Source organism: Saccopteryx leptura, chromosome 9 (genome assembly GCF_036850995.1).
Source record: "Saccopteryx leptura isolate mSacLep1 chromosome 9, mSacLep1_pri_phased_curated, whole genome shotgun sequence".
In the NCBI taxonomy this organism is placed as follows: domain Eukaryota; kingdom Metazoa; phylum Chordata; class Mammalia; order Chiroptera; family Emballonuridae; genus Saccopteryx; species Saccopteryx leptura.
In genome coordinates, this window is record NC_089511.1 from 18,894,349 (window position 1) to 18,999,265 (window position 104,917).

The 104,917-nt window shown below is 45.2% G+C and overlaps 1 protein-coding gene and 1 pseudogene across 5 annotated transcripts; both read left to right on the forward strand.

Annotated features, from left to right (window-relative positions):
- Positions 1–22,713: 22,713 nt before the first annotated feature.
- ZFP90 (ZFP90 zinc finger protein) lies at positions 22,714–38,341 on the forward strand. 5 transcript variants are annotated; one of them, XM_066350116.1, is made up of 5 exons: positions 22,714–22,836; positions 23,481–23,544; positions 31,335–31,477; positions 31,833–31,928; positions 36,474–38,341. In XM_066350116.1, the coding sequence occupies exons 1-5, from the start codon at positions 22,800–22,802 to the stop codon at positions 38,120–38,122; spliced, it is 1,989 nt and encodes a 662-aa protein (XP_066206213.1). In that variant the 5' UTR covers positions 22,714–22,799; the 3' UTR covers positions 38,123–38,341. The 5 variants fall into 5 exon arrangements, with proteins under 5 accessions (XP_066206213.1, XP_066206218.1, XP_066206214.1 ...); XM_066350121.1 differs by having other exon boundaries at positions 22,836–22,894; positions 31,351–31,477; positions 36,474–38,340; XM_066350117.1 differs by lacking the exon at positions 22,714–22,836 and adding an exon at positions 23,010–23,318 and having other exon boundaries at positions 31,351–31,477; positions 36,474–38,340.
- An 8,338-nt stretch (positions 38,342–46,679) lies between these two features.
- On the forward strand, positions 46,680–92,600 carry LOC136381443 (translationally-controlled tumor protein pseudogene; annotated as a pseudogene).
- Positions 92,601–104,917: the final 12,317 nt, after the last annotated feature.

The window sequence follows — 104,917 nt, forward strand, 5'->3', positions numbered from 1 at the left end:
AGAGAACCCCTTCCTGAAGCCAGAATGTGGCTTTAGGAGTGGCCAGGGAGGCCAACAGTACTCAGCTGAATGGCCATCTCAGGATCACTGGCAGCAGAGTCAACCTAATAGCCAAAGAAGTTGGCATGTGTGTCTGGAACACAGGTGAGACCCCAGGAGCTTATCAGACATTGCTGGGGGTGGGGGGTTCTGTTTCTCTCTCCCTTTGATCCTTTCCTTCCTTCCACTCATACTGATGGAGCACCTGGTTGTCTAGCTGGTGTCTAGGTGCTAGGGCCATAAGACAGGCAAGGACCCTACTTGAAAAGCTCTTTATTGAAGTGCACAGTGCACAGAGGAAAAGGTTGATCTTGACTTCTCAGAGAAGGGAGGGCACTTGATTACAAGTTACCCAGAGAAGTGGACATTTGCTATTGTGCACCTTCTAGCATCCTTTCCTTCTTCCCTTGGTGCTGTGTTTCACATTTTAGTTGGATGTTCACCTTCCCTCATGCAGCCCGTGGACTTTCCACCCTCCCCCAGCTGCAGGGCGGGACTTGATAAAGCGAAGCCAAACAGCACATCCCATCCACCTGGCCACAGCGATTGGCAAAGGGGTGGACATCAGACCCAATCTGAGTCAATCAGACCAGAGGGATTTCTGATGGGCTCCTGGGGAAATGTTTTCCTGATCATCTGAAGAAAGACCCACTGCCTCTTCTGGACAGATTTGGAACAGATTCGACCGCTTTGTGGTCTTGAGGGTGGCGATGCTGGAAATGAAGCCCATAGCCAGAGGCAGGCACTCCTGAGAAAACTCCAAAGTGGTGAATGCCTGAATTCCAGCGCCATGCCTGAATCTTGGCTGGAACCTCAGCCACCTCTGGACTTTAAGGTTATATGAGCCAATCCAATCCCTCTATTATTTGTGCTAGTTTGGGTTAGGTTTTCTGTAACCTGCAGCTGAGATCCTACTAGCTGATGTCACTAAAGAGGATTTCAAATCAGGTTGCAAGGTCTAGACTGAGGCAGGCTGGGTTCAGGGGAAGGAGGACCAGGTGACCCGTACAGTCTGGCATTCCCAGCCCAAGAGAAGTGGGAAGGTGACTACAACGTGGACAGAGGAGCCTAAAGACAGCAGGCCAGGTGAGGGGAGGGCTGGTGCTCAAGTCCCTTGCCCCCAGCCATGGCTGGCAGCTCCCTTAACTTAACTCCACCTGACTGGTAAATGCAGAGTGAGGTCCACTTAAAGAAATCAGAGCAGCTGCCACTTCAAAGCAGGAAAGATGTGTGTAGGTGGGAGGGAGGAGGGAGGTAATTATTCAGGGAAAATAGTTTTCTTGATATTTTTCTGGAAATGTGCATGGAGCAGAGGGAGCAGCAGGAGAGACCATAGAGAAGGGAAAATGTATTAATAGAGGGTATGCATTGTGCCTGTCCAAAGAAGCATAGACAGAGAGAGGGTGCAGTGCTTTGTGTGCTTATCTGACCACAGCACCCTTTTTCAGGGGGCATCTGAGACTTCATGGGATACCCCAGAATTGGGAATTCATCCTTGAATGACTAAAGGATTTGGTGGAAATAACTGAGTCCTCCTTTTATGTGTATGTTTGTTCAACACACTGACTCTTCTAATGACCAGTGGGGCTGAGTGCCACTTGCATGTCACGTCTGGACTTTTCATGCTCTGGGTAAGGGGAAGTCTCGCCTAGCAGGGGAAGGGGGCTGCAGTGTGCTAAGGAGAGCTAAGAGCTGTACAGGCCATCTCATTACCCCCTTAGCGACCTACCCATGGATTCCACATACCCTGCATGCCTTGTGTCACAGAGGGACACCGCTGAACTCAGAGAAGCATCTCTGAGGTTGTGAAAGTTGGATGTCTATAATTATCCAGCTATGAATAAAATAAACATTTCTTAGGGCTATTTCTGCATAATTATGAATATTTGATGATATTAAACCCCCAGGTTACACATTGAGGGTATTATTTGAGCAATGGTTGGCTGCAAAGCTGGAAATGAAAACATCTTTTCATTCCTCCTTCCTGGAGCATTTAGAATATTTTATGGGATTCAAAAGAAAAAGAAGTTTCAGTTGAAAGAAAAAAAACCTGGAAGCAGTCAGTTGCTAATACTTCTGAATAGCACTAAATCAAAAAATAAAATATAAGTTTACTTACTGTGGAGGGTTTGTGATGCATTTTCTGTATAGGTTAGGAAGGCAATTACCATCAGACAACCTACTTGTGCCTCCATTGTGATAAAATGTTCCCTCTAATGGGGCCGACCTACCAAGCAGTGGGCCTTTGGAAGCACTTAATGCTTTCAGAAGCTTTCTCATGTGTGGAGCTCCTCCACGGGTGCTGAGAGCCCTGACTGGCTCTAAGGACCTGTCATGGTACAGGGCATTCTTAATAAGATATGGGTTTTTGGAAGCAGCAACCGACTGAGGCCTCTGCTGCTCTGAGTCTGTCCAGAGGCCCACGTGATGCCTTGGGACCTGTCCAGTTTCCCCACCCTTATTCCCTTGGTCACCCATCCTATTCTTTCATCCGCTGAAGTCTGATACCCTCTGTCTCCATCTGCAGTCCCTCTACCTGGTAAAACAGGGGCCTTTTTCCATAGACAGTTGCTAAGCTTCTTCCATCTCCTGCTTCAACTCTGTCCCCTCCCACCATAGCTTCCCCATAGCCCCTCGGGTTGCTGCTCATTCTCCAGACCCCCTCCAATGCCCCTGTAGACCATGGCTCTTGTGTCCTTGAACACCCCCTCCCCCAGCCTCTGAGGCTCCTGCATGCTGTTCCCCCCTTCCCAGCTCTTACTCTGGACCCTGGCTCATCTTTCTTACCTCAAAGGCCATCCATCTTGGGTAACTTTTACAGGGTATAAACCAGTGGTCCCCAACCTTTTTTGGGCCACGGACCGGTTTAATGTCAGAAAATATTTTCACGGACCCATCTTTAGGGTGGGATGGATAAATGTATCACATGACTGAGACAAGCATCAAGAGTGAGTCTTAGACGGATGTAACAGAGGGAATCTGGTCATTTTTAAAAAATAAAACATCGTTCAGACTTAAATATAAATAAAATGGAAATAATGTAAGTTATTTATTCTTTGCGGACTGGAACCCCAACCAGTGGCTGGAGACCACTGGTACAAACGACCCATCCCACCATCCAGGCCCAGGTTACAAGCTTCCTTTTTTTTTTTTTTTTACAGAGACAGAGAGTGGGATAGATAGGGACAGACAGACAGGAATGGAGAGAGATGAGAAGCATCAATCATTAGTTTTTTGTTATTACACCTTAGTTGTTCATTGATTGCTTTCTCATATGTGCCTTGACCGTGGGCCTTCAGCAGACTGAGTGACCCCTTGCTCAAGCCAGCAACCTTGAGTACAAGCTGGTCAGCTTTGCTCAAACCAGATGAGCCCGCGCTCAAGCTGGTGACCCCAAGGTCTCGAACCAGGGTCCTCCGCATCCCAGTCCAATGCTCTATCCACTGCGCCACTGCCTGGTCAAGCCACAAGCTTCCTTAATGGCCCTCCACTTCCTGCCATGTCCAGACCTAACCCTATAGTCTTGGTTATTAGGGTGACACCTTCAGTCAAAACTGGGCATCCTGTATCTTCCTTACCCTCTGCCCTGTGGAGGCCTCTGGCCTACAGACCCCAGGATTTAGTGCCCCTTCATTTCCGCTGGGGCCCTATTGCCATCCCTCTGCCTCCCTGTCGGGCCCCTGAACCCTATCATCTCCACCCTTCACCCCCAGGTGCTGCTGTCAATGGCCCCTGCCTGGGTGGGGTGCTGCTGCATGGTGACCCTCCCAACCAGCCATGGCAGGAATCCTGGCCCTGCAGGCCTCCTCTCCCTGAACCCACCAGGGCGCTGTCCCCCGTTCCTAGGGTCACAGCAAAACACCATGAAGACGTGTAACTGTCCAGAGTTACTAGTATAATAACTCGGACTTAGATTTGCCCCAATTGTGGGTAGCCAGCCAGCAGGGGTGTCTTCTGAGACCATCTTTGGCGGGCAGTGGCCACCATCCAACATCGGTTTGGAAGCTTCAGGTGGGACAAAGCAGGAATCGAACCTGGGGAGCTGTGGTCTCCAGACAAGGTGTCTAGCCATGCGCTGGACCCCCTCACCATCCTTGGTGGGGTAATGGGGAAAGCATCCATGACGTAGGGTACAAACCCAGATGGACCTAGCTCCTGGCTCCCATGCCCACCCCATCTCCGCCGGAGTTCTCTTCTCTGTCGGGAGCCTGCGGGACGCCTTGTCCGGGCAGCGCGGCCCCGGGCGCCCCCTGGAGGTTGTGCGGCTGCGTTCGCGTAGCACCGGGGCTCCAGTCAACAGCTTACTGCCAATCATCTAGAAAAATAACCCCTATAAACATGGATAAAGGACAGGTACAGATACTTGAAATGAAACACAAATGCCCAGTAAAACGTTAAGCTGATGTTATCATTACATAGGCAGAATCTATTACAAGTCTATCCATTTTAAATCCTTGACAAGGGTACTAGGGAGGGGCAAAATATTCATATTCTACTGATGAGTAAACTGAGGCACAGGAGACTAAGTGACTTGCTCAAGTAATAGCAGAGAAATGGCATGACTCACTACACTACACTAATTCTCAACATATGAAGAATGTACACTCTGGCTAAAACCAAAGTGTAAATTAAAACCATTCAATAGTTTACTGCCCAAGTATTTATTGGATGCATACTGTGAACTAGATCCTATTCTTATTCTAGGTATAGGGGAATGGGCACCAGAACACACAAAACAGGAACCTTACATTCCAGTGGAGAGAGACAGACAATAAATATATAATCATATTCTGTGATAGGTGGTATATAAGTGCTTTGAGAAGGGGACACTTGAGCAGGAAGGGACCTAAAGAAAGAGGGATGGAGCCTCGTGGTTATCTGTGAGAAGAGCATTCCAGGCAAAGGGCAAAGTCCCTCAGGCCACTGCAGGAGGTGGTGGGCTCTTGTCCAGCTACTCTGGTCTTTTGCCTGTGCCCAGGGCCATGCTAGGTGTTCAGGGAAGACAGACTTGCTTTCTAACCATTAATTGGGAATAACACCTGCCTTTGCCGTGGGCGTTCACTCGCTTCCCTGCAACTAGCCCCATGTGACAACTGTTCCCATGAGTCTTGGGAGAGGATGGGATGATGTGGGGAAGTGGAAAGGAAAGGCCCCACTATTTGGGGTAGGATAACCCATCTAGATTCCTGCCTCTGGGCTGGAACAGCAGCAAGATTCAGCCTTGTTAAATGCATTGGAGAGAGATTTGATTATCAGGGAGGGGAGGGACCATTCCATAATTCATACCTCAAACTCCAAAAGGGCAGCCTGTACAGGGAATGCCGTATGAGTGCATCTGCACCGACCAATGGGCCTTGGGGATCCTGGGTGCCCAGGTCTCCATGGTCTCTCTGCCTCACTAGATCTTGAAGGCTCTTAGAATTCAAGTGAACTTTTCTCCAAGCGAGTTCCCTGTCTGTTGCCCTGGGGTAGTAGGGCCAGATCATGGCTGTGGTCTGCATGGCCTCCACTCCTCCAGAGACTGAAGCCCAGAGTCAGAGTAGAGGGATATCAGCTAGCCCTGGAGGAGGCAAACCCAATTCTCTCTCATGCCTCCTCCAGTGCCTATCACCTTGCTGTGGCCAGAAAGCCATTCCCTTCCCAAATGTTTTGATCTCATCACATCCCTTTGAAATTAGATGAATCATTCTGATGCTTATGCTTCATATGGTGATCTGCCCTGTTGTTCAGTGCTGAAAAACTTTTGCTGATTCTTATATCCACTGGGACTTTTTTTTTTTTTTAGAGAGAGAGAGAGAAAGGGATAGACAGGGACAGACAGACAGGAACGGAGAGAAATGAGAAGCATCAATCATTAGTTTTTCGTTGCACATTGCAACACCTTAGTTGTTTATTGATTGCTTTCTCATATGTGCCTTGACCGTGGGCCTTCAGCAGACCGAGTAACCCCTTGCTGGAGCCAGCAACCTTGGGTCCAAGCTGGTGGGCTTTTTTGCTTAAACCAGATGAGCCCACGCTCAATCTGGCGACCTCGGGGTCTCAAACCTGGGTCCTCTGCATCCCAGTCCAATGCTCTATCCACTGCGCCACCACCTGGTCAGGCTGGAACTTTTTTTTTTTTAATTTTTTTTTTCTTTGAGGGTGGGGGGACAGACAGGAAAGGAAAGAGATGAGAAGCATCAACTCATAGTTCTGACACCTTAGTTGTTCATTGATTGCTTACTCATATGTATCTTGACTGGGGGGGGCTTCAAGCCAGCAACCATGGGGTCATGTCTATGATCCTACGCTCAGGCCAGCAATTCTGCACTCAAGCTGGTGAGCCCGCACTCAAGCAGGCGTCCTTAGGGTTTCAAACCAGGGTCCTCAGCATTCTAGGCTGATGCTCTTTCCACTGCCCCATCATCTGGTCAGGCCACTAGGACTCTTGAATCCTGCTTAGACCCCCTTAAGAAGGAGTGAACATTTTCAAGATGAACAGACACTGGAATAGCACTTAGAACAGTAGGTAGCTGAGAGTAGAGGCCACTCTGGGGGCCAGCTTCTCTATCTCTCTTCCAGGGTCACAGAGTCTTTCTCCAAGCTTGCTCTGTTCTCTCTCTCAATCTACTGCCTCTTTGCTCCCCCTTCACTCTGAGTTTCCTTTCCCTTCTCCTACCTTCTGTTTCCTGACAATTTCTGCCTCCTCACATCTGAACATACCGCTGATCTGAACATCTCTTGACCCCTTTCTTTCCTCTTCTCAGTGTCTGCACCCGCTGTTAGCTGCCTCATTGCTGCAGCTCTTCATTCATGTCCCCAAGCCAGCTCATCTATTTTATGCCACGGCACATCATATATCTCTGGATTAGCTAGCTGCTCTGTGTCATTGTCCCCTTGTGGTTCAATCAGCGGGGCCAAGAATGGAGGGCACTAAGGTGGCCAGTACAAAAGGCTGTCCCTTCCCCTGGTGCCCTGGGTGATGCAGGCACTTCTGTTAGACTGTCTGCTGCAGTCCCAGGTGTTGGGGTTTTTTTCTGTTTTCTCTTGTTGAGTTTCATTTGTTTACCTTTATTAATGTTGCCTAGAAGTCTTTTAAAGGTCCTTAAAAATTCCTCAGGCACCCAGCCTGGTTCACCGTGGAGGCTCTTACACAGATTCCTGGCAGGGAGAGAGCCATTCATAGTTAAACAAACAGTCATTTCCTCTTCTATCTTTAGTCTCACCTTCCATCAAAATAGGGAGGGGCAACCACATTTAATAAACACCATCCATTAGATTAGATCAACAGTCTCTGAATATTGCCTTTCTTCTAGAAACAGTATCTCTCCTGTCTTCACAGAACATGTGGTCAAGAGGAAATTGAATAAAGTCCTTTAATCAGCCGCAGTAGTATTTGAATCATTTAATTTAGGACCTGACAACCGCAAATTATTTTTCAGGCCAATTTTAGCTGACCAAGAAAGGTGTCCCCATTGGACTCATGCTTAATAAATCACCCCCTTGCCTGATTATGGAAAGTTTGGGAAAGAGACATGGCTGGGGCTTTTAAAACATAATAAAAAACAGCCTCCCATGCTGTATTTGTCTGACACGAGTCCTTGACCATCTTCCTTCACCCAGCTTTGTGGCTATAGAATAAACCTTTGGGCTGGAGGTAGTCAGAGACATGAGGCAGAGAACTGTCACCTCTGCAGCCTGTGCTTTTTATTCCTCGCTCCAATTTCTCATGGCGGGAAAACAAATCAAACCAAATTACTATAGATGGCAGGCATATACTGCTTATTGTGGCTCACCCTCTGCTGCCTTAGACTTTTCAACACTTGCTGAAACCCTCTCACTGGAAAAAATTAAAGAGAAGCTTCTGATTTAAAATAACACCCACTATTCTGGTGGGCTGAGGGGTATCTCCATGCGCTGAAGGCCACAGCTTGAGGATTTGTGCATTTTGCAAGATTGAAGCCATGCAGGTCCAGAAGCTGATGCTCAATTCCAATTCACTGGTATCAAAAAATATTTCAATTCTTATACACTCAAAGGTAGAATGAATTGTGTACTGGCCACATATAGTGGCATTGCTTTGCTGGTTTTATACTTCAAGTTAAGGTCTAAAAAATCCCCAGCTGTGAAAGCAATATAAAAAGGATTCTAACTGTACTTCATCTGTTAATTTCCCATGCCTGGAAAAGCTAATGTCACTCATCATGTGATACTCAATTTGTACAATAAATTATGAATCTGGATGCCTGACCTGTGGTGGCGCAGTGGATAAAGCGTCGACCTGGAAATGCTGAGGTCGCCGGTTCGAAACCCTGGGCTTGCCTGGTCAAGGCACATATGGGAGTTGATGCTTCCTGCTCCTCCCCCCTTCTCTCTCTCTCTCTCCTTTCTAAAATAAATAAAAAATAAAAAAACAAGAAAGGAAGAATGAGCCTGACCAGGTGGTGGTGCAGTGGATAGGGTGTTGGCCTAGGACACTGAGGACCCAGGATTGACACACCAAGGTCACCGGTGCAGGCTCATCCAGCTGGGACTTACCAGCTTGAGTGTGGGGTCCCCAGCTTGAGTGTGGGATCACAGACATGACCCCCTGGTTGCTGGCTTGAGCCTAAGGTCACTGGCTTGAGCAAGGGGTCCAGGGCTTGGCTGGAACCCCCCATTCAAAGCACGTATGAGAAAGCAATCAATGAACCACTAAGATGCCACAACTATGAGTTGATGCTTCTCATCTCTCTCCCTTTCTGTCTCTCTCTCTCTTGCAAAAAAAGAAAAAAAAAGAAAAAGAAAGAAAAGAAAGGAAGGAAGAATCTGGTGTGGGCCAGTGCTTGCAGGCAATTGTAAATTTTTTTATTTATTGATTTTAGAGAGGGAAAAAAGAGAAAGAAACATCGATCTGTTCATGTATGTTCCCTGACTGGGAATTTAATCCACAACCTTCATGTATTGGGGCAACAATCTAACCAACCTAGCTATCCAGCCAGAGCAAGGAATTGTAAATTTTTTAATGAAATCCAGTTATTTAGTTTCTTTCTTAGAGATGTGTTGATGTGAGAATAGGACAATCAACAGCCAAGGTTATAAGGGGGCACATGTCCCTGGAGGGACCCAGGAAATCCTGGAGCGGAGCTAAATGTGAGAACCCTCTAGGTCTGTGAGCTGTCTAGTGTCAGGCAGCATCTCCCTGGTACTGGGCCTCCTCACCAGCCCCCTGGCTCTAGACAACTGCCCTCTCTGCAAATGGGTCCTTGGTTCCTGCTCCCTGAAAAACTTGAACTTACACAGACATGGCTCTGGGTTCATCTATTCATGGCACTGGACCTAGTAGTTCAAGAGCCACTATAATCCAAGGAGACTCCCTACTGGCCCCTTTGTGAAGATCTCCTGGGAACATCGTGCCTCATGCACCCTTGTCAAAGTCCTGAGCTTCAGGGCCACTTCCCACAGGTGTTTGTCTGGAGGCCCCATTGGGAACTTGTTCTGAGCAGCAGCTGTCAATACTTAGGAAGGGGGTGAGAATGGAGATTTGGGGGAAGGTTGCTGCAGCACCTCATTTCCCCTCCCCTAATGGCACTGCTATTACCCCCACCCCCAGGCCTGACTTTTCCAATTAAACCTGACTCTGCCATTTACTCCTATGTACTCTTGGACCCCTCTCTCATTTTCTGATCCTCAAAAGTGGAACAGGGATGACAAGAGCCCTTCCCTTCCAGGGTTGCTTTGAAAATTAAGTGGCACAGAGTTTGAGACAATAAACTATTCTTGGAATAATAACGATAATAGATCTTTTTTACCTAGATGCAACTAGACATCATAGAAAACATAGATGAGTGTAGACTGAAGATATGATCTTGTTCTAGAAATGTGAGTGTGTTTTGAATTGATACAAGAATGAAGTACATTTCATTAAAGAAAAAATAAAATAAGATAATTTGTGTGTAGCCCTATAAACATGACTCATAGAAAAGAACCATAAAACAATCTGTATTTATCTCCCTTTGTCCTTTAAATGTATACTATGGAGCTATTTTTTTTTCTTGCCTCTGGAGGAAATTTAAGCTAAATCCCCATGACTTCTTCTTTACCCTTTGGCCTGGCAGTACCTTTTGGCATTCTCCCTCCAGAAGACTCTTGATTAGGCTATAAGACAGCCCCAGTCTGGCTCTCTCTCATGTCAATGGCTGCCTCTCATTCACTGTAAATGTTTGCTCATCCTTTGCCCTTATGATCTCTGGACAGGCAGGTAGGTCCTGACATAGCTACTTTCCTAGCTGCCTGGCAAAGCCTTCTACCCTCCTGTGCCCTGCCATTGAGATTTCTCTGGCTTGAGTTGTCCTAGTTCACTGTATTCCTGAAGCTTCAGAGGACATGCATTGAGCCTTTTGAGTGTCTTACAGAAGCCCTTTTCCCAAAGCTTGAGGTGGGGAACAAGCATCCTTCACTATCATCCTGGGGGCAGGAGAGTCATGGCCCCAAGTCCCTGGACATGTCCACAAGTCCTGCATGCTGCAAATACACAGTACATGGCAGCATCCTCGGCTTCTGGTCCTGCCTCCACTGCCCTCATCCTGAGAAGTCCAAGCCTTCAGTCCCAAAGCAATCCCTAAGTGACACAGTTATTGAGAGCCAAACTGGAATTCCACTCCAAGCCAAAATGTGCCTTTCTGATTTTTGCCAACTTTCTCCAGGGAGAACTATTTTCACCTCTACATTATGAGGGGTGGACAGATGAGAGAAAAAAGTGTACCAGCCAGCCACAGAAACATGATGGATGTGGCAGTGTCCCAAGCAGGCACAAAACAACCCCCACATTGGCTGCCCTGTTGTATAGTTTTTCCTATTAAGGACTTTCTCAGGGAACCCATTGAGAGAAGAATTATGAGGTCCCTTGCTCACTCTGACTAAAGGGGTTTCAGGAAGTTCCAGGCCTGGAGGCAGAATGAAAACCATGCCCCAGGAAACAGAAGAGGAGAAGGCTGAAAAGAGGAAAGCAATGGGTATAGGGGGAGGAAAGACATGAGTCAGAGTTGCACTGGGGAGAAAACTAGGGTCTGAGGGTCAGGCCAGAAGCCCTGGGGGGAAGTGTCTGGGTCCTGTTCTCAGAGTGGCCCAGGAGGAGACAGATGGTCTGGAAGGCCAGGCAGTACCCTAGGAACATCCACACCGGCAAGGCCTATCTCAGATGATTAAATGACAGCAGATAAATTTAACTAAATGTGAGTAATGGGAACACAAAGGGGAAGTGAAGAGAAATAGAATATTTTAGCAACATAAGGAAATGAGAAGAAAATGACTTTGCAATAAAATGTCAAACTTCTGTGCCTGGAGGAGATGTAATCTGGTCATTGCAGGCTCAGGGAAGCAGGGGAGCCTGTGGTTATTTTAATTCACTTTAATAACATATGGCCAAATTATTTTAGGACAGTGTTAAGGGACAGAAATGGGAATCAGAGAGTGCCAGCCCTGTTAATGTGGGTATTTCATGTTTGTTGTTTTACAAGAAGCTGTACTTATATTCATTCATTCATCCATCCATCCATCCATCCATGTTTATTCAGAAAGTGAATGTTAAAGCCTAAGGATTAAGAAAACAAAAGACACAGCCTTACCTGTCCCTGCATCCAGGAGATCCTTGTCAGATGGGGAGATAGTGAAGTGAATAGAAAGTTACAGTGTAGGGCCACATTCTGGACCTAATACTTGGTGCTCAATAGAAGTTTGTGGAAAGAAAATGTATAGTTGAAAGGGTGCTTCTGAGAAGGCACCAGAAAGTGAACATCAAGCTGGGTTTTGAAGTATGAATAAGAGTTCACTCAATAGGCAAGTAAGTCAAAAGCAGTCTAGGTAGAAGGGACTGCATGTGACATGGTACAATGGATCACATGTAGCAAAGTGGTGCTGGTTACAATCATAAGGCTAGAAGGGATTGCCCCAGGAAAGGAGGACAGGATAAGAAGAGGAAAAGGGCAGAAAGAGGTACAGGACCAGTGGACCTCTGATGAGAAATAACACATTCAGGCAGGCAGACTCTGAAGAGAAGATTTCCTAGCCCACCTAGGAAATAACCACCTAGCTGACCATCACCAAAATCTCCTCTCCAGCTCAGATGCCTATTCATCCTTAGAGTCTCAATTCAGCATCACTTTCCCCAAGGAGTCCTTCTTTCTGGCTCAGGCTGTAGTGGGTCCCTCTTCCCTATGCATGCTCCCAGAACATCCTGTGCCACCAACCTAGTCACCGCCCATCTCTACCCCAAGGGTTAGCTTGTCAGTATACTTGCCCATCTCCCACCTGAGGCTGCCATGTCCAGCTCTGGCGTGCGCGCACACACACACACCACACACACACACACACACACACACACACACACACACACACACACACCACTCATGCCTCCCTGAACTCTGGCCAGGCTGTCCTATCTATGGCATTCTGTCTTTAACTGGACACGGTCCATGTGGAGAAGTGGCTCCAGCATATGAGGTCTGACTTTAGGGCTGCTGGGGGACCTGACCATGGCAAGTGTTTTAATTTACATCACATAAGAATTTTTCAGTCTTTAAAGGGACTCTGGAAGTGTCCTGCATAAGAGCCTTTTGTAAGTCCCCAGGAGCCTACTTAGAAGGGGTAGGTGGTTAGGGCTATTGTGTCTAGATGAGAAGCCAGAGAAGCCTGGACCCATGGCAGAGAACTAGAATTGTTGAAGATGCAGGGTGGGGAACAAATCCGCTGATGCCCAGGCCCAGGACAGAGCCTAGCAGTAGAAAGGCCAGTTCACACACCACCTCCTCCTCCCTGGAAGTGTCCAGAAAAACATGCCCCCAAGGAAAATGACAGATCTGCAGTGCCCGGGATGTCCGCTAGGGGGAAGCGGGTGCTAAGCCAGCTGGCGTGTCGCCATGGTAACCAAAGACCTGGAAGCTGTGTTATCCATAGCACAAGGCAGGTAGGTGGAGAACACATCAACCATGGCGTCCCGGATGCTGGCAGGTCAGTGACCATCAGTTCCAAGCAAAAGGCCAGGCAGGAACAAAAGACCCAGCCGACTTTCACCTTTATGTTTTCTCCCCTCTGCTCAGGTTAAACCTTTACCGGTTAAGTCAGACATAGCAGTTGTGGGGAAAATAATAAAATGGAGTTTTGGATTAGCCAAGCCATGTCATTTTACATAGAAAAGAGAAACCCAAAGAAGAAAAGACACTTGCTTGAGACCACAAAAGAGCAGTCCTGGAACCTGACCAGGCGGTAGCGCACTGAATAGAGCAGTCCTTGAACCTGACCAGGCGGTAGCGTAGTGGATAGAGCGTTGTGACTGGGACACGGAGGACCCAGGTTCAAGACTCTGAGCTCGCCAGCTTGAGCGCTGGCTCATCGGGTTTGAACAAGGCTCACCAGCTTGAGCCTAAGGTCACTGGCTCGAGCAAGGGGTCACTTAGTCTACTGTAGTACACCCCCCCGCTCGTCAAGGCACATATGAGAAATCAATCAGCCTGACCAGGCGATGGCGCAGTAGATACAGCGTCGGACTGGGATGGGATGCGGAGGGCCCAGGTTCAAGACCCCGAGGTCTCAAGCTTGAGCGTGGGCTCATCTGGTTTGAGCAAAGCTCACCAGCTTGGATCCAAGGTTGCTGGCTCGAGCAAGGGGTTACTCGGTCTGCTGAAGGCCCACAGTCAAGGCACATATGAGAAAGCAGTCAATGAACAACTAAGGTGTTGCAATGAAAAACTGATGATTGATGCTTCTCATCTCTCTCCATTCCTGTCTGTCCCTATCTATCCCTCTCTCTGTCTCTGTAAAAAAAATAAATGAGCAACTAAGGAACTGCAATGAAGAATTGATGTTTCTCATCTCTGTCCCTTCCTGTCTGTCTGTCCTTCTCTCTGACTCTCTCTGACACACACACACACACACACACACACACACACACACACACACACACACACGAGCAGTCCTGGAAATAGAGCTGAAGAGAAAAATAGAAAGGAAGAAAGTGATGCAAATGACCAAAGACCAATCTTGCAATATGTTTTTTAAATTACCATTTTTGAATTTAAATTGTTTTAAACCCCAGCTTTTTTGCCTGATGAGTTTTTATTTAATTTAATTTATTTTTTTAATGAGGGGCGGACAGACAAGAAGGGAAAGAGATGAGAAGCATCAACCGACACTTGTGGCACCTTAGTTGTTCATTGATTGCTTTTTCATAAGTGTCTAGACCGGGGGCTACAGCAAAGCCAGTGACCCCTTGCTCAAGCCAGTGACCTTGGGCTCAAGCCAGCAACCAGGGGGTCATATCTATGACCCCATATTCAAGCCAGTGACCTTGGGGCTTCAAACCTGGGTCCTCAGCATCCCAGGTGGGTGCTCTATTCACTGTGCCACTGCCTGGTTAGGTCCACCTGATGAGTTTTTTAAAAAACCTATAATGCCACAGTGTAACTTAAGAGTCTCCTTCAGATAATCATGTGAATCTTTTTCTCCTCACCATTTTCTTCCTTATCCAAGTATTGTCTTTTTCCCTCTCTATTCCATCCATCAAATGAAGAAGCAGGCCTACCTGATCTCAAAAGCCATTATTCTTTAGAATAAAGCATAGCTTTCATTTTATAAACTCAGCCCAGATAGCTGAAACACACAGTTTACTGGGTATACAAGAGGGCAAAGTCCTCTTGGGACTAGAACCCACTTGACAGGCATATATTGCTATATCTGGGCCCTGGCAGGCTTAACCTAAGGGCAACCTAGCCCAGGTCCCTTGGGTTTGTGTATCTGGTTGTGATGTTTGAAAACATTAGCCATGAACAAAAAATTACCTCAGTGAGAATATTTGCAAGTTAATTAACTTGAAAGTTTATTTAAAACCTCAAATACATTAAGAAATAGCCTCTAGACATTCATCATTAAAGTGATAATTGGAGAAAATCTCAAGTACAAACAATTAATTCAATAAATATGTGAGACTAATCATATTTAATTTCTAGTCCCTCACCCTTTCTTTGCACTCTTTCTCTATCTTGTCCTTGGCTTATTTTGTCCACTTTTTTGTCTTGAAGCAGAGTCCCTTGTTTGGCAGCAAAAGCCCTCAGATGCGATTTGCATCTTAAAGGACATGGTGGGATGAATCTCCCCATACAACCAAGTCCCCTGGTCATTGAACAGCCCTGTCTCAGGAGGTACAGAGGTATCTGGAGAAAGCCTTCCTTGAATAGACAGTTTTTGTGACTCCATGAAAAAAGCCTAGGATCAAACAGACCAGGTCACTGGGTCAGGGCAAAGATGAGATGCTAGAGTGCTCCTGGGGCCCATCCCATCAAATGACATATAAGGAGACTTGATAAACAACGGAGCAAGTGTCTGGGCTGAGGAGGACTCATCCAGGAGAGCTAGGTGGCTGAGCCAGACGCCAAAGTGAGGCCGCCTGACCCATGGCTGTTTTTACCTGCAAAGACTACATTGCCCCTGAGGTGTCACCACTTGGCTTCAGCTTGAATCACTGCAGCTGGAATGGAGCAAAAGTCTGTGGAGTTCCTTCAGCTTGGCCCAGGGTAGCAGTCCTCCACCAGGGAGGTTTTGTGATGAAATTCAGACAGCAGAGGCTCAGAAAGCTTGGGCTACATAGATGCTCAGTGAACTTTTGTTGAATTAAAAAACATTTTCTGGGGCTTGTGGATGCTTCAAGCACTTTACTTGAGGGTGTGCTGGCAGGGTCAGTAATGATCAAATAAGTGAACAAAATCAAGTTTTATTAGATGTCACCACAGGGTGTCTGTGATAAGACCCTACATGTTCACAACTCAATTTGTGGGCCTGGGGGACTGATGTACCTTACCTACCCCCATATATCTGAGTAAAGAAGATTCATTAGGCTGAACCAGTGACAACTGATACAATTATACAATAGAATAGTACTCTGCAATAAAAAAGAATCAACTATTAATGCACACAGTGATTTAGATGGACTTCAAGGGCATTATTCAGAGTTTTATTTAAAAAAAAAAAGTCAATCTTGCTGGACCAGGCAGTGGTGCAGTGGATAAAGCATAGGCCTGGGATGCAGAGGACCCAGGTTTGAAACCCCAAGGTCACAGGCTTGAGTGTGGGCTCATCCAGCTTGAGCATGGGATCATAGACATGACCCCATGGTCACTGGCCTAGGCCAAGGTCACTGGCTTGAGTCCAAGGACACTGGCTTGAGCAAGGGGTCACTCACTCTGCTGGAGCCCCCCCCCCCAAGTCAAGGCACATATAAGAAAGCAGTCAGTGAACAACTTAGGTGCCACAACGAAGAATTGATGCTTCTCATCTCTCTCCCTTCCTCTGTCCCTATCCTCTCTCTCTCTCTCTAAAAAAAAAAAAAAAAAAAAAAAAAAGTCAATTTCAAAAGGTCACATACTGCAGGATTCCATTTATATAACATTATAGAAATAACAAAAGTGTAGAGATGGAGAACAGACCAGTGGTAGCCATGAATGAGGCATTAACAACAGGTCCCTTCGCCTCTGCCCTAGCTGGGTCAAGGTCCCACTTGAGTCCCACAACACCTGCCCCTCAAGCAGAGGGGCGGCCTCCTGCCCACAGGTCGTGGCTTGTGAAGAGGTTTCAGGGCACCATTCAGGTATCTGGAGGCCCTCACCGATCTCCTTGGCCTGGCCAGAGTAGTGCCTTGAACTTCTATTAGACCTGCTAGGCAGTCTTTTCAGATGCAGAACCCAGAATCTGGAGCTGACACTGAGGCAGTTGTCATGTGAGACATAAAAATGTGTCTCTCGATTGGCTGGGAGGCTTGTTTGCACCCGGCCCAGCGCTCCCGACGTGATAATCAACCAGAATGTGTGGACCGCCTGGAGGAAACTCGCCACTCCGTGGTCTGTGCCTTACCGCAGGTCAGTAAGAGAGGACTCGGACCCCTGACCTTAAGTGGCAGAACCCAGGCGTGTAGGGCCGGGATTCTCCCTTCAAGAAGCCTCCCCCTCGCTTCTTGGTGCTCCCAGCCGTCTGTCCAGAGCGCTGACCTGGAACCGAAAGAAGGGGACTGAGCCTGGGACTCGGGGATGGCTGTCGAGAGCCACTCATGGTAGCTCTTGGACTCCACGCAGACAGACTATACACCCATTCCTCCGAGAGCTCGATTCCTCTCCACAGCTCAGAGACCAGCGGGACTTCCAAAGCGGCCATCAGTGGATAGGCATCTGTTGCATCGCCCACCTCTGTTGTACCCGGACCTTGGGGGCACTGGTCTGGGAGCTTAAGGGGTAGTTCTGGTTTGGGGCTACATTTTGGAACTGTGAGGAGGCTCCGGTAAATTCCCCCAAATGTGTGCCTCAGTCTGCGAGTCCCTCTAAGCAGAAATCCAAGCCAATCAATGGACCGCTGTGAATGGAGGGGCTTCAGCCTTCAAAATCTCCGATTGGTTTCCTCTCCCACAGCAAATCCAGGTTTTATAAATATTCCTTGAAAAAAATCTAAATATTATGTAAAAATTTAATTAAATTATCTTTGCACCATTTTGCTAGTCTACTACTGCTCTTGAGCGCCAAAGTCTTACACACTCACCTCCAGCCCAATTCCGGTTGTCCTCCTGTCTTCCAGATCCCTTCTGAGCCCTGGACCTTGTAATGAGTGACATATCTATACAAATTTCATTCATTCAAAGGTAATCTATCTTTGTGTGTATGTGTGTGAGAGAGAGAGACAGAGACAGAGAGAGAGAGACAGACAGAGGTTGAGAGAGTGATGAGAAGCCTCAACTCATAGTTGCAACACTTTAGTTGTTCATTGATTGCTTTCTCATAGCGTCTTGACCCAGGGGGCTCTAGCTGAGCCAGTGGCCCCTTGCTCAAGCCAGCAACGTTGGGCCCAAGCCAGCGACCATGGATCATATCTGTAACCCCCTGCACTCAAGTTGATGAGTCTGCTCTCAAGCTGTCCTCTGCATCCCAGATCAATGCTCTAGCCACTGCACCACCACCTGGTCAGACAGAAATCTATCTTCCTTTTTTCCCCTCTCTACTTTAAAGATACTCTTTGATATTTTTCATTTTCACTATGATGGGGGATTTTGTTTGTTTATCTGTCTTGGGATGTTGGTACTCCAGGTTTTATAAGTTTGTATCTTTCTTTTTTTTTAGTTTGTATCTTTCATCAATTCTGAAAATTCTCACTCTTCATCTTTTCAAAGTCCCCTTCTCTTTTTCTAGAACCCAGTTAGATACATTATACCTGCTTTTTGTTGTTGTTGTTTTTTCATTTCTTTGGACTTTTGTTGAATTCATCAGGTCTATTTTCTGTTAACTGACTTTATTCCCAGCTTGAGTTTATTAAAGTAACTTTTGAAACAGACATATCATTGTAAATTCTGTAGCTGAGAACTTCCTATATTTGAGGTTATGAATCTGATTATACTATTTTTTCCTACTGTCTTTCATGGGCCCTTGTTTTCCATGGGTGTTTCTTTAATTTATTGACTTCAGAGAGAGAGGAAGGGCGGGAGAAAGAGATCACTTTGTTATTCCACTTATTTGTACATTCATTGGTTGACTCTGTGTATGCTCTGACTAGGGTCTAAATCCTCAACCTTGGTGTATCAGAATGATGCTCTAACCAACTGAGCTCCCTGATCAGGGTTCTAGATATGTTTTGTAATTCAAGGACTGTGAATTCATATCTCTTAGGATCATATTTGGGGAAGCCTAGGCTGAAGGTCATTTCTTCCAGGCAAAATTTGTGTTTCTGCTGGATTTCTGGAAGCACTGTTAGGCTGGGACCAACATATAAACTAAATTCTCAGCTTGCAGCTTTTTAGAGGACCTACAGACTGTGGATTTAGGCTGCAAATCCATATAGGGACCAGCTCGTAGTTAACAATTCTCAGGGAAGATGTTTTCTGACTCTTCCACTCAATGCCAAGGTTTGAAACAGGCAATTTGCCAGTGTTCACCTGTGGAGTCCCAATTTGTATTGTTCTGCGTGTGGATGGCACTTGAGTTTCATCATTTGGTGCCTATGCCTTCAGGACCATGAAAAACAAAGCTCTTTGGCAAATGACTTCCAGGTGAAAACTAACTTTCTTTTTTCTTTTCTTTTTTTTGTTTTTTGTTTTTTTACAGAGACTGAGAGTGCGTCAGAGAGAGGGATAGACAGGGACAGACAGACAGGAACGAAGAGAGATGAGAAGCATCAATCATTAGTTTTTGTTGAGCATTGCAACACCTTAGTTGTTCATTGATTGCTTTCTCATATGTGCCTTGACCGTGGGCCTTCAGCAGACCAAGTAACCCCTTGCTGGGGCCAGTGACCTTGGGTTCAAGTTGGTGGGCTTTTTTTTTTTTTTTAAATGCACACTCCATATTCTTTTTTTTTTTTTTAATTTTTTTTTATTTATTCATTTTAGAGAGGAGAGGGAGAGAGAGAGAGAGAGAGAGAGAGAGAGAGAGAGAGAGAAGGGGGGGAGGAGCTGGAAGCATCAACTCCCACATGTGCCTTGACCAGGCAAGCCCAGGGTTTCGAACCGGCGACCTCAGCATTTCCAGGTCGACGCTTTATCCACTGCGCCACCACAGGTCAGGCCTTGATGGGCTTTTTTGCTCAAATCAGATGAGCCCGCGCTCAAGCTGGGGATCTCGGGGTCTCGAACCTGGGTCTTCCGCATCCCAGTCCGACGCTCTATCCACTGCGCCACCGCCTGGTCAGGCTACTTCTTTTTTTTTTTTAATTTTTCCGAAGTTAGAAGCAGGGAGGCAGTCAGACAGAGTCCCGCATGTGCCTGACCGGGATCCACCCGGCATGCCCACCAGGGGGCAATGCTCTGCCTATCTGGGGCGTTGCTCTGTTGCAGCCAGAGCCGTTCTAGTGCCCGAGGCGGAGGCCATGGAGGCAGAGGCCATGAAGACGGCCTCAGCGCCCAGGCCAACTTTGCTACAATGGAGCCTTGGTTGTGGAAGGGGAAGAGAGAGATAAAGAGGAAGGAGAGGGGAAAGGATGGAGAAGCAGATGGGTGCTTCTCCAGTGATCTCAGTGTTCCAGGTTGACACTTTTATCCACTGCTCCACCACAGGTCAGGTACTTTTACATCATTTTTGGCCCCTTTGCATTCCTTATGAATTTCCCAGGTAAACAGTTTTAAAAGATTTAAAAAATATTTCATCCACCATCAAAGTTTAACCACACTGGCAAAAATGGAAGTGCATTTATGAGTTCCTTAGTGGAAACCCATGGATACCTGACTTGGAAGATCCAGCTCCACTTCAACCTCCCCCAGTTAATTCCACAGCTTCTTACTGGTCAGGGGATTAAAGCTCAATTATTTTCCAGTTATCTACTTCCTACACAAACAATGAAATCTCATGCTGCTTATACTCACCCTGTTCTCTAATTCCTCTTACCCTTCCTCAGGGAAGCATTGGGGTAGTTTATAAACCAGGGGTCGGGAAACTTTTTGGCTGAGAGAGCCATGAATGCCACATATTTTAAAATGTAATTCTGTGAAAGTCATACAACGACCCGTGTACTTTACGTATTATCCAATAAAAATTTGGTGTTGTCCCAGAGGACAGCTGCGATTGGCTCCAGCCACCCGCAACCATAAACATGAGTGGTAGGAAATGAATGGATTGTAATACATGAGAATGTTTTATATTTTTAACGTTATTATTATATTTATTAAACATTTGTCTGTGAGCCAGATGCAGTCATCAAAAGAGCCACATCTGGCTCATGAGCCATAGGTTCCTGACCTCTGTTATAAACCCTCCCCTTCTTGCCTGAGCAGGCGGTGGCACAGTGGATAGAGCTTTGGACTGGGATGCGGAGGACCTAGGTTCGAGACCCCGAGGTTGCCAGCTTGAGCGTGGGCTCATCTGGTTTGAGCAAAAGCTCACCGGCTTGGACCTAAGGTCGCTGGCTTGAGGAAGGGGTTACTCGGTCTGCTGAAGGCCCACGGTCAAGGCACATATGAGAAAGCAATCAATGAACAACTCAGGTGCCACAATGAAAAACTAATGATTGATGCTTCTCATCTCTCTCCATTCCTGTGTGTCCCTATCTATCCCTCTCTCTCTCTGCCTCAATAAAAATAAAAAATAAAAATAAAAAGATGTCCAAACCCAAATAAATAAATAATAAACCCTCCTCTTCTCTGGTCAGAGTGGCTTTCTTTCTCACATTCATCTTGGGAAGGTGGGCAGTAGAACATCCCATTCCCCACTAGGTGGAGGCCTTGCTATTCTGAAGAATTCTTTCTTTTCTTTCCATCTTAATCTCTTTATGTGGGAAAAGGAGTGGCATTAAGGTAATGCTTAATAATAGCAGGGCAAATTCAGCACCCTGGTCCTGTTTGTAAGATCTGAGATTATCTACCCCCAAATGTTTCGCCTCTCTTTAGAATGCAGAATAATTTAATTTCAGCTCTGGGTCCTGGTTACCAATTCTGAGACAACAGGAAAATTTTCTCTTAACTCTAGTAGTAAGGGACTCCATTGCTGCTCATCCAGGGGCTCCCATCATACTCAAAGTTCAAACTTCTTATCACAGCCTCCAAAACCTTGTTCCATCAAAGCACCCCAGCCTAACTGTCCTGCCTCTACTCCACTCATTCTCCTCTTCTTCACTCTGCTACTGCTACATGAGACATCTGTTTCTAAAACACATCAGGCTTATTTCCAGCTCAGGGCTTCTGCACCCTCAGTGCCTTCAGACGGTAATTCTTTTCTCTCTCATGTTCCTGCAGTTGCCTCTAAATCTCAGCTACTAAGTCACTTACCTAAGAGAGGCCTCCTTAAACTACTCATTAATAGTTTTGAATTATGCTTTCCACTTGTTCCAGAGCAATATATATATATATATATATATGGCAGTGATAGAAAGCACTAATTTTTAAAACATTCGTAGTGTAGAGAGCATTAATTTTTTATTTTTTTACATTTTTTATTCTTTTTTTTTTTTTTAGAGAGACACAGAGAGAGAAAGAGACAGAGAGGAACGAGATAGAAAGAACAGAGGGAGGAGCAGGAAGCATCAACTCCCATATGTGCTTTGCCCAGGTAAGCCTGGGGTTTTGAACTGGCGACCTCAGCGTTCCAGGTGGATGCTTTTACCCACTGTGCCACCACAGGTCAGGCGAGAGCATTAATTTTTTAAATATCCGTCGTCTTGATAAAGCAATGTAACAAAAGGAACACTTACTTGCAATCATGTTCTACCATGTGAATATCTGATACTTTAAAAAAATAAAGTCGAGGGAATGTAGACTGGTTATTTGTAACATATAAAACATAATTATTTAAATCTGATAGTTGTACCTGGCTTTCATCTATCTTGGTGTTGAAATTTTCCACAACTTATAGCTTGTCCCAAGCACAAAATCCTGAGCAATGGAATACCAAGGAATGAAATAACACGGTAGTAGCACCGTTTGCTTCTGCACACTGTTCAGGCCACGGATTTATCTGCAAGTTCTTTTCTCCCCTCCTAAAATATCTTTAAATATCTCATCAATTGTCCTAGTCGTTGAAGGTGTGGTGTGGTCAGTGTCCAAACCTTTGGTAAGATGGCATAGAAGAAGCAAATAAATAGCATTTTATGATGAAGCTGCAACGTTGCCCCAATTCCTACCCTGTCTTATCCTCATAACTGAAGTCAGTACCTTAAGTTATTTTGTTGCTCTGTTTACGTTTCTGTTGTCGCCCTCGTCCACAGGAGTGCAAGACGCTCCCCCAAAGCAGGGTCTTTTCCGTCAGCTACACTACTGTATCCCGCCACTAGGACCACGCCCCCGGCACAAGAGAATGCACTCAGTGACTATTACGGGAAGAAGTGGACAAGGTGCTCAATCCCAGCTCGGACTCTCTGGTCACTCACACCGAACCCCACCGCTGCAACCGTAAGGATGCGCGGTGTTCTCCCAGGAGGCCTCTGCGGGCCCACGCGCGGGGGCCTCTGGGAAGTGTAGTCGCGCGCTCGGGGGAACCCCGGAGTTGCGGGAGCGAAATTCCGCGTGCGCAGGCGTACTTCCAGTTCTGCCTCGCCGCTGCGGCCATTGTCCGGCCCTGTGCGGCTAACGCCGCTTTGGGCCGCTCCCCCGCACTTCAGAATTGAAGAGGACTGAGACTGCGGCGAGGGCGGGAGGAGCCGTTCCAGACGTTGGGTGGGCTTGAGGTAGCAGAATCCAGAAACTCCAAGAGACAGTGATTCCGAGTGCGTGGGTCCGGGCGGCTCCTCCCACGGGTTTGGCGCGAGTCCACGCGGCCGCGCCCACTGTCCTGCAGGGGGACTGGGCGTGGCCAGAGGAGGGTGTCCTAGACGCGGTGAGCCTTTAAGTTGGGGGATGGAGAGAGGCAGTCCCGCGCGAGGCCCAGGCACCTCTCCACCTTCTGGGGAGAAGTGTCTGAGGAGCGGAGGTGGGCCCGGCGGGAGAGGGTGGGGTCGCGGTGGCAGTGGGGTGATTGGGCCCTGTCTTCTCTCTCCAGCCTCTGGGAACCGAGCCCTGGTGAGGCAGGAATGGCCCCAAGGCCTCCGACTGCCACGCCCCAGGTAAGCACGGATCTTTCTACCCCGGGGGCGTCCCATCTAACGAGGTTACTGAGGCGTGTTTGAAGCACTTATTTTTCTGGACTCCCTTTCCGGGCTGGCAGACTCCTCGGAGCCTCCTCGCCATGTGAAACCCAAGTTATCCAGAGCTGGGAGGAGCGGACTGCCCCAAAGGGGGACTGTACTGGGAGGAGGTGGGGACCAGGGCCCTGTGGCCTTTGGGAGGAGTGGAGAGTGAATGAGTTAGGAAGTGTCAGTGTTTTGAATCCTGACTCAGTGAGTGAAGGAAAGAGGAACCAAGCTTCTGACCCAGGAACCATAGATAGATCTTAAGGGTCCTAAGAAGCGTGGTCTGGATTTGCTGAGGAAAAGGCTGGAGATCGACTTTTTGGGGCAAGGATGGGAGGGGGAGGGTGCAAGGAGGATTTGTCCCATAGCTTTTCATGTCTTTTTCTGCTTTTATAAAGGTATGATAGTGCACATCCCCAGATGTCAAATTTTCAGTGTAATTAATATGAAGCTGATTTGTGAACTCATTTTATTTATGTGAGGTAGAAGACATTTTCTAGAAGCATTACAACTCTGAGGTTGTCCACTGATTTACATAGAGTGTATCAGTGAAAAATTGAACAAGATCCAAATGGTATTTTAGTCCACACTCTCTTTAGAATTAATAAAAAATCAGATTTTAATTGCTATGTGTGTGTGAGACAAGATCAATCCAGATAAAAAGACCAACTACTAATGTCTTTTAAAAGCAGTTTACAGTAAATTAAAGACACCATATATAATGATATAAAATGCCTTTGTATCTTTTACTTCTTGTTACATATTTTTGTTTTACAGAGTGAGCCTTAAGGAGTAAGACCAGTAACAATACTAGTATAAGAATTATTTGGTTTACGGTGAGCCAGAGTAAAATCACTGTCATCAGCACCTTTTTATACAAAGTGTTGCCTCAGTAGGCTGTGAGAATTAGGATAACTTAACACCTTACAGGGGAGGGGGGTGAAAGGATGGGGCCAAGGCTCCATTTGATTGATTTGATCCTTTCTGCAGAGGTAGGTTCCTTTTTTTTTTTTTTTTTAATATTCAATCATGTTTTTATTTTATTTTTTTATTTTTTTGTGGCAGAGACAGAGAGTCAGAGAGAGGGACAGATAGGGACAGACAGACAGAAAGGGAGAGAGATGAGAAGCATCAATTCTTCGTTACAGCTCCTTAGTTGTTCATTGATTGATTTCTCATATGTGCCTTGACCGGGGGCACAAGTGACCCCTTGCTTGAGCCAGCGACCTTGGGGCTCAAGCTGGTGAGCCTTGCTCAAACCAGATGAGCCTGCCCTCAAGCTGGCAACCTTGGGGTCTTGAACCTGGATCTTCCACATCCCAGTCCAATGCTCTATCCACTGAGCCACCGCCTGGTGAGGCAGTAGGTTGTTCCTTTTTTAATGATGAAAGTGGATTTGTGTTCTGAACAGTGAGTTTTAGGGACTGCTTCAAGCTTCAATTTAAAGTGGTGTTTCTCAGGCAGTCTGGTTTAGTTATATTATTCTCATGGAATGGCCTGGGTAGTCCACTTGGGTTACCTAATTCAGGCTGAAGAACAGAATAGAACAGTGCCTACAACAGGGGCTTTTTAGGTAGAAACTTACCTTTGTGAGTGGTTTCCTTCCCCCTCTCCCCAGCATGGCCCTCAGGGGAATGCAGAGGATGAATAATTGAGTCATGTGGCTGCTTATCCAGGAAGTTAATTCATGAGCGAAGACAGCTTGGGCTGAAGTATAAAACAAGAAAGGTGGTGTTCAGCGTTGCAGGGGTCCAGAGGCTGCTTTGAGTACAGAGAGGGAAGAGGAAATTCTGTCCATGGGAAAGTCAGTGGTAACACCTTTGAAGCGGAGCAGAGTCTAAGCAGGTGTTACTAAAGGGAAGCGGGTAGAGCTGATTGTGGGTCAGAGGAGTTGGGAGGCAAGAAAATGAGAGACATTTTCATGAAATTGTCCCAAGTGACAGTGGGTGTGGATTGTAGACCATGGGTAAATGAGAATAGAAGGGGTTTGGACTTCTTTCTTTGGCCTTCATATATAAGGTCTACCGGAAGGTTCTGTCCGTTTTTGGAATAAAACAAAATACAAATTTTTCTTACCGTCAATAAACCTTATTAAATAATATAATTGCCGTTATTATTAATGATTTCTTGCCAGCGTGAGGGCAATTTGTATATCCCATTTTTGAAAAATGTTTATCTTTTGATGCAAAAAATTGAACCAGTGCTTATTTGATATCTTCTTCATTTTTGACTTTTTTGCCCTTCAAAAAATTTTGTAAGGACAAAAACAAGTGATAGTCGGTATTATTCCTTCACCAAACACTTTCAATAAATTTCTACATGCTTCTGTAGCATTTCTTCCTTGTTGAAATTTGTAAAAATTACAGTGGTGTAAATGAACTTTATCAGTAGCCATGGGTACACTATCGCATCACACATAAGACTAACGTGAATCAACTTTGTTTTAGTTAATTTGCTATGTCAGTATGTATACATTAAGTGATAAAAATAGAGAGGCACACATGCGCCAAATAAATGTGCTTACGTGTCGAAACTTGTTCGTGATAGAAACGGACAGAACTTTCCGGTAGACCTTATATTTATTCAGCAGTTAGTCATTGAAATCCTAATATATTAAGACACTTTCTAGGTAGCTGGGGTACATTAGTGAACAAAATTTATAAAGGTCTCTACTTTTGTGGAGCTTACATCCTAGAAGGAGTGCACAGAAAAATTATATCCTAGAAGATGACACTACCTCAGGAAAATCTTTAAAGGTAGATGTAAGGCCAATAGCCACCGCCATGGTGGCCATTCACATGCAGGTTCACATTAGATTCGGGCAGAAGGTAAAGAAACAGTGGAGCCAAAAACTGGTGGGCCATTCCTTTATTCTAGCCTCACACTGGCTGGCGAGTAAACACACACGGGGCTCCAAAACCCTGACACATTCTCCAGTTCCACAACCAGGAGAATCTCTGGTTTTTCCTAGAATCAAAGGCCTCCATAAGTCTCAGTCAACTCTGGTTCCCCATCTGCACACCTCCCTTCTCCTCTCTGCACAAACTGGCTTCTCCTTCAGCACCCTGCCATCTTGGCTTTCTACTCTGCAAAAATGACTTTCTTCTTCTTTTTAAAACTTTTTGGCAAGAAAACCCCTCCTCCATCATACATTAGTATAATAATGGCCCTTCCCAAGCAGGAAGGTGATTAGTAATTTCACAGACCAGCACCATTTTAAACAATAAAAGTGAGCAAATTCGCCCTGGCTGGCTGGCCCAGTGGTAGAGTGTCGGCCTGGCATGTGGAAGTCCTAGGTTCTATTTTTGGCTAGGGCACACGGGAGAAGCACCCATCTGCTTCTCTACCCTTCCCCGTCTCCTTTCTCTCTGTCTCTTTCTTCCCCTCCCACAACCAAGGCTCCAATGGAGCAAAATTGGCCCAGGCGCTGAGGATGACTCTGTGGCCTCCACCCTCAGGCATTAGAATGGCTCAGGTTGCAACAGAGCAATGCCCCAGATGGGCAGAGCATCGCCTCCTAGTGGGCATGCCAGGTGGATCCTTGTTAGGCACATGTGGGAATCTGTCTCTGCCTCCCCGCTTCTCACTTCAGAAAAATACAAAAAAAAAGGCAAACTCAAATAATACAAATTTTATAAACTCACTTGCCCAACAGTAGAGAATGGTAAAGAGTATCAAAAGGAGAACGTGAGGGCTTTGTGGTATGGGTACAGTTTTAAATACAGTGTGTCCATAAAGTCATGATGCACTTTTGACTGGTCACAGGAAAGCAACAAAAGACGATAGAAATGTGAAATCTGCACCAAGTAAAAGGAAAACTCTCCCAGTTTCATACCTATTCAGTGCAGTTCATTGTGGGCTCACGCACAGATATTTTAGGGCTCTTTAGCTATCCCGTATAGCCTCTACAGACTCGTCACAGACTGATGGCCTACCAGAACGGGGTTTCTCCACCAAACTGCCGGCTTCCTTCAACTGCTTATCCCACCAAGTAATGTTATTCCTATGTGGTGGCGCTTCGTTATAAACGCGCCGATATTCACGTTGCACTTTGGTCACGGATTCGAATTTAGTGAGCCACAGAACACACTGAACTTTCCTCTGTACTATCCACATCTCGACTGGCATGGCCGTGGGCTGCTCCGCTGTATACATGGTGTTACGCCATCATCTGCACATGCTGCCACATCATCCTACAGAAACTGGGAGGGTTTTCCTTTTATTTGGTGCAGATTTCACATTTCTATCGTCTTTTGTTGCTTTCCTGTGACCGGTCAAAAGTGCACCATGACTTTACGGACACACTGTAGGATGGCCAGGATAAGCCTTATGCTTTTTGGTGACATCTGAGCAGACTTGAAGGAGTATAGGAAAGAGTTCTCTGGAAACAGCAGGATGGATGTCTGGTGTGCTCAAAGAGCAGCAAGGAGCCTAGTGTATCTTGAGCCAATGTTTTTGAGCAGAAACTATAGTAGTACAGTTTCTTCTTAGATTTAAGGATTGTTGTGAACAATGAAGTGTAGAAGCAAGAGTTTGAAAGTTAAAGCTCCTTTGGGGTTGGCTAGCAAATATCTGAAGTGGCTCACAATGGAAGGGGAATGGGAGCAGAGATAGGTGAAGAGGTATGCCCTGAAAGTCCCTAGGATCTGTAGGATCGTTCATAGCTAACCCATATGTGAACACTGTGTTCTTTATATATGTTCTACATGTTTAGTTAGGAGTAAAAAAAAAACTGTTTACCATTTTTAAAGTTGAAGCCACCAGAACAATAAGAAATTGGGAAATTTCTTACTGTTTTTTTATAAGAAAAAAACTGCATGTGGAGACCAGGTTTCTTGGTATTCTACCTTGATGGAGAGGAAATAGAGAGGGACTGGGCCTGGTCTCTGTTAATTCCAGATCCACCAATTTCTGTTGTTAGATCACCAGAATGAACAGAGCTGGCTAAAGCTGGCTTGGGTCACCCAAATTCAGACAATATGCCCCTGGGCCACCAGGGGAAGCCAAGCCACTTGCTGGTCAGGATATTAGCAGTCAGGGATGTTCAAGCTCTCTGTCCAGAAGTCCCTTTACCAGCCTCTTCCTCAGCTGAGTGGAGCTGGTCTTTAAGCCTCAGCTCAGACACTCTTTGCTTTGGGGTTTTAGGTCAGGGGTCCCTTCTTGTGCATTCTCATAGCACCTATGCACACCTATCATAGTCCTTTTTTTAAAAATTCATTTTAGAGAGGAGAGAGAGAGAGAGAAAGGGGGGAGGAGCAGGAAGCATCAACTCCCATATGTGCCTTGACCAGACAAGTGCAGGTTTCGAACCGGCGACCTCAGCATTCTAGGTCGACGCTTTATCCACTGCTCCACCACAGGTCGGGCTCATAGTTCATTTTTATGTGATTCAATATTTTAAAATTGTTAATGAGGTATTTTACTTTTTTTTGGTACGAAGTCTGTGAAATCCAATATGTATTTTATACTTACCATACAACTGATTTGGACTAGCCACATTGCAAGTGCTCAGTAGCAACATGTAGCTAGTGGTTTACCATATTAGACAGCATAGATCTAGAATGTTATTGCCTGGCTTAAGGCATTTTTGGCAAGGGAGATTTTATGCTAGATTTGAAAGATGAAGAGGAGGGACTGGATATAGGAGACAGTTTTGAAGTTCTTAGTGATTCCAGGGCATAAAGGAAAAATGAAGAGTCAAAGATGAGGTTCAGATTTTCAGGTGGGTTGCTGTAGATGGTGATGCCGTTAGCCTAGAGGTGGCGCTTGTGTGTGTGTGTGTGTGTGTGTGTGTGTGTGTGTGTGTGTGTGTGTGTGTAAAGGCTAATAGTAATTTTCTTCTCTCCATACTGAGTTGTTAGGTTTGCTGTTGACCCCAGCTTACCAAATCATTATTGTTCTGGTGTCAGAGAACATGGAGTACTTGAGTGAAAACACTGTACTACATGCCAGTAAAATTAATGTGTTCTAATTGGACAAACTAACTTGGTCTTGAGGTGGTAGTTTTATAAATTAGGTTATTTTTACATATTAGCTGCCATTCTCTCATTTTGTAAAGTTTCGGATTTACAGAGTTTCCTGAGTTACAGTTTGAGCTGATTTCTCCCCCAGAATTGGTATATTTTAGAGATGGATGACTCTTTATATTAGCATGTTATCCTTTCTGGATGTGCCCTTTCCACATTTTCTTGCTCTTAAAACTTTTCTTTATTTCAGGGAACTCACATTATAGGTAAGAAAATTGGATTTCTTGAAAGTCTACAGTTTACAAAGATTATGCACTTACTAGTTATGGCTTTATAGGGACCCATGAAATTGAGTGTTCTCAACTTAGTATATGCTATTTCCAGTTCTTTTTTTCTTTTCTTTTCTTTTTTTTTTTACAGAGACAAAGAGAGAGAGTCAAAGAGAGGGATAGATAGGAACAGACAGACAGGAACAGAGAGAGGTGAGAAGCATCAATCATTAGTTTTTTGTTGCGACACCTTAGTTGTTCATTGATTGCTTTCTCATATGTGCCTTGACCATGGGGCCACAGCAGACCGAGACCCTTGCTCGAGCCAGCGACCTTGGGTCCAAGCTAGTGAGCTTTGCTCAAACCAGATGAGCCCGTACTCAATCTGGCGACCTTGGGTCTCGAACCTGGGTCCTCCGCATCCCAGTCCGATGCTCTATACACTACGCTACCGCCTGGTCAGGCTGTTTCCAGTTCTTTGCTTTGGGCTTCACTATTTGGCCAGAGTCATTTTACATTAGCACGAGGAAGAGGAACATTTAGTACTTCTTGTTAAATTTTAAAAGGGGTTGATAATGAAGTCCAGTTTTATCTGAAAGAAGGGTGAGTAGTATCTACAAGGTGTTATGGGATCATTTTATTACAGGCTGAAGTGTGACCTGCAGTGTTAAGAATGCCCTAAAGTTGACCTGACTTATAGTGGATAACTCACACCAAGGACCTCAGAGTAAATTTTACCTATTTAATCTTGCAAACTCTTGATTCTCTTTTATGTACCAAAATGATATGGAGATTTGAAGGTGCCTGAGATAAGGTCTTGACCCTCTTAGGAGCACAGTGAACAGCAGGAACACACACCATAATTAAAGTGACCAACTTTTTTACAATGAAAAGGAGGACAAAAATAAATTGAAGAATACAATATCATAAATAAAAGAAACACTTTATTACAGGTTGGCTTTGCCTGACCTCTGGTGATGCAGTGGATAAAGTGTTGACCTGGAATGCTGAGGTTGCTGGTTCAAAACCCTGGCTTGCCTGGTCAAGGCACGTGAGAGAAGCAACTACATATGAGTTGATGCTTCCCACTCCTTACCTCTCCCCTGTCTCTCTCTCTCTTTCCTCTCTAAAATCAATAAAAGTCTTTTTTTAAAAATTAAAAAAACAAAACAAAACAACTAATATATTTAACCCAACATTGCCCCCTCAGGATTTTATTTTATTTTTAAGATACTTTATTTATTGATTTTTAGAGAGAAAAGGGTGGGGGGGTGAGGAGCAGGATGCATCAGTTCTTAGCAGTTGTTTCTCATATGTGCCTTGACTGGGTAAGCCTGAGGATTTGAACCAGTGACCTCAGCATTCCCGGTCAACACTTTGTCCACTGAGCCATCACAGGTCAGGCAGCCCCCTCAGGATTTTAAATGTGTGATCATCATTTCACAGTATTTCTATGGAAATGTTTGTGGGGTTGATCCTACTTGAGCAGGAATGTGATCCTACAGGAATCAGTGACATTCAAGGATGTGGCTGTGGACGTTACCCAGGAAGAATGGCACCACATGGCCCCTGCTCAGAGACGCTTGTACAGAGATGTGATGCTGGAGAACTATAGCAACCTGGTTTCTCTGGGTAAGGACCACAGCTCAATGTCTTGCCTATTAGGTCTTTCCTTTCTCAGTTGCTAAGATTGTGGGGGCCTTAGGACTATAGTTTGGGTGACTATGATCAGGGTTTGGGTGTTCAGGGTCAGATGTTGATCATTTTTTTGGGATCCAGCCTTACAGGTGTCTGAGCCTGCTCTTTAGGTAAAAAAAATCTTTCTTTTGAAGAATTGGAAATTGGCCATTTGATTCCATGACTTCTCAGGTTGCACTTTTTCTTTTCCCTCAGAGTTACTGAGGCTCAAATACTACTGCTGACTTATAGGAGGGTTCTCTGTCCACTTGCACAAATAACCAAATGTTATGTTTTTATCCATGAGCAGGATATCAAGTTTCCAAGCCAGAGGTGATCTTCAAATTAGAGCAAGGAGAAGAGCCATGGCTATCAGAGGGAGAAATCCAAAGATCTTTCTGTCCAGGTAAATGAGTGCGAATCAGGTATGTAGGAATCAGTGCAGACAGTGGCAGAGCTGAGGGCGGTAGAAGCTCTTCAGATTGCTGTTCTGGGAGCTCACAAACTGGCAGAGGAGGCTGAGCCGTCTCCTGGATGACACCTCTGTGTATCTCCCTTCTCCAGTAGGGTGCTCCTGCTGCTGGTAGGTCTTAGAGGAAAAGATACGCTTTTGTACTCCACTCAGTACACCATCTTTCCTTCTCCTATAACCCTACTTGCTGGATTTTTTTCTCCTCTGGTGTCCTCAGTCTCTCATTATTATTTAGAGATTCCCTTTTCTTATTCAAATATAATTGAACTTCCATGTCTCCTCCTTGTTTTGTTGTACTGCTTTCCCTGTCAGCTGCCCCAGACTTGTAGGAAATAGCCATATCCTTGATTCTTCCTCCCTTCATAACTTGTTTTCAGACTTCTTTTCCTTTCTACACCTGTGTAGGGGCAGTATGGTCTTCTGTCCATTCTGTGTTCATGCTGATTTGATTCATTGCCTCCTTCTGCAGTTCCTGGGTCTCATCCTGTCCTGGTCTCCCTACGTGTTCACTGCATCTTGACTTTGGGTCTTTGGCTTTTCTTGTTTTTTCCCCTAAGGAAATCTGCCTTAAGGAGTCTGCCCCCGCCTGACCAGGCAGTGGCACAGTGGATAGAGCGGAGGACGCAGGTTCGAGACCCTGAGGTCGCCAGCTTGAGCCCAAGGTCTCTGGCTTGAGCAAGGGGTCACTCAGTCTGCTGTAGCCCCCAGGTCAAGGCACATATGAGAAATCAATGAACAACTAAGGAACAACAATGAAGTATTGATGTTTCTCATCTCTCTCCCTTCCTGTCTGTCTGTCTCTATCTGTCCCTCTCTCTGATTCTGTCTCTCACAAAAAAAAAAAAAAGGAGTCTGCCCTCCATCATCCTTCCCATTCTTTCTGTTACAAAAAGGTGCCTCCTAAAAGGGTACCTGCCTTCTAGTAGTTAAAACTCTTTGTTTATACTACACATTCAGAAATCATCCTTGCTTATTATGTCCTGGTCACTTTTTTCTTCATAGGACACCTGCACTTGGAACTTCCACTCAATTCTTATTAAAGGTGTAATGTCTGAATTAGTCATCTTTCTTCCCCAGCCAGCACATTTTGCTACCTTGCCCATAACTTTTTCCTCCCCTTGCCTGTTAGAAACATGTTAGGATTTCTAATCTCTCAGACCATAGTCAGTTTAGTCTTTTTCTTCCCACCCAGGTTTATTTTCATCCTCTGAGAAATACCTTACATTTTTCCTTCCTTTTAACTTCCACTGGTGACATCTTAAACCAAGCTCCAGGCTTCGATTACTATAATTGCCAGTTGAAATTGCTCTATCTTTTTTAAGAATCCATATTAGATTTTTAAAATCATAGCTTCATGCCTGACCAGGCAGTGGCACAGTGGATAAACTGTTAGCCCAGGACACTGAAGACCCACGTTCAGAACCCCAAGATTGCCAGCTTGAGTGCAGGCTCATCCTGCTTGAGCATAGGATCATAGACATGACCCCATGGTCGCTGGCTTGAAGCCCAAGGTCGCTGGCTTGAGCAAGGGGTCACTGGCTCGGCTGGAGCCTCCCAGTCAAGGCACAAATGAGAAAGCAAATCAATAAATAATTAAGATGCCATAAGTATGAGTTGATGCTTCTCATTTTTCTCCCTTCCTGTCTGTCTGTCTCTCTCTTCCTTTCTTTCTTGCTAAAAAAATAGAAATTTAAAAAATTAAATCATGGCTTATGCCCTGGCTGGATAGCTCAGTTGGTTAAGCATTGTCCCAACACCAAGGTTGCGGGTTTGATCCCCAGTCAGGGCACATACAAAAATAACCAGTGAATGTATAAGTGGAACAACAAATTGATGTTTCTCTCTCTTACTCTGTTTCTCTTGCTCTTTCTCCTTTCCCCTCTTTCTAAAACTTATAAATAAGTTTAATAAATCTTAAAATTATAGATTTATTGAGATATAATTTACAAAACATAAAATTCACTCTTTTAAAATGTCCAATTCAATGATTTTCAGATATATACAGTTGTACAACCATCACCACTATCTGATTCTAGAACATGTTCAACACCCCAAAAAGAAACCCTATACCCGTTAGCAATCACTTTCTATTACCCATTACTTCCTAGATCTTGGCAATCATTAATCTACTTTTTCTCCCAGTGGATTTGCCTATGCTGGATAATTCCTATAAATGGAATTATATAATATAAGGCCTTTTGTGATTGGCAGCCTGACCTGTGGTGGCGCAGTGGATAAAGCGTCGACCTGGAATGCTGAGGTTGCCGGTTCGAAACCCTGGGCTTGCCTGGTCAAGGCACATATGGGAGTTGATGCTCCCTGCTCCTCTCCCCCTTCTCTCTTTCTCTCTTTCACCCTCCCTCCCTCTCTTTTCCCCCTCTCTAAAATGAATAAAGTTTTAAATTTTTAAAAAAAGCCCTTTGTGATTGGCTTTTTTCACTCAGCATAACGTTTTCTAAGTTCGTGTTGTAGCACATATTACTTCATTTCTTAGTATTCACTTTTTTGTATTTATTCCATTGTAAGCATATACCACATTTGTTTGTCTATTCATCACTTGATGGACCGTATTGGATTTTAATGCTTTACCTTCACAAACCACTCACCTCTAAAAAAACCTTGCTTTTACTCCCTTTATCTCATTATAGGAAATATACTCCCCTTGATTTAAATGTCCACATCATACCTTCCAGTATTACATTTCTTTAAAAAAATTTTTTTTTAATTAATTTTAGAGATTGAGAGGAAGGGAGGCAGAGAGAAAGGGAGTTTCACTTATTTATGCATTTATACAGAGATGAGTTCCACTTATTTATGCATTCATTGGTTGATTCTTGTATGTGCCCTGACTAGGGATCAAACCCACAATCTTGACACATCTGGATGACGCTCTGACCAACTGAGCTGTCCAGCTGAGGCCAGTGTTATCTTTCTGTTCCTGCTAAAACAACTTCATTTAGGTTAACTTCTTTTTAATGTTCTTTGTAAGTAGCATATACTTTTCCTCATTAGATACTACATTTTTCTTGTCCATAGCCATCTATTCTATAAGTTCAAGGTCTGTCTAATTCATGAAACATAATATATACTAATATATTTACTTCTCCCCTCCCTGATCATAAATACCATTTATATCATGTCTACCACACAAGTTCAGATTTAATAATATACCATCTGATGATTTTTTTTCTTTTTCTTTTTAGTTGTCAAAAGATTGAGTTTTGTTTCTATTCTTAGATTTCAGGCTCCTGGAGAGTCTTTTAATTCTATATATTCTGTCCCTAGTGCAAAGCATGTAGAAGACAGTTAGAAATCACTTGATGATTGTTATGAAATCTGGCTTGAGAATTTTATTATTCATTTATTTCAACAAATACTTCTTTAAAAAAAATTTTTTTTAATGTCCCACTGAGAAATACTCTAAAAGAAATACGAAGTATAAAATATTTCCTTTCTTCAGGAATTTAGAATTGAGTCTTGTTACAGGATAAGGAATTTTGGGGTTTAGGGCCCCTTAGTTGTGTTATTACCTCCTAACATTTTATTATGAAAATTTTAAAATACATAATTTGAAAAAATTATTCAGTGAACACCATATACCTAACCCCAAAATTCTGTAGTTAACATTTTATTGTATTTGCTTTATCACATAGCTCTTCATCTATCCATCTGTCAGTTTATCTTTTTGATGTATTTCCAAGTAAGTGGCAGAATAAGTACATTTTATTCCTACATTTTCCCATGTATATACATGTCATTAACTAGAGCTTAATAATTTGTTAATGGCTTTTAGAGATCAACTTATTAGGCAGATTAAAGTCTTTTTTTTTTTTTTTTTTTGGTTAAGAGAGGTAATTCATACAGAATCAGAACTCAGACTAAAACCACAGCCCCAGTTGTAAGGGCAAGGATGATTTACCTCCTGAAATATTTTCCTCAGCTTGTGATGTCTAGCCTTTGTATATCAAAGAATACAAATATATCGAAATATATCAAAGAATCATTTCTGTTAGACCACTGGCTACAGATTTTCTCTGAAGGGTTTGAATATCTGGAATCTCAGAGGTGACTTTAAAGAAATTATGAAATAGATGTACTAGGAAGATAGATGCTGTGGCGATTTGTAAAATACAGGAGTCATATAAAGCAGATAGGACACTACATGACTGACTGTGATCTTATTCCCGTTGTAGTTATGCCTAACACTCTCATAATCACTTATTTCCTTACTCCCTCACCTAGTCCTCCTAGATGGGCTTCCTAATTCTGGACTTACCATTCACTCTGGATCTGCAGTCCACACTATCACATCTCTTCACTCTTCCTTTCCTCCATTTTGGGTATTCGCCCCAAGCTACAGAACTAATTTCAACACAGAGTCATGTGTAATATGAATCCCTTTCATGTCCTCATTCCTACTGCAGTAGTCTGTTTCAACAGGAAGGAATAGGGGACTTTTGCACTTTGGATTTCTTTCAGACTGGAAGACCAGGCCTGAAGCCAAATCATCAGATCTACAGCAGAGCATATCTGAAGTATCATTTCGCACAGACGGTCTGTCACATGCCACATTAGAAGATGCTTGGGATTTGAGTAGTCAGTTGGAGAGGCACCAGGCAAACTGGAAGAGGTATCTGGGGCCAGATGTATCCACTCAGAAGAAAATAATCACATCAGAGGAAACTGTTGAGCATAATAAATTTGGTGAAAACTCGAGATTGAACACAGACCTGGTTACACAACTGAACATTCCCTCAAGGTCCAGTGAAGGTGATACTCTTGGAATCAACTTGGGACATAATTCAGATTTACTTAATCAGAATAATAATACCCTTGCAAAAAAGAAACCATATAAGTGTAACAAATGTAGAAAAGCTTTTATTCATAGATCATCACTTACTAAACATGAGAAAACTCATAAAGGAGAAGGAGCTTTCCCCAATGGTACAGATCATGGGATTTATGGTGGAAAGAAACACCATGAATGTACTGACTGTGGAAAAACCTTCCTCTGGAAGACACAGCTTACTGAGCATCAGAGAATTCACACAGGGGAGAAACCCTTTGAATGTAATGTTTGTGGGAAGGCCTTCAGGCATAGCTCATCCCTTGGTCAGCACGAGAATGCACACACTGGAGAGAAACCCTATCAGTGTACTCTTTGTGGGAAAGCCTTCCAGCGCAGCTCCTCCCTTGTTCAACACCAAAGGATTCACACTGGAGAGAAACCCTATCGCTGTAACTTATGTGGGAGGTCTTTTAGGCATGGCACGTCCCTCACTCAACATGAGGTCACACACAGTGGAGAGAAACCCTTTCAATGTAAAGAGTGTGGGAAAGCCTTTAGTCGATGCTCTTCCCTTGTCCAGCATGAGAGAACTCATACAGGAGAAAAACCTTTTGAATGTAGTATATGTGGGAGGGCTTTTGGTCAGAGCCCATCCCTTTATAAACATATGAGGATTCATAAGAGAGGGAAACCTTACCAAAGCGATAACTTCAGCATAGATTTCAAGCACAGCTCATCTCTTGCTCAAGATGAAAGCACTCTGACAGAAGTGAAATCCTATCATTGTAATGACTGTGGGGAAGACTTCAGTCACTTTGCAGACTTTTCTGACCATCAGAGGACCCATACTAGGGAGAACACCTATGATTGTGAGCAGATCAGTCAGCAACCTATTTCTTATCCTGGAGAAAAACCTTATCAATGTAATGTATGTGGAAAAGCTTTCAAAAGGAGTACAAGTTTCATAGAGCATCACAGAATTCATACTGGAGAAAAACCCTATGAATGTAATGAATGTGGAGAAGCCTTCAGTCGACGCTCATCACTTACTCAACATGAGAGAACCCACACAGGAGAGAAACCTTATGAATGTATTGACTGTGGGAAAGCCTTCAGTCAGAGTTCATCCCTCATTCAGCATGAGAGAACTCATACTGGAGAAAAACCCTACGAATGTAATGAATGTGGCCGAGCCTTCCGAAAGAAAACCAACTTGCATGATCATCAGAGAATTCATACTGGGGAAAAACCCTATGCTTGTAAGGAATGTGGGAAAAACTTCAGTCGCAGCTCAGCTCTCACTAAACACCAGAGAATTCATTTGCGAAATAAACTCTAGAAATCCTGAAATTAAAGAATATACAGAAAGCTTTAGCTAAAATATTATTCTTCCTCAGTATCAAAGGATTTTTACTGGATAGAAAGCTTGAGAATGTTATGAATTATGTGTATTTGTATGTCGTGTCCAGAGAAAACTGTGCTAGTAGATAATTTTTTTCAATAAATAAAAGATTACTGTTAATGTCTTTCATGTTACAACAACTTGCATTTGTGATTTGATGTTCTTCCCCCACCCCACACTAGATTATGAATTCCAGGATGGCTAGGTTCACATCTGTTTTCTAACTTTGTTTTCTTATTACAGTGCTAGGAACATTGTAGGTACTTAATACAGTTTTGTTAAGTGATCAGTGTCTTGGAGATTTGTTGATAGACAAAGAAGATTGACTTATAAATGAAAAGATGCTTATTCTTGAAGTCATAATTTTGCAAAAGAAAACAGTGAGATACTATTTCATACCCGTTAGGCTAGTAAATATTTATAAATCTGGCAGGAGGAAAGATGATATCTTTTATATATTGTAGGTGAGAGATTAAATTGGTATAATAAATTTTAGAGTAATTTGGCAATTTCCAGTCAGGTTGAAGCTAAGCATACCTCATGATCCAGCATATATTCCCTAGACTAGATGTATGTCCTAGATTAGAAATTATGTGAGCATAAAGACATGCATGGGAGTGCTTGTTGCAGCAATGTTTGAAATAGTAAAAATATGGACACAACACAAATGTCTGTCAGTCAGTGAACGGGTTAATAAGTTGTGGCATATTCTTATTTAATACAACACAGTACTTGAAGGAAGCAGAGCATCTGGTAAGACAAAACATTCTAGCTCTGTTCTACTCCTGTGCCCATGCAGCTAAACATAGCTGGAGAAAAATGGAACCACAGTTATGAGTCCCACTTTATTTTAAGACTATTCATTTTAGAGAAAGAGAAAGAAGGGGAGAAGGAGCAGGAAGCATCAACTCCCATATGTGCCTTGACCAGGCAATCCCAGGATTTTGAGGCAGCAACTTCCGTGTTCCAGGTCCACGTTTTATCCACTGCGCCATCACAGGTCAGGCATGAGTCCCACTTTAAATTCCTGACTGCTGACCTCAAGCATTTGTTTCCTAGACCTGTCCTTGTCCCAGTCTCCTAGGTGCTATTTTATAGCTTCCCTCTTCTCAGCCTCCAGCACTTCACCCCAATTGTCACTCAGTGGTGACTGTTTCCTAGTTAACAGAAAAATAAAAGCAATTGGAAGACAGCTACTCACCTACATGCTTCTTGTCCATGAGCTCCTCCTTTCCTTCCTGTTATGATGGTTGACTCTGTTCTCTTGCCTAAGACCAATTTCTCCTCTGATGTATTAGATCCCATCCTTAAACTAGGACATTGTTCCTAAAATTGTCCTCTTTCCTGCATTTCTTTTATTCTTGTCTAATCCTTCTCATCAGTATAATGTGATTTTTTTCTCATCTTACATATACTGCACCCCCTCCACCTGCCACTATTTCTTGCTTCCCTTAATAGTAATATTCCTCAATAAAGGAGTCTAATAGTCATTATCTCCAATTCCTTTCCTTCCATTGTCTCTTGTACCCATTCCAATCAGGTTTTTGTTTCTGCTCTTGTCAAAGGTCACTGATGGATTTCCTGGGGCTAAATCCAATGGTCTTTCTCCAATCCTTTTACTTCAACTTTCAGCATTATCTGCTACCACTGATTGCTTCCTTGCCCTTGACACATTTTTTTTTTCATTTGGCTCCTGGTTAGCACACTTACCTAGATTTCCATGTACTTTATGATAGCTACTTCTCCAGGGATTTGTTTTGTTATCCCTTGTACTGGATATGGAATTCTCCTAGGACTCAGTTTATGGATCTCTTTTCTAAAGAGACCCTCACTGGGGCACTCATCCTATCTCATGACTTTATGCTTTTTTTTTTTTTTTTTTTTTTTAACTTTTCTGAAGTTGGAAACGGGAAGGCAGTCAGACAGACTCCCGCATGCGCCTGACCAGGATCCACCCAGCACGCCCACCAGGGAGCGATGCTCCGCCCATCTGGGCGTCGCTCTGTTGCAACCAGAGCCATTCTAGCGCCTGAGGAAGAGGTTATAGAGCCATCCTCAGTGCCTGGGCCAACTTTGCTCCAGTGGAGCCTTGGCTGCGGGAGGGGAAGAGAGAGAGAGAGAGAGGAAGGATAGGGGGAGGGGTGGAGAAGCAGATGGGCGCTTCTCCTGTGTGCCCTGACTGGGAATCGAACCCGGGACTCCTGCACGCCAGGCCGATACTCTACCACTGAGCCAACCAGCCAGGGCTTATCTCATGGCTTTAAATACCTACTTGTGGACAACTTCAAAATTTCATCGCCAGTCAGGATTTCATACTCATATGACCAACTGTCTACATGACATTTCTATTTAGATGTCTATGAGACATTTCAAGTTGAATGTGTCCAAAAATAAACTAATTCATGATCTCCTAGCCCTATCATAAGCTTCTTCCTCCCTCTATCTTCCCATCTGGGAAAAGGTAACCCTATCTTCCAGTTACTTAAGCCTCAAACCAGGGAATCATTTAAAAAAAATTTTTTTTATTAAGTGAGAGTCAAGGAGGCAGAGACAGACTCCCACATGAGTCCTGACTGGGATCCACCTGGCAAGCCCCCTACAGGGCAATGCTCTGCCCATCTGGGGCTGCCACTCTGTTGCTTGGCAACCAAGCTATTTCATTGTCTGAGGCGGGGCTTTGGAACCATTCTCACCTCCTGGGGCCAAATTGCTCAAACCATTCAGCCATGGCTGCAGGAGGGGAGGAGAGAGAGCAGGGGGAGGGGTGGAGAAGCAGATGGTCACTTCTGTGTGCCCTGACTGGGAATTGAACCCAGGACTTCTACACACTACCATTGAGCCAACCAGCCAGGGCCTAGGGAGCCATTTTTTATTCCTTTCTTTCACAGCCCACATTCAAGCTTCAATAAGTCTGATCTGCTAACTTGCAGGATATGAGGATGACTATTTCTTGTTGCTTCTACCATCCTAGCCCAAGTCTCCACCGTCATCTATGGCCCAGATACATATTTGCAATAGCCTCCTAATTGGCTTCCCTGCTTCCATCTTTGTCTATATTTGCAGTGCAGTAGTCAGAGTGACACTAAGAATCTAAGACTGTCACTTATCTGCTCAAAGCCCTCTTGATAGCTCTACATTTTACTGGATACAAGCTAAAGTAAAAGACTTACATAGTATTTATATTTCTGCTACCTGCCACCATGTATTTGTCTGACTCACCACTGATGTTCCTTGGACACTGCTCTGGTCCCTGGTCCCCCTGCAGTAACATAGACACATGGCAGGCTTCCACTTCAGAGCCTTTTAGATTTGTTGTTCCCTCTTCCTAGAATCTTCTTTCCCTTACCTTATTCAGATCTTTGCTTTAGATTTTCTTAACAGAGGATTCTTCTTAACCACCCTGTCAAAATAGCAGTCCCCTTCCATGGCACATTCCATCTCCCTTCCCAGCATCATTTTTTTCCATAATACCTACCACCACCTGACATTTTAAATATTTTATTTGTTCTATGTCCTACTCTGGAAGGTAAGCTCCGTAAGAATAGAGATGGGGGAGCAGGGTACCTGTTATTGAAGCATAACATACATACAGAAAAGGACAACATGGCAAGGGAGCAGCTTGAAGATCAAAGCCATCTACTTTTGTATCTTGTTTAGTGCTCTGTCCCCTATACAGGAGATACTCAAAATATTTAACAAATGGTTGAGCTGAATGTACATGTATTAACATGCTTAACATATTAAAAACAATTAAAAATAAAGTTGCATAGCAGTACATACAGTGTGATATAACTAGAAAATTCATACCAATTTTTTACCCATTCATGTGAAGTAAAAGTAGGAGAGTATTAAAATATCCGCTTCAGAGTGGTGGCTTCCTCTAGAGCAGGGGTTGGGAAACTTTGGCTGAGAGAGCCATGAACACCACGTATTTTAAAATGTAATTCTGTGAGAGCCATACAACAACCGTGTACGTTACACACTATCCAATAAAAATTTGGTGTTGTCCCGGAGGACAGCTGTGCTTGGCTCCAACCACCCGCAACCGTGAACATGAGTGGTAGAAAATGAATGGTTTATAATAGATGAGAATGTTTTATATTTTTAACATTTTTTTTATTAAAGATTTGTCTGCGAGCCAGATGCAGCCATCAAAAGAGCCACATCTGGCTTGCGAGCCATAGGTTCCCGACCCCTGCTCTAGAGCTAATAGGGAGAGGAAAATGAAGGTTTAAACTGTTATATTTTATATTTTTTTAAAAGATATGGCATGATATTAATATTTGTTAACCAAGCATGATGCATAGGTATTTGTTGTATATGCTTTTCTGAACATTTAGTCTTTTTAATAAAGTCGGCCTCCTTGCTCTTATCTGGTCTCTCCCATAAAGCCACCTGCTTGGTTTTCCTTAGGGTATGAGCCTGTTTGGCCTGTACATCTAGTGTGCCTAAAGGATTTAGGAAGAGGAAAAATAGACATTCATGCTTCCAAGGGTGAGAGGCTAATCCAAGCCCAAGAAAGAAGAGAGGTATTGACCCTGTTAAAATCAAGCAAAGTCATTCATACTCTCTAGAAGTGCTATTTGAAGGACCAGTTAAACCTGAACTGTGGTGGTGCAGTGGATAGAGCATTGACCCAGAATGCTGAGGTCCCCAGTTGGAAACCCCAGCGGGCTTTAGTGCAGACTCACCAGCTTGAGCACGGGATCACTAATGTGATCCCAAGGTCACTGGATTTAGCCCAAAGGTTGCTGTCTTGAGCAAGGGGTCACTAGCTTGGCTTGATCCGCCCCCCCCTCCCCGCCTGCTGCATCAAGGCACGAATGAGAAGCAATGAACAACTAAAGTGATGCAACTCTGAATTCATGCTTTTTATCTCTCCCCTTCTCTCTCAAATGTCACCCCTTTTAAAAGGGGGTGGGGGAGCCCTAGTCAGATAACTGAGTTGGTTAGAGCAGCATCCACATATACAAAGGTTGCAGGTCAATTCCTAGTCAGAGCAGATACAGGAACAGATTGATGTTTCTCTCTCAAATCAATCAGTAAATTTTTAAAAAGTTGCAGGGGAGCAAAAGGCTGCATGTAGATGAGAACATAAGTGATTATTTGCAGGAATTGGTGAAAGAACTAATTTTTGGTTAATTTCAGTGGAAGCCTTATAATTTTGGAAAAAAGGTTTTTGGACAAACACATTTTAGTGGATAAAGGAACCAAGAAATTTCGACCTGAAGTATAGCTGATATGCTATGACCAGATAAGTATTAGCTGTAATAACTAATGGGGTTTTGTTTTACTATGTTCATTAAGAAACTAGCAATTACCAATTGTTCTTGAATTTTAATGCTCATTTTCAAAAGTGAAAAGTTGTCATAGGATTTTGGCTTGGAGTTACTGATAAAGACCCAAAGGTGAAAACAAAATGTCATGTTACCCCACATTCTAAAGGGTGCCCCAGGACTGGGCACACTGTCCCACAGGACTCAGTAGGAGGTGTGAGATTTGCACATCCTTCTCATCCCTGAATCCCCATTGACATGTAACCATGCAACAAAGGTCAAGTCCAGAGGAGAAGGGCCTTGTGTTCCTGGAATGAGACCTCTGCCTCTCCCCACAGGCTAGGGGACTCGGGCACCAAGAGAATGACTGGAAAGATTGTGGATATCTGAAATCACTGGAGCTAGTACCTCCGTCCTCGAGAAAACCACAGACCCACTTCTGGGCTGCCACCTGGAATTCTTGGGAGAGCTTGCTGTCTACCCCTAAAGAGTGTATATGCAGTGGTAAGGGAGTAGGGAGGGATGGAACACAGGTGACCACAACTAACTGGAGATTTCTGAATGGAAGGGAGTGTTTCTGGAGTAGCCCCTAAACAAAACATGGAAGCCCACAGAGTCTCAGTAGTCATGTGCCAAGGGAAAAAAGGATAGAACAATTCATCGGTTTTCTTTGCTGCCAAAGATCACAAGACAGGATTTCAGTGGATCCTGAATAGGGTAACCACATGATTGGTTCTCTAAACTGGAACCCTTAAGCCCTGGGTGGAATTGGTTGGAGGTCGCCCTGATAACATCAAGGTTGTGGGTTCAGCCCCCAGTCGGGGCATGGAGAAGAAGCAATAAATAAATACACAACTAAATGGAACAACTAAGTGAATCTCTCTCATATCAATGGGATTTAAAAAAAAAAAAAAAGAATCAACCGCCTGACCAGGCGGTGGCGCAGTGAATAGAACGTCAGACTGGGATGCGGAAGACCCAGGTTCGAGACCCCAAGGTCGCCAACTTTAGCGTGGGCTCATCTGATTTGAGCAAAAATTCACCAGCTTGGACCCAAGGTTGCTGGCTCAAGCAAGGGGTTACTCAGTCCGCTGAAGGCCCGCGGTCAAGGCACATATGAGAAAGCAATCAATGAACAACTAAGGTGTCGCAATGCGCAATGAAAAACTAATGATTGATGCTTCTCATCTCTCCGTTCCTGTCTGTCCCTGTCTATCCCTCACTCTGACTCTCTCTCTGTTCCTGTAAAAAAAAAAAAAAAAAAGAATCAACCATTGAATGCATAGATGAATTGGGCAGCAAATTGGTATTTCTCCCTCACCCCTCTCTAAAGTCAATTTAAAAAAATTTTTTTAAAGAGTTTATTGATTTGAAAAAGAGAGAAGATGCCTGACCAGGTGGTGGCGCAGTGGGTAGAGCGTCAGACTGGGATGCAGAGGACCCAGGTTCGAGACCCCGAGGTTGCCAGCTTGAGCGCAGGCTCATCTGGTTTGAGCAAAAAGCCCACCAGCTTGAACCCAAGGTCACTGGCTCAAGAAAGGGGTTACTTAGTCTGCTGAAGGCCCGCGGTCAAGGCACATATGAGAAAGCAATCAATGAACAATTAAAGTGTCGCAACAAAAAACTGATGATTGATGCTTCTCATCTCTCTCCGTTCCTGCCTGTCTGTCCCTATCTATCCTCTCTCTGACTCTCTCTCTGTTCCTGTAAATAAATAAATAAATAAATAATAAATAGAGAGAGAGAGAGAAGGTGGGGGAGCTCATTGTATGTGCCCTGACTAGGCAAACCCTGGGTTTTGAACCAGCAACCTCAGCATTTCAGTTTGATGCTTTATCCATTGTGCCACCACAAGCCAGGCTAAAAAACAAAAACAAACAAACAAAAAAAACCTGTAATTTTTTTTTTATTTGTTTTGTTTTTATAATAGAAAATAAACTCAGACCCTCAAGAATGAAGGTGAAGTTAACCAGACAGACAGCTGGAGGCTGTGCTAGAAAATGGGGATTGGTGTTTAACTCTGTGCATGGAACTCCTGGGAGGGAGGGAGGAAGACTGAGAGTAGGGAGGAGGAGCCAAAGGACTGTATCCCAGTGGCTGCCCATCCAAACTGGGGAATGACCCGTCTTGGAAAGGGGTTAGAGACGTGGACTGCATGGGGGCCAAAGAGGAAACTAGTCCGCCCCGCTGTGACTGAATGCACGGGACTGGGGTGAAGCTGCACGTAGTGCCCACCTCCCTGTGAGGGTACCACCCTGTCGGGGCAGGCCGCCTGCCTCAGACCAAACTGGACTAACTCGCCGACTGACACCATGAGGCATCTAAGAATAAGTTATGAATTTGGACTTTTGAAATGGGCTAGCAAGACTACATTTTAATTACTATAATAAAGCACAAAATTGCTTTCTCTCGGGTTAAAGGATCCTAAAGGGGGATTTGACTGGGGCGGGTCGAGAAGACATCTAATGGTGATACCACATCGGGTAGAAAGGTTTGTACCACCAAATTTAGAATTAATAACAGGGATGCCTAACCTGTGGTGGTGCAGTGGATAAAGCATGGAACTGGAACGCTGAGGTTGCTGGTTCGAAACCCTGGGCTTGCCTGGTCAAGGTACATATGGGAGTTGATGCTTCCTGCTCCTCCCTTTCTCTCTCTCTTTCTCTCGCTCTCGCTCTCGCTCTTGCTCTCTTTCTCTCTAAAATGAATAAAGAATTTTTAAAAAGTTAAAAAAAAAGAATTAATAACAGGGATATCTGGTTATGCCCCTTAAAGAGGTATCAAAGGAAGCCCACTTGCTTCCCTGGGTATCTGACGAGCGCTAGGGCAGACGCGTGGTCCGCCAGGTGCGGTCTACACGCGCGAAAGGAACCTCCGGCGAGTGCCCGGGAGCCGGTTCGACTGCAGACTACATTCCCCGAAGGCCTTGGCGGGGCGCACTCCCACTTCCGGTCTGACGTTTGCCCCTTGCCGACGCGGGCGTTAGTGAAAGAGGAATGTTCTGGCTGCTGGAGTGGGTGGTTCCGGTCTGGGTGGTCGTGTGTCCTGCGCTTTCTGTTGGTTTCCCTACGAGCGAACGCGTTCTCTGCCTGCCTGTTGCTACCGGTGCCAGGATGTGCACCAGCAACCACACGTGCCCCATGGCCAGAACACCTCAGGCCGACCTCTCCGCTCTTTTCTCACTCTTTGCCCAGTGTCTGGACCCTGCCATCTCCTATTCAGTGACCTACTGGACAAAATGAAGATAAATTGAAGGTATGAAATTAGGTAAGTGGAGAAACTCCAGGTCACCGGATCTCCTCACTCTGAAAAAGTAGTTTTTCCTGAGTAAGTGTAAGTTTCCACTCCCCCTAAACAAAGTAATAAAAACAGACACCCTTTCTTTGTCTCGCTTCCCTTCTGCTCCTTTCTTCGGGACAGGAAGGGACTTGTGCAAGCAGGCTGGAAGGAGTATACTGAAAACTTAAGTGAAGGGTTGCCAATTCCGGTATGCTGGTCTGGGTAATTAGGCCCAACTCTTCCATAGAAAATAAGCTGGTTGAAATGTTTTTTTAAAAATAAAAGCATTCCAGAGAGCTAACAAAAGTGAAGAATTAGAGCTCAAACTCTAGGAGAAGCAACCAAGAGTTCATAATTCAAACACCCAAGGCTGCCTTTGCCTCAAGGCATTTGATGATGGAAAGAGACACCTGTGAATCTCAGCTGTAAGGTTGGTGGACTTGCAGTATAAGAGATCCCAGTGTAAAAGTGCTGAAAGTTGGGAGTCGGAATAATCTCATATTTGAACTGGAATGCCAAATGAAAACACTTTCAAGAAATGTTGAGCTAAAGATAAACATGTCTCTCAAATTCAACTTGTCTTGGAGATGTAGGGAATCAGCCTTCAAAATCTGCAACATGGACCAGACAAGTGGTGTGCCCAAGTGACTGACAGAGCAAATGAATATAAGAAAGGTATTAACTCGGTCATCAAGGTATTCACACACACACACACACACACACACACACACACACACACACCCTATTTTTAGTAACTTCCAGCACATTTTCAAAGATAACCAGATATACAAGAAGATATCATGAAAGAGGACATGCAGAAATACACAAACACTTCAGGCATTGAAATTTATCAGAGAAAGAGTATAAAGTAGCAATTCTTACTATTTTTACACTTGACCTTAGCCAAAAGGCCAAGAAGCGATCAGTATTTTTAAAGAGATAAAAGTTTGTAAGGCCTGACCTGTGGTGGCGCAGTGGATAAAGCGTCAACCTGGAAATGCTGAGGTCGCCGGTTCGAAACCCTGGGCTTGCCTGGTCAAGGCACATATGGGAGTTGATGCTTCCAGCTCCTCCCCCCTTCTGTCTCTCTGTCTCTCCTCTCTCTCTCTCTCTCTTTCTCTCTCTGTATCTCTCCCTCTCCTCTCTAAAATGAATAAAAAAAAAGTTTGTAAATATCTGCAGAAACAAGAAAGCTTTAAAAAATGACATAGAGCGTCAGCCTGGCATGCAGGAGTCCCAGGTTCGATTCCCGGCCAGGGCACACAGGAGAAGCGCCCATCTGCTTCTCCACCCCTCCCCCTCTCCTTCCTCTCTGTCTCTCTCTTCCCCTCCCGCAGCCGAGGCTCCATTGGAGCGGAGATGGCCCGGGAGCTGAGGATGGCTCTATGGCCTCTGCCTCAGGCGCTAGAATGGCTCTGGATGCAACAGAGCGATGCCCCGGAGGGGCAGAGCATCGCCCCCTGGTGGGCATGCCAGGTGGATCCCGGTTGGGCACATGCAGGAGTCTGTCTGACTGCCTCCCTGTTTCCAGCTTTGGAAAAATGAAAAAAAAATAATAATAATTAAAAAATGACATAGATTTTTAAAAAAATAACCAAATGGAACAATTTTTTCAAATTTAGGGGCAATTCTAAAGGCTATATTTCATACAAAATGATTCAAGATGGACGGTCACAGACACAAGAAAGAATAAAACCCAATGAAAGTGGTAAACTGTGGATAAATTAAATGATTAACTATATAAAACAATATTATTTGTAATTCTTTAAATATACAGAATTAAAACCCAAAACAGTGATACTTCCATTTTTAGCTGTAACAGCAGCTTGTAGTAAACTAACACCTCTATTAGAAATAGCTAGAAGAACTGGATACAATACAAATATATATATATATTTGAAGGCATTAGCTGCCAAGATAGCCAGGAACTGACCCAAATATCAGAGAAGGGAAGCTCATTCAGGTAATTCCAACATTCTGGGTACCTTGTTCCCAAAGGGACAGTTGACCTACCTGGGGACATCATTGTAAAATGATTGAAAACAAGAACTAGAAAACATTAAAAGTAGCTAAAGAGAGCCTGAACTGTGGTGGCGCAGTGGATAAAGCTTTGACCTGGAATGCTGAGGTCGCTGGTTCAAAACCCTGGGCTTGCCTGGTCAAGGTACATATGGGAGTTGATGCTTTCTGCTCCTCCCTTCTCTCTCTCTCTCTCTCTCTCTCCTCTCTAAAAAATGAATAAATAAATAAAGTTTAAAAAGTTAAAAAAAAAAGTAGCTAAAGAGAAAAGGATATTTTACCTTGGAAGAATGGTAAAAACAATATATAATCAATAATATCGTGGTAACTTTATATGTTGATAGGTAGTTACTAGACTTACTGTGGTGATCACATCATAAGGTATATAAATGTTGAATTACTATGTTGTACATCTGAATATTGTGTGTTAACTATAATAAAACTCCACAGATAGCTAACAAATTAATGGATAGAACAGAGTAAAAGTTTTAACTGAAAAGGTTAGAAAGAACATGTGAGGGACTCCTCAACACCCACAAATACAGCTGGATTTGAGAGCGCTGCCTTGCTCCCAACTAGTGAGGAGACACAGTGGGCATTTTGACTTTGAGGGATCACTGAAGGGGTGAAGTTGCATCTATGAACCTGGCTTAAACCTGAGAGTATTGGGTCCAGATGCCAGCTCTGGGCCCAGAGTAATTCCAGGATTCCACTGTCAAAACTCCCATCCACCCTGGCCGGTTGGCTCAGTGGTAGAGCGTCGGCCTGGCGTGCAGAAGTCCCGGGTTCGATTCCCGGCCAGGGCACACAGGAGAAGCGCCCATCTGCTTCTCCACCTCTCCCCCTCTCCTTCCTCTCTGTCTCTCTCTTCCCCTCCCGCAGCCGAGGCTCCATTGGAGCAAAGATGGCCCGGGCGCTGGGGATGGCTCCTTGGCCTCTGCCCCAGGCGCTAGAGTGGCTCTGGTTGCAACAGAGTGACGCCCTGGAGGGGCAGAGCATCGTCCCCTGGTGGGCAGAGCGTCGCCCTCTGGTGGGTATGCCGGGTGGATCCCGGTCGGGTGCATGCGGGAGTCTGTCTCTCCCCGTTTCCAGCTTCAGAAAAATACAAAAAACAAAACAAAACAAAAAAACCTCCCATCCATTAGCTTGTCCTCATCTGTGTCTGATGAAAAATCACTGTCTTCAACAATGAGCGCAAAAACAAGCACAAAAAAGCGGGAAATCCAAGTTAAAAAATCTACACTACTGTATAAGATGCATCTGGTTTTTAGACCCCAAATTTTTTGAAAAAGGATGTGTCTTATACATGGGGAAATATGGTATATTAAGTTTGTACACATTTTGTATGTCAGTCATACCTTAATAAAGTGGTTTTTAAAAAAGAATGAAACCTTCTGTTTCTCATTTTTCTACAGAATTTCAGCAAGTATTTTGTTTTAACTGTGCAAGCTGGAAAAAAAAGTGTGTGTTAGTGAGGAGGGGTGGTACTTCGCTGGTCCTGATGCTCCAATCCCAGCTACAGCACAGGTGGTCTTTAACCCAGGCCTTGGAGAAGGCTGCTTCGCCTGGGGGTCTCACCAAGATAAGGAGTGAATCTCTTGACAGCAGCCCAGCAGGACCAAGTCTGGGGTCTTATAAGAAATCTCAAGTAATGCAGTGGTTTTTCTGGCCCTAAGAAGCACCAGAGGGAGAGGGGACGTGGCCCAGGCAAAATCACAGCTGGACTTTCCTGGACACCTGGGCTGCTGCAACCTGGGAGGCAGCTGATTGGAGCAGGAGCTGGTTGCAGGCAGTGTGATCATGATCAGATGACATTCTCTGAAAGTCAGATTAAATCACCAGCATCTATTTATTAAGAGCAGGAATTTTAATACATGTCTGAAAAGCTCCTCTTCTGAATTTCTCAGGAGAATGGCAGCACCCCCCTTAACTTTTCATTGAAGTAAATATTAAGCCAGCTCTTATTAGGATTTGTCAATGTATTCTTCACTGGTGGATTTTTTTTTTTTTTTTTTTTTTTTTTACAGAGGCAGAGATAGGGACAGACAGACAGGAATGGAGAGAGATGAGAAGCATCAATCATCAGTTTCTCGTTGTGCGTTGCGACTTCTTAGTTGTTCATTGATTGCTTTCTCACATGTGCCTTGACCGTGGGCCTTCAGCAGACCGAGTAACCCCCTGCTGGAGCCAGCGACCTTGGGTCCAAGCTGGTGAGCTCTTTGCTCAAGCCAGATGAACCCGCGCTCAAGCTGGCAACCTCAGGGTCTCGAACCTGGGTGCTTCCGCATCCCAGTCCGACGCTCTATCCACTGCGCCACCACCTGGTCAGGCTTCACTGGTGGATTGTAGTGAAAATGTTTATACTCACTTAAGCCTTCTCTCCCCTTCCCTAGAAGAGGTCAGTAGTTGTCACATTCACCTTTATTTCTGACATCCTAAACTCATTCCATTCTCCTTGTTGAGGATCTTATTTTCAGAAATTCATTTTGTAGCCTGACCAGGTGGTGGTGCAGTCTGGGAAGCAGAGGACCCAGTTTCTTAAACCGGCAAGTCATGGTTTGAGTGTGGGCTCACCACCTCAGCTGGAGCTGCACCCCCAGTCAAGGCACATATGAGAAGCAATCAGTGAACAACTTAAGTGCCACAACAAGTTGATGCTTGTCATCTCTCTCCCCGTCTGTCTCTCTTCTCTTGCTAAAAAACAAAACAAGCCCTGGCCGGTTGGCTAAGTGGTAGAGTGTCAGCCTGGCGTGCAGGAGTCCTGGGTTCGATTCCCAGCCAGGGCACACAGGAGAAGCGCCCATCTGCTTCTCTACCCCTCCCCCTCTCCTATCTCTCTGTCTCTCTCTTCCCCTCCCGCAGCCAAGACTCCATTGGAGCAAAGTTGGCCCGGGCGCTGAGGATGGCTCCATAGCCTCTTCCTCCGGCGCTAGAATGGCCCTGGTTGCAACAGAGCAACGCCCCAGATGGGCAGAGCATCGCCCCCTGGTCGGTATGCCAGGTGGATCCCGGTCAGGCACATGCGGGAATCTGTCTGACTGTCTCCCCGTTTCCAACTTCAGAAAAATACAAAAAAAAAAAAAAAAAAAAAAAACCACCATGTTTTGTAAACAGATTACATTTTCTCATAGTTACTTTTTCACTTAGTGGCATTGTTTTGTTGTCTTCTTGCTGCACATTCATGTCTTAGTTCAGAATCTTGTACCTAGTAGATGATAAACTTTTATAAACTGAACAAATGGGTATTTCCAGTGCTCTTTCGGTGCTTTTTTTCCCAGTCAGTGCTCCTCTCTCTGAATGACCTGGGGCAGATTTCTTAAACACTCTGTACCTCAGTTTCCTTAATTGTAAAATGGGCTTATTAACAGAACCTACTCCCCTAGGGCTGCTGTGGATTAAAGGAGTTAAAATGTACGGTGCAGCCTGACCAGGCGGTGGTGCAGTGGATAGAGCATTGGACTGGACGTAGAGGACCCAGGTTCAGGACCCCGATGTCGCCAGTTTGAATGTGGGCTCATCTGGTTTGAGCAAGGCTCACCAGCTTGAACCCAAGGTTGCTGGCTTGAGCAAGGGGTCACTCGGTCTGCTGTAGCCCCCAGGTCAAGGCACATATGAGAAAGCAATCACTGAGAAACTAAGGAGCTGCAACAAAGAATTGATGCTTCTCATCTCTCTCCCTTCCACTCTGTTCCTCTCTCTGTCTCTGTCACAAAATAAATAAATTAATTTTAAAAAAAATGTACAGTGCATGGCCCATAGTCACACAACAGATGTTTCTTGCTATTATTTTGTCATTATCACATCATCAAAATTGGAAGCAGCTGGGCTGTAGTGGGCATATAGCCTTCGATCTAGAGTTAGATGTGACATTAACTGTTTGCTCTTTGGCATGTCACCTCCCCTCTGAGTCTGGCTGGCGTGAGGATTGAATTAATATCTGTAAAGCACATTACACTGCTGGGCTCTAGTTGGTATTTTTGTTTGTTGGTTTGTTTTTTAAAGGATTTATTTCTTTTTTTTTTTTTTTTTGAAGATTTTATTTATTGATTTAGAGAGAGAGGGAACAAGATTATAGTTGCCTCACTTTAGTTCATTGATTGCTTCTCGTATGTGCCTTGACCAGGCAAGCCCAGGGGTTCCAATTGGCAACCTCAGCATTCCAGGTCGACGCTTTATACACTGCACCACCTCAGGTCAGGCTCTAGTTGGTGTTCTTTAAAATGGTGAAGAGATTGGGATTGTAGGACCGCTGACCTATAAGTGTGCTTTACTTGGGTGCACACTGGTAAGAGTGAGGGCTACAGGATGCTGCAGGCTCCGTTAGGGATACCACACGTTTGCCGATCGCCACCAGAGGGCAGTGACTGACTGACAGTGAGCCCTGCAGGCAGCAGAGTCTGCACAAGACAAGCCAGCTGTCGGCCTTCCCTTCTCTTCCTTCTGTTAGTTCCCTCCTTTAACTGAATTTCACAGCATCAAAATGATGAGATACAGGCTCTCAGGGCCTCCATCCGTAGCTGTTGCTCCCGAGGGGGAAGAGACCTGGAACACAAGACAGGCAATAGGGGAGATGGGAGTCAGCAATGGTGAGCTACACAAATCAGAGGCGCCCAGTGACCCAGCACCTCCCTGAGCAAAGCATTCTTTTTTTGTGTGTGACAGAGAGAGGGACAGATAGGGACAAACAGGCAGGAAGGGAGAGAGATGAGAAGCATCAATTCATCCTTGCAGCTTCTTAGTCTCCTTAGTTTGTTCATTGATTGCTTTCTCATGTGTCTTGATGGGGGTGGGGTGTCCAGCAGATTGACTGACCCCTTGCTCAAGTCAGCGACCTTGAGCTCAAGCCAGCAACCATGGGGTCATGTCTGTGAACCCACGCTTAAGCCAGCAACCCTGGGTTCAAGCTGGTAAGCCTTGCTCAAACCAGATGAGCGCACACTCAAACTGGCAACATCGGGGTCTTGAACCTGAGTCGTCTGTGTCCCAGTCCAACACTCTATCCACTGCGCCACCACCTGGTCAAGCCATAACCTTTTATTTATAAAAAAAATGTCAAACCAAAAGAAATGTTTTAAAAGCTGTAGAATCGACCTGACCTGTGGTGGTGCAGTGGGATAAAGCGTCGACCTGGAACACTGAGGTCGCCGGTTCGAAACCTTGGGCTTGCCTGGTCAAGGCACATACGGGAATTGATGCTTCCTGCTCCTCCCCCTTCTCTCTCTCTCTCTCTGTCTCTCTCTCACTCCTCTCTCTCTAAAAAAAAAAAAAAAAAAAAAAATCAATAAATAAAAGCTGTAGAATCAACAGACACCCTTATACCTTTCATCTTGATTCACTGATTGTCAATACACTTTCCTAGATTATTTTATTTTTATTTTTGGTGGAACCATTTGAGAGTTACTTGAAGATATTCTGACACTTCACTCCTAAATACTTCAGCTTGCATCTCCTAAGAACAAAGATATCTCCCTTGCAGCCACCATGCCATTATCATACCTAAGAAACTCAACATGATAGCATTATCTCATATATAGTTTGATATTCAAATTTTCCCATTCTTCCTAGTTATATCCTTTATAGGTGTTGTTTTGTTTGTGATCCGGTATCCAGACAGTGTTCACCTAATTTTCTCTTTCATGACATTTAAATTTTTTTTAAAGATTTTTTATTTATTCATTTAGGAAGGGAAGAGAAAAAGAGAGTGTTGGTCAAATAAGTTTGTGAATATGATATATATGTTTGCTCGCTTATATATACTTATAGTTTGTATTGGGTGTGGGGGACAGGCTGTAAGCAGGCTGGGTCGTTATAGCCTAACGCTTATTTTTAAGACTGATTGCATGATGTGGGGTGGTGCACTCTCATGAGGAATCCCATTATGCCTCAGATAAGTGACTTTGTATCAGAGACTTCCTTATTTGTATATTAGATTAAAGGTTTTGATTTCTACACTATTGTAAAGCCAGTATACATGGCCACAATCACAGATGCCTGGCCCATGCAGGTTTGCATTGGATTCAGACAGTCGGTAAAGAAACAATGGAGCCAAGAACTGGTAGACCATTATCTTTAATCCTAGATTTCACCTGGCAGGCAAGTAAAAACACACACTGGGCTCCAAAACCCACTCATTCAGTGCTCACAAAGCTACTGGCTCATCCGAGTTTCCTAGAATCAAAGGTTTCTACCTCACCAGCCTTATTCTCCTTTGTTCCCCATCTCCTTCTCTCTGCACAAACTCTGCACAAACTGGCTTCTCCTTCAACACTCCACCATCTTGGCTGCTTCCCCTGGCCTCCTTCACGTGGCCTCTCTCTGCTCTCCTCTCTGCTCTCTCCTCTAATGCTAATTTCAGGAACCAAGAGAGCAAGCTCCAGGTCTGCCCCACTTTATAGTGCAGAAATCAAAACCTTTAATCCAATATACAAAACAGAGAAGTCTCTACTACAAAGTCCACCCCACATCAAAAAGGGTGGGAAGCCTGACCAGGCAGTGGCGCAGTGGATAGAGCGTCAGACTGAAATGCGGAAGACCCAGGTTCGAGACCCCGAGGTCACCAGCTTGAGTGCGAGCTCATCTGGTTTGAGCAAAAGCCCACCAGCGTGAACCCAAGGTCGCTGGCTCCAGCAAGGGGTTACTCAGTCTGCTGAAGGCCCGCGGTCAAGGCACATATGAGAAAGCAATCAATGAACAACTAAGGTGTTGCAACGTGCAATGAAAAACTAATGATTGGCCTGACCTGTGGTGGCGCAGTGGATAAAGCGTCAACCTGGAAATGCTGAGGTTGCCGGTTCGAAACCCTGGGCTTGCCCGGTCAAGGCACATATGGGAGTTGATGCTTCCAGCTCCTTCTCTCCTCTCTCTCTCTCTCTCTCTCTCTCTCTCTCTCCTTCTCCTCTCTAAAATGAATAAATAAATAAAAAAAAAAACAAACAAACTAATGATTGATGCTTCTCATCTCTCTCCGTTCCTGTCTGTCCCTGTCTATCCCTCTCTCTGATTCACTCTCTGTCTCTGTAAAAAATAAAATTAAAAATAAAAATTAAGCCTGACCTGTGGTGGCACAGTGGATAAAGTGTCAACCTGGAAACGCTGAGTTTGCTGGTTCAAAACCCTGGGCTTGCCTGGTCAAGGCACATATGGGAGTTGATGCTTTCTGCTCCTCCCCCCTTCTCTCTCTCTCTCCCCTCTCTATAATGAATAAATAAAATCTTTATAAAAAAATTAAAAATAAATAAATAAGTAATTTTAAAAAAAGGGTGGGAAAGGCTTAGTCCTAAAACCAAGCCCCAGGCTACAAGGATCCTGCCTGCCCACAGCCCGCCCCCAACACACATTAATACAATCACGCCCATCCCAAGCAATCACCTGGGCAATGGGTTTCCATATGGGCAGCGCCATCTTTAACAAAATGAGCATAATATATTTTATCTGCTCAACAATCCACCCCTATGCTCACTTTACTACCCACAATTTACAGCACCGGCATCCTTGTGCAAGCAAATTAGGCACATTACACAAATTACAACAACATGACAAATCATACAATTTCAACAATTACAAAGGTACATTTCACTAGTCTCTGAGCACTTAGCCTAAAGTGCAAAATGTCCTCAGCCTTCTTTCTAGCCATGGGAAAAGCTTCCCGGGGCAGGGGAAGGGCCTCTAGCAAAGCTGCCCCCAAAGGAGCCAGTGCCCACTCCAGTCGTAGTCCAGGAAATCAGTCCACGCACATGGGGTGTCAGCCACCCCCCTCATTCCTGCCTTCCTGGCAGGTCTTACACTATCCCAAAAAGGAGTACGTGGCAATGGCAGTCAGCATTTTCATCTGTGCTCCAGAGAGCATGATGGCATTCACCCCTATGTCCCCAAATCACAGACCTACCAGGGACATAGCAAGTACTCCTTGCTGCTGGGCTCTCCACTTCTGGAGACTGTGGATTGCAGCTCCGGGCCAATTCTCCTCATCCTCCAAAGAGGAACTGAAAACACCAGCTCTCACTGCCGGGCTCGAGCCCCGGGCCACCACTGCCTTCAGCTCCACAGACCTTGCAGCTCTGGACCCAGCCTCAGCTTCAGCCCCAGCCTCTTGCTGCTGCTGGCTCTCCACAATGTCCAGGGCAAGCTGCAACTCAGGAACCTGTGATTCCTTCTCCAGCGTCTGCTCCATTTCCAAATGAATCTCGTGAACCTGGTTGGACTCCTCCAGTGCTTGCTTCAGCTCCAGGGTCGGCATCTCTTTCTCCCATGTTTGCTCCAGTTCCTTCCACTGCTCAGTTTGCAGGTCCTGGAAGCCTCTTCCACAGAACTCTTGGTTTCCTCACACATGGCTGTAAAAGTCAGCCAGCCTACGGTCCCCAAAAGGACAGCCGTGGGGAACCATAACAGCAGCCAGTCCTCTACTCCACAGCTCAAAGGTGGTGGTGGCTCCTTGCCGAACTGTATCGAATCCTGCCAACTACACCAAATGTGGAGCCAGTATCCACGGCCACTATCACAGCAGCCTGGCCCATGCAGGTTCGCATTGGATTCGGACAGTTGGTAAAGAAACAACAGAGCCAAAAACTGGTGGGCCATCATCTTTAATCCTAGCTTGCACCCAGCGGGCAAGTAAAAACACACACTGGGCCTGACCTGTGGTGGTGCAGTGGATAAAGCATCCACCTGAAACACTGAGGTCACCGGTTCAAAACCCTGCACTTGTCTGGTCAAGGCACATATGGGAGTTGATGCTTCCTGCTCCTCCCCCCCTTTCTCTCTCTCTCTCTCTCTCTCTCTCTCTCTCTCACTATCTCTCCTCTCTAAAATGAATAAATAATATATTAAAAACACACACACACACACACACACACACACACTGGGCCTGACCAGGCAGTGACGCAGTGGATAGAGCATCTGACTGGGATGCAGAGGACCCACGTTTGAGAACCCGAGCTCACCAGCTTGAGCACAGGCTCATCTGGTTTGAGCAAAGCTCACCAGCTTGAGCCCAAGGTCGCTGGCTCGAGCAAGGGGTCACTCAGTCTGCTGTAGCCCCCCGGTCAAGGCACATGTGGGAGAGCAGTCAATGAACAATTAAGGTGTCCCAATGAAAAACTAATGATTGATGCTTCTCATCTCTCTCCTTTCCTGTCTGTCCTGTCTATCCCTCTCTCTGACTCTCTTTCTGAAAAAAAATAAAACAAACAAACAAAAAAACACACACACTGGGCTCCAAAACCCACTCATTCAGTGCTCGCAAAGCTACTGACTTATCCAAGTTTTCTAAAATCAAAGTTTTCTACCTCAGCAGCCTTATTCACCTCTGTTCCCCATCTTCTTCTCTCTGCACAAACTCTGCACAAACTGGCTTCTCCTTCAACACTCCACCATCTTGGCTGCTTCCCCTGGCCTCCTCCATGTGGCTTCTCTCTTCTCTCCTCTCTGCTCTCTCCTCTTACGCTAATTTCAGGAACCGAGAGAGCAAGCTCCCGGTCTGCCCCACTTTATAGTGCAGAAATCAAAACCTTTAATCCAATATATTATACAAAACAGGGAAGTCTCTACTACAAAGTCCACCCCACATAAAAAGGGTGGGAAAGGCTTAGTCCTAAAACCAAGCCCCAGGCTACAAGGATCCTGCCTGCCCACAGCCCGCCCCCAACACACATTAATACAATCATGCCCATCCCAAGCAATCACCTGGGCGACGGACTTCCATATGGGCAGCGCCATCTTTAACAAAGTGAGCATAATATGTTTTATCTGCCCAACACTCTACATAAAGGACAACGCTCAAACCAACTGAACTATCCAGCCAGGGCTCTTTCATGATACCTTTTATGTGTGTGTGTGTGTGTGTAAAAATACATATATATATATATTTTTTTAGGTGAGAGGAGGGGAGTTAGTGATGTTAAGCTTAATCGGAGGGACTCGAAACATTGAAGACACGAACAAAATTTGTCGATTCCACACCAAAGCTTTATTGTCGAGCTTGACCAAGCGGTGGCAACTCCAACAGAAATCTGAGGGAGAGCGCGCCGGCCCTTTGTTTTACCTAGTTTTTATAGTTTTGCAAGCGGGAAGTACAGAAGCAACAATTGTAATTAGGTACCCTTTACCACTATTGGTTATAGTCATATGCCCTTTAACATGATAGGACTATGTTTAATTTGCAAGCCATACATCATTTTGGAGAAAACAAAAGTTACAAGTCAACACAATGATAGAAAGATGTCTCTTTACATATTAAGAAACATTCCTATATTTTCTAATGTTTATCTGCCATCTCTTTGTCCAGAGTCACACATATTAACTATATGCATTCACATGGGAGAGGTAGTTTTCGTGGGGAAAAATGCCCGCAAATGGCTCAATACTATAAGAAAAGTTTTATTTTGGCTTTTCTCTTCCTGCACCTGGCTAGCCATTCATCCCTTTCCCCACAGGTGTGGTGGAATGTCAGGGAATCCATGTTTTCCTTCCCTTTGCATTTACAATATAATGCCAAGGGCCATTCTGGTTTTATGCCAATCACACAGTGCAGAGATTATTCACAAAATTTATCTGCACACTTTATTTATTTATTTATTTATTTTACACCTCACTTTTTTTTAAAAATTTTTATTTATTCATTTTATTTATTTATTTATTTATTTTTTATTTATCCATTTTTAGAGAGGAGAGGGAGAGACAGAGAGAGAGAGAGAGAGAGAGGAGAGATAGAGAGAAGGGGGGGAGGAGCTGGAAGCATCAACTCCCATATGTGCCTTGACCAGGCAAGCCCAGGGTTTTGATATCTGCACACTTTAACCCAAATTAATAAAATGTTCTTTAAGCCTCTTAAAATATTAATATCGATTCTGTAGCTTTTGGTATTTTACAACACCTGCGGGTGAGGTTGAGCAGTGGCTCCTCAGGGCTCAGTGAGACAGACTCCCCACATGTGCCCTGACGGGATCCACCTGGTAATCCCATCTGGGCCGATTGCTCAAGTACCAATCTATTTTTAGTGCCTGAGGCTGATGCACTAGGACCAACTGAGCTATCCTCAGTGCCCAGAGCCAAGCTTGAGCCAACAGAGCCACTGGCTGTGGGAGGGAAAGAGGGAGTGAAGGGGGATAGGAAAGGGGAGAGAAGCAGATGGTCACTCCTCCTGTATGCCCTGACTGGGAATCAAACCCAGGACGTCCATATGCCGGGTAAACGCTCTCTCCACTGAACCAATGGCCAGGGCCTTTTATGTAAAGAGTCTAGCCAAGTCATCGGGTTTTTTTACGAAGACAGAGTCAGAGAGAGGGATAGATAGGGACAGACAGACAGGAACGGAGAGAGATGAGAAGCATCAATCATTAGTTTTTCATTGTGCATTGCAACACCTTAATTGTTCATTGATTGATTGATTGCTTTCTCATACGTGCCTTGACCCCGGGCCTTCAGCAGACCGAGTAACCCCTTGCTGGAGCCAGTGACCTTGGGCTCAAGCTGGTGAGCTTTTTTTTTAATTAAAAAAATTTTTTTGTTGTTGTTGTTTATTTTTTTACAGAGACAGAGTGAGTCAGAGAGAGGGATAGACAGGGACAGACAGACAGGAATGGAGAGAGATGAGAGCATCAATCATTAGTTTTTCGTTGCACATTGCTACACCTTAGTTGTTTATTGATTGCTTTCTCATATGTGCCTTGACCACGGGCCTTCAGCAGACCGAGTAACCCCTTGCTGGAGCCAGCGACCTTGGGTTCAAGCTGGTGGGCTTTTTTTCTTTTGCTCTAACCAGATGAGCCCGCGCTCAAGCTGGCGACCTTGGGGTCTTGAACCTGGGTCTTCCACATCCCAGTCCGACGCTCTATCCACTGCGCCACCGCCCGATCAGGCTAGCCAAGTCATCTTATAGAAGATCCCATAGTCTGAATTTGCCCTATTTGTGCTTTTTTAATTTTTAATTTATTTTTTTGTATTTTTCTGAAGTTGGAAACGGGGAGGCAGTCGGACAGACTCCCGCATGCGCCCGACTGGGATCCACCCGGCATGCCCACCGGGGGCGATGCTCTGCCCATCCAGGGCATTGCTCTGTTGCAACCAGAGCCATTCTAGCACCTGAGGCAGAGGCCACAGAGCCATCCTCAGCGCCCGGGCCAACTTTGCTCCAATGGAGCCTTGGCTGCGGGAGGGGAAGAGAGAGACAGAGAGGAAGGAGAAGGGGAGGGGTGGAAAAGCAGATGGGCGCTTCTCCTGTGTGCCCTGGCCGGGAATCGAACCTGGGACTCCTACATGCCAGGCTGACGCTCTACCACTGAGCCAACCGGCCAGGACTTGTGCTTTTTTTTAAAATTAATTTTAATGTGGTGACATTGATAAATCAGGGTACATATGCTCAGAGAAAACATCTCCAGATTATTATTATTTTTTTAAAGATTATTTATTTATTTACAGAGACAGATAGAGAGTCAGTGAGAGGGATAGACAGGACAGACAGACAGGAACGGAGAGATGAGAAGCATCAATCATTAGTTTTTCGTTGCGCATTGCGACACTTTAGTTGTTCATTGAATGCTTTCTCATATGTGCCTTGACCGTGGGGTTACAGCAGACTGAGTAACTCCTTGCTCGAGCCAGCGACCTTGGGTCCAAGGTGGTGAGTTTTTGCTCTAACCAGATGAGTCTGCACACAAGTTGGCAACCTCGGGTCTCGAACCCGGGTCCTCCGCATCCCAGTCCGACGCTCTATCCACTGCGCCACCGCCTGGTCAGGCTCCAGATTATTTTGACATTTGATTATGTTGCATACCCCTCACCTAAAGTCAAATTGTCTTCCATCACCTTCTATCTGGTTTTCTTTGTGCCCCTCCCCTCCTCCACCTGCCCTATTTGTGCTTTTAACTTTTTTATTTATTTATCGATCTTGAGAGAGAGAGAAACATTGACTTGCTATTCCACCCATCCGTGCATTCACTGGTTGACTCTTGCCTGTGCCCTGACCGGGGCTCAAACCTGCAACCTTGGTGCATCAGTACAATCCTCCAACCAATTGAGCTAGCAGACCAGGACTGTCCCATTTACTATTTTTTTGTTTGTTTGTTGTATTTTTCTGAAGCTGGAAACTGGGAGAGACAGTCAGACAGACTCCCGCATGCGACCGACCAGGATCCACCCAGCATCTGCCCCTCCGGGGCGTCGCTCTGCCACGACCAGAGCCACTTTAGCGCCTGGGGCAGAGGCCAGGGAGCCATCCCCAGCGCCCGGGCCATCTTTGCTCCAACGGAGCCTTGGCTGCGGGAGGGGAAGAGAGAGACAGAGAGGAAGGAGGGGGGTGGGGATAGAGAAGCAAATGGGCGCTTCTCCTATGTGCCCTGGCCGGGAATCGAACCCGGGTCCCCCGCACGCCAGGCCGACGCTCTACCGCTGAGCCAACCGGCCAGGGCCTCCCATTTACTCTTCATGATTAGATTCAGATATGTCACTTTTGGCAAAATATTGCAGAGGCCATGTTACCTATTTCCCATTATATTATATCAGGAGGCCCACCTGTAGGTTTGTACCATGCCAGGTAACATGGAGTTTAATCACTGGGCTACACGTGACAGTTCCCTGTTCTCTTTATCCTTACCAAAAAAAAACCCCAAAAGCTAGTCCTGACTGTATGTATAGTTTAGTTGGTTGGAGCATTGTCCCGAAGTGCAGAGGTTATCAATTCAATCCCCAGTTGGGGCACATTCAATGTTTCTTTCTCTCTTTCTCTCCCCCACCTCCTCTCTTGCTAAAATCAATTAAAGAAAAAAAAAAATCAGGTAGAATGGATTTTTAAAAAAACAAACCTGTATTCAAGCAAGACACTATATGAGGGAAAGTGGAAGACCTTGGCTTTCTGGGATGATACTCTATCCACTGCGTCACTGGCCAGGGTTAAATGTAGTTTCTTGAAGAAAAAAAGTGGGGTTTTTTTTGTGTTGTTTTTTTTTACAGAGACAGAGAGAGAGTCAGAGAGAGGGATAGATAGGGACAGACAAGAACAGAGAGAGATGAGAAGCATCAATCATCAGTTTTTTGTTGTGACACTTTAGTTGTTCATTGTTTGTTTTCTCATATGTGCCTTGACCGCAGGCCTTCAGCAGACCGAGTAACCCCTTGCTCCAGCCAGCGACCTTGGGTCCAAGCTGGTGAGCTTTTGCTCTAACCAGATGAGCCCGCACTCAAGCTGGCAACCTCGGGGTCTCGAACCTAGGTCCTTCTGCATCCCAGTCCGATGCTCTATCCACTGCGCCACCGCTTGGTCAGGCAAGTTTTAATTTATTGAACAACTACTAAATTCAAAAAGCTTAACATACATTATGTACTTTAATTCTCACCTCACTTTTTAAATCATCTGCCACCACTCTTTCTGTTGGGCAGATAAAATATATTATGCTCACTTTGTTAAAGATGGCACTGCCCATATGGAAGCCCATTGCCCAGGTGATATTAATGTGTGTTGGGAGCGGGCTGTGGGCAGACAAGATCCTTGTAGTCTGGGGCTTGGTTTTAGGACTAAACCTTTCTCACCCTTTTTGATGTGGTGGTGCAATCTCATCATGCCTCAGATGAGTGACTTTGTATGAGAGACTTCCCTATTTTGTATATTGGATTAAAGGTTTTGATTTCTACACTATAAAACGAGGGCAGAACGGGAGCTTGCTCTCTCTCGGTTCCTGAGATTAGCATTAGAGAGGAGAGCAGAGAAAGGCCACGTGGTGGAGGCCAGGAGAAGCAATCAAGATGGCGGAGTGCTGAAGAAAAAGTCAGTTTGTGCAGAGTTTGTGCAGGGAGAAGGAAGGAGATGGGGAACAGAGGTGAATAGGCTGGTGAGCTAGAAACTTTTGATTCTAGGAAACTCGGATAAGTCAGTAGCTTTGTGAGCACTGAATGAGTGGGTTTTGGAGCCCAGTGTGTGTTTTACTTGTCAGTCAGGTGCAAGCTAGGATTAAAGATGATGGCCCATCAGTTTTTGGCTCTGTTGTTTCATTACCATCTGTCCGAATCCAATGCAAACCTGCATGGGCCAGGCTGCTGTGATGGTGGCTGTGGATACTGGCTTTACACCGCCTTTTGTACACTCTACTCCAGTCACACTAACCTCCCTGCTGCCTCCCAAAAAAGTTGGGCACAGTCCTGCCACAGAACCTTTGCACTTGCTGTTGTCTTCACCAGGAATATTATTCCCCATGAAGAACATGGTTTCCTCACTCACCCCTTTCAAGTCCTTATTTAAATATCACCTTTTCAGCAAAGCCTTTTTTTTTTTTTTCCTGAAGCTGGAAACGGGGAGAGACAGTCAGACAGACTCCCGCATACGCCCGACCAGGATCCACCCGGCATGCCCACCAGGGGCGACGCTCTGGGCGATGCTCTGCCCCTCCGGGGCGTCGCTCTGCTGAGACCAGAGCCACTCTAGCGCCTGGGGCAGAGGCCAAGGAGCCATCCCCAGCGCCCGGGCCATCTTTGCTCCAATGGAGCCTTGGCTGCGGGAGGGGAAGAGATAGACAGAGAGGAAGGAGGGGGGTGTGGAGAAGCAAATGGGCGCTTCTCCTAGGTGCCCTTCCCAGGAATCGAACCCGGGTCCCCCGCACGCCAGGCCGACGCTCTACCGCTGAGCCAACCGGCCAGGGCCTAGCAAAGTCTTTCTTGACTAGCCTTTCATCTTTACCTTGCTCTACTTTTTCACCATAGCAGTTGTCACTTTTTTTTTAAATTAATTTATTTATTTATTCATTTTAGAAAGGAGAGAGAGAGGGAGAGAGAAAGGAGAGAAACAGAGAGAGAAGGGGGAGGAGCAGGAAGCATCAACCCCCACATGTGCCTTGACCAGGCAAGCCCAGGGTCTCGAACCAGCGACCTCAGCATTTCCAGGTTGACGCCCCATCCACTGCGCCACCACAGATCAGGCCAGCAGTTGTCACTTTTTGACATATAATTTACTGCCTTACTTTGTTTGCTATCTCCCCCTAGCAGTATGTAAACTCCGTAAGGGCCAGCCCCTGGTGTGTATGTTCTTGACTTCCTACAGGAAAAATGTTACATGAGTCCTAGTGATTTTGAGAGGAAGCTTTTCTAGGTGTGCCTTCAGGATTGTGGTCTTTACTGATTGGTCAGCCTCAGGGCATGGGGGTCATTAGTCATTGTTGTTGATCCTAGCATCATCTACCTGGTTTTGCTGTTTTTCTGGGCCTGGCACTAAAATACAACTAAGTCCTAGATGTTACCTCTAGAGAGGTGACCTGTTTCTGGCTAAAAATTGCTTGCCCAGGTTGTTCAGCTGTCTCAGTTTCCCCGTTCTACTTGCCAAGGAATTTTCCTAGCTTTTACTATCTTGGCTCAGAAATAAGTCGGAGTGATGCACTTCGCAGACGGAAGAAGGGACCACAAGCTGTGGAATACAGAGGAATGCAGGTGGCTTCTACAATCTGCAAAAGACAAGGAAACTCTCCCCTGGAGTCTCCAGGAAGAACACAGCCCTGTCGACACCTTGATTTTGGCCCAATAAGACCCATTTAGATGTCTGACCACCAGAACTGCAAGATAATAAATTGGTACTGTTTTAAGCCACTAAGTTAGTGGTGATTTGTTATAGCAGGAATAGGAAGTGATTACACCATCACTTCTGCCATGTAGTGTATGAGGGAGAAGAAACGCAACCCACGTTCACAGGATGTGAGTACCAGGGCGCCCAGTTCCTGGGAAGCACTTTAGAGGCTGCCTGCCACAATGAGTAAATTATTAACATCACTTGATAGATAAACTGAGACTCAGAGAAGTGAAGTAACTTGCCTGAGGTCATACAGCTAATAATGGTGGAATCAGTTCCATCTGACAGAGCACATTCCAAACTTTGGACAAATATCTACAAGGTCCTATCTGATCTGGGCCTACCTCTCTCTCTATAATCTCCAACACCAAGTTTATCCCCACCTCAGGGCATTTACACCACTCCAGAATTGCTCTTCTCTGGGCTGCTTCCTCCTCACACTGCAGGTCTAGTTCAAATACAAGTATTCCCTGATGATGCATTGTCTTTTATCTTTTTATTCCATTTTTGCTTTTATATCTGTTTTTTCCCCCTTCTTTTCCAAGTGGGAGGAGGAGAGATAGACAGGCTCCCACATGTGCCTGACCAGGATCCACACAGCAACCCCCATCTGGGACCGATGCTCTGCCCATCTGGAGCCATGCTTGCAACTGAGCTATTTTTAGCACCTGAGGTGGAGGCTCCACTGAGGAGGGAAAGAGAAAGAAAGAGAGATAAGGGGAAAGGGAAGGGGTGGAGAAGCAGATGGTTGCTTCTCCTGTGTGCCTTGACTGGAAATCAAACCCTGGACATCCACACACTGGGCTGATGTTCTACCACTAAGCCAAGTTCAGTTTTTATATCTTATTTATTGTTTCTTTATGGTCAATCTGTTCCCACTCCTTTCACCCCTCACTCATGATGATAGGGGCTTTGCCTGCTCTGTACATTGCTGTAACACCACTACTGGCACATAGCAGGTGCTCAGTAAGGACTGAATGAATGAATGAATGAATGAGTACATTCACAGGGAGGTAAAATAGTTGAAAACAATCTCTTTAATTCATTTCTCTGAGCATCATGAAATAACAGATCTTACTTGGCAGAGCTTATGAAGATTAAAAGAAAGGAAAAGAAGAAGTCACAAGGCCTAGAGTCACAGGATATATATTTTAAAGAAATGATAGTTTCGATTCTCCCACCATGACCAGGCTGGGCCTGGGGGTGTTCACAGGGCTCTGCACTCTGAGAGTCCTTTGTCTCCAGAGAAGGAGGAACTGGCCGAAGGGATGAGCAATCCACTAGCACCTGTATTTGAATAATAATTAAGTCTTTTTTTCCTAGGCTGGTTCTGCTGTTCCCCACACCCTTTCCTGCAGGCAAAAACCTTTTCTACTTAGACAGGAACCAGAGCTCTCTGCAAACCCTGCAGGGCAACCATATATTGATTGAGGATGTATTAGGCAGAGAGAACAAGACTTCATTAGGCAGGCTGGGTTCTTGTGATCTTAGACAAAGAACCTGTTTTCTCAGTCTCTCTTCCTCTTTTAGGAGTGGGAGGGGTGGAACTTGATTGCAGAGAGTTGAATTAATCATCTCAATTCACATCCCACTCTAATAGTTGGTTTGTGCAAGGTCTGTCTCTGGTTTTATTAATTCACTCATTTATTTGTTTATATCCCTGCTCTCCACTCCCATTACTCTCCTTCCCTACTCTGTTTAATAAATACCTTTGAACCTGTGTGTAGCTTTGATATGTCGTGTTGTTTCATGTGAATGTGATTTAATTTTTTACTTAGTGATTTTAGAGAGAGGGGAAGGAAAAGAGAGAGAATCATTGATTTGTTGTTCCACTTATTTATGTATTTATTGATTTATTGGTTGGTCCTTGTTTGTTCACTGACAGGGGATCAAATCCACAACTTTGTCATATTGGGACAATGTTCTAACCAACTGAGCTACCCAGCCAAAGCTGATTTAAATTATTATTATTATTTTTTTTGTGTGTGTGTGACAGAGACAGAGAAAGAGAGAGGGACAGATAGGGACAGACAGACAGGGAGAAAGTTAAGAAGCATCAGTCTTCATTGTGTCATTTTAGTTGTTTGTTGATTGCTTTCTCTTTTTTTTCTCTCTCTTTTTTTTTTTTTCTTTTTTACAGAGACAGAGAGTAAGTCAGAGAGAGGGATAGGCAGGGACAGACAGACAAGAACGGAGAGAGATGAGAAGCATCAATCATTAGTTTTTCATTGCGTGTTGCAACACCTTAGTTGTTCATTGATTGCTTTTTCATATGTGCCTTGACCGTGGGCCTTCAGCAGAGTGAGAAACCCCTTGCTGGAGCCAGCGACCTTGGGTTCAAGCTGGTGGGCATTTTTGCTCAAACCAGATGAGCCCGCGCTCAAGCTGGCAACCTTGGGGTCTCGAACCTGGGTCCTCTGCATCCCAGTCTGACACTCTATCCACTACGCCACCGCCTGATCAGGCTAATTGCTTTCTCACATGTGCCTTGACCTGGGGGCTACAGCAGAGCAAGAGACCCTAGCTCAAGCCAGCAACTTTGGGCTAAAGCCAGTGACCTTGGGGTCATGTCTATGATCCCACACTCAAGCTACACTCAAGCTCAAGCTCAAGCTGGTGAGCCCGTGGGCAAGCCAGCAACCTTGGGTTTTGAACCTGGGTCCTTTGGCTCCCAGTCTGTCGCTCTATCCACTGCACCACTGCCTAGTCAGTCACTATCTGGCCTTTTAAGAAAATGTTTGCCATCCCTGAAATTTGTGTTGGTATTATTATTGTTACTGTTGTTATTAATTATTGTTTGGTGGGACAGCTTGGATATGTGCTTCCTCTGAGTTTGATGGGAACAGGTCTCAGGCACCAGCCCTCTCTGCTGGGACTTGGTCTGGCAGTGTAAAGGAATGAGAGCTCATGTATGGTCCCATTTGCTGGATGGAAAAACTGAGTCCTGCAGGAGGTCTCAGGCTTATGCAAGCTGAGGGGGAAGTGAGGGCCTAGCTTCCTTCTACTCCTGGGCAGCCTCCTCCCCCCTCAATTCCTGTCCTCAGCTCCAAACTGAGAAGCCCTGGCTATGAATAATTCATGGCTAGCTTTTGCAGAGTCCTCCATCTTTTTTTTTTCTTTTTTTTTTAATTTTTCTGAAGTGAGAAGCAGGGAGACTGAGAGACTCCCGCATGTACCCTACTGGGATCCACCCGGCATGCCCACTAGGGGGCAATGCTAGGCCCCTCTGGGGCATTGTTCCGCTGTAGCTGGAGCCATCTAGCGCCTGAGGTGGAGGCCATGGAGCCATCCTCAGAGCCCAGGCCAACTTTGCTCCAGTGGAGCCCTGGCTGCAGGAGGGGAAGAGGGAGAAAGAGAGGAAGGAGAAGGGGAAGGGTGGAGAAGCAGATGGGTGCTTCTCCTGTGTGCCCTGGCCGGGAACCGAACCCAGGACTTCCACATACTGGGTCGACACCCTACTTACTGCTGAGCCAACCGGCCAGGGCCCAGGCAGGGCAGCTTTGAGGCCCAAGCTTTAACCACTACCCTGTACTGTTTGCTGCTTGGGAGGATGTTCACACAGTGTGGACTACAACATAGGAAAATGGAATACAAGCTACATGCTCGACAGATAAATTATAATGTAGTTTTTGGATAAAATTCTCTGAGCCATTAAATATGATGCTAGGAAAGAACGTTTTTATTTTTTTAAGAGAGAGAGAGAGGAGAGAAGGAGAGAGAGAGAAAGGGGAGGAGGAGCAGGAAGCATCAACTTGCAGCAGTTGCTTCTCATATGTGCTTGACCAGGCAAGCCCAGGGTTTTGAACTGGCGACTTTGGCTTTCCAGGTTGACACTTTATCTGCTGCACCACCACAAGTCAGGCCCAGGGATTATAATGTTAGTATCTATCTCTGATAGTTTCTGCGACCGAGGCTGACTTGTAGCTACCGGCATTCAGATGAGTTGGAAATTTCCAAACGTGAGGCAAACAGATTCAGAGTCACGTAGGAATATTAGGAAAATTAAAGATTCCCAACACCACACCAGTCATTCTAAATACATTTTTAGTGTGGGGTCTGGACATAGGCACTTTTAAAAGCCCCCCATGGCTACCAGTTTATAGGAAATACAAGGAACAGAGGAACATATTAAATGACACCATGGGATGCAATCAGCAAATTGCAAAACAAAACTAAAGAACAAAGGATGTGAAATTTTTCACAAATAAATTGCAAGGAGTTTTTGGTCAAGTGGCAGAGTAGGTATACGCTGTGCTCACCTCCCCCCAGTACTACACCAAAATTACAACCTACAGAACAACCTGCCTTGAGAGCAGCCTGAAGACCAGCTAAACAGAAGTCCTATGTAATTAAGGACATTCAGAAGAAGCCACATTGAAAATGATAGGAAGGTTGGAGATGCGGAAGGGCAGGCCGCACACTCACAGTGTGGCAGTTAAGAAATGGGGAAGAGGGAATATCCAGGCTGCGGAAGTCCCCTCTTCAGGAGCGAGGGGTCCCAGCCCCACTCAGCGCTCCTCAGCTCAGGGTCCCACTGCCAGGAGCAGAAATCCCCGTAACTTCTGGCTGTGAAAACCTACAGGGATTGTGGCTGAGTGCAAGGGCTGCTTACTGGAGACCCAGGTTCCCCTCAAGGGGCTGGTGCACGGGTTTACTCACTGACAGACTCACCTGCTCTGAACTCCAGCACTGAGGCAGGAGCTTGAAAAGTACCAGCAACATAGAAGGGGGAACTGCATTGTCTGCTTCAGAGCTATGGCTGGAGGGGCAGCTTTCTCCCAGATGGAACTGTGGGCAGAGCCATTGTTTTTTCATTGACCCTCTGCCCACCCACCTTGTGTATGTATCAATAATTTATTTAAGTGTAAATGGTTTAAATGTTCCAATCAAAAGACTGTTTTCCATCAATACACAAATGGATAAAGAAATGATGGTACATATATACAATGGAATATTACTTAGCCATAAAAAAGAGTGAAATCTTGCCTGACTTGTGGTGGAGCAGTGGATAGAGTGTCAACCTGGAATGCTGAGTTCCATGGTTTGAAACCCTGAGGTCCAAGCTTGAGCACAGGATCATCAGCTTGAGTGCGGGGTTGCTGGCTTGAGTACAGGATCGTAGACAAGATCCCAAGGTCGCTAACTTGAGCCCAATGTCTCTGGCTTGATCAAGAGCAAAGGGTCACTGGCTCAGCTGGAGGCCACCCTCCCTCACCCCAGTCAAGGTCCATTTGAGAAGCAATCAATGAACAGCTAAAGTGATGCACTATGAATTGATGCTTGTCATCTCTCTCCCTTCCTTTCTCTCTCTCTTTCTCATGCACATGCACTCTAAATTTTTTTTTATCTTTTAGCAGCTTTGAACTATATGATACATATTAACTATAGTCATCTTGCTATAACTATTACACTGCATGATTTATTTATTTTATAACTGGAAGTTTGTACCTTTATATCCGCTTCACTATTTCATCCACCCCTGCAACCTCTGCCTGTCGCAGTGACCTACCTGTTCTCTGTGTCGATGAGTTTGTTTTAGATTCCCCTTTAAGTGAAATATTATAATTGTCTTTCTCAGTCTGATTTATTTTACCTAGCACAACGCCTTCAGGCTATGTATTTTTCTAAACTTTGTAGAATGAACACAGTAATTTTGTAATCAGAACAACAATGAAACATCAAATAAAAATGTCATTAGCAATATTTTTAGGGGATGAGGGGGGGATTTTTTTCCAATGGCATAACTTTTTCCTCTTGGGCCTCCATCTATCCCCTCACCTCATCCTTACACCCAGCCCCCTCCCCTCTGCCCACCAGATTGCATTCCTCACTTCTTTTTTCAAAGAACTGTAATTAAGTTCTTAGTCTGTAATTGCCATTTCACGGTTCCGCATCTGAAATCACTGCTCCTGCTTGGCTTGGTTTCCATCTCCTTCTCAGTCTTGAGAAGCATACGCCAGGATTCAGCAGTGCCCAGGATTGGCCTTGTGCTCTAAGAATGAATACTCCCTCTGGAGTGCCAGGCACACTTTATGTGCTTAGCACCTTCCTTGAATTACCTTGTTTGACCCTGAAAACAAACATGTGAGGAAGCTGAAGCTTGGAGACAGAGTAAATCACCCAAAATCCTCACAGATAGTTGGTGGAGCTGGCATTTAAATACACAGGGGGGCCCTGGCTGGTTGGCTCAGTGGTAGAGCGTCGGCCTGGCGTGCAGAAGTCCCGGGTTCAATTCCCGGCCAGGGCACATAGGAGAAGCGCCCATTTGCTTCTCCACCCCCCCTCCTTCCTCTCTGTCTCTCTCTTCCCCTCCCGCAGCAGAGGCTCCATTGGAGCAAAGATGGCCCGGGCGCTGGGGATGGCTCCTCGGCCCTCTGCCCCAGGTGCTAGAGTGGCTCTGGTGGCGGCAGAGCGACGCCCCGGAGGGGCAGAGCATCGCCCCCTGGTGGGCAGAGCGTTGCCCCCTGGTGGGTGTGCCGGGTGGATCCCGGTCGGGCGCATGCGGGAGTCTGTCTGACTGTCTCTCCCCGTTTCCGGCTTCAGAAAAATACAGAAAAATAAAAATAAATAAAAATAAATAAATAGGCCCTGGCCGGTTGGCTCAGCGGTAGAGCGTCGGCCTAGCGTGCGGAGGACCCGGTTCGATTCCTGGCCAGGGCACACAGGAGAAGCGCCCATTTGCTTCTCCACCCCTCGGCCGCACTTTCCTCTCTGTCTCTCTCTTCCCCTCCCGCAGCCGAGGCTCCATTGGAGCAAAGATGGCCCGGGCACTGGGGATGGCTCTGTGGCCTCTGCCTCAGGCGCTAGAGTGACTCTGGTCGCAACATGGCGACGCCCAGGATGGGCAGAGCACCGCCCCCTGGTGGGCAGAGCATCGCCCCATGGTGGGCGTGCCGGGTGGATCCCGGTCGGGCGCATGCGGGAGTCTGTCTGACTGTCTCTCCCTGTTTCCAGCTTCAGAAAAATGAAAAAAAAAATAAATAAAAATAAATAAATAAATAAATAAATACACAAGGGGTCCTTGGGTTACAACAGTCTTGACATACAACCTTTCGAGTTTAAGACGCTCACTCCCATAAAAACTTTAAAAAATTGAGCCTGACGTGTGGTGGCGTAGTGGATAAAGCGTCAACCTGGAAACACTGAGGTTGCCGGTTCAAAACCCTGGCTTGCCTGGTCAAGGCACATAGGGGAGTTGATGCTTCCTGCTCCTCCCCTTTCTCTCTCTCTCTCTCTTTCTCTCTTTCTCCCCCCCTAAAATGAATGAATGAATGAATAAATAAATAAATATAAATTTTAAAAAAAAGAAAAAAAACTTAAAAAAATTGAGAAGTGAGTGTTTTGGCGAAAGCTGTTAGTGTCATACTTGTGGATTACATGGGCGAAGAATTTGGTTGCACGCAGCGGAAGAATACGCAGTAATGGGGATATGAGTGAGGGAGTTGGTGACCCCCCCAACACCATTTTGGACTGTTAAAAGCGCAGTGTACCTTTTGTGTTAGCCTGGGGTGTGTTTTGACCTACACCAAAATTCGCATTACATCACTATCGTAGCAACAGAACAGTGTCGTAACCCGAAGATCCCCTGTATTTTGATCTCAAAATTGGAAGGTCTGCTCTGGCCAGTAGCTCAGTTGGAGAGCATCGTCCTGCAGAGGTTACCGGTTCAATCTCGAGTTAGGGCACATACAGGAACAGCTTGATGTTCCTGTCTTTTTCTCTTCCTTCCTCTCTTGCTAAAATCAATCAATAAATAAAAAAAATTTTTTTTACCCTCGCCAGTTGGCTGAGTGGTAGAGCATTGGCCTGGCGTGCAGGGGTCCCAGGTTCAATTCCCGGCCAGAGCACACAGGAGAAGCGCCCATCTGCTTTTCCACCCCTCCCCCTCTCCTTCCTCTCTGTCTCTCTTCTCCCCTCCTGCAGCGGGGCTCCATTGGAGCAAAGTTGGCCCCGGGCGCTGAGGATGGCTCTGTGGCCTCTGCCTCAGGCGCTAGAATGGCCCTGGTTGCAACAGAGCAACGCCCTGGATGGGCAGAGCATCGCCCCCTGGTGGGCGTGCCGGGTGGATCCTGGTCCGGCACATGCGGGAGTCTGTCTGACTGCCTCCCCGTTTCCAGCTTCAGAAAAATACAAAGAAAGAAAAAAATATATATTTTTAAATATGGGGAGGTAACACTCCCATTCCCTCAACTGATAAGTATATTCTGAACTCCCACACCAGGTACCAATGCTGTAGTGGTAGTTTGATAACAGAGCTGGCATCCTGCCTGACCAGGCGGGGGCGCAGTGGATAGAGCATTGGACTGGAACGCAGAGGACCCAGGTTTGAAACTTTGAGGTTGCTGGCTTGAGCGAGGGGTCACTTGCTCTGCTGGAGACCCCCCCCCCACTGTCAAGGCACATATGAGAAAGCAATTAATGAGCAACTGAGGTGCCGCAACAAAGAATTGATGCTTCTCATCTCTCTCCCTTCCTGTCTGTCTGTCCCTGTTTGTCCCTCTTTCTCTCCCTGTCACAAAAAAAAAAAAAAAAAAAAAAATCAACTAAAGACTGCCTAAGTAAATGGAAGAACAAACGGATGCTTCTTTTTCAGCTTCTCTCTCTTTCTCTCTCTCTCTCTGTGTGTTCCCCTTCCTCTCTTTCTAAAATCAGTAAGTAAAAATAAAATAAAATTTAAAAATAACCAGGACACTTTGAATCTGACAAAATGGAAAATAACCAGCAAGTCAGGAGGGAGTAATAGGTTATTGGGGGAAGGTTTAAGCTAAAGGAATGACTATGTATTGATGGAATTTGGTGCATTAGATGGGAGCTTAGAGGACAGATCTAAGTCACTTCTTGCAAGATGGCCCTGCCATTGAGTACCTACAGTCCCCTAGGAACTTGGCATTTTCTTTCTTTTTTTTTTTTTTTTAATTTTAATTTTTTAATTTTAGCCAGAGAGGAAGTGGGGAGAGAGAGAGACGGGAACATCAGTTCATTCCTGTATGTGCCCTGACCAGGGATCAAACTGGCAACCTCTGTGCTTCGGGCTGATGCTCTAACCAACTGAGCTATCTGGCCAGGGCGGGTATTTTCAAGAGGAAAAAAAATTTCAGCCCCACACTTCCAGGCAAGTGGTGTGCCCCTCTGGGTACTTGGGCCTTCTGCATCAGCAGCTTGTACTTTCTGTGGCTCTATGTGGCCTGATTGATTGACCAGGCTTAAAAGGCCTGCTGTTGAATTTGTGATCTCAGACTTGCAGCATCTATAGGTCATTGACAAATACCAAAAGTCCTGGCATGAACATGAGGTTATTATTCACCCGAGAAGACATTATGAACCACAAGAACGCAAGCCCAGCAGGCAGGAATGGCCACCCAGCTCATTAGGCATGCTGTGTCCTTATCCATCTATCCAACACAGTTCATAATTAAATCTGTAGCAGGCAGGAGGCAAAGTAGAATTTTGTGTAAACTGGTGTTAGGAAATCACTTTGTTTTGTTTTTAGATTTTATTTATTCATTTTTAGAGAGGGGGAGAGAGAGATAGAAAGAGAAAAAGGAGGAGAAGGGAGGAGGAGCAGGAAGCATCAAATCCCATATGTGCCTTGACCAGGCAAGCCCAGGGTTTTGAACCAGTGACCTTAGTGTTCTTTTTTTTTTTTTTTTTTAATTTTTTAAAAATTTTTTACAGAGACAGAGAGTGAGTCAGAGAGAGGGATAGACAGGGACAGACAGACAGAAACGGAGAGATGAGAAGCATCAATCATTAGTTTTTCATTGTACATTACAACACCTTAATTGTCCATTGATCATTTTCTCATATGTGCCTTGACCGCGGCCCTCAGCAGACCGAGTAACCCCTTGCTCGAGCCAGCGACCTTGGGTCCAAGCTGGTGAGCTCTGCTCAAACCAGATGAGCCCTCACTCAAGCTGGCAACCTCAGTGTCTCGAACCTGGGTCCTCTGCATTCTAGTCTGACGCTCTATTCACTGCGCCACCGCCTGGTCAGGCTTTAGTTTTTTATTGATTGCTTCTCATATGTGCCTTTATGGGAGTGGGCTCCAGCTGAGCCAGTGATCTTGGGCTCAAGCCAGTGACCTTGGGCTTCAAGCCAGCAACCTTTAGGCTCAAGCCAGTGACCTTGGGCTTCAAGCCAGCAACCTTTGGGCTCAAGCCAGTGACCATGAAATCATGTCTATGGTCCCACAAGGTAGTGATCCTGCACTCAATCTGGTGAGTCCATGCTCAAGCCAGAGACCTTCAGAGCTTGAACCTGGGACCTCAGCATCCCCGGTCAACACCTTATCCACTGTGCCATCACCAGCTGGGCCCAGAAGTAATGTTTTAACAGCTATTGGGGCCTCCCTTAGCCCAATCACATTAATACAAAATTAGCCATCACACTAGGTAAGGTGCAGGTTTGAAAACTGGCAAAGAAGATGCCATATACCAAGGCTCCATTTATGTTTCCAGTTAAATATATCATGGTGGGTGGGGGGAATTCAGCATGTAAGTAAAGGGCATAAAGAATTCACAAAAGAAGACTGACTGGTGGTGATACAGTGGATAGAGCATTGATCTGGGATGCTGAGGACCCAGGTCCGAAACCCCGAAGACGCCAGCTTAAGCATGGGTTCATCTGGCTTGAACATGGGGTCACTGGCTTGAGCGTGGGATCATCGACATGATTCCATGGTCACTGGCTTGAGCCCAAAGGTCTCTGGCTTGAAGCCCAAGGTTTCTGGCTTGCGCCCAAGGTTTCTGTCTTGAGCAATGGGTCACGGGCTTGGCTGGAGCCCCTCAGTCAAGGCACATATGAGAAGCAATCAATGAACAACTAAGTTGCTGCAACTATGAGTTGATGTTTCTTATCTTTCTCTCTTCCTGTTTGTCTCTCTCTGTCTCTTTCACTACAAAAGGAAATTTAAATGCTACATAACCATGTTACAGGGTCACCATGTTGCACAACTCCAGAGGGCAGCACTTACATTGAGTTCTTTCCACAGAGATGTACATTATGATGGTCTTTATGAGAGCATGCTGGCCCTGGTTGGAGAGCTCGGTTGGTTAGAGCATTGTCCCAGAGTGCCAAAGTTGCTGGTTAGATCCTCGTTCAGGGCACATACAGGAGCAGTTGTTCCTGTCTCTTTCCTGCTCTCTTCCTTCCTCTCTCTAAAATCAATGAAATAAACATTAAAAGAGAGAGAGAGCGAGGATGCTCAGTCTCTCCTATAATAAGAGAAATGCCAATTAAAACAATAAATACTTTTTTTACATATTGGGTGGGCAAAGCTCAAAGAGTTGATAAGATCCTGTGTTGCTGGGCATGTAATTTGGTACCACCTCTGTGGAGGGTGTAGTGAATACTGTGGACTATTTCTCTTGACCTGGTTCACCTGGTTCACTCCACTTCTTCTATTTGAAAATGTAGGAAACTTAAACCATACACTTCTCAGACTCCCTTGCAGTTAGGGTTCCACTTAGAACAAATAAGAGTTTCTGTTGCTCCACATCCTTGTTAGCATTTGGTGTTATGAGCATTTGGATTTTGGACATTCTAATATGTGTGTGGTGGTATCTTGTTGGTTTAATTTGCATTCCCTTGTTTACAGATGATGTAGTATTTTTTCATATGCTTATTTTCCATCTGTATATCTTCTTCTCAGGTCTTTTGCCCATTTCCTTCCTTCCTTTCATGCCTTAATTGATTTGAAAGAGGGAGGGGGGCAGAGGAGACATCAACTTGTTCCACTTATTTGTGCATTTATTGGTTGATTCCTGTATGTGTCCTGACTGGGTATTGAACCTGCGACCTTGGCATATCGGGACGATGTTCTAACCAACTAAGCTACCTTGCCAGGGCTTTGCCCATTTCTTAATTGAGTTGTTGTCTTATTGAATTTTAAAAGTTCTTTGTATATTTTGGATAACAATCCTTTATCAGATATCTTATACAAATACAGTCTGTGACTTGTCTTTTTGTTTTGTTTTCTTCTTCTTTTTATTTATTTATTTATTTATTTATTTATTTATTTCTGAAGTGAGAAGCGGGGAGCCAGAGAGACAGACTCCTGCATGCAACCAACTAGTATCCACCCGGCATGCCCATCAGAAGGCGATGCTCTGCCCATCTGGGGCATTGCTCTGTTCCAACCAGAGTCATTATAGGACACCTGAGGTGGAGACCATGGAGCCATCCTCAGTGCCCAGGCCAACTTTGCTCCAATGGAGCCTTGGCTGTGGGAGAGGAAGAGAGAGATAGAGAGAAAACAGAGGGAGAAGGGTGGAGAAGCAGGTGGGAAATTCTCCTGTGTGCCCTGGCCGGGAATTGAACCTGGGACTTCCACACGCAGGGCCAACGCTCTACTAGTGAGCCAATTGGCCACAGCTCTTTTTGTTTTCTTGAAGGTGTCTTTCACAAAGCAGAGTTTTTAATTTTAATGAAGTCCTGATTATCAATTCTGTCTTTCATGGATCATGATTTTGGTGTTGTGTCTAAAGTCATTGCCAAGCCCTGGCCAGGTAGCTCCACGGTTTTTAGTGTCGTCCCAATATGCCAATTTTGCAGGTTCCATCCCTGGTTCAGAGCACATACAAGAATCAACCAAAATATGCATAAATATGTGGGACAATAAATCAATGTTTCTCTCTCTCCTTTCATCTCTCTCTCTTTCAAAAAAATAAAATAAAATAAAAAAGGTCATTGCCAGCCTGACCTGTGGTGGTGCAGTACATAAAGCATCGTTGACCTGGAATGCTAAGGCTTCCGGTTCGAAACCCTGGGCTTGACAGGTCAAGGCACACACAACAAGCAACCAATGAACAGCTAAAGTGAAGCAACTATGAGTTGATACTTCTTGTTCCCTATGCCTTCTCCTCTCTCTGGAAAATCAATCAATTAAAAAATAATCCAAACCCTGGCCAGTTGGCTCAGTGGTAGAGCATCGGCCTGGTGTGCAGGAGTCCCGGGTTCGATTCCCAGCCAGGGCACACAGGAGAAGCACCCATCTTCTTCTCCACCCCTCTCCCTCTCCTTCCTCTCTGTCTCTCTCTTCCCCTCCCGCAGCCAAGGCTCCATTGGAGCAAAGTTGGCCCTGGCACTGAGGATGACTCTGGTTGCAACAGAGCAACGCCCCAGATGGGCAGAGCATCGCCCCCTGGTGGGCATGCTGGGTGGATCCCGGTTCGGTGCATGCGGGAGTCTGTCTGACTGCCTCCCCGTTTCCAACTTCAGAAAATACAAAAAAATAAAATAAAATAAAATAAAAAATAAAATAATCCAGCCTGACCAGGTGGTGGCACAGTGGATACAGCATTGGACTGGGATGCCGAGGACCCAGGTTTGAGACCCTGAGGTCGCCAGCTTGAGCGTGGGCTCATCTGGTTAGAGCAAAAATTCACCAGCTTGGACCCAAGGTCGCTGGCTCAAGCAAGGGGTTTCTCAGTCTGCTGAAGGCCCACAGTCAAGGCACATATGAGAAAGCAATTAATGAACAGCTAAGGTGTCGCAGTGCACAACGAAAAACTAATGATTGATGCTTCTCATCTCTCTCCCTTTCTGTCTGCCCCTGTCTATCCCTCTCTTTTGACTCTCTCTCGGTCTCTTTTTAAAAAAAAATAATAATAATCCAGTCTGACAAAGCGGTGGCGCAGTGGATAGAGTGTCGGACTGGGACACAGAGGACCCAGGTTCGAAACCCCGAGGTCGCCGGCTTGAGCGCAGGTTCATCAGGCTTGAGCACAGGGTCACTGACTTGAGCATGCGGTTGCTGGTTTGAGTGTGGGATCATAGACATGACTCCATGGATGCTGGCTTGAGCCCAAAGGTCACTGGCTTGAAACTTAAGGTCGCTGGCTTGAGCAAGGGTTCACTCTATCTGCTGTAGTCCCCCCCCCCATCAAGGCAAATATGGAAAAACAATCAATGAATGACTAAGGTGCCGCAACGAAGAATTGATGCCTTTCATCTCTCGCTTCCTGTCTTCCTATTTTTTTTAATTAAAAAAAAATTTAAACATAAAAGTATCATATGACCCAGCAATATTATTCTAAGGTATATACCTAAGAGAATTGAAAACATATGTTTGCATAAAAATTTGTGCATGGGTCTACTCAAAACAGACAGCTGATGAATGGATAAATAAAATATGGTTATTAATTCAATGAAATATTATTCAGCTATAGAAAGGAATGAAGTACTGATACATTCTATAGTGTGGATGAACCTTGAAAACATTATGTTAAGTGAAAGAAGCCAAACATAAAAGACCACATATTATATGATTCCATTTATTTTTTTTACTTTTTATTTTATTTTTTATTTTTTTAAGATTTTATTTATTCATTCCAGAGAGTAGACAGAGAGAGAGAGAGACAGACAGAGAGAAAAGGGAGGGAGGAGCAGAAAGCATCAACTCCCATACGTGCCCTGACCAGGGAAGCCCGGGATTTCGAACCAGTGGCCTCAGTGTTCCAGGTCGACGCTTTTACCCACTGCGCCACCGCAGGTCAGGCTATTTTTAATTTTTTTTAATTTATTTATTCATTTTAGAGAGGAGAGGGAGAGACAGAGAGAGAGAGAGAGAGAGAGAGGAGAGACAGAGAGAGAGAAGGGGGGGAGGAGCTGGAAGCATCAACTCCCATATGTGCCTTGACCAGGCAAGCCCAGGGTTTCGAACCGGCGACCTCAGCATTTCCAGGTTGACGCTTTATCCACTGCGCCACCACAGGTCAGGCTAATTTTTTTTATATGATTCCATTTATATGAAATGTCTAAAGTAGGCAAATCCATATGTGGCTGCCAGGAGATGAGGAGGGGAGAATAGGGAGTTATTGCTAATGGGTAAGGGATTTCTTTTTGGGTCAATAAAAATGTTCTGGAATTAGATAATAACTATGGTTGCACATTCTAAAAACTCTTGATTTCACCACTTTAAAATGGTGAATTTTATGATATGTAAATTTTATCTTAAGAAAAATTCTTCATGTAATTAAAAAACTGAAGTTGAAAAATCCAGTTCCAGCAATTCCACTCCCTGATATGCACTCTGGAAACACCACTACCCTACCACTCCCACCAAACATCAGGAGTCTATAGGATGCTTACTTTAGTATCAATAGTTTTTTGGGCCTGACCTGTGGTGGCACAGTGGATAAAACGTCTACCTGGAAATGCTGAGGTTGCCGGTTCGAAACCCTGGGCTTGCCTGGTCAAGGCACATATGGGAGTTGATGCTTCCAGCTCCTCCCCCCTTCTCTCTCTCCTCTCTCTCTCTCTCCTCTCTAAAATGAATAAATAAAATAAAAATAAAAAAATTTAGTAGTTTTTTGGGGTTTTTTTCTGTGACAGAGACAGAGAGAGGGACAGAGACAGGAAGGGAGAGAGATGAGAAGCATCAATTCTTTGTTGCGGCACTTTAGTTGCTCACTGATTGATTTCTCATATGTGCCTTGAGCAGGGGGCTACAGCAGACTGAGTGACCCCTTGCTCAAGCCAGCAACCTTGGGCTCAAGCTGGTGAGCCTTGCTCAAACCAGATGGGCCTGTGCTCAAGTTGGTGACCTTGAGGTTTCAAACCTGGGTCCTCCGCGTCCCAGTCCGATGCTCTATCCACTGCATCACTGCCTAGTCAGGCACTTACTTTAGTAGTTTAAAAATGGCCACCAATTCTTTTTTTTTTTGTATTTTTTCTGAAGTGAGAAGCAGGGAGGCAGAGAGACAGACTCCTGCATGCACCCAACTGGGATTCACCTGGCAAGCTCACTAGGGGTGATGCTCTGCCCATCTAGTGTGTTGCTTTGTTGCAACTGGAGCCATCCTCAGTGCCCGGGAAAACTTTGCTCCAATGGAGCCTTGGCTATGGGAAGGGAAGAGAGAGACAGAGAGGAAGGAGAGGGGGAGGGGTGGAGAAGAAGATGGGTGCTTCTCCTGTGTGCCCTGGCCAGAAATCAAACCCGGGACTTCCACACACTGGGCCAATGCTCTACCACTGAGCCAACCAGCCAGGGCCAAAAATGGCCACAAATTCTTTGCAGTTCTTCCCATTGACAGTTGGGGTTGTGCCAGACCTGTGGCAACACAGTAGATTAAGCATCCACCTGGAATGCTGAGGTCGCCGGTTTGAATCCCCAGGCTTGCCTGGTCAAAGCACATACAGGAAGCAACCCTTATGCAATGATGCTTCCTACTTCTCCCCACTTCTTTCTCTCTCTACCTCCTCTCTCTCTCAAAACCAATATAAAAAAATAAAATAAAGAGTTAAGTTTGACTTTCTCACCCTTTGAATATGAGCTAGTCCTGTGTCTTCACTTTAACCAACAGAATTCAGCAGAAGTGACTGTTGCTGGGTCCTGAGCCTAGGCCACTGAGAACTTGCAGCTTCTGTTCTGACTCTCTTAGTACATTTTCTCTTTAAAAAAAACTTTATTTTTTTTTTTACAGAGATAGAGAGAGAGTTAGAGAGAGGGATAGATAGGTACAGACAGACAAGAACGGAGAGAGATGAGAAGCATCAATTATCAGTTTTTGTTGCGACACCTTAGTTGTTCATTGATTGCTTTCTCATATGTGCCTTGACCGTGGGCCTTCAGCAGACCGAGTAACCCCTTGCTCAAGCCAGCAACCTTGGCTCCAAGCTGGTGAGCTTTGCTCAAACCAGATGAGCCCGCATTCAAGCTGGCGACCTCCAGGTCTCAAACCTCAGTCTTCTGCATCTCAATCCGACTCTCCATCCACTGTGCCACCACCTGGTCAGGTTCTCTTGTTACATTTTCACCATCATGTGAAGAAGTCCAGCTGGAGAAAGAAGCCCAGACATCCCAGCTGAGGTTCCAAACATGTGAGTGAGGTCATTTATCTAAGCTGTCAGCTGACTACAGCCAGTGAGTCCAGGTAAGATCAGGAGAAACATCCTGTCAATCCACAGAAGCATGAGGAATAATAAACTTTTATTGTTTTCAGCTACTAACTTTTGGGGATGATTTGTTACCCAGAAATAGATGATTGATACAATATTTAGGCCTTGCTTGCATTATCAAAAACTGGGAACCAACCCAAATGCAGGCTGAATGGTATAGTAGGTAGGAGCCTAGACTTTGAGGCTTGCTCCCCAAGTCCCACCATGCCACTTACCAGCTGTTTGTTAAAAAGAAATTTATTCAATTTATCCTTATGTCTCCCTAGATCCTTATGAGAATTCATGGGGTTAATATACAGAGAAGACTTGGAATAATTTGGGGTGAAGAGCAGAGTTATTGATTGATTGATTTTAGTGAGTCAGGAAGGGAGAGAGAGAGAGTGAGAGTTAGAGAAACAGGAACATCAATCTGTTCCTGTGTGTGTCCTGACTGGGAATTGAACTGGCAACCTCTGTGCTTCCAGATGATGCTCTAACCAACTGAGCTATCCAGCCAGGGCAAACCAAGCTAAGTGTTGGGTATTGGTATTACATGACCACAATAAATGTGGTTCATATATATGTTGAAGATGATAAAGGAATAAATTTAATGTATATCAACTGGGACAATTCTCAAAAATATATGATTGTGTGGAAAAAGCAAGTTGTAGGACCATAACATTTAATAGGCAGGAGGGGAAAATATGATAGAGCACACAAACTACCTCAGAGTGTTTGTGTCTTCGAAGGCAAAGATGGGAATGGATTTCTTAAGTATAAATCAATAAAGATTTTGGCCTGACCTGTGGTGACACAGTGGATAAAGCGTCAATCTGGAAATGCTGAGGTCGCCGGTTCGAAACCCTGGGCTTGCCCGGTCAAGGCACATATGGGAGTTGATGCTTCCAGCTCCTCTCCCCTTCTCTCTCTCTCTGTCTCTCCCTCTCCTCTCTAAAATGAATAAATTAAAAAAAAAATTAAAAAAATCAATAAAGATTTTGCTTTAGGCCTTGGGCGGGTGGCTCAGTAGATAGAGTGTCATCCTCATGTTCCAAGATCCCGGGTTTGATCCCAGGGTTGCAGGGGTGCCAGTTCGAATGCTTGGTCAGGGCACATTTGAGAAGCAGTCAGTGGGTGCCCAAGTAAGTGGAACAATGAGGTGATACCTCTTTCTCTCTCCTCCTTCCCTTCTTTCTCCCTCTCTCAAATAAATGGAAAAATATTTTTAAAAAAAGGATATTGTGCCTGATCTGTAGTAGCGCAGTGGATAAAGTATCAACCTGGAATGCTGAGGTCACCTGTTTGAAACCCCAGCCTTTCCTGGTCAAGGCACACATGAGTAGCAACAACTGTGAATTGATATTTTCTGTTCCAGCCCCTGCCTCTCTCTCTTTGTCCTCTCTAAAATCAACAAATAAAAAATTTTTTAAAAATATTGCCTTAATTGAAAAGTTATTTTTTCTTATTATACAAAAATGATACTAGTTGAATCACTAAAAAAAAATCATGTTGCCCTGGCTGGGTTGCTCAGTGGATAGAGCGTTGTTCCACTGCATTTAGGTCACGGATTCAATCCCCAGTCAGGGCATGTAGGGGAAGCAATCAATGAGTGCACAACTAAATGAAACAACTAAGTGGAATGAGTTGATGCTTCTTTCTCTCTCTATCTCTCTCTCAAATCAATGGAAAAAAATTAAAAGTTACTTTATAGCCTGACCTGTGGTGACGCAGTGGATAAAGCGTCGACCTGGAAATGCTTAGGTTGCCGGTTTGAAACCCTGGGCTTGCCTGGTCAAGGCACATATAGGAGTTGATGCTTCCAGCTCCTCCCCCCTTCTCTCTCTCTGTCTCTCCTCTCTCTCTCTCCCTCTGTCTCTCCCTCTCCTCTCTAAAATGAATTTTAAAAAAGTTACTTTATAAAAGTAAAGTAAAAATTAAAAAGTCATGCAGCCCTGGCCGGGTTGCTCAGTTAGCTAGAACATGATATGCCAAGATTGCAGGTTTGATCCCCAGCCAGGCACGTACAAGAATTAACCAACATTCCTGACCAGGTGGTGGCACAGTGGATAGAGCGTCGGCCTGGGATCCTGAGGACCCAGGTTCAAAACCTTTAGGTCACCAGCTTGAGCATGGGCTCACCAGCTTGAGCATAAGGTCTCAGGCTTGAGTGTGGGATCATAGACATGACCCTATGGTTGCTGATTTGAATACAGAGGTCACTGGCTTGAAGCCCAAGGTCGTTGGCTTGAGCAAGGGGTCTCTGGCTAGGCTGGAGCCCATTTGGTCAAGGCACATATGAGAAAGCAGTGAACAACTAAATTGCTGCAACTATGAGTTGATGTTTCTCATCTCTTTCTGTCAGTCTGTTTCTCAAAAAAAAAAAAAAATAAAAATAAGAATTAACCAACAAATGCATATATAAGTGGAACAATAAGTCAGATGTTTCTCTCTCTCTTGGTCTTCCTTCATCTCTCTGTAAAACCAGTTTAAAAAAAGCTGCATAGGAAAAAAATGGGAACATAAAGCTATAACCTAACATTGGTTAATTGGTTTTGTTGAGGATATGATTCTTGTTTTCTGATTCCATGTTCTTTGCTTCTGCACCCCTCCTCTTAAAATTCCTGGATTAATTGAATTATAGTGGTTCTGAGTCCTCCCTTTTCTAGAGCATCAGCTTGGGGACTTGGCCTTCTCGGGCCAGCCCTGACACCTGTCTTGTCACAGGCAGTCTCAGCCCGGTGTGCACAGCACCTGGCACTGTAATCCAGGGCCTCCCAGCTTGGGCCCACCCATGCCCACAGGTCGGTGTGTTCTTGCCAGAGCTTCAGATCTCAGGCCTTTGAGCCTCAACATGCTTAAAGAACATCACCTCATTAGTTTCACTTCTGTGAATTATAAGGGGGTTCCCCATCCTTCCACTCCTCTGGCAAGGAGCCTAGACACGCTCCTGCAAGTAGCTGAGGATAAGCTGTGTATGTGTGTGTGTGTGTGTGGGGGGGGGGTACTTGTACAGAGGTGTCTGGCGAAGGGGGAGCACAACAGAGGTTATGCCAGAGGCTATTTCCTTCCGTGGCAGATGCCGAATGGAGGACTTTATCAGGCTCTTTAAATTTTTAAAGACTTGTTGGTGATGTTTTTTGTCTTGCTGCCACTATTTTATTGAAGAAGGCAGATAAGTCGGCTTTGGTGTCCTTAACTATTGTGTATGAGGGTGTGAAAGCAAAGGCTGCTGGAAGGGCTGACAAAATACAGGTTAGTGGGGGGTGGGGGAATTGGGAATCGGGAGAATTGTGTGCATCTCAAACAAAATTGTTCCTGAATGCTGTTTGGTCACTTCTCTCATCTCAGTTTGGGGTTTTATATCTAAAGGGAAATCCTGACATTGCTTTTTTTACTTTCGATTTATAAATTCTGGATTAGGCACTCTGGAAACTTAGAGTTCAGGTAAGACTGGTCTTTAGCTCACAAATAATACACATTTTTTGTAGAAAACTAATAGAAAAAATATATCTATAGGTAAGCCAAAAAGAAAAGAAGGAGAGAAGCACAAAGAGAAAGAAAAGAAAAAGAGTGAGCACCAGCCATGTCCTGGTGCTGTGATAGACACTAGAATATAAGGAACAAAGTGAGTATTCCATGAGGACAAAACCTTTGTTATGTTTAAAGCCTGGCACTGACCTCCTTGCTGGAAAGTTTTCTATCTTGTGTTGGGTGGCAGTTTCCCTGGCAGATACATATGTAAAAATTCATCAAGCTCTACGTTTGAGATTTGTGCACTCAACAAAGTTTAAGTTATATCTCAGGGGGGTTTTTTTGTTTATTTTATTTATTTATTTATTTATTTATTTATTTATTTATTTACAGCGAGAGAGTCAGAGAGAGGGATAGATAGAGACACAGACAGGAATGGAGAGAGATGAGAAGCATCAATAATCAGTTTTTTGTTGCAACACCTTAGTTGTTCATTGATTGCTTTCTCATATGTGCCCTGACTGTGGGGCTACAGCAGACTGAGTAACCCCTTGGTCAAGCCAGCGACCTTGGGTCCAAGCTGGTGAGCTTTGCTCAAACCAGATAAGCCCGCGCTCAAGCTGGCAACCTTGGGGTCTCGAACCTGGGTCCTCTGCATCCCAGTCCGATGCTCTATCTACTGTGCTACCGCCTGGTCAGGTGTACCTCAGTCTTTTAAAAAAGAGTCTAATCATAAGGTGGCACACTGGATAGGGTGTTGGCCTGGGACATGGAGGACCCAGGTTTAAAACCCTGAGGCCACTGGCTTAAGTGTGAGTTCACTTGCTTGAGCACAGGGTCGCCAGCTTGAGTGTGGGATCATAGATATGTCCCCATGGTTGATGGCTTGAGCCCAAGGTCACAGGCTTGAGCTCAAGGTCTCTGACTTGAGCAAGGGGTCTCTGGCTCGGCTGGAACACCCCTGTCAAGTCCCATATGAGAAAGTAGTCAATGAACAACTATGGAGCTGCAACGAAGAATTGATGCTTCTCATCTCTCTCCCTTCCTATCTGTCTGTCCTATCTGTACCTCTCTCTGACTCTATCACTGTCTCTGTCAAAAAAATTAAAAAGGCCTGACCAGGCGGTGGCGTAATGGATAGAGTGTCAGACTGGGATGCAGAAGACCCAGGTTCGAGACCCCGAGCTCGCTAGCTTGAGTGCGGGCTCATCTGGTTTGAGCAAAAGCTCACCAGCTTGGACCCAAGGTCGCTGGCTCGAGCAAGGGGTTACTCGGTTGGCTGAAGGCCCACAGTCAAGGCACATATGAGAAAGCAATCAATGAACAACTAAGGTGTCGCAACGAAAAACCGAAGATTGATGCTTCTCATCTCTCTTCGTTCCTGTCTGTCTGTCCCTATCTATCCCTCTTTCTGACTCTCACTCTGTCTCTGTAAAAATAAATTAATTAATTAAAAAAAATTAAAAAGGTTGATTTTGTCTGACCGATGGTGCTGTGGTGGAGAGAGCATTGACTTGAGATACTGTGGTCCCAGGTTCAAAAGCCCAAGGTCACTGGCTTGAACTTGGGCTCATCGGCTTAAGCACAGGCTCTCCAGCTTGAGTGTAGCATCAGTGGCTTGAGCTGAGATCATCAGCATGATCCCATGGTCGTTGGCTTGAGTCCAAAGGTTGCTTGCTTGAAGCCCAATGTTGCTGGCTTGAGCAAGGGGTCACAGGCTCAGCTGGAGCCCCCCACCCCATCAAGTCACATATGAGAAGCAATCAGTGAACAACTAAAGTGACACAACTACAAGTTGATGCTTCTCATTTCTTTCCCTTCCTGTCCCTCTTGCTTAAAAAAAAAAAAAAAGAGTTGATTTTACAAAAGTTTAAGTATAGAGTACCCATGGCATAAGGATGAGGCAAAAACAAAGATGAGCCTGACAAGACAGTGGTGCAGTGGATACAGCATCGGACTGGGATGATGCAGAGGACCCAGGCTCGAGACCCCGAGGTCGCCAGCTTGAGCGCGGGCTCATCTGGTTTGAGCAAAAGCTCATCAGCTTGGACCCAAGGTCGCTGGCTTGAGCAAGGGGTTACTCGGTCTGCTGAAGGCCCGCAGTCAAGGCACATATGAGAAAGCAATCAATGAACAACTAAGGTGTTGCAACGTACAACAAAAAACTAATAATTGATGCTTCTCATCTCTTCGTTCCTGTCTGTCTGTCCCTATCTACCCTATCTATCCCTCCCTCTGACTCTCTCTCTCTGTAAAAAAAAACAAAACAAAAAGAAAAAACAAAGATGACTCTTAAAGACTGAAGTGCAGCCATGTCAAATGGCTCAGCTTAGTTGGTTAGAGCATCATCCTGAAAAACAAAGTTTGAGGGTTTGATCCCTAATCAGGGCACATACAGCAACAGATTGATGTTTCTGTCTGTCTCTCTTCCTGACCCTCTCTCTAAAATCTATCTATATATAAAAGACTGAAGTTTGGAGAACATAGTTCTAGTAAATTCCATGAAAAACAAGCGCCAACTTGCTTCCACACACGCACCTACAGCTCTCCCCATTTTTTTTATTCCTTTTGAAGGAAACTTGAAAATTGTCTATACATTTTTCTTCACCTCTAATTTACTTTTCTGTCTAATCTAGTCTAGTTTCTGTGTTGATTCTCCAGTGAAACTGTTCTTCTAATGACTTCAAACAGCCAAATTCAATGGACATCTCCAACCTCATATTTCATGGCCTCCCAGCGGCATTTAACCACTTCCTCTTTTCTGAAGCCCTTTCTTCCGTTGACTCAGTCTTCTGGTTTTTTTCTTTACCTCTCTAATCCGTCCTCCTGCATCCAGTCTTCAAATGTCCAAGTGCCAGAGGCTAATATAATGCCTTTAAGCATCATGTTTGGAGATGCCCATGTTTGTACTTCCAACCCAGCCTAACAACATCTTAGTGCCAGCCCATGTAGCCAGTGGCCAACTCAACTCCTGCCCCTGGTTAGCTTATAGCACCTCCAACTTCATGGAACTCTTGATTCCTTCTGCACTTGATTCTACCTCTATTAATGGCACCACCATTGATCCAAGCACGCAAACCTAGAAGGCCTTGATATCTCCTTTCCTTCTCCTCAAAATCAATCTGTCAGCAACAAAAAAGGGGCAGTGTAATAAACCTAACTTCACAAGGTGATGTAATCATAAATTCCTAACTGAGGCCTGACCTGTGGTGTTGCAGTGGATAAAGCGTAGACCTGGAATGCTGAGGTCTCTGGTTCGAAATCCCAGGCTTGCCTGGTCAAAGCACATATAGGAGTTGATGCTTCCTGCTCCTCCCCCCTCTTCTCTCTCTCTTTCTCTCTGTCTCTCTAAAAATGAATAAATAAAATCTAAAATAAATAAGTAAATTCTTAACTGGCAGGTCATGGTGGGTGGTCATGCCCTAAGCCTATAACTTCCTTAGTAAAAGTGATTTATTGATTAATTGATTTTAGAGAGGGGAGAGGGAGAGAGAGAGAGATACTGATTTGTTGTTCCACTTATGTATGCATTCATTGCTTGATTCTTGTATATGCGGGATTGAGCCCTCCAACTTAGGGGTATTGGGACAGCACTCTAACCAACTGAGCTACCTGGCCAGGACTTCCACTGTAGGTATTTATTTATTTATTTATTTTTAAGGAGTCTTTATTTTAAAACCGGAGGCCACATGGAGACCTAAGTCATTCAAATCATGGGGCCCTGCCTGACCAGGCAGTGGCGCAGTGGATAGAGCGTCGGATTGGGATGTGGAAGACCCAGGTTCGAGACCCTGAGGTCGCCAGCTTGAGCGTGGGCTCATCTGGTTTGAGCAAAAGCTCACCAGCTTGGACCCAAGGTCACTGGCTTGAGCAAGGGGTTACTCCGTCTGCTGAAGGCCTGCGGTCAAGGCACAAATGAGAAAGCAATCAATGAACAACTAAGGTGTCACAACAAAAACCTAATGATTGATGCTTCTCATCTCTCTCCATTCCTGTCTGTCTATCCCTCTCTCTGACTCTCTCTCTGGCTCTGTAAAAAAAAAAAAAAAAAAAAAAAATCATGTGACCCTAAACACAATTTGGGGCTAGCTTTTTTCTTTTTAAATTTTATTTATTTATTCATTTTAGGGGGGGAGAGAGAGAGAAAGAGAGAGAAGGGGGGGGGAAGAGCAGGAAGCTTCAACCCTCATATGGACCTTGACTGGGCAAGGCCAGGGTTTTGAACCGGCAACCTCAGCATTCCAGGTCAACGTTTTATCCACTGTGCCACCACAGGTCAGGCAGCTTTTTTCTTTTTAAAATTATTTTTAAATGTTTTCATTTTAGAGAGGAGAGAGAGAAAGAGAGAGATAGAGAGAGAGAGAGAGAGAGAGAGAAAGGGGGAGGAGCAGGAAGCATCAACTCTGAAATGTGCCTTGACCAGACAAGTGCAGGGTTTTGAACTGGTTACCTCAGCATTCTAAGTCAACGCTTTATCCACTGCTCCACTACAGTTCAGGCAGTATTTATTTATTTATTTATTTATTTTTAATTTTTTGTGTGTGACAGAGATAGAGAGAAACAGACAAACAGGAAGGGGAGAGAGATGGGAAGCATCAATTTTTCGTTGCTGTACCTCAGTTGTTCATTGATTGCTTTCTCATATGTGTCTTGACCTTGACCGGGGGCTATAGCAGACTGAGTGACTCCTTTTTCAAACTAGGGGCCTTGGGCTCAAGCTGGTGAGCCTTGCTCAAACCAGTTGAGTCCGCGCTCAAACTGGCAACCTTGGGGTTTCGAACCTGGGTCCTCCGTGTCCCAGTCTGATGCTCTATCCACTGCGCCACCACCTAGCCAAGCTCCACTGTAAGTATTTAAAGCAGAGGGAATTTAATGCAAAGGTGATGGAGAGGCTGGGAAGCCAACAGGGGACAGTGATACAACCTAGAGTTTAGGCAGCAAGAAGTCATCTATCCCCTAGCAGTTGGAAGACAGGGAAAAGGTGGTACAGTATTCCTGGAACTAGAGTCTGGCAGAACCCGGACCCACAGATAGCCAGCTGGAGCTGGAGAAAAGACACAGCTGTTGCCAGCACACTGCTGAAGGAGGAGAAAAACCCTGGCTTTACTGTTTGTCCCACCTTCCAGCCTCCCACTGGCTAAACCAGGGGTCCCCAAACTACGGCCCGCGGGCCACATGCGGCCCCCGAGGCCATTTATCCGGCCCCCGCCGCACTTCTGGAAGGGGCACCTCTTTCATTGGTGGTCAGTGAGAGGAGCATAGTTCCCATTGAAATATTGGTCAGTTTGTTGATTTAAATTTACTTGTTCTTTATTTTAAATATTGTATTTGTTCCCGTTTTGTTTTTTTACTTTAAAATAAGATATGTGCAGTGTGCATAGGAATTTGTTCATAGTTTTTTTTATAGTCCGGCCCTCCAACGGTCTGAGAGACAGTGAACTGGCCCCCTGTGTAAAAAGTTTGGGGACCCCTGGGCTAAACCCAGCAGGAAGTCACTCAAGTGAACCTGAGAAATACAGTGTGTCTGTAAAGTCATGGTGCACTTTTGACCAGTCACAGGAAAGCAACAAAAGATGATAGAAATGTGAAATCTGCACCAAATAAAAGGAAAACTCTCCCAGTTTCATACCTATTCAGTGCAGTTTGATGTGCGTTCACACACAGATTTTTTAGGGCTCCTTAGGTAGCTATCCCGTATAGCCTCTACAGACTCGTCACTGACTGATGGCCTACCAGAACAGGGTTTCTCCACCAAACTGCCGGCTTCCTTCAACTGCTTATCCCACCGAGTAATGTTATTCCTATGTGGTGGCGATTCGTTATAAACGCGCCGATATCACGTTGCACTTTGGTTACGGATTTGAATTTAGCGAGCCACAGAACACACTGAACTTTCCTTTATACCGTCCACATCTGGACTGGCATGGCCATGGGCTGCTTCGCTGTATACACGGTGTTAGTCATCATCTGCACATGCACACATGCTGCCACATCATCCTACAGAAACTGGGAGGGTTTTCCTTTTATTTGGTGCAGATTTCACTTTCCCATCGTCTTTTGTTGCTTTCCTGTGATCAGTCAAAAGTGCACCATGACTTTACGGACACACTGTAGAATCTGCAAAGGTCACCCCTGCCTTTCAGGGGAAGGATAAAGAATGGGTCTGGCTATGGCAGGATAGCTCAGTTTGTTAGAGAACTGTTCCCAAATGCCAAAGTTGTGGGTTCAATCCCTTGTTACGGCAGATATAAAAATCAACTAATGAATGCATAAAAAAGTGGAACAATAAATCAGTGTTACTGTCCCTCACCCTTCCTTTCTCTCAAAAATCAATAAAAAAAAAAAGCTTTTCCTCCCATTCATTCCAGCCTGCCTGTTCCCCAGCACTATGCCAGCTGCACCTCAGGCTCTGAGCTCTGGGCTCCTGCTAAGCCAGTGCCACTGTTGTATCCTTCCAGCCGCCATCCTGATCATCTACTGGGCCCTCACTAGCCAGGATGAGATGTTCCCTGATATCTACAAGATCCGGAAGACTGGAAAATTGCAGACTGTGCCTGGAGGTAGAGGGGAAGATGGTCAGTAGGACAGAGGTAACATTGATGACTCACTTATTGGTGAAAATGCCTCTGAAGGGCCCGAGAGCGAAGGTTATGGAGCACAGTGATCACATGGTCATGAACCATCATTTGCAGGAAACCGGCTTTACAAAAGAAGCCTAGAAGTACATCAAAGATTACATGAAATCAATCAAAGGGAAACTTGAAGAATAGAGACCAGAAAGAGTTAAAGACTTTTATGAAAGGGGCTACAGAACAAATCAAGCATGTCCTTGCTAATTTCAATAACTACCAGTTCTTTTTTGGTAAAAACATGAATCCACATGGCATGGTTGCTCTTCCGGACGACAGTGACCCCATATATGATTTTCTTTAAAAATGGTTTAGAGGCCTGACCAGGTGGTGGTGCAGTGGATAGAATGTCAGACTGGGATGCAGAGGACCCAGGTTCAAAACCCCGAGGTTGTCACCTTGAGCACAGGCTTACCTGGTTTGAACAAGTCTCACCAGCTTGAGCCCAAGGTCACTGGCTTGAGCAAGGGGTCACTCAGTCTGCTGGAGCCCCCTGGTCAAGGCGCATATGAGAAAGCAATCAATGAACAACCAAAGTGCTATGGCGAGGAGTTGATGCTCTTCATCTCTCTCCTTGTCTGTCTGTTCCTATCTGTCCCTCTCTCTGTCTCTGTCACAAAAAATATATATAAATAAATAAAAATAAAGATGGTTTAGAAGTGGAAAAAATGTTAACAAATTTGGCAATTTGGATCTATCACCTGTCATCATAACTGGCAGAAGCTTTTCATCCACACACTAGGACTAGGACAAATGGGACTTAAGTTATTTTGAGCTCTTCATTTATTTTTGCCTTGATTTATTTGGAGCAGAGGCATTGTTTTTTAAGAAAAACCATGTCGTGTAGGTTGTCTAAAAATAAAATGCATTTAAACTAAAATAAAAGCCTGACCTGTGATGGCACAGTGGATAAAGCATCAACCTGGAATGCTGAGGTCGCCAGTTCAAAACCCTGGGCTTCCCTGGTCAAAGCACATATGGGAGTTGATGCTCCCTGCTCCTCCTCTCCTTCTCTTTCTCTCGCCTCTCTCTCTCTAAAAATGAATAAATAAAATTTATAAAATCTTTTTTCCTTAAAAAAAATAAAGGATGGGTCTGAAGACAGATTATTACTACTTTGTTATTATTATTATTTTCTTTCAGTTGTCAAAGTTTCTACACCTTAGCCAACCACAGGGATTCAGGGCTTCTTGAGTGCTTATTGATTAATCGATTTCATGCCCTCAATATACACATATACATAAATACTTGGCCTCTGATCTCTGGAAAATGACAACGCAGGCCTTGGCAGAAATTTACCAGTGCTGAAATCATCACAGCCCAGCCTGAGATTCAGGGAAAAGGAAGGTCTGTGAATTGGGTTTCTCAATGGGGATCAGCTGCCTCAGCACCTTTATGGATTCAAAAGTGATAGATGGGAAGAGCTGACCAGAGACATCACTGGGCAAAAAGGAGGGTCCCAGAAAGTGCAAAGCATAGGAACAGACATAAGGAAGTAAGACTGGAATCATATGTGTGGAGCACTGGGCAGGGGAGGGAGAGGCAGGAAATAGGGCCTTTCCCAGTTTAAAGGCTGTTTCCTAGAAAAGACTGAAAAATACCTACTTGTCTTTGGGACACATCACTATAAGTATGCATTGTGGAAGTTAAGTTCTGGGAAATTTGCTGCCAAAAATGGGCAGAAAAATTCTAAATGTTTCTTGGAGGACTCAGAATTTAACCTTGGACTAGAGGCAAATATGTTTAAGAGGTTCTTAAGAGAAAGGATAACATATTGTGGAATTCTTCCTAATATCTGCTCCCTAAATTCATTTTTCCAGTAAGTATTGATGGATAGTAGGTTGGCAGCTGATTCGAGCAGTAAGGTTTGGAGTGAGACAGAATTGATTTATACTGTGGCTTTGCCCCGGCTACAGCTGTATGGCCTTGGGCAAGAAACAGCCTCAGTTTCCTTGTCTGTGAAAAGGGAATCATATGAACTGCTGTGTAAGTTGTAGGATTAGAATGAGATCATGCATGAGAGTACTTGATACAGGGTCTGAATTCAGTGCTTGCTCCAAAAATGATAGTAGTTCATTTCCTCAGGACTTGATTTATTTGTATGATACTTTGCAAAATCCTTTTCCCTATATTAGCTCATTGGACCTCATATCAATTCTGTGAGATAGGTCAGGGAACCCACACTGATTTTGCCTCTATGCGTCTAGCACCCCCTGCCAGATGTGTAACAGTTATTATCTTGTTGATTTTATTCAGTTAATACATATTTTATAGGAAATTCTGCTGTTATAAAACTTTGTTTTATATAGCTCGTTATGATAAAGACACCACTCTGATAATGGTTGCTCAATATTTTTGAAATGATGGCTAAGGCCTATTAGACTTCCTCTGAATGATCTCATGAAACTACAGATATTTGCCCTTAAAGGGACATAACAGTAAGGCCTTCGTCTTTGCTGGCACTCCTGTTGCTCAAATGTGGCCTAAGGCTGTCCCTCCTACGTGGGACATCGTAGACCGGAATGAGTCTCCCTGATGATGAAGGATTGACGATGGCATGACATACCCAGAATGAGCCACCGGACGGAGAACCAGCAATGCTTTTAATAACAGGTCAGTGTTGCTTCTAGTGACTAATCAGAGATGCTTTCAAGGAAAGATCTTGATCAAAAGGGAAAAGTGTAAACAATAATATAAACAGAGCCAGTTTAAAGTGGAGCCAGAGCTGCAGTCCCAGAGGACCTGCCCTGCACCTCTTATACCTCAAATCTTTGGAATGTTAAAACAGGAAAAAATTACCTTGGAACTGGGCCTAAAGCAACATTGTGTCCCAAAAAATTGTTTATGAGGATAACAAGAAGGAAGATATTATGATTATTGGGCTGATGACTAACGGACTGAAAATTAAAAACATTCTTTAGAATAAATATCACAAAAAGAAACAAACACACAAAAAAGGATAAACATCTCTATGTTATACTGTCTGTACTAACAGAAATGCTTTTTCTTTTGAGATCACTGTTCCCTTTCTTATTATTAAAGATTTTTATTTATTGATTTTAGAGAGAGGAGAGAGAGAGAAGGTGGGTGGAGGAGCAGGAAGTATCAATCCATAGCTGCTTCTCATAAGTGCCTTGACTGGGTAAGCCCAGGGCTTCTAACCTACAACCTCAGTGTTCCAAGTCAAGGCTTTGTCTACTGTGCCACCACAGGTCAGTCTGTTCCCTTTCTCATAAATACCCCTTGCCTTTGTCTCTTAATTGGAACATTATTTGGGCTTCTGCCTGAATCAATGCTTTCCAAATAGCTATTCTTTTTTAGCTCAAATAATTAGATAAATATTTTAGTATCTATTTCATGCCAAGCTGTTCTATACACTAGGGGTACAGCAGTGATTCACTGGGGGGAAGGCAATGATAAATACAATTTTTTGTGTGTGACAGAGACAGAGAGAGGGACAGATAAAGACAGACAGACAGGAAGGGAGAGAGATGAGAAACATCAATTCTTCGTTGTGGCACCTTAGTTGTTCATTAATTGCTTTCTCATATGTGCCTTGATCGGGAGGCTACAGCAGACCGAGTGACCCCTTGCTCAATCCAGTGACCTTGGGCTCAAGCTGGTGAGCCTTGCTCAAACCAGATGAGCCCATGCTCAAGCCGGCAACCTTGGGGTTTCAAACCTGAGTCCTCTGCATCCCAGTCCGACGCTCTATCCACTGCGCCACCGCCTGGTTAGGCTAATTTAATGAACGTTTATGTTTACTATGTTCTAAAGTACTTTACAAGCCTGACCTGTGGTGGTGCAATGGATAAAGCGTCAACCTGGAAATGCTGAGGTCACCGGTTTGAAACCCTGGGCTTGCCTGGTCAAGGCACATATGGGAGTCTCTGCTTCCAGCTCCTCCCCCTTCTCTCTTTCTCTGTTTCTCTCTCCCCCTCTCTCTTTCCTCTCTAAAAATGAATAAAAAAATAAAAAAATAAAGTGCTTTACAAATATTAACTCATAACCTATGAGGAAGGGAGTATATGCTTATTCCATTTTTCAGATGAGGATACTAAGAGACAAAGGAGTCAAAAGTTATTTGTCTAAGGTCTCACAGCTTGGAAGAGCTGGATTCAAAAGGCCATGTTCTGTTGGCATTGGGAAGGCTTTGGGGGCTCAGGGTTTTAGCTGGGTGAGTTTCTCCACAGATTGCCTCCAGAAACTCTATTTTCTCACCATGACAAATGTGTATCCCCAGGCCAGACTTCTCTTTTGAACTAGAGTCTCCAACCACTATTTCCTCAACATGCCACTACCGAGTATTTCTACAGATGCCTCAAACTGAAGTTCTTTAGCTAATCCCAAGCTTGTTCTATCTGCAGTAAGATTCCAAGAAGCCAACCCTGAAACAAGAATTCACGTGCCTCATTAATGACATATTAAGGAGGAGCTCCTACCAGAGGTCCCCAAACTTTTTACACAGGGGGCCAGTTCACTGTCCCTCAGACCGTTGGAGGGCCGCCACATACAGTGCTCCTCTCACTGACCACCAATGAAAGAGGTGCCCCTTCCGGGAGTGCTGCGGGGCCGGATAAATGGCCTCAGGGGGCCACATGCGGCCCGCGGGCCATAGTTTGGGGACGCCTGTTAGGCCCTGGCTGAATAGCTTGGTGGGTTAGAGCATCATCTGGATATGCAGAAGGTAGAGCTCCCAGGAGGAACAGGTGAAGGAATGGAAGAAGCAGAATAATGAAAGCAAGAAGCTGCCTGGCCAGGCTGTGGCACAGTGGATTGAGCATCAGACCAGGATGCAGAGGATCCAGGTTCAAGACCCCGAGGTCGCCAGCTGGAGTGGGGGCTCATCTGGTTTGAGCGGGGGAAAAAAAAAAAAAAAAAAAAGCTCACCAGCTTGGACCCAGGGGCGCTGGCTTGAGCAAGGGGTTCCTCGGTCCTCAGTCTGCTGAAGGTCCACGGTCAAGGCACATATAAGAAAGCAATCAATGAACAACTAATGTGTCGCAACGAAAAATTGATGATTGATGCTTCTCATCTCTCTCTGTTCCTGTCTGTCTGTCCCTGTCTATCCCTCTCTCTGACTCTCTGTCTGTGTTAAAAGAAAAAGAGACTGCCTGACCTGTGGTGGCGCAGTGGATAAAGCGTCGACCTGGAAATGCTGAGGTTGCCGGTTCGAAACCCTGGGCTTGCCTGGTCAAGGCACATATGGGAGTTGATGCTTCCAGCTCCTCCCCCCTTCTCTCTTTCTGTCTCTCTCTCCTCTCTCTCTCTCTGTCTCTCTCTCCTCTCTAAAAATGAATAAATAAAATTAAAAAAAAAAAAAAGTAACCTTTAAAAAAAAAAAAAAAAGAGACTGACCTGTGGTGGCGCAGTGGGTAAAAGCATTGACCTGGAACACTGAGGTCGCTGGTTCGAAACCCCGGGCTTCCCTGGTCAAGGCACATATGGGAGTTGATGCTCTCTGCTCCTCCCTCCCTTCTCTCTCTCTCTCTGTCTCCTCTCTCTAAAATGAATAAATAAAATCTAAAAATAAATAAATAAATAAAAATAATTTTTAAAATGTGGTTTTTTAGGAAAAAAAAAGAGAGAGAAATAGAAAGAAAGAAAGAAGCTGAGTAAAGGTGTGATTTCAGAGCAAGTCTCTGTAGGAAAGCGTCAGCCTGATCCTCCAGGGGAGTCTGGGTATAAGTTACCACTGGGAGTTTGGGGGAAGGGAGCTGGGCTTCCACACTCCTGCAGCCCTTGGTCATTGGCTCAGGGTTGGGGAAGTGAACTCCTGGGCACTTCCTGGCAAGGGCAGAGGGACCCCAACAACATGAGGGCAGGCCTCTGAAGAGAGTCACAGGTGCCAGCTGCTAGGAGCATCAGCACAAAGAAGCCAAGGGAGGGGAGTTCACAAATAATCAAAGGGATCCCAGGGGATCTGAGCAATTTTTACCTTCCCATCTCAGGAAGTGGCATTGCTGTTCTGGTGGTTACTCAGGCCCAAAACCCTGGAGTCAGCCTTGACCCTCTCTGACTCTCACATCCTATATCCAATCCTTAATAACTGCATTGTCAGTAACTTCAAAATATACCCAGGATCTGACCACTTTCTTTTTTTCTTTTGGTAATTTTTTTTAAATCGTGGTAAAATACATACAACATACACTTCAGTGGCATTAAGTATATCTGTCATCGATCCTTGTGGGTCAGAGACCCCCAAATTGTGGTCATCCTGTCAGATGTAGTTCACATCAATAGGACAAGACAGTATTTGGCAATATCAAAACTATTTGGGATGTCAGAAACTATTGCTTGACCAAGGAATGGAGAATATTGATTGCCTAATGATTCCATCTCCCCGATTCTGGGGAATTAGAAAAATATCAAGGGGCCCGAGGGTGAAGTAGGTGGGTTCAGGGTCGGGGATTCATAGTTCTCAGGTTTCCAAGGGAGCATGTGCAGTTCCTAAACATGCTTAGAACATGCCTATGCATACATGGCATGTCTCATTTTAATGTCAAATCTCCATCCTGGGCATGATTTTTGTAAAGCCAGTATCCAAGGCCACCATGATAGCTGCCTGGCCCATGCAGGTTTGCATTGGATTCGGACAGTTGGTAAAGAAACAATGGAGCCGCCTGACCAGGCAGTGGCGCAGTGGATAGAGCGTTGGACTATGATGCGGAGGTCCCAGCTTCGAGACCCTGAGGTTGCCAGCTTGAGCTAGGGATCATCTGGATTGAGCAAAGCTCACCAGTTTGGACCCAAGGTCGCTGGCTTGAGCAAGGGGTCACTCGGTCTGCTGACAGCCTGCGGTCAAGGCACATATATATGAGAAAGCAATCAATTAACAACTAAGGTGCTGCAACAAAGCACTGATGCTTCTCATCTTTCTTCGTTCCTGTCTGTCTGTCCCTATTTATCCCTCTCTGTAAAAAAAAAAAAAGAAAGAAAGAAAGAAAGAAAGAAAGAAAGAAAGAAAGAAAGAAAGAAACAACGGAGCCAAAAGCTGATGGGCCATCATCTTTAATCCTAGCTTACACCCGGCGGGCAAGTAAAAACACACACTGGGTTCCAAAACCCACTCACATTCAGTGCTCACAAAGCTACTGACTTATTCAAGTTTCCTAGAATCAAAGGTTTCTAGCTCACCAGACTTATTCACCTCTGTTCCCCATCTTCTTCCTTTTCCCTGCACAAACTCTGCACAAACTGGCTTCTCACTCAACACTCCGCCATCTTGGCTGCTTCTCCTGGCCTCCTCCACGTGGCCTTTCTCTGCTCTCCTCTCTGCTCTCTCCTCTAATGATAATCTCAGGAACCAAGAGAGCAAGCTCCCGTTCTGCCCCCATTTTATAGTGCAGAAATCAAAACCCTTAATCCAATATACAAAATAGGGAAGTCTCTAATACAAAGTCACTTATCTGGGGCATGATGGGATTGTACCACCCCACATCAAAAAGGGTGGGAAAGGCTTAGTCCTAAAACCAAGCCCGAGGCTACAAGGATCCTGCCTGCCCACAGCCCGCCCCCAATACACATTAATATCACCTGGGCGACAGGCTTCCTTGTGAGCAGCGCCATCTTTAACAAAGTGAGCATAATATTTTTTATCTGCCCAACAATTTTTTTTTAATTTTAGCTTTTTTAAAATAATTGATTTTTAGAGAGAAAGGAAGAGAGAGAGAGAGAGAGAGAGAGAGAGAGACAGGAACGTTGATCTATTCCTGTATATGCCAGGGATCAAACTGGCAACCTCAGTGTTTCAGGGCGATGCTCCAATGAACTGAGCCATCAGGTCAGGGCTGGGCATGATTTTTTAGTATGCTAATGAAGAATTGTTTATGAAAGGTCACTTTGAAAGGAGTTTCAGGTGTCATATTGGATTTTTTTTGGTTCAGACTGGTTTCTTGGTGGTGGTCCTTGGGTTCTTAGCTAGCCTTAGAATTTCTGCCTTTTCTTTTCTTTCTTTTTTTTTTTTTTTGTATTTTTCTGAAGCTGGAAATGGGGAGGCAGTCAGACAGACTCCCCAATGCGCCCTACCGGGATCCATCGGCATGCCCACCAGGGGGCGATGCTCTGCCCATCTGGGGTGTTGCTCTGTTGCAACCAGGGCCATTCTAGCGCCTGAGGCAGAGGCCACAGAGCCATCCTCAGCGCCCGGGCAAACTTTGCTCCAGTGGAGCCTTGGCTGCGGGAGGGGAAGAGAAGGACAGAGAGGAAGGAAAGGGGGAGGGGTGGAGAAGCAGATGGGCGCTTCTCCTGTGTGCCCTGGCTGGGGAGTTTCTGCCTTTTCTTACAATGGCCTATGGACTCTACAAGATTTGCTACCCACCCTCCCACTGGCTTTTTGTTTTTTGTTTTTCCACAAGTAATCTATCTATTGCCTCGGGGCTTTTGCATGTTTTCTCTACCTGGAATACTTAAAATAAAATTTTTTTTTTTTACAGAGACAGAGTCAGAGAGAGGGATAGAAAGGGACAGACAGACAGGAACCCAGAGAGATGAGAAGCATCAATTCCTCGTTGAGGCACCTTAGTAGTTCATTGATTGCTTTCTCATATGTGCCTTGATCGGGAGGCTACAGCAGACCGAGTGATTCCTTGCTCAAGCCAGCGACCTTGGGCTCAAGGTGGTGAGCTTTGCTCAAACCAGATGAGCCCGTGCTCAAGCTGGCGACCTTGGGGTCTTGAACTTGGGTCCTCTGCATCCCAGTCCTACGTTCTATCCTACGCAACCGCCTGGTCAGGCTAGAATACTTGTTTTTAGATATCTATAGCAGAACTTGCTCCTTTACTTCCTTCATTGAAGACTTCCTAATTGCATCTGCCCCTTATCTATTTTCTGCCTTTCTCCATCCACCCTTCTCTGTGCCTGGGAAGAATGACCCCTACAAACCTCACTACCAGGGCTTTCTTGCCCTCAGGTTTCTGGGTGGGTTTGGTCCACAGGAGGTGCCCAGGACAAAAGATGTCTGTGTATTTTCCCCCTACTCTGCTCCCTGCTCTGCTCTGGGGCAGTGCCCTTATTTCTCCTGAACCACAGCTGCATTTGGAAGGGGCGGTTCTCACTCTCCAGCTTCTCTTCATCCCTAACTTCCAGTGACACCATTCCTCCTTTTGCCCTTAAGTCCTCAAAGTTGTAATGCCTCCCTGTTGTTGCTCAGTGTAAGGCCAGGGGCTGCCATCGTGGCCATGCACAGGCAGGGTCTCACTGAATTCCGGCAGACGATAAAGAAACAGCGGAGCTGGAGGATGGTGGGCCATTCGGTTGGTTTATTGGTGTCTCACCAAGATAGGCAAGCCATAAGAAAAACCAAAGGAAAAGCAGAAACATGCTTTCCCGTGCAAGGCAAGGGATGGGGAAGGAAAAAGAAAAAAGAAATCCTACCACACCTCTCAGTTGTGGGGGCAGAATTTCTCTTCCAGCAAACATTAGCAAGACAATGGCCCTTCCCAAGCAGGAAGGTAATTTGCAATTTCACACACCCACATATACCTGGTGCTACCCAGCCCCCAATGCAAACTATAAGAGAGCAAACATAAAAATCATATTTTACAAACTTATTTGACCAACACACAGCACCCCTGTTTGTTCCCTGAACCCTGACCATTCCTCTAGCTCCTTCACTAACACTTGAATCCTCCCCACCCCAAACTACACTGGAGTTTGTCTTCCTCTAAACCCTTACCCAAATTCCTTCTAAATCACTTTATTTATTATACATTTTCCAACCCTACCTTCTGTCTTGTGAATTGGCACTTTCATTCTGTCCTTATTCTTCTACACAGCACATATTATCTGACATATATTTACTTACTTTCCTCAAGACCCTACCTACACTCTAGGATGGAAAGTCCAAGGCAGAGATTTTTTATTTATTTATTTTAAATTTAAAGCCCTGGCCAGATAGCATGGTTGGTTGGAGCATCGTCCCAGAGTGTGGAGGTCGCCAGTTCGATTCCCCTGTCAGGGTACATACAGGAGCAGCTCCATGCTCCTGTATTTCTTTCTTTCTTTTTTCTTTTCTTTTTTTTTTTTTACAGATAGAGAGAGTCAGAGAGAGGGATAGACAGGGACAGATAGATGAGAAGCATCAATCATTAGTTTTTGTTGTGCGTGGCAACACCTTAGTTGTTCATTGATTGCTTTCTCATATGTGCCCTGACCGCAGGCCTTCAGCAGACCGAGTAACCCCTTGCTCGAGCCAGCGACCTTGGGCTCAAGCCCGTGAGCTTTTGCTCAAACTAGATGAGCCCGTGCTCAAGCTGGTGACCTCGCGGTTTCGAACCTGAGTGCCTCCGCATCCCAGTCCGACGCTCCACCCACTGCGCCACCGCCTGGCCAGGCGAGATTAATTTTTTTTTTTAAATTTTAGACGAGAGAGAGAGAGAGAGAGAGAGAGAGAGAGAGAGAGAGAGAGAAGGAGAGAGAAGGAGGAGCAGGAAGTATCACCTCCCATTTGTGGCTTGACAGGGCAAGAGTAGGGTTTCAAACTGGCGCTCTCGCCTGACCAGTTGGTGGCGCAGTGGATAGAGTGTCAGACTGGGATGCAGAGGACCCAGGTTCGAGACCCCGAGGTAGCCAGCTTGAGCGCGGACTCATCTGGTTTGAGCAAAAGCTCACCAGCTTGGACCCAAGCTCGCTGGATGGAGCAAGGGGTTTCTTGGTCTGCTGAAGGTCCCCGGTCAAGGCACATATGAGAAAGCAGTCAATGAACAACTAAGGTGTCGCAACGAAAAACTGATGATTGATGCTTCTCATCTCTCTCTGTTCATGTCTCTCTGTCCCTATCTATCCCTCTCTCTGACTCTCTCTCTGTAAAGAAAAAAACCCCCCCAAAACAAACAAACTGGCGATCTCAGCGTTCCAGGTCGATGTTTTATCCACTGACCCACCACAGGCCAGGCAAGGCAGAGATTTTTAAAAAAGATTATTTATTTATTTGAGAGAGAGAGAGAGAGAGAGAGAGACAGACATTGACTTGTTCCACTTATTCATGCATTCATTGGTTGATTCTTGTATGTGTCCTGACTGGGGATCAGACCTGCAAACTTGCCAAATCTTATTGGCAGGATGCTCAAACCAACTGAGCTACCCCGCAAGGGCCCATGTTTTGTCTGTCTTGTTCACTATTGTATCTCCAATGCTTGGCACATAGCAGACAATTATTTGTTAAATGAGTGAATGAAGGAACGATTGACAAGGGAACTACGGAGAAGACCACAGTGTGGTCCAAGTGGCAGGCGGAAGAGCTGACTCTCAATTTCTCCTTGCATCTCCACGTCCGCCCGGAATGCTGAGTGCCCTGGAAGGAGGCGGAAATGAGTGCGCTCTACAGCCCTCCAGCCGGGTGTTTACTTAATTAGGGCTTGTATCCAGAGGCTCGTTTGTGTTTAACTGTCCGCCTAATGGCATCATCTGGCTCCTCGCGGGCGAACGGGAACCTGCGAAGAGGATAGGCGTGGTCCCGGGGTACATTCTGGGACGTGCCTCGCCACATTCTCCCCTGTATGGTATCTACTTTCCGACCACTGCGGGAGAGCGAGGCGCAGTTTAGCAAGCTGCCTACGGTTTTTCCTGCGTTTTGTCTAACCCCAGCCCTCAGCCCCCAACCCCCACCTTCAGGGACCACAGGCGGCATAACCCAGCGCTCCGGTGATATCAACTGCCAATTGCTGGCTGTACCATGAGCCGTGAAATGGAAGGATTACACTGTAATCATTACAGTGTTTCTCATTCTCTTAGTTCGTGGAATGTAAGGGTGCTACAGAGGAGAGAAACGGCTCGCGAGGCGGAGGAGCACAAATGCGCTGGCTCCTAAAGCAGTAATACCAGGAAATATTTGGGCACTTGCTCTGTGCCAGGTACTGAGTTTAACGTTTTAAACGTGTTAATTTAACCCTCGTCTGTTAAAGGAATTAATATTCCTTTAATTCTAGTACTGTAGATGGCAGATGTCGTAATAGCTCCGTTTGACGTAGAACTGTTGCTCAGAAGGGTTAGTTAACTCACTTGCCTGAGGCCACAGCGCTAATACGTGGTTCAACTCAAGTTGGAGGCAGGGGGTGCGCCCCAGAGCTAGTGCTTGACTGCAGAGAAGACTCTAACGGTCGCAGCACAATCGGCCCTCCTTTTAGCCACAGGCCTGATAGTGGGAATGTTTAGAAGACCACCACGTTAGCCCTCGAGGGCCAAAAAGCCAAAAGTATCTATAATTAGAGACTTCAGTCTCCTCCTCAAACCCCTAAATCTGAGCTGGAGAGGAGAAAGAAAAGGGAGAGGCCTCAGGGAACAAGAGGGTGGGGAGAGGCGCGTAGGGTGGAGCGGCTGAGTCTCAGGTTTCTGAGTCCAGGGCCCACTTTGTGTGCGGGGAAGAGAAACGCACTTCAGGCCCGCCGCTTGTCTCCCAGGAAGGGTGACGGAGAGCTGTATTCAAGGAAGGCTCACTGGAAGGCTGCTTTGGGCAGAAAGCAGTTTTTGCTTAGATTATATTTAAGTACACTGCTCACAAAAATTAGGGAATCAAGGAACGTGCAGATACTCCAGTACTTTCAGCCTTTTGTATAGTGCATTTTCACCAATGAAATTAAAGTTGGTTGTGCACCTCATTTGCATAATCAAACAACTTTCTTTGACTTGTCGTTTGCTTTTC

Excerpts from the sequence above, each read along its gene's own strand:
- ZFP90 (XM_066350116.1), top strand. The coding sequence starts at position 22,800 with ATGCACTCAGTGACTATTACGGGAAGAAGTGGACAAG. Across the intron at positions 31,478-31,832 it reads TAGCAACCTGGTTTCTCTGG|GATATCAAGTTTCCAAGCCA; the intron begins GTAAGGACCACA and ends ATCCATGAGCAG. Across the intron at positions 31,929-36,473 it reads CCAAAGATCTTTCTGTCCAG|ACTGGAAGACCAGGCCTGAA; the intron begins GTAAATGAGTGC and ends GATTTCTTTCAG.